We start from the raw sequence: 144179 nt of genomic DNA on the forward strand, positions 1-144179 counted from the left end.
GTCAATGCAAGTGCAAGGGGCAGCTAGAGCCTGTGAGAAGTGCTGCAAAAGCCAAATGGGCATCGTGGTATAGATAACGAAGGGGACCTACCTGGACATGGTGCCTGGAGCCCCTCCTCTGAGGAAAGGGTATTCAATCTGTGGCCTGTGGCCTCGTCTTCTCTGTATCCATATATTGTTGTACAACTTACACATTTGTCATACAACTTCCTATTTATTAACTTGGTAATTCCTTATTTTATGTGAATTGGCCAATTGTGTCTTTTTCCCAATTAAGGGATTATATCCTTTAATTCGGAGATAGGCGGTAAAGGAAGAGCGACAAGCAGAGATGAGAGTAGCATTTGTTAAGCTCATGTTAAGCCTGGCAACGCTCAGGCTCCTTGCACTCTAGAAGTATATTTTGAGGAAGACCACCCCTGCAACGTGCTTCATGAAGAAGTGTTCTGCGACCAAGTAAATTTGGGGAATGCTGAATTCTGTGTACATCTCCCCGTTGTCCTAGAGATTCATAATGCGCTTCATGCCATTAAGAGCTCTGAGAAGTCCTGCAAGTAAAAATAAACAATCTCTTTGACTTTAGCCTGTCAACTTTTTCTCTTTGATACAAGTTCTGAAGGATCTACATAATACTTTACAAGCTGTGTGGTCCAGTGCAGAGCCATGAGACCCTGTGGTTTTTGAGCACTTGATCTAGGGTTGGCCTGAACTGAGATGTGCTGTGAGGATGACATGCACACCGAGTTATGAAGAGTCTGTGCAAAAGAAGAATGTAAACTATCTCATTAACAATTTTTATACTGATTAACTGTTGAATTGATAATATCTTGGTGATAGTGGGTTAACTAAAATGTCAGGAAACGTACCATTACTCATTTCTTCTTTTTTATGTGGATACTAGAAAATTTAAAATTACATCATGGCATTAAAACAAACTCTGACTACATTAACAAGGATAAATTGCAAAACATAATTTTATATAGAAAACCAAGTTACAGAATGAAAAATAAAATACGAGAGTATATATCTAATGTTTAAAACCATGCAGAATGATAGTATCAATGAGCACATACCATGCATGGGATTAATACCAGAACTTCAGGTAACTCATCTTTCTTGTAGACTGACCACTGGGCCCTTTTTACTTCTTATCCCTTTAAACACATCACAGAGCTTGTATTCCTCAGAACACAGCTTGGGAAATCCACACTTAAAACTTTAATCTCTGTCAGTGGAATTTAAGAGCTGGCTCAATGGGTTGGAGAAGGAGATATTTTTTAAATAGATGATCTCTCTGGCTAAAAACTTCTGCTTTATGTGTAAAACCAGGAGGAGGCAACAGTAAGGAGAATTTTCCCGCATACGTGTGAGGAAAGACCCAATGAGCCTGGCTAGTCTCTCAGCCTCATCCTTCAGAGGGAGAACTGACGCCAAGGTAGAGTCGTGGCACTCTTCATGGTGGGGGCTGGGGGGTGCCTACCACAGGCACAGAGAGGTGGGCTATTCACCGAACTACTTGTGCGAAACACTGCTCAGCCACTGGGGCTCATTAACTTACCCATTTGGCCTTAATTTTCTCAACTGTAAAATGGGGATGATAGTGGTCACAGTTGACTAGATCATCGTGAGGATTAAGTGAAGTGCTATCAGTGCAGTGCTTAGACTAGTCCTTGGAATGTGTTTGTTCAAGAAAATAAACTAAAATAGAATCCTGCCCTATCAAAGCTGAAGCTTTGGTCTTAAAGAGCCGCCCAGACTAGCACCCCAGGCCTCCAATGCCAGGATCTGGTCCTGTCCTCAAATGCCCACAGAGTTCTCACAGGTATCGGTGGCCACTGCAGAGAACGTCCAGGACAGACTTGGCATCGTGCAGACAGAAACAGGGTTTCCAGTCCCTGACACAGGATTCTCTTACATTCTGCGTGAACTGGCCGCTGCAACTGGGTCAGTTCTATGAATGCCCTTCAGTCTCCGGCGCTGGATGTGTGAAAGTTCAGGCCCGGCTGATGGGAACGAGGCATCTTGCACTTTCCCTTTGCTCTTCCCAAGCACTCCAGACAGCTTTCTTTTATTTGCTTGGCTGGTTATCACCTAAATAAGGCGGCCCGCTTACGTATGTGGTCATCACACAAGTGAAACAGCCTGAGATAATTTGAGACTAGTTTCAGACCTTTGCTTTCTCTCTCAGGTTATCTAAAGTTACTGAACAAGGCACGTAACTCAGAGCAACTGAGACAATTTTAGCCTTTTTCTTCTTTTCCCTCCACAAAACAGGAGGACTGTGGGTGGGAGTCGCCGCTTGTTCTTATCAAGTGGGTTTGCCGTTTCGCTCATGAGTTAACTGTAGTCAGATCTCATTAATTTTTATTCAAATAATTTGAAACGTTGTAAATCATACAGGACTCAGATTGATGTTTCTGATCCTTGACAAACAGTATTTTGGTGAAAACCATGGGATGGTGAAGAGTCCCAAATTTAGATCCAAAATAGGTGGGTTCAACCCTTAGTTATATACCAAGAAGTTTTCCCATAAGGCCACTGGTTTCTTAACTTATATATTCTCATCCGTAAACTGGAAATCATAGTAGAAGTGCATACTTCGCAAAGGTGTAAGGATTCAGCAAGACAATGAAAGCGAACAACCTTTGTAAACTGCATATGCAAATAAAAATAGTATTGTTTATACGCAGTGTATCATAGGAGTACAAGCAGGAAAAGTAAATTATCCAACATAATAATGCAAAGCTCTACAAGCATTCTTGTTATTGCTAACCCTCCCTTTTTTTCAATTTTTTATTGTATTTAAATTCAATTAATTAACATATATTGTATTATTGGTTTCAGAGGTAGAATTTAGTGATTCATCAGTTGCATATAACACCAGGACTCATTCCACCATAATGCCCCACCCACCTCCTTTCCAGCAACCCTCAGTTTGTTTCCTATAGTTAAGAGTCTCTTATGGTTTATCTCTCTCTCTCTGATTTCTTTTGTTGTTGTTGTTTATTTATTCATGAGAGACAGAGAGCGAGAGAGACAGAGACACAGGCAGAGGGACAAGCAGGCTCCATGCAGGGACCCTGACGTGGGACTTGATCCCTGGTCTCCAAGATCACACCCCAGGCCGAAGGTGGCGCTAAACTGCTGGGCCTCTGGGGGTGCCCTCCTTTTTTTTTTGTATGTTTTTTTTATGGGAGTTCGATTTGCCAACATATAGTATAACACCCAATGCTCATCTTGTCAAGTGGCCTGCTCAGTGCCCGTCCCCCAGATACCCCATCCCCCCTCCCACCTCCCCTTCCACTACCCCTTGTTCATTTCCCAGAGTTAGGAGTCTCTCATCTCTGTCACCCTCACTGATATTTCCCACTCATTTTCTTTCCTTTCCCCTATAATCCCTTTCATTATTTTTTTATATTCTCCAAATGAATGAAACCATATAATGTTTGTCCTTCTGACTGACTTACTTCACTCACCATAATACCCTCCAGTTCTAACCATGTTGAAGCAAATGGTGGGTATTTGTCATTTCTAATGGCTGAGTAATATTCCATTGTATTCATAAACCACATCTTCTTTATCCATTCATCTTTCGATGGACACCGAGGCTCCTTCCACAGTTTGGCTATTGTGGACATTGCTGCTATAAACATTGGGGTGCAGGTGTCCTGCCATTTCACTGCATCTGTATCTTTGGGGTAAATCCCCAGCAGTGCAATTGCTGGGTCGTAGGGTAGCTCTATTTTTAACTCTTTTGAGGAACCTCCACACTGTTTTCCAGAGTGGCTGTACCAGTTCACATTCCCTCCAACAGTGCAAGAGGGTTCCCCCTTTCTCCACATCCTCTCCAACATTTGTTTCCTGTCTTGTTAATTTTCCCCATTCTCACTGGTGTGAGGTGGTATCTCATTGTGGTTTTGATTTGTATTTCCCTGATGGCCAGTGATGCGGAGCATTTTCTCATGTCCTAGTTGGCCATGTGTATGTCTTCTTTGGTAAAATTTCTGTTCATTCTTTTGCTCATTTCAGGATTGGATTGTTTGTTTCTTTGCTATTGAGTTTAATAAGTTCTTTATAGATCTTGGATACTAGGCCTTTATCTGATACGTCATTTGCAAATATCTTCTCTCATTCTGTAGGTTATCTTTTAGTTTTGTTGACTGTTTCTTTTATCTTAATTAAGTCTCAATAATTCATTTTTGCTTTTGTTTCCCTTGCCTTCATAGATGTATCTTGCAAGAAGTTCCTGTGGCCAAGTTCAAAAAGGGTGTTGCCTGTGTTCTCCTCTAGGATTTTGATGGAGTCTTGATTCACATTTAGATCTTTCATCCATTTTGAGTTTATCTTTGTGTATGGTGTAAGAGAGTGGTCTAGTTTCATTCTTCTGCATGTGGATGTCCAATTTTCCCAGCACCATTTATTGAAGAGACTGTCCTTTTTCCAGTGGATAGTCTTTCCTGCCTTGTCAAATATTAGTTGATCTCTCTCTGATTTCTTCTTATTTTTCCCTCCCTTCCTCTATGATCCTCTGTTTTGTTTCTTAAGTTCCACATATTAGTGGAATCATATGATAATTCTCTTTATCTGATTGAGTTATTTCACTCAGCATAAACCCTCTAGTTCTATCTGTGTCATTTCAATCTCCAACCCCTCTTTTTAATGGACTGTGATCAGCTTCCTAACAACCTCTTTGGAATCACTTCCTTAGTAGTACAAAATTGTCTTTTTAACACAGCCACATATTTTATAAAAAGTCTCCTATGTTGAAACGTGTTCTTTCCTACCGTTAGTACAATTAGGGAAGTCAGTACATGCTTCCATTTATAAATGGAGAGATCAGGACAGGCTACATAGTTTGTGGACAGAAATGCAAAATGAAGATGTGGGTCCCTTGTCCACAAAACATTAACAGTTTCAAGTGGTGACAGCAGAGCATCAAACCAAGACAGGGCCCTTCCTGGGTGACAGCAGTGATGCAGGAAGGTCAGAGGCTGATAGCAGGGAGGTAGGAGGGTCACCCTTGTGCCAAGTGTGTCTCAGTAGCTAGTAGGAATTTGCCCATTTCTGATGCCTGGTTCAGATTCCTATGATATTAAAGAAGTTAGAAATAGATATATTGACACAGCAAACATGTACTAGGTGTCTGCTCTGTACATAAGACTAAACTAGATCCTGAAGGAGTGGAGAAGAAAGGCAAGCAGTCAGAAAGAGGAAATAATAAAATAAAAAGATTAAAATAAAAAGATTAAAAATAGGTCTCTGGCCATCCTTCCAAGGGAGCAATGAATTCTAATGTGAAGAACAGGGAAAGAAGACTCTTGAAAAGAAGGGGACTTTGAGTTCACCCCAGAACCTGGGTAAGAATTGAATGACTTCCTATCCATCTCCACTCACGAGTCAAGCAGACCCTTGGGCACTACTGCTTATTTGAATTTTCTAATCCTGGGTAGGCTCCCAGAAACCCTGCTAGGAATCCCACATGATGGGGCCAGCCAGGATCAAGAGTGACAACTTTTGGAGAGAATAGTTTGTTTCCTATGGCTTATTAAGTGTTTATATGGAAAATAAGTTAGTTGGTGAAATCCCAATCAATCACTCATCATGACTTCAAAAAATTATTTTTAAAAACTACATATTCTTGGCAAAGTGTACGAAGATAAAAGATAGCAACCTGCTTCAAAGAGGGGTCCTGTAAAATGCAAAGGCTGAGGTCTCCCTCTTCAGATTTCTGTGAAAGGAAAGCTTGACTTGGCTGAATCTTTCAGAGATACACAGGAGCACCCTCCACCCTGGAAAGAGAGCTCTGTGGGCACAGGCACATCTTCACTTTCATGCTATTGGTGCTCTTCACCTCCAGTAGATTTGTCCCCTTACCTTCCTTGCTCCTTTCTCCTCCCCTCCCCCTTCCCTTCTCTTTGAGTACTTGGGTCTACTTAGCCACACATTATCTAAATCCTACTTAAGATAAGCAGGAAAAGGGATTTAGGAGTTCAAGTGCAAAAGTCCTTGAGACATTCAACTCCGTGTATGAAAACAAAAGGGAAGTGAATAGGAAACCAAAGTGGGGGAAGAGATGCAGAGAAATTTCTAAGAACTGACTGTGGAGTAATATTTGCAAACAAATCATATAAATATATTAATCACTGGTAGCACATCTGTGGGTAGCTAGGAAGATATTCCCCCCATAAGGCATAAAGGGGGACACTTCCAAAAGTCTTAAAATTGAACATTTTTTCGCATAAGATTAAATTTTGGGAAGGTAGATTTTGGAGGGTATAGGCAGTGAGGAGTAGAGATAGCAAATTGCAATAGAGAATTGGTTGCTAAAAAAAAAGAAAAAGAGAATTGGTTGCTCAACAGGAACCTCAAATGTGTTTACAAGTCCCTGATGCTCCCATAGGACTAGAGATCTGTGAGGTGCCGTTGCCAATAGTCTCAGCTAGCTGGGTGGGTCCCCTCCCACCCCTCTGAGCAAGCCCTGCAGACTCTGCTAAAACCTTTGCCTGCCCTGAGGTCTCTGGTCTGGGAGGGAAGAAACAGATGGCGAAGGAGAGGCCTTGCCTCTGGTGAAGGCAACAAAGATAATGAGAAGACACCTGAATTATTTTTTTTTATAAAACAGAAAGCCATGCAACAACATCACAAAGGTCATGAGGCAAGAAAGAAGTTGAGCCCAATTCTGTTGCCCCATTTTTCACCTGAAGGGCATTTGCTTAACTGGGGTCCCATAGACAATTCTTAACATGCCTGCGGTGTGCAAGGACAACAGAAGTTTCAAGGCGTGGCTGTCCAATTTTCCCAGCACAATTTGATCCTAACTGTTCTGACCCACCCCTGGGGCCTTTGTACCCCATCACTTCAGAGTGTGCAGGAAAAGGCCTACTTCTGAATGCCTCTGTAGAATTGGCATCATTTCTCCCATTAGCCTCTTATGCTATCTTAAGATCTAGCCTGGAAGCAAAAGACAGTCACCACTGACCCCCAACTGAACTGGCCCAGTTGCTGTTCCTTAAACATTCTTTCTAAGTTCCCCCTGATGCAAATGTCAAGGATCTCCTGGGCTGGAGGGAACCACAGGGGGCAGGTCCTCCAGATTCCACTGACATTGTCCAGATACTGCTGGAAGGAATCAGGCAGGAGTCAAATCCCTTCCAAGAACATTTGTGTGGAGGCTGTATGTTCTTGGTTCTGGGATCCTTACCTCTAAACTAAATGATATGGATACCCAGCACCTCTCTTGACCAGGGTACAACCCTAAAGAGGCAGAATGCATATGGCGAATATGCATGAGGCCAAGAAAAGCAAGGGAGGTACTTGTTTTCATCAGTGCTCTGACCTTTTGTCCTTAGCCACGAGCTCTGGCTGTCCATCAAAGGTGAGCACTAGTGGGGCCAGTGCTCCCTAAGGTGGGGGTTGGGGGAAGGCACAGACCGATGGAGAGGGCTGAGGAAACTGTGAGGGGCACAAACACTATGTCTCAGCTCACACCTACCTTTGGCCTGCCATTCTCCCCGGGGGTGGGGGATATGTTGGCTTTCATCAGAGTACATAAACCATAACTCACCACACTTACCATAATTATAGCCTCGGCCTGAGCCGGGACCTGGCTGGCATTCCCAGCTGTCTGACAGCCAGAGCTAATGCTGAGTCTCTGATTTGAGAATATGCTTGGTTACCGAGTCAGTTTGTCACTCTGTTGAATCAAGCTTGTGCCCAACCCAACTCCAAAATTGAATTTGCTCTTCAGAGGAGAAAGGGATGGTATGAAGGAATCTATCCCATAAAGTGTTGAGACCAAGAAGAGAAGCAATGTTTCTCTAATTATCTTGGAGTTTAAGTATTTATCTTCCATCCAGATTTATCTGCATCCTATCTATGTGAATTTGATCAGGCATATTGGCTTCTCTATACCTCAGTACAGTCATCTGTAAAATGGGGGCAGTGACTCTCCCCACAGGGTCATTGCCAGGATTAAATGAGTAATCATGGAAATGCTTTGTGCTTTTCAAATATTAGGTATTATAGTCTGAACAATCTAGAAAAGACCACTCCTAGCCTGGCATAAAAAGCTACTCTCTCCCTGACCCCCCCTCCCCACAAGGCACCCTGTTCCTACCCGCCCCCCCCACACCCCCGCCCAGTGCCTTGAGAATCATTTGGCCACATTCATTTTCATAACCCTGTTCTTGATAACTTATGTCCTCTTGGCATCCATGCATTCACCGCTGTGACACTGTCCCTCAAATGACAAGCTTCCTTGTTATATTTTCTAAGCACTTCACTGGCCTTATCACTGCCCTGCTGAGGCACTGCCCTTTGTTGGTTGGGTCCTGATGTCTTGCTTTCCTCCTGTCAGCCCACCCCCTCCCTGAGTACTGGCTCACACACATGCCTGGTGCTGAGTCAGGCTGGAAGTTGGTCCTCTGTTAGACAGTGCAGCAGGCCACCACCTCATCTTGTGCTCTGGAAGCTTCCAGCAAGCACTCCTCAGCATAGGCCTCTTATCATGAGCAGAGAAGAAACCAAGCTTGGCTGAGCTATTTTCAATGGTCAGGAACAAGGTAAGGGAAATCAGAGACCCTTGTCAGAACCTAAAGGAGCTCCCCCAAGATGGGACCAGCTGTGCTTACCTTTCTTGGTTTATTCACTGAGAATGTATGTAACAGGTGCTGGCCGGGAGGGAAGGAGGAAATGGGCAGCGGGCAGAGCCTTTCAGAAGATGGGGCCTGAGATTAAGAAGCTCACCAGGAAGTGACGTGGGGAGGTACCCAGGGAAAAGGGGCCTCCAGGCAGTCCAGTTTGTTTTTCCAGTCTGGATCTCTGGCTCCTGGGAAGGGTGACTTCATCTCTTGAAGAGTTTCAGAGGTCCTACAAACATTTGATTTGCATTTCTTTTCTTTTTTATAAAATATTTTTTAAATCTACTTCAACCAGACAGGAAAGTACAGCAGAGAGTACAAAGTATAATACAGCAAAATACAAAGAATAATACAGCAAGCAGATTTTATAAATGTTGATTTTAGAAAACTTTAGATATAAATGTATGGCTCCAGATAAATACACATACAGGTATACATGTATATATGCATCTATGTATTTAATATGTGGGTTTTTTTTTAAAGATTTTATTTATTTATTCATGAGAGACACACACAGAGGGGCAGAGACATAGGCAGAGGGAGAAGCAGTCTCCCTGCAGGAAGTGTGATTCAGGACTCGATCCCAGGACCCCGGGATCATGCCCTGAGCCAAAGGCAGATGCTCAACCACTGAGCCACCCAGGCACCCCTTAATATGCATTTTAATTATGAAAAGTAGCACGCACCCAGACAGACTATATACAAAATGTGTACATACTTATCAGACTAGCTCTGTGCCAACTTCAAAGTAAAGCTCCCTCCTCCTCTGCACCTTGTTTGAGGCTCACTGTACAGGAGCCGGTGGTGGGGCGGCCTGTAACTCTGTATGGGGGCATGAGTCAGTGTGCCTGCAGCACTAGACAAGACAGGCAGTGAGCAGCAGAAGCCCTGGGCTCCACTGTCACTGGATGGGTCCTTGTGCTTTCATCCCTTCCTGTGCAGCCTTGCTTCACCTCTCTTGTCTCCATGTCTCCACCTGTAAAATGGACAGGAATCATGCCGACCAGATAGCATAGTTGGGAGGGCTGAAAGAGCTATAGCTCATGCAAAGACTTAGAACCATGCTGGCCTGTGGTAGGGCCTCAGTAAGCATTGACTGTGATTGCTGTGAACTATTATTATTGTTGTAGTATGTGTCTGCTTGGCATATGGTCCTGTCAAGGCATGACTGTGGTTTTTGTGGTTATTGTGAATTTTGCATACTTTTTGTTTTACTTCTACATTTATAAATGCTTTTTTTTTTTTTTGGCATAGTGGAAAAACTAGAACTTGATTACTGATTAAAAGTGAAAAGTTAGGGGCGACTTGGTGGCTTGATCAGTTGAGTGTCTGACTCTTGGTTTCGGCTTGGGTCATGATCTCATGAGATTGAGCCCTCTGTTGGGTTCCACACCCAGTGGGAAGTCTGCTTGAAAGATTCTCTCTCTCTCTCTGCTACTTCCCCTGCTCACTCACACTCTCTCTTTCTCATTCTCAAATAGAAAAAAATAAAAGAAAAAATTTAAAAATAACTTTATGGTATAGGCAAAGAGACTGGCTAGGTAAGATGGCATCACAGTAATCTCCCAATCAATGTTTCACCCAGTGCCACCCACACTGACAACCCTGTAGGACAGGAAGGCAGAGGGGTGGAATCGGGGTCCAGAGGGCAATGTCCTAACGACCTGTTGTCAGGGCTCATTGCTTACTGTGACAAAGATCTTCTCATGCTCTTGGTATGCTTATGCTCTTCCTGCCAAATTAAGATATCTTTTGAAAATAAAAAAAAAAAAGGAGAAACATGAATATATGGCATTCATCTTATTTCAATGCAAATGGAATGTTACTGAAAAAAATATAAAAACAAATGAAATGAGAAGATAAAATACACGTATAGAGATGTGCAAGACAAGTTACTTCTATTACACATAAGAGATTGAGGCTATACAATGTGAGAGGAAACTTTCCTTATTTGGGGACACTTGGACATATATATAATGAGCAGGCTTTGGGAAATGTGACTCGTGCCACCATCTGGTAACAGATCCCACACATAGATCCAGGAAACCTTGCCCTGACCTGATGGCCTGGTACAAAGTGTGAGATCAGAGGCATTGTGCAGTCAACTGGGTAAGCCCATGTTCTGGGTTTCTTCATTTTACTTATTTTTGCAAAATATGTTGACACAGGTGAGCAAGGTTTGTCTTATGTAAAACCCAACACATTCACAACTGCCACAAAGAAAACATTCCATTCAGGTGGGTTTTTAATATACCATCAAGTGAATTAGAAAACATGCAGTGACATTTGTAGCCACGATTGGGCAGTCCCAGGAGGAGAAACCAAATGGCCACCTTGTGTTTTACTGGCTCTGCGTGTGTGTCGTTTCTACATTTGAAGATATGTAAAGCGGGCTTGCACTTCCCCATTTGCAGAGTCCAGGTTGCTGCTGGGTGGTGGTGGTCATTGCTCACCCGTGCACGACAAGGCTTAGTGTTGCTCAGTCTTGAGGACAAGAGGGGAGCATCCTTTTCAGACCTGAGTCATCCACATCCAGGCAGCTTGGAAGATGTACTGCAGGAAAACACAGGGATCAGTCTAACTTTGTGAAGTTTCATAAACATCTTCACCAGTTTTATCCCACTTATATTTTTTGTTTTATGAAAAAATGTGATTTTTAAAAAATATGAATAGGTTAAAAATAACACTTCTAACAATTATAAAATTAAATGATAAGAGATAAGAAATAAGATAAATGTCTTTGTCCAGTAATGTTTTTCCTTTCATAGTGGTGCTCAAGATAACAGTGTTAGCTTACATTTCATGCACCTTTGATTTGGGAAAATATGCTACATAGATAAATAAGTTGCATAGATAAACACTCTGCTAGGATCTTTCTTTCAAACTGGTATTGAAAGATGATACAGAAATGGTCAGTTTTACTAATAGTAATTTGTAACTTGTCTTTTCTTAATGAAGTCTAATGTCTGTACCTAGAGAAGATGTAATACTGAATATTTAAATGAGACACAAAATCACACATATATTATGTGTGTATATGTGTGTATGCATATACATATACACATAAAATATGTATTTTGTGTCTATATATATATACATAAATGTGTTAAATGTGCCTTTTTTTTTTTTTAACTGATGTAGAAACTCTACCCAACTAACTGCCAGATACAACATGGTTGTTCTAGTTTCCATGTTTTGCTGATATTTTTAATAAACGGAACAAATTCAATTCAGGCCATGAGAATCCCAACATTGTGATGATTGCAACTGCAAAGAAATTGTTGGCAACAAGAAAACAAAAGTCTGAACTCGATCTGCAAAATTAAATAAATTGGACTGTTTTAAAACTTTACTTAAATATTTTCCAGAGATGGAGTATTGGGGTATCTAAGATTTTGTTTTTTAAATGACATGGTTTAACACTCAAAATGTTTCAAGGATATATTAGAAAAATATTTTTGTAAAACATGGAAAAACATTCTTTGATTTTCTTTAAATTGCATATTTACTAATTAATGATTTGAAATAATCAGTTAGAACTTTTTTTGATTGGTGATTCAGCTTTGGAAAATGTTCTATTGTTCTCTTGAGTGTCTATATCAGAGGTCAGTAAATAGCAGGCCAAATCCAACTCACCACCTATTTTGTACAGCCCATCAGCTGAGAGGGGCTTTTCCTTTTTTAAATGATGGAAAAAAAGAAGAAGAAGAAGAAGAAGAAGAAGACAAGAAGAAGGAGAAAAGGCGAGTAACGAAGAAAGAGAAGAAGAAGAAGAGAGAAGAAGACGAAGAAGAAGAAGAAGAAGAAGAGAAGAAGAAGAAGAAGAAGAAGAAGAAGAAGAAGAAGAAGAGAAGAAGAGAAGAAGAAGAAGAAGAAGAAGAAGAAGAAGAAGAAGCAAGAAGAAGAGAAGAAGAAGAGAAGAAGAAGAAGAATATTTTGTGACATGTGAAAATTATGTGAAAAGAAAATTTCAATGTCTATAAATAAAGTTTTATTGGAATCCAGTGAGGCTTATTTATTTACACATGGCCTGCAGCTGCTTTTAAGATACAGAGCAGAATAAAGTAATTGTAACAGAGATCATATGGCCTACAAGTCCTAAAATGTTTTCTACTCAGCTTTTACAAAAAATTCTGTTAACCTCCAATCTAGATGAATTTGATGAAAGAACATCCTGAAGCCACAAAGTAAATTATTTAAAAATTATTAGCATGCTCAACTATTTATCTGAGCAAGCCAGACCTTTCTCAACATTCTGAAACTAAAAACGATAGAAATAAATCACTTGGTAGTGCTGTTATTAGTATTTCTGAACTTTTTCCTTTTTTTAGTATTTCTGAACTTTTTGTTAAAGTGTTTCTAATGATGCTTGTTGATTGAATCTGTAATTAATAAATGTTATAAATTTGAAGTAGCATAAATTTACGCCCATAAAACATCAGTTTGTGGCTTTCTATTTTGGGCTTTGGCATAAGATTTTATTTAAAAATGGAATCCATCCCTGTAAAAAAAAATGTGAGATTTATTGGAACATAAGAAGTAAGAGTTTAAAGAAGTAAAGACTTCTGGGTGTTGATGTGCCATCCTTCGAGGTCTCTATCAAACGCTGCCTCCTTCAGGTAGATGCTGACCACTTTGATTCTAAGTGTCCTCTTCTCAGGGTGTGTAGTAGCCCATTGTCTCCACCTAGGCAGTTCTCAGTCATTCTTAGAAATCTTTCCTCTGTTTGAATCTAATTTCCTTATTGAAGTTTTAAGTTCCTGAGGGCAAGTGAGATGTCTACCCCCTATTTCTTCACTGAGTGATCCCTTTGGGGAGATTTATAATTTATTTGAGTTTTTCCACTTTCTCCAACTTCTGAGTTGGGCCCGGGAGATAGCTTTAAGAGCTAATGATGGCCATATGACATTACACTTTTACAGTTAAGTATTTCTGCATATATGATCTCAGTTGAGTTAGGAAGAGCTGGTCATAATTCTGCAGGTGAGATCTGTGGCTTGGCCAAAACTCAGGAAACTAGGAAGGGCTCATTGGAATCAGTACCTGAATGTGTGGTTCCTAGTTTAAAGTTTACGACTGGACTTTGAGCTAAAGCAAGGCAGAATGGTAGGGCCCATGTAGGAAAACGGGTCATGAGAAGTGTCCCTGAGTGGCTGCCTTATATAATGGTTGAGGGACTGATGTGGTGGTCTATGTCATTTGGGACACACTGGACATCAAAGGGATGGAAACTTACTGAAGGTTTCACATGTATGTTCTCATTTAGTCCCAAGACAACTTTACAGAATAGATTCTAAATCCCCATCTTGTAGATGTGGACATGGAAACTTTATGAGTTCAGTAATCTGCCCAAGGTCATGCCACTGGGCCTCTGTGGAGTCGCACTTTAAGCCTAATTGTCCAGCATGGGGTCTGTGTCCCACCCACGAGTCTCCCTCTTATCCTACTACATATGCCTCCCATCTGGAGGGCTGACTCCTGCTCATTGGAAACCAGGGAGAAGAGCCAGTGTCCTCCCAGGGAAGCTAATCGTGGTGATGCGCCTCAGGACAAGGAAGTCCTGCAGAAAGAGAAGCCAAAGCCAGTCAACAGGGCAACACGAGTGAAGAGAGTAGCTGTGCTGCCCAGGAGCCGGGGCCTGGAGACTGCACCTTCCAGACGCCTAGGACCAAAGAAACCAGAGGCATCTCAACAGCACGGGAAGAGGCTGCTTCAAGGAAGCTCGGCTCCTGCGTCTCCTGCCTCTGGGCTACTGGGATGAGGGCTTGAAACCTGCCACGATTTTTCCATCCCTGGTTCCAAGCTCTTGGAAGGCAAAAGCTGTTCTTCTTTCTTTTCAAACTCATCTTCAAATCCACAAATCCAGCTGCTCACTGAGCAGCAACCTTCAAATCCAGCTGCTCACTGAGTCGGGGAAGAGGAGAATACTTTACTGCATAAATGGGAATGGGTGGGTTTCCAAGTGTACATGCTTGCTGTTGGCAGATTGCATCCGTCTACCTGCCACTCTGCTGTGTGATCTTGAGGAAGTTAGAAGTCTCTGTAATTCTTGGTTTCCTCATCACTAAAATGAGAATAATAATATATACCTGACAAGCTTGTGTGAGGATAAGATGAGGTAACGTGTGTGAAAGCACCAAGCCTGCGGTGGACACACAGGCAGCATGAAATGCTTGTGAGTCTGTCTATCTCTCTCTGTCACACACACACACACACACACACACACACACACACACACACAGAATTATTCAGTTTATGCCCTTGGCATATGCACATGCTTGGGAAAGTGAAAGATTCTGGCCAGTGGCCAGTGCCAAGGATGGGTGGCAAGGCTCTTAGGATTCCCGTCCTCAGGTCAAAAGGGACTATAGGAAGCTGAAACAGGAAGAGAACATGAAAACACCTGGCATCTGCCTTTGCGTTTTAAGAACCTGCTCACACGGTGTCTTGACTCACTGGACAAGAGGAGCTGAATCAAGCAGAAACGCATGTCTGCCAAAGAGCCTCCTGCACACTTCCCCTGCCTCATTCCCCTCCTGCACACCTCCTCCTGTACACCTCCCTCCTGCACACACCCCTCCCGCACACCTCCTGCCTAGTATCACAATCCTGCTATGACCCAGGCTGCGGGACAAGGACCACAAGCTTTCTGCGGGTGGCCAGGGGAGAACACAGAACAGCCAAGAATATCCGGCTATCTATTCACATAGTATTTTCTTTCGCCTTGAAAGTGCACCACTTACAGAACGAGAAGCCATTCTGCTGCCCAGCGGCGGAGGTGAAGGGGAGACTACTGCTCCCCACCAGGCCTGCCTTACTCTTTCAGCTACAGTGAGAGTGGCTGACGCACGCTCCTCTGCTCTCAGGGCTGACCGATCCTTTCTTCCCTCAATGCAGCACTGAAGTCCACAACTTAGGAAGAAAAGTGTATATAGAAGTGATGAGGAGAGTGCCCAGAGCTTTCTCTGAATGCCTATGTGATGTCGTTTGAGGGCCTGCAAAACGCTGACAGGGAAAAACATTCCCCTTGCTGATGCCTGAGATTTCATGAGAAACTGGCGGTGCTCTGAGGCCGCTCGTGGGCACCATGCCCGAGACAGGGAATATCATCTCAAATACCTGTTGGCTCAAAGGCTGGTTTGGAGGCAGAGAGCGTGTCCATCTTGTGTAGCTGTGGCAAAGCAGGGTCTGCGCCGGGCTCCGAGACGCATGTTCGAGACCCATCACTTCAGGCTTCCGGCCCAGCACAGCTGAAGCCCTACGGAGGCCCAAGAAAGGAGCGCGTCTGACGTGATGTGCTGTGCTGTTGCGGGGGGAGGAGGGGACTCGGAGGGCCTCCCCCATCTGAGTGTTTGTCAGGATTAACAATGGGTGCAGCCAGAGCGGCTCCTCGGAGTATGGCCCAGGGCCCTGTGGCCGCAGGAGGGCAATAAATATTTGTTGACTGACAGACTCCACTTCTTGTCTTATTTATTACATAAACCCTTGGAGGCCTGTGGCTGCTGGTGAGCCCCCAATATGGCCCCGGCAGAAAACAGGAGACAATAAATGGAGACGGATGGTCTGTCCGGGGAGTGACACGGCCTTCCATTTGGCTGGCCCCTTCCCAGCTGTGCCTTCATCGAAGGACAGAGTCAGTGGCCTCCAACTGGCTGCCCGGCAACAGGGCCAGGCTCTCTTCTTTCCCCACTCCCTCCCCTGACCCCAGGCAGGATGGACAAAGGGAACTACCACGTGGGGGTTGGATTATTGGCCTCCAGCAGTCACACGGCCTGGCAGGGGGCCCAGGCTGAAGTTTCACAGAGTCAACAGATGTGCTTCTAATTATTTATTAGAACTTCTCTCAGTGGGAATCAATTCTTCTGAGGAGACCCTAAGAGCATCCAAAGGTTGGCCTGGAGGCCAATGACACAAACAGGGTGAGGAAAAGCAGGAAGGGCAACTGGGACATACCCTTCTCCGTTTATGCTCAGTCTCTAGATTCAGGTATGTTTTTATGTAAAAAATATGGAAAGTTACAGATTTAGATTCAAAGCCAGGAGTGCACTGGCTGCTGAAATGACCCGAACGTTGACTGTTATGGGCTAAGCTGTGTCCCCTGCCCCTGAAATTCTTATGTCAAAGTTCTAACCCCCCATACTGCAGACTGTGGCAATATTTGGAGCTAGGGCCTTTAAAAAGGTGATTAAAATTAAACGGGATCATTAGGCTGGGCTCTGATCTGACTTGGTCCTTCTAAAAACAAAAAAACAAGGCAAAGACACCCATAGAGGGAAGACCATGTGATAACCCAGGGAGAAGGCATCATCTCCAAGGCAAAGAGGCCTAGGAACCGATCATCCTGCGGACACTGTGGTCTTGGACTTCCACAGCAGGGAAAGAAAATTCTGTTGTTTATTCCATCCAGTGTGTGGTACTTTGTGATGGCAGCCCCAGCAGACTGACACAGTGACCACGGTAGGCCTTGGGAAGGCTGCCCTTTGTACTGGTGATGTGTCACAGTTCACAAAACGCACTCCCGGCTAAAGGCTTATGTGATCCTCACAACAGGAGTAAAGGGCAGATCTGGAAGTGTCCAAGGCACCTGGTCCTTCATCCAAGCTGTTAGGGACAGATATGTTTGGACCTCAGAATTCCTCATTTTAGATAGAATATGCTGCATATGCCACACATCACTAACACACCTAGAGGTCTGAGATAGCACCCATAACCAAACACATTACCATCGCTGAAATGAAACAGAACAGCATATGTAGATAGATATCTCGATACAGATATATATTTGCATTAAGAGGATATATATATATATATATTTCACATCAAATTTTGCCACCAAATGAGTTTGTGCTAAATGGAAAAATATTTTCTTGGTTTTGGGGATTTCAGAACTGTGCATAGGGAATTACAGACTTATTTAGGGCCCTTGCCCCTGTCTCCTGACTTTAATGCTCACAGAGGGATAAATCAAGACTTAGGGAGTTATTGCTAACTGGGGATCATCTGGCTCATAGAAGACCAGCTGGGCTCTTCTAATTCCAGGTCTGTCTTTCCAAATGATCCCAGAGGGCCAGCCTGTATAGTTTGTTCTCCCTCGGCTCCTTGCAGGGCACTACCTCCTCATCCACAGATCACCCACAGCCTTCATCTGTAGCCTGTTACTTTCCCTGCTTACCTGGAGAACTTCACAGCTGTCAACCGGATCTCATCTTCTAGGGTGACTTCCCTGACCCATCCAACTCTTTTAAAGTCAGAATTGGAAATGATGTTAAAGATACAAGTCAGGCTGTTCCAGATGAAGCCTGAGCTCCTTTTCACCCCCAACTAACCAGAGGGAACCAAGGGACCTCCACCGAACTCTGGGGATCCTCAAATACAGCCCAACAACCCCCAGTGCAGTATGACTCCCCCTCAATACTGTAAAGGGAACGAGCTCCACCATATCACAAAAGCAGCTGATGTTTATGAGAGGCAGACCAGTTATTACTAATCTTATTGCACAGCGTGAGAAGCTGAGGCCCCAAAATGACAGGGCAAGAAACCCGAGAGCAAGTAGGCTGCTGTTTACATACTAACCCGTGGGCCGGTGGCAGCATTGCGCATGGTGTGTCATACAGATATATGTTCCATTTTGTTCCATCTCCCATATGTTAAATGAAAGAGCAAGACATACTGTTTGAAATGATGCCCAGTTGTTTCTTAGAATGATGAGGCTTTTGTTCAGGAATTCTTAGTAGGGATGGTTTGCATAACATGAGCCACAAACTCTCACGCCCATCCTTGTGCCCTTGTTCATAACAATGCAGCGACTCCTGAGTTAACCAAAGAAATCCCAAAATATGTTACATAAGAGAGATTTTTATTTCTCTGCTCTAGAAACTGCCAAATGGAACTTGTTCAAACTTTCCATCTTAAAAAAAAACAACAACAACAAAAACTGCCTAAAGACTAAAGTCCAAAGTACAAGAGTTCAATCCAAAAAGGATAAAATTTTAAAAGGTTGTGATCCTGTGGATGTCCTGGATTGCAGTGAGAAATAAAATTGTCATGGTAGGAAAAATATGTTTTTAATGTGTTATGTATTTTGGGGAAGTTTCACCAAAAAACCTTGACTATCCCTGAATTTTCAAAAAGCCGCACCCCCATCTTTGTCTTTGCTTTCTTGATTCCATTTTGAAAGTCTCTTCTATATATTTGGAAAGAGCTCCGGGGACTTCAGAGTTTGGGGGTGTAGCACTGGTCAGCGACTATCTGAAGAGTGGTAGGGACTGTAATTGACCTTCCATAGGCATGCCCTTCTTTTCTGGATAACCGAGTCCTCTGGGAGGCGGGGCTCCTATCTCTTTACATAAAGATGACATTTCTCAGCTTTCCTTACAATGACATACAGCCCTTTGATAAAGTTGGGGCAAAAGGGATGAGAGCAGAGTGATGTAGCACAACTTCTGAGTTATGTCCTTAAAAGGACATGCTTGCACTTTGCCTCCCCACTGCTCTGTGAGATCGAGGACAATTTCCTAGGGTTTTGTAAAAGAGAACCAGTTCCCTGGTTCGGTTGCATCCCCCATGCTTTGGGTCATGTGATTTGGGACCCTTCGTTATAGCAGCTGAGCTTTGTGGGCTGACGAGTATAAGAGGTTACATGTGGGTGTGAGGATCAAAGGCTCCTGCTCCCTCCACATGCATTTGCTTCACTTTGTGACCCATTTTCTGCTTGTCCTTGCAAAGTCCTATCTGAGCAGAATGGCTGTCCTAATTGTAAAAGTGCCATGGAAAAATCTATGGAGGTTTTTACTCTGAGGAGTGCACTGTGCTAGAACAAGGGCAAGAAGTTCTGGCCTTGAGCAGAAGCCAGAACATTAAGTCAGCTTCATGTTCACTCATGAGCTGTTGGAAAATTAGCCATTGCAACCGAGGACCCGGGAAGGCTCCGGTGTTACTGAAAACCGTCTGCTTGATGTTGTGCTTACTGATAAGGGTGATTTCGGCCAATGAGAGCAGTCCTGCCACAGAGCGTGGGGGTGGGTTTTAGGCCTGAAGCTCTCACATCTGGTTCAGATAATGCTATCTCATGCAATCATCACCACACTCCCTTCTCCCACAGGGCTTTTCTCCACGGAGCAACAAGCAGATGTGAACTTTCTATACTGTGGTGGGGGCGGGTAGAGCGGACTCCAAAATTTTGATCACTTACTCACTTGTTCACCAACAACTATTTATTGAGGGCCAACTGTGTCAGGTGCTATGCTTACCAAAACAGTCTAGGCCCCTGCTCTCATGGCACTTGCATTTTAGTGATGGAAGACAGAAAACAAGTAAGTAAACATTAAACAATATCATTTCAGAAAATAATCAGCAGTATCAATACATTAAAATTTAATAATGTGAATAATGAATTGAAGACTACTTTAGGAAGAGTGGTCAGAGAAGGCTTCTTCCAGGGGCTGGTATACAAACTGAGACCAGAAACATAAGTCATGTAAGGGAAGAGCAAGTGCAAATGTCCTGGGACTGTGAAGATCTTGGAGGAACCTAGAGAAGGCTATGTGACTAGAGTGCAGGGAGTTTGTGGTGGAAGGAGATGGGCCAAGGTCAGGGGAGTAGGCAGGGGTCAGATGGTGAAGGGCCTTGTTGACTCTGATACAGAGTTGAGAATTCATTTTAAGTGTAAAATAAAGCCATTGGAGGATTTGAAACAGGAGAGGCACATGGCCTAATTTGCATATTAAAAAGATTGCCCAGCTGCTGTGTGAAGAATGTCTTTTAAGAGTGCAAAAATAGAAATAGGAAGACCAGTTAGGAGGGTATTGCAGTAATCCTGGCAGGAGGTAATAACTATTATTATCCCCATTTCACAGAGTCCTAGAGAAGATGTAATTTATGCAAATGAATACCAAAGATAATAATAATGCTTTACTTTTATTTGCATAGTGATTTCATTTTGAAAAGCCTTTTTAGTTATATCACTTTATTTGAACTTCAGAACCACCCTGGCTTAAATTATTATCTGCATTCTTCAGACAAGGAAACAAGGCTCTGAAAAGTTGCTACCTGAGGAGATTAAGTGTTAAGTACAAGAAACTTGATTTAAGTCCAGATCTCCTGATTGCCAACCCTGTGCTTTTTCCACTCCCCTCTTCCTGTACCAACCATGCCACTCCCCCAAATTAAAAGCAGTGGGCATAGTTATACTGTGACATATGGGAGCTACACTTGTGGTGAGCACAGCATAGCATATAGAGTTGCTGAATCACTGTGCTGTACACCTGAAACTAATGTGACATTGTGTCAACTATACTCAAACAAAGGGAAAAAATTTTAAAATACTTGATTAATACTGTAACATCAGCAAAAAGTTAGTATTTATTCATGACCTTCTCCTGAAAATCTTTGTTCTTCTAAAACAATGTTCTTTGAGGAAACATTCTTGTTTATATTACACTGGAAAGATTTTAAAAATGAAGAAGAAGTAGTATAGTAGTAGGCATAGAAGCCCAATCTGGAAAGCAACCTCCCAAAGTCTGAAGACCAGTTGCTCCAGAAGGAGCCAAGTCATTCAGGTGATACTCACCTAGACCCCCTGGGATGCCATATTCTGCTTATTTGCTGCAAGAAGGTCAGAGAACAAAGGAAACAAAAGACATCCCTCAGCTTCCACTGGCTTGAAATCTAGTTGGAAAAATTGGACAGCCGTCATAAATAATCTAAGAATGCTCAGCAAATTACACATCCAATTATAAAAAAACTTTGGGAAGAACCCAAATTCTTTTCTTGTGGCACATGGACCTGGATTCCACTAACAAGCAGCTTCTTTAAACAGGCCTTAATGGTCATCAAAAATAGCCACCAACCCATCAGTTCTATTGGCATCATCTGGGTCATGCTCAACTGGAAGAGTCTGGCTCATGTGCCCCTCAGTGATTCACTGCCCCATAGCACAACACTTAGTGGCCTAATCCAATAACCACTTTGAGTGCTGTCGTACTGCAATTTGGACAGGCTGGAGCAGAACTAGCTTGTCTCTGCTCCATCTTGTCTGGGCCTCAGTTGAGAGAATTCAAATGGCCAAGGGCTGGAGTCCTCTGACAGCCTACAGGGCTGGTGGTTGGGCTCGGATGTCTCAAAGGCTGAGCTCAGCGAGGCTTCCTGATCAGAGTATTTCCATGTGGTCTCTTCATGAGGCTTTGGGTCTTCACAGCAGGGCAGCCTCAACGAAGTCATGTTTTTGTGTGCAGCTCAGAGCTCTATGAGCAGGGGTCCCAGAGGACAAGATAGAAGCCACTGGAAGTCCCACAGTGTCAGGTAGGCAAAACATCACAAGCCCATCCACGCTCAAAGAGGGGACCAGAGACCACTTACCTTTCAAGGAAGAACATCAACATTTTTACAGCCATAATCTAGAACCACTACAGTCTCTTTTTGTGCCTTAAGCAGTAAATTATCACGTATAAAGGATTGTGAAATAAGACTTGTGCCATTGTTTTGGATTTTTTCTTTACAGTAAAAAGCTATGGAAAACAAAGATATCTTCTTGTATCAAATGATTTGGAGCACAGAATTTTGCTGCATTATAATCAGTAAAATGCCACCATTACAGACAGATCCTTAGCTGGAACTCTAACAATATGTAATTATTGATTTGTGTGTGTATGTGTGTCTAGGATTTGAACCTTGTCACTAAATATAAATTAATACTGAGTAAGGTGTGCATGTGAACATTACTGGTATGAAGCATAAATAAATGACTACAATTAAGATCACCTACTTAGGAGGGTATTAATGTAGACTTTTTTTTTTTTTTTTTGGAAAGTTCATTTCAGTCAGGTTTTAAAGGATACAAGAAAATATTTATTTCAGGTGAATGCTGCTAATTGTAAATGAATCAACTCTTTTCATTACAGCAAGCCCAGCAGGACTTATACTTGGAAGCACTCAGTATGAATTAATAGAGTTATTATGTACTTGAGATAAAAAGAGAGAGAGCTCTGGATTGTGAGAGGAGAAAAAAGTAAAGTGCCAGTGAAAGAACCATGAGGGAAAAAATGAGATGTTTGTTGATTTTCCTGGTGGGCTCTAGGATCACTGTCTAATCAAGTTTCTGGTAATAAGAGCAGTATGATTTCAGAGTGTGGGACAAAAGAGAGAAGAGAGAAGAGGATATAACCATGTATGTATGGCAGATGTAAAATATCGGTTAGTTTGACCTCTTCCAATTGCTTTTTTAAAAAAGACTTATTGAAATATAACTCATGTACCATAAAATCTACCCATTTAAAATGTACATTCAATAGTTGTTGGTTCTTTCACTCAAATTGTGCAACCATCAGCACAATCTAACTTTAGAACATTTCCATCACCCTGAAAAGAACCCCATACCTGGGGCACCTGGTGGCTCAGTCAGTGAAGCCTCTGCCTTCAGCTCAGGTCATGATGGAAGGGTCCAGAGATTGAACCCTGTGTTGAGCTCCCTGCAAAAGATACCATACCTGTTAGTAGTCACTCCCTATCCCCAACCCAATCCCAATACAAAGTAACCAGTAATCTACTTCTGTCTCTCCAGATTTGCCTGTATTGGGCTTTTCACATAAATGGACCTAAAGTGATTCTTTGTGTTTGGCTTCTTTCACTTAGTATTGCTTTCAAAGTTCTTCCATATATCAGTTTTTCATTCTTCTTTATTCAAAAACAATATTCCATTATATAGATATACCACATTCTTTTTGTCTGTTTATCAGTTGATGGATATTTGAGGTTTCATTTTGGCTATTATGAATAATACTGTCACGTATTTATGTCCAAGTTTTGTGCGGACATACAGTTTCTTTTCTGTTGGATGTATAGCTAGGAGTAGAAGGCAAGGTCACATGCTGACTCTATGTAAAATTTTGAGGATCTGCCAAAGTGTTTTCCAAAGTGATTGCACCATATTACATCCCTACCAGCACTGTATGAGGTTTCCAATTTCTCCAGATCTGTTTTTTCTCCATGTCTGTTTTTTGACTATGGTCACCCTAGAGGTTGTGAGGTGCTATCTTACTGGGATTTTGATTTGCATTTCCCTGATAACTTCATTTCTTGTGCTTACTGCCTATTTGTATTTCTTCTTTGGAGAAACACCTACTCCCATCCTTTTGCCCACTTTTAATTGGGTTACTGGTCTTATTATTGAAGGTGTGTAGGTTCTTTATAAATTCTGGATACAGTTTCCTTATCAGACATACAATTTGCCAATATCCCTCCCCCGCCCTGCATTCTGTAGGTTATTTTCCCTTTCTTGATAGTACAATTTGTAGCATAAAATATATTAATTTTGATGAAGTTCAAGTTATCTAATTTTTCTCTTGTTACTTGTGCTTTTAGCATCATATCTAAGAAACCACTGCCTAACCTAGGTCATGAAGATTTACTCACAGGCTTTCTTCCAAAGGTTTTATGATTTTAGCTCTTTTCTTTATGTCCATGACCATTTTGAGTTAACTTTTGGGTATGATGTATGGTAGAGGGTCCAACTTTATATTTTTTATTTGTGGACATCCAGTTGCCTAGTACTATTTGTTGAAAAGTCTCTTGTTTCTCTCATTCAATTATTTTTTTTTTAATTTTTATTTATTTATGATAGTCACAGAGAGACAGAGAGAGAGGCAGAGACATAGGCAGAAGGAGAAGCAGGCTCCATGCACTGGGAGCCTGATGTGGGATTCGATCCCGGGTCTCCAGGATCACGCCCTGGGCCAAAGGCAGGCGCCAAACCGCTGCGCCACCCAGGGATCCCTCATTCAATTATTTTGGTAACCTTGTGGAAATTCAATTGACTGTAAATTTAAAAGTTTATTTCTGGACTCTCAGTTCTAGATCATTGATCTGTTTTCCTCATCCCAATACAATGCCATCTTGATTACTACAGCTTTATAGTAAGTTTTGAAGTCAGGAAATGAGAGACCCTCAACTTTGTTCTTTTTCAAAACTGTTTTGACTATTTGGAGTCCCTAGCATTTCCATATATACTTTAAGGAGCAGGTTGTCAATTTCTGCAAAATAGCTGGTGGAGATTTTGGCAAGGATTAAAATGAATCTAGAGGTTAATTTGGAGAGGATTGTCACCTTAACAATAGTAAGTTTTCTTACCCATGACCTTGGGGAGTCTTTCTATTTATTTATTTAATTTCAATGTTTTATAATTTTCAGTGTATGAGTCTATTTTGTTGTTGTCAAATATATTCCTAAGAATTTAATTTCTGTGATACTAATGTATATTTAGTTTAATTTTTCATTTTTAGAATTAATTTTCATTTTTGGATTGTTCATTGCTAGCATGTAGAGATATAATTGATATCTGTATACTGATTTTTGTATCCTGAAATATTGCTGATAATTAGCTTTAATAGTTTATTAATTGTAATAGTTTTTTAGTGGATTCTTTAGGATTTTTTATGTATAAGATCATGCAATCTGCAAATAAATAAAATCTTTTTAAAAAAATACACTAAGTCAACCTTAAAGGTAAATTATGGGCCTAGAGTTTGGAATTACTTTTTAAAAAATTTTTATTTATTTTTTCATGAGAGACAGAAAGAGAGAGAGGCAGAGACATAGGCAGAGGGAGAAGCCAGCTCCATACAAAAAGCGTGATGTGGGGCTTGAAGCCAGGACTCCAAGATCATGCCCTGAGCTGAAGGCAAGCGCTTAACCTCTGAGTCACCCAGCCATCCCTGGAATTACTTTTTAGGACTAATACCTCAGCAGGTGGGTCTGATGAGAATGATCAAGGTACCCATATAATACAATGGGAGTACTTTGGGCCTAATTTCTATTTTCCTTCTACTTTGTCTGATTTTTAATAGTGCTGGTTACCTTTTCTTCCGGGTTTGGGAGGTGAATCCAGCTCATCACAAACATCCTGAGTGACCCAAGAAAAGATTTGACCTGTTTATAGTTTTCTTTCCTTCCACGTAAGAAAAGCCATATGAACTAATCTCCTAGAATAAGAAAGTGTAAAGAGTTTTGTGGTGGGACACATGACCTTTGTCCTCTTCAGAGTCCTCAATCAATAGTGGATTCTTGGATGGCTAAAACTAACACACAAGAAACAATAAGTATCTGTGAGGATGTAGAGAAAGGGGAACCTTCTTGCACTGTTAGTGGGAATGCAAACTGGTGCTGCCATTCTGGAGAACAGTATGGAGTTTCCTCCAAAAGTTAAAAATAGAACTACCTTATGATCCAGCAATTGCACTCCTAGATATTTACCCAAAGGATACAAAAATACAGATTCAAAGGGACAAATGGACCCTGATGTTTATAGCAGCATTATCAACAATAGCCAAATATGGAGAGAGCCCAAATGTGCATCAAGTGATGAATGGATAAAGAAGTTGTGGTGTGTGTGTGTATATATATATATATATATATATTTATATTTATGTATTTATATTTATATATGTGTGTATATATATAATGGAATATTACTCAGCCATCAAAAAGAATGAAATCTTGACATTTGCAAGGATGTAGATGGAGCTAGAGTGTATTATGCTAAGTGAAATGAGTCAGAGAAAGACAAATATCATATGATTTCACTCATATGTGGAATTTAAGAAACAAAACACATGAACATATGGGAAAGAGGGGGGAAAAAAAGAGAGGGAAACAAATCATAAGAGACTCTTAACAATAGAGAACAAACTGAGGGTTGATGGAAGGAGGTATGCGGGGATGGACTAAATGAGTGATGGGTTTTAAAGAGGGCACTTGGTGTGATGAGCACTGGGTGCTGTATGTAAGTGATGAATCTCTGAATTCTACTCCAGAAACAAATATTGCATTGTATGTTAACTAAGTAAAATTTAAATTGAAAAAAATTTTTTTAATTTAAAAGTAGTGGATTCTTAGAAACCAATCAGAGACTAAGGCAGAAGAGCTGCAGAACCAACTCTCTGTAATCACATATGCACACTTGGTCATGTACCGCCACACATGCACACACACACGCACATACATGTACACATTCATACACACGCACACATGCACAGCACTCCTTGGAGGGTATGCTGAAGCCTGACAGAAGTCCCAAGAGTCCCCAGGCAGGTTGCCTGCTCCTGAGAGCAGTCTTATCCTTTTATCACAGGTAGTTATGCAAAGATATCCTTTATTCTGAGTGCCACAGCTTGAGGAGGTCTGGGAAGTCCTGCAGGAGGCTTGGGAATCTTCATAGGAGGGAAGAGAGGTCTCTGTGTCCTCTTCCTGGGGCAGAGGAATCAGGAAATTGGTTCTAGTCCTGCCTTTGTCACTATTCTGGGAAAGTTTCCTCACTTTCCTGGATCTTCTTCACAATAAAATGAAGACATTGAACATGATTTTTATAATTCTTTCCAGCTCTGGAGTTCTTTGAATTTATGATATATAACTTCACAGAGCAGGGAGTCCCAGTGTCTGCATGGCCATGGTCCCATAAAGGGCCCTTCCCCCCACCTCTTGTCAGGCTTGCTCAGGCCATGCCTCTGGAAAAACAGCCTCTTTTCTGGTTTCCGTCAGCACAGCAATTGTGAACTTCCTGCCATGTGGCCCATAAACCCAGAGTCTGAGCCAAATGTGGAGAAAGGGCAAGCCTGCCTGTAAGAAAGGAGCTGATGGACAGGCAGGCCGAACTCCAACTTCCTTCTCATGTGCAGGCCAAAATGCAGGAAGCCCCTGGGCCACCTCCCCTGCCAGTATTCAGTGTGCAGGGCACCTGACTAAGGAGGTGCCTGACATTACCAGTACCACAACCTTTGCCTCTACCGTGTCTGGGAAGCTCAGGCCCTCAGCGTTGGTGTATGGTGCAGAGGACATCAGCCAGCCCCTTTTTCAGCACCTCCACCCCACCCCCAGCCCAGCTCTTACATCAAAGCAGTGAGCTCAAGAGTGGCCCTCTGAGGATGTCCCAGGAGCAGACTCAGGTCACAGCTGAGGAGAACTGTTCATGCAGAGGCCATACCACATTTTACAACTCTAATTGGATGCTTTTGCAACTGCGGCAAGTTGATTAAAAACACACACAGGAGAGCTCTAGAAACTTTGCTTATTTTGCAAATGCACTGGAGTAAGACTGCAATGTCACTGCTAATGTCTGATCTACTGAGAGTGTCTGTGGCATCTTTCCAAAAAGACGGCTGGGCCTGTGAGGGCCATGTGGGAAACCAAAGGCTCAGTGGAGAGCCCCTAAATCTCCCCTTCTCTTGTTGATTCGTGGATGTGTCAGATCCTGCCTGGCACTGACTCAGCAGGGCTGGAGGTCATGAAGGCTGCATGTTTGATTCTCTTGGCCTGAGGATCTAGGGCCAGCAGGTGGCCTGGGGCAGGCAGTACGTAGGTGGGAGGAGTGGAAGGCAATCACTGCAGGCCAGGACTGCAAATGGGGCAGGCCTGGGACTACTGAGGGTGTCCAATCAAGACTGGTTAAAAAGTCCTCTTGCTGGGCACCGGAGTAAGCATCTGTCTTTGGCTCTTATCGTGATCCCAGGGTCCTGGGATTGGGCCCTGCATCAGGCTCCCTGCTCCTCGGGGAGCCTGCTTCTCCCTCTCCCTCTCCCTCTCCCTCTCCCTCTCCCTCTCCCTCTCCCCTCCACCCAGTCCATGCTCTCTCTCACTCACTCTCTCTGTCTCAAATAAATAAATAAAATCTTTAAAAGAAAAAAAAAAAAAAGGGATCCCTGGGTGGCGCAGCGGTTTGGCACCTGCCTTTGGCCCAGGGCGCGATCCTGGAGACCCGGGATCGAGTCCACGTCGGGCTCCCAGTGCATGGAGCCTGCTTCTCTCTCTGCCTGTGTCTTTGCCTCTCTCTCTCTCTCTCTGTGTGTGACTATCATAAAAAAAAAAAAAAAATCCTCTTGCCAGAGCTCCTGACTCCCCTGAGGCAGCGTGGTCTGCACCGCGGATGCTGAAGGCACCTCCGGCTTGTCCCTGCCAGAAGCCGTGCTTGCTTTCTGCCCCAGCTGTCCCCAGCTCTCCCTCATCTTTCTACCTCTCCTGAGAGAACATTTCCGAGGGACATCTTCTCTCACTGCTCCGGGGTCAGCCAGTCCCGTGGCACCCCCTCTCCGTGGGTATCAGGACCTGCGAATCCTCGCCCTCAGCACCTGCCTCCCGCAGCCACCCCTCCTGGTTTCCCCTCTCTCCCTTTACAGCCTGTTCTCCAAAAACGGCAGGAGCCAGCTCTCAAAAATGTAAGTCAGATTATGTAACGTTCCTGCCTGGAATCCCCCACTGGCTTCCCATTGCTCCTGATTGAAATCCTAAGGCCTTACCACAGTCTAAATGCCCCCTCCCTCCTTGACTCCTTCTGTTAGTACTTCTTTTTTTTTAATTTTGTTTATTTATTCATGAAAGACACACACACACAGAGAGAGAGAGAGAGAGAGAGAGAGAGAGAGAGGCAAAGACACAGGCAGAGGGAGAAGCCGGCTGCAAGCAGGGAGCCTGATGCGGGACTCGATCCTGGGTCTCCGGGATCACATCCTGGGCTGACTGGCAGGTACTAAACTGCTGAGCCACCCCGGCTGCCCCTGTTAGTATTCTTGTCAGTCTGTTTGCTCCAGCCCCGCCCGAGGGGCTTCTTCCTGTGAGCCCCCAAATCTGGCCTGTCACAGGACTTGCGCATTTGCCATTTGTTCTGCTTGGAAGACTCTGCTCCCATGTCCCTGGGGCCAGGGTGTTCTTACCACCTCCTCAGAGATGGCTTTCCTGGCCACCCAAGGGAGGAATATCCCCTCCTCACGCACGCTTCTGCCAAATACTTCACAGTTTGTTTGGGGCAGCCATTACTATCCAAAATTTAAATGACCATTTCTTATGGTGTTTATTAGCTTATGCATTAACCTCCCCTATAAGAATGAAAGCTCCCTAGGACTTTTTCGTTGACCATAGTGGCACATGCTTGATGACCAACAGTTATTTGTTGACTCAGCAAGGTGCGGTAAATGCAGGAGACTAGGTTGTACTTTCAGATGTCACCTTGCCTCAGTAGGCACTTCTCACCATTTAGAGAAGAACAGCTCACCCCACAGGAATCCCCAGGTCATCAGGGCGGCCTGAGGCATAAAGGTCCCTCCTCCTGGAGGTAAGAGACACTGATTTCGGCAGAGACCTGGGAGCTCTCCTGTGTAGAGGTGCACGTCAGCCCATGGGTGAAGCTCAGTCCACACTTCTGTATCACAGTTCATGAGTGACCGGCTGAGGTCGCCATGCTCTCCCTCCTTCTTTGCCTGGCTGAACAATCCTGCTTATGGGTGTCCATGGGAAGGTGAGGGATGTCTGTGAGTGAAGGAAGAGGCAAGGTGAAGAGGAACCCAGTAATTTCATCTTTTCCCTTTTGCTGGCCTCTCTTTTGTAATCATTTTATAATGACCATGTATTTCATAATTTTCTGAAAAAAGAAAAATGATTACTAATAATGATATTATTTTAAAAAGAGAGGGCAGCCTGGGTGGTGCAGCAGTTTAGCGCTGCCTTCAGCCCAGGGCCTGATCCTGGAGATCTGGGATCGAGTCCCATGTCGGGCTCCCTGAATGGAGCCTGCTTCTCCCTCTGCCTGTGTCTCTGCCTCTCTGTGTCTCTCATGAATAAATAAATAAAATCTATAAAATAAAAAGAGAGAAGGCTAGTAGTGTCAATTTACCTTTAAAATTTCCTGAAAATAGATGCAACCAAGTATAAATTTTTATGAATAAAGCAGAGTTGAGACAAAGGTGGCGTGGCCCCACAGCGGAAAACATTTACTATCTGCCCCTTTCCAGGAAGAGTTTGCTGACTCCAGCCCTGGATGGAAAGTTCTCTGCCTTCTGTGCTTCCTGGGGCTTCCTCCACAATGTTGGGCAGTCACCTGCAGCTACTTCTGAGAACTCCATCTCCATATAGTGTGTCTGTCACACTCATCATTATATTACCACAAGACCCGGCACATTTTGGGCCTTTGAGTTAGTTTATATTATATAACCGCAACTGACCCTTGTTCACACAGGGATTAGGGGCGCCAACCGCTGCCCAGTTGAAAATTGATGTATAACTCTTGACTCCTCAAAAACTTAATTACTAATAGTCCAATGTTGTTCAGAAGAATTGCCAATAACATAAACGATTAACACATATTTTGTATGCTATGTGTATTGTATGTTGTAGTCTTACAATACAGTCAGCTAGAGAAAGGATGTTATTAAGAAAATCACAAGGGAGAGAAAATACATTTACGGTACTGTACAGAATTTATTGGGAAAAATTCTACATATAAGTGGACCTGCGCAGCTCAAGCCTGTGCTGTCAACGGTCAACTTATTTCCATCTTGCCTACTTGAGGAAGACTCAGCTGATGTTCCACTCTTCAGTGAGGGCAGGTGTGGCTGCAGAGGTGAGGTCTGCCCTGGGTCCTGAGCCCTATGCAGGAAGCCACCTCCTTCTCAGCTGGGCAACAGGGGTGCCCTGCACCTGAAAGTGCTTCTTCACCCTTCTGGCCCGCTCAAGACTGTTTCTTCTGGCACCCACAGCTCTAGACTGCTGTGGAAAGTCCTCTTCAGAGCCAGCTGAGCAGACCCAGGAACAGTCAGGACAAGTTGGGGAGGAGGTGATGGTCTGCATTATTCAAGTCTGACATGCAATTGTGTTGTTTTTGTTTTTGTTTTTGTTTTTAGAAATGTCATTTTGTTCAGTTCAAATGAAAGCAACTGGGTTCATGCTTATAAAACATTGCTAAGCAGGCACAATGGGGAGCATGGATTGAAAAGTGTCTATTCACTTATAATTTGTAGCAAACAGCAATGGCATGAAACAGGCCATCTGATCTAAATTTAATCTGCCCCAATCTTGTGCAGACTATGAATTAGCTTTTTAACACTCTCTTCATAAGTAACATAAAGGCAAATAGCAGCCGAACATAGCTCTCAGCCAGACCAAATGATCACAAATCTAGGCCAGCAGAATTCAGTTAAGGAGACTGCCAATGTGGCAACAGGTCCCATAATTCATGTACAAGGAGAAGAGTGTCTATTGCATGGGCCTCCAGAAGTTCTGTGTGTGTGTGCACATGTGAGTGTATGTGCGAGCATAAATTAGTGTGTGTCTGGGGTGGTGGGTGTGAGTGCCCAGGGGTTTTTATTTATTTTTTTTTAGATTTTATTTATTTATTCATAGAGACAGAGAGAGAGAGAGGCAGAGACACAGGCAGAGGGAGAAGCAGGCTCCATGCAGGGAGCTCGACGTGGGACTCGATCCCGGGTCTCCAGGATCACACCTCAGGCTGCAGGCGGCGCTAAACCGCTGGGCCACATTGGCTGCCCTGCCCAGGGGTTTTTAAAGAGAGGAAGAACTGATTAGGTAGTATATGAGGTTCTCTTACTTTACCATCTTTCTGCTTATTCTAGAAAATGGCCATCTGGGGCTCCCCACAGGGAGCCTGCTTCTCCCTCTGCCTGTGTCTCTGCCTCCCTCTGTGTGTCTCTCATGAATGAATAAATAAAATCTTTAAAAAACAAAATGGCTATTGACTCAAGACCAGCCATCCTCCAACTCAGGAGGAGCTGAGAGTTGAGAGTCAAGGCACAGAGCCTTCTTTAAGCCAAGGATGGCAGATTCCCATTAGGGCCGTTTCCCAGAGAACTAATGTCCTCCTAGGTTAATGGCTTAGGGCAAATGAACTCATCTGCTGGCTGCTCTTTAGGAACACCTGGGGTGTCCCATTGCTACAGCTTAATTAAAGGACTGCAGGCAACCAGGTCGGCCAGGGGACATTGAGACCTTGACTAATTGTAATATCGTGCTCATTACATTTCTGGAAGGAACCATAAGCTGGGTCCCTCATGAACCCTCTATCCCCAAAGTAAGCAGGCCACTGTTTCGAATTTCCTCCAGAAATCTGATTCTCAGGGAGCTGCCAACACCGGGCAAAGACTCAATTTTGTTGCCACAGGGCACAGCTTGGCAACAGAGCATTGGGGGACATTTTGATTGTGTGCCAGGCAGGACTCATGGGTGCTCCACCTACCGCACTCCAAGTGTTGTAGGAGCAGGTGGGCACGATAAGACGGGACTTCCCACACCTGAAGGTCCATCTGCAGCGCTTGGGTAAGAAACACTCGTGACAGATCAACATTTTCTCCGTCTCCTTCATGGGTTCCTCCTCCTCCTTCCACTCCTCCTGTCTGCAGGTCTCCACGCTGACTAAAGCCAGGTAAAATGCAGATTCCAAGTCGGAGGCTGAGGTGGGGCCTGGGAGTCTGAAGCAGGTGAGCCACAGACCACACCGTAGCAGCACTGTCTCACCTGCCCGTGGTCCCCAGATCCTCCTCCTGGTGTCAACACACGTCCCAGTGCCATCTGTCCTGGACAGACACCCATGTCCACGTGTAAACTATGACTTCAGTGCTGGCCTTTGGTAACCTTTCTTGTGCACCCCATCACGCAGGGCCCCTGGTGACAGTGCAGACCACCCACCCTGCCTACTCATGTGTTTGTCTGGATTGCAAACTCGGAGGCTTCTAGCATCTGGTGTGGCCCCGGGAGATGCCAACACTGGTGCCCTCAGCCCGAGTGCTGAGTCCCCAGGAGGGGATACACTAGGACCTAAGTCCCCGCCGCCCCTTCTCTGCTTTTCCAGCCTGTTTAATAGAAGCTTCTCTCATCCCTAAGCAGGATCCATGGCAGCAACATTTCCTCTTTCTCTCCAGTCACTCAGGTCACACTACCCACCCAGAGCAGGAGAAGACTGTCCCCCAGCTCGGGGGAGCCGGGTTCACCCCTGACCTGTGGAGCCTGGCAGCCTCTCTTTGCCTTGAGCCCCACTGCCCTCAGCTCTTCTGCCCCTCCTTGGTGCTTCCGGATTCCGGATTCCGGATTCCGGAGGCCAGTGGGATATAAGAGAGGCCAGGCTCACCTGCCCTCAGGACCTTGAGTGGTCAGGAACAGCTCCCCCTTGCCTCCACCTGCTGCCGCTGCCTCCTGCCAGGCCCACCCTGCATTTGCTGCAGCTCTGTCCTCCCCACCCCCCACCCCCACCCCACCCCCTTCACGAGCAAAGCACATCCCTCCCTGTGGGGACCCTGGCTAAAGCACATAACGCAGAAGAGAAAAAAAGTGGCTTTTATTTGGATTGAAAAATGTATTACATTGTATGTATTATTTTTGTAGTGCCAATAGCATATTGCTGTTTTGGCAATTTTCTGCAAATGCTGACCTTAAAATGAATTCTGTCTGTAGAATATACACCAACTAGCATGTGATCGTAGGCAGACGGGGTGCGACTTGCCCTTGATGCAGGTGTGGACATGGAGCAGCCTGTGAGGGTAGCTTCCCTGGGCTGCCACTTCCTCACCTGTCACCTGGGGAGAGTGATGTCTCCACGCAGGGCTGTTTTGTTTTTTAAGATTTCATTTATTTATTCATGAGAGAAAGAGAGAGAGAGAGAGAGAGAGAGAGGCTGAGGGAGAACCAGGCTCCATGCAGGGAGACTGATGTGGGACTCGATCCCAGGACCGCGGGATCACAACCGGAGTCACAGGCAGATGCTCAACCGCTGAGCCACCCAGGTGTCTGTTTTGTTTTGTTTTGTTTTGTTTTGCTAAGACTTTATTGATTTACTTGGCAGAGAGAGACAGAGAGAGACAGAGCACAAGCAGGGGAAGCGGCAGGTAGAAGGAGAGAGAGAAGCAGGCTCCATGCTGAGCAGGGAGCCTGACTTGGGGCTCTACCCCAGGACCCCGGGATCATGAATGACCTGAGCCAGAGGCAGACACTGAACTGACTGAGCCACCCAGACGCCCCTGTTTTAAGGAGATTTTGTGGCAGCCATTTGAGCAACGGTCTCACTGCCAACTACTGGTCTGGCTTGCAGTACTCCTTCTTGTCAGCTTACTTTTTTTTTTTTTAGACCACAAGTGGAGGGGCAGTGGGGAGGCTGAGGGAAAGGGAGAAACAGATTCCCTGCTGAGCAGAGAGCATGACATGGGGCTCGATCCCAGGTCCCCGAGAGATCGTGGCCTGACCTGAAGGCAGATGCTTAACTTGTCAGCTTACTTTTAAAAGCTGGGGTCAAGCACCAACGTCTTTAGCATTCCCTTTACTATGTGTCACAGAACAGCTCATTATTTCTTTTTTAGTGAATTAAATGAGAAAGGAGAAAAGAGATGGCATGTGTGGGAAGGAAACAGAAATAGCCATAGGAGGTTGGAAAGGAAGCGGCCGCATGTGGCCTGTCCTAGGAGTGGCCCTCGCGGAGGGGAGAGGGCAGATGTCTCTGGGTGCCCGTGCCGGGGGCTTCCTGCAGCACCTTATCGTGCTGTGAGTCTTTTGTTGTGCCCTTGGTATTTTTTTCTTGTCTGGAACAGACATGTTTGTTTCTGTTGTTATTTGTTTGTTTTGCCTTGTGCCCACTGCCAGGAAACACCAGTGGGCTTCCAGCAAGGATACTGACTTAATTTACAAATTAAGAGCATTTAAGGAGCCACCTTTTGTGGAGGGCACATGTCTGAATCAAGAAAGATGTAAACAATCACTGCTTTGCCCTAAAGCAGCTCATGGCCAGTTGATATTAATAGGTCTTAAAAAAAAATTCTTTAAGAATATGCAGTATGAGCAGTGGGCGAGGGGTGGCGTGGAGATATTGAATGCTGGGGCGGTGGGCCCATAGGAGAGAGAGATGGCCAGGGGTGGATTGGGCAAGAAAAGCCACTCACAGCATGATATAAAACCCAAGGAGGAGAGCAGGCTGGACATCCAGGCCTGACAGTGGAGTCGTGCTGCCCTGTCCGGGGTGCCCATGCACCCTGCCTAGACTCCCCATGGTCCCCAGAAAAGGGAGGAGCTCAAACCAGCCCCAAAGATACATTCCTGGCCCTCTTCTGAGGGAGGCTGCTTTCTGCTGCACCCTCCCTCCACAGAGTGAGCAAAGCCCTCTTTCCCTGGGAGGGAAGGAGCAGCTCCAGGAAGGCTCAGATCTCCCTGATTCCAGGGAGACGGCCCATTAGAAACAGGATCTCTCACCCAGACCCTCTCCACCATTCCTGGAGTCATTGGGATCATTTGACAGGCAGGATGGTTTGGGCAGTGTTTCTTCCTCAGTTGCAATAACAAAATCAACATCACAAGATTATCATATCATGTTATTGCTTTGAGAAGATAAAGTCTCAATCTTTGATGTGCTTATCACACAGCATACAATATACCATATAACACACACTGCAATGTTCTGTATGGACCATCTATGCAATATAGTTCAGTATGTAGAATATCATACCATATATATAAAATGATACTTGTGAGGCTAGCTCACTCTATCTAAATGCAACCCAAGTAACAAACATTCTACGGGAGACCAAATGCTGAAGTTTTGGGGATCAGAGAAGCACTAGGCATTCCATAAATTCAGTAGTAAAGACACATAGGAACCTTTTTACTATATCTTCTCCCTTGGCATACAAACACGCTCCTGGTGTGGCATCTCGAACTTGCTTTCTGGACTCAGCCCCACCTCCTTTGCTGAGCAAAGGAGTCTTCAGCTCCCCTGGGTCACCCGCCTCCCTCCTCTGAGCCCTGTCCCAGCACCCAGCTCCAGACACCTCTGCTGTAGAATTGCAATTGTGAAGTTTGTTTTCTTGGTTCTCCAATGAAACTGCGGGCTGTAGCATTCTTCAGACTTCTCCTCCCGGACTTTTAGTCAATCATGAAATCCATGTAGTGAGTTGTGATCAGTATTAAAATAAAAGAACAGACAGAACATGGTAGGATGTATCACGCATAGTACGGATTAGCTCGTTTTGTAGAACTTTTATTTCTCGTGTCTAGGCGTGTGTGTACTAGATCACAATGTAAAACATTTTTTTACACTTTACTGTAGATTATGATTTTTTAAAATGTTTGAAAGCCCTGAGCTAGAGGGTGGTGTTCTCCTTCCCATTTTTGTTTGCTACAAAGTGTCTGACCCCAGTCAATGCTTATTGAATTAATACATGAGTTCGTTTACCAACAAAGAGTTAAACTGAGAGATAGGCCGAGTGGACTATTCTTCTCAACTTCCTCTGCTCTGACCACTTCTAATTTCTGTCCCTCCCTCCCCCAAGCAGCAGGAAAGGGCCTCCTCCTGTGACTGCATTCACACACTGCCACTGCATTTGTAAGGGATGGGGCCTGAAGCCTAAGCTTGCCACTTGGGCATTTACAAAACTGAAGTCAGCCTCCATTCCCCCCTGCAGTGTGTGGTGTGAGGGCTCTCAGTGTCTGGTACCTGGTACCTAGCTGAGCGCTGCCCAGTTCCCCAGCTGCACAGATAAGGGGAAAGACATTCCAGAATCCATGCAACCACAAGCAGACACACCTGCACCCCACTGTCCTTATTTTGCCAAGTGTCTGATCTTGCTGGGCTCTGCGAAGGCCAGTGCTTTGCTGGGAGGTAGGCCAGAGTCTGACAAACTGGCTTTTCAAGGCAGTGACTTTAGAAGGATACTATAGTTATCCAGCTAAAAAATGCTTCTCTGGGTGGAAACCCAGATGTCGTGTTGAATTGCACTGCTCCTGCCCCTTCCTGAAACTCTCCCTCGGGAGAAAACGCTCCCACTTTGATTGGTCCCATTCATCACATGATTTTTCACTCCAAGAGCCTTTGGGAACTGAACTGGTGCCAAACATTTGACCTGAGATTAGGCCCTGGGCCAGACTCACTCCTGATCTGCAGTGTCAGCATATCTGTGCAGAGTAAAGTGACCGCAGCCTGGAAGAAACTGGCCCCTGTCCGGTTGGTCTTCCCGGGGGTCCCTGTAAGAGCTTCCCTCACTCAGGGAAGGAGTGGAGGGGATAGCGACTTGACAGCTATTTAGCAAGAGGAAAGAAAGCTTTGGGAACACACATTGGTCACAGAGAGCAAAGAGGAGGGCTAGCCAATGGGCTCTCCTTGGGACTACTAAGATTTTTTGTAGTTTCTGGAAGGTATAGATGATTTCTCCGCTGTCTGCTACACTTAGCATACAGGCTGTAGACAATCTGGTGCACCTTGGGCATTCAGATGGCATGTAATAAATGATTATTGATTGAAAGAATGACCTTTTAAAATATCTTTAAGAAGCAGAACTTCTAAGTGGTCTGTTGATTCCAGAAAAGCAGAATGAATATGTCTCCTAAAGTAAAGCAATTAAGATATAAATTAAAAACAAACACATGAAAACCACAAATGTTCCAAGAAGCTACAGTGGTCCTAATTAATTGGGAGCAAAATGAGTCTAGGGATCCTGGCTTTCATTTCCAAATCCCCAGTGCTTACACAATGCTTGGCACGTAAGTGCACAATAAACGTTTAATGAATGAGGACATTTTTGTTTCCAGGGCTGAAGAAAGCTCCCTCCTTCCTTCCACCTCCTACCCCCAGCCTGTCCCATTGACACACGCACACCACACACACATACATATACCACACCCGTACATCCCACACCACACATACATCCCCACAGACACAAACACACACCATACTACACATACACCAGCTCTCCATACACCACATACACACACCAGAGCCCCACACGTGCACCACACACACATATACCACACAAATCATACACACATACCACACACACACCACATACACTATATACACACCCCATATCCTCCCACACCTATACTACAGATACCATATACATCCCCATACAACATACACACCACACATACTCATACACATACAACACACCTTATACACACATGCCACATCACCCTACACACATGCCACACACATACCACCATACTACATACCACTACACATACCCATCCACACACACAAACATACTCTCATTATGTTCCAAGGCCTGAAATTCCATAATCAGAGACACTTTCTTTTAAATGGAGGCCTTGACTCTTTTAAAAAAATGTTTGGGGAGTTGCACACCAAGTCTTATCTGTTATAACTGAAAATGAATGTTTACCAACCCCTCCCTGGGAGCTTGTTTATGGGAGAGCTAAGAAGAGAGCAGAAGCAAATGAGGGAACAGGCCAAGCAGGCCAAGTGCCCCAGGAGGGGGTGGCAGTTATGCTCCTCCCCCAGTCCTCTTCTTCTCTGTCCACCTGACCAGACCCCCTTTCCCCAGGGGATAGCCCTGCAGACCAGAAGCTTAGATAGTGATCCAGGCCTAGATCTCGAAAATCACATTTAAGGTACCTCAAATGGTAAGGAGCAGATCCTGTCATCACACCCTTAAAGAGAATCAAGTTTAAAAGAAAGAGGGCATAATTTTAAATAGAAAAGTTGCTGCCACCCTTCAGAAAGTGACAGAAATAAAGCACTAAATTTCAATTGCAAGTTTGTGGGTGGGTTTCCTGGTGGCGGCTGGATTCCAAGAGGACAAACAGGTGACCCAGCAGGCAGGTGGTAGCGTCCCTGGAGGGCCCACCTGCCAGAAGGAGAGGGAAGCAGCTATCACAGAGCCAGTAACACTGAGATTCAGAGGTGGGCACAGGTTCTTCCCCATGAAGCTCCCTTCACAGAGACGGGTTGGGGTCCCGAGGCCAAGGGAAGAGATGACTCCCCTAGGGCCATACATTTTCCAGAACTGAGCCTAAAACTCTCACCTTGCTCTCAGGCTCTGTGGAGGACTGCCATCTCGGCCCGTGTTAGCAGCCCTTGGGGGACGGCCAGAGCAGCATAGGCATGGCACTCAAAGGACCAGACTTTGTTTGGGAAGATGGCGCCAGCCACTGCATGTCAGCTTTAGAAAAACCAATTATTTATGGTCTTCACTGACAGAACAGCTAAGTAATGCTCTATTAATAGAGCTTAGGCCCTGGTGTGGCAATGTGGCATAAAGGCCTCCAGTCAGCGCAGTGCCTCTAGGAGGACACCTCCAGCGGCAGTCAGCTCCCAGAGACCCTGCCCAGCTGGGAGAGCACAGAGGACATGGGAGGGACGCACCGGAGCTGTCAGCAAGCCCAGCAGTGTCTTCCATGTGAAAAGAGCCAAACTGCTAGAGGAGCTCCTCTGGACCCCAGACACCCTGCCTGGCCTCCTGGCTGTCAATGGTGACAGGGAGCCTTAGTGCCTGCCGGAAGAATAGAAAGATCATCTCTCAGAAGTGTGGCATGTCACCCTGGGCAGCTGAAATACACTTCCCAGCATGGCATTTCCAAGCCTGAAAACTCACCTCCAAACTCTGCCCTTTAGACACCATATGCATCTTCCACAAGCTTCCTTACCTGTCCTGGGCAAGTCTCTGCCGTAGGACCCAGAGGAGGGCTTGGCACAGAGGGGGCACTTAGGGATGAATGAATGAACAGTGAATGAGGTAATTCCTTATTTTGTCTCATGAGAGAAATATTTATTCATTAACTTATGAAAACAATTACTGAGTGCCCCATACATAACCAAAATGGTAATACATTGCTCTTCTTCTTTCCTCACACAATTGATAGAGAACTAATGAAGCCCAGAAGCAGATTCCGTCTGTGAGCAATACAGATGGTATGGGAAATCTGCAGACACAAAAATTGTGTCTTGGGGTGCTGTGTGTGAGGCAGACCAAGGAGAATAAAGGTGAGGCAGAGGAGAAGGAAAAGGCGGGAGGCCAGATGGGAGGCAGGAAGAACAGGTACTCCCCACCAGGACCCACAATGCAGACTTTCCCCAACAGGGTAACCCTGTGCAGACAAGTGAGAGTGGGCAGCCCAAGCACAGTCTGTTTCTGGTCACTGGAATTGTTCTGGGCATCAGATAGGGAATCAGAATGGAAGTAAAGGCAGGAAACTAGGGCAGAGCAAAGATATGACCTGAGAAGTTGGACAAATCTTGGCTGCTGCAGAAATTGAGGACTGTTCTAGGAGTGGTGGTCCTCAGGAAAACAGAGGCTCAGATGATAGTGATTTAGCCCCTTGTTGGAGCTTCTGTCTCTCAGACATTACTGGAAGCTATAAGGAAAGGAAAGGAAGGAGAGACCTGGCCTGAGAGAGGACAGGAAATCTGGAGAACTTACCACTGGGGACACAGCAAGGTGCTCAGTTGTCTTTTGTTAAGTGGAAGACTCCTGATTTCAACTTTTGTTTTCTAAACTGTCTCCTCATTGACACCTTTCATCCTCCAACAGGTCCTTTCCCTACCTTCTCTTTCCTTCTTTGAGATTCTCTTTGTTCAGTGAGAGTCATATATTAGTTGGCCAGGACCATTAGTATACATATATGGTGTCCTTCTTCTTTCCAAGGGAAGAGGCTTATGCTTCTGGAGGGCTTTACATTATCCCATTTAATTAATTTTTTAAGACTTATTTATTTATTTATTTATTTATTTTTAATTTTTATTTATTTATGATAGTCACACACACACACACACACAGAGAAAGAGAGAGAGAGAGAGAGAGAGAGGCAGAGACACAGACAGAGGGAGAAGCAGGCTCCATGCACTGGGAGCCCGACGTGGGATTCGATCCCGGGTCTCCAGGATCGCACCCTGGGCCAAAGGCAGGCGCCAAACCACTGTGCCACCCAGGGATCCCAAGACTTATTTATTTATTGAGAGAGAGACAGAGAGAGGGACAGAGAGACAGAGAGAGTGGTGGGGAGGGGCAGAGGGAGATGGAGAGAGAGAGAATCTCAAGCAAACTCCCCACTGAGCACAGAGACTGATGCGGTGCTCAATCTCATCTCCCTGAGATCATGACCTGAGCCGAAATCAAGAGTCAGACACTGGGCAGTCCAGGTGGCTCAGCGGTTTAGCGCCGCCTTCAGCCCAAGGTGTGATCCCGGAGACCGGGGATGGAGTCCCACGTTGGGCTCCCTGCATGGAGCCTGCTTCTCCCTCTGCCTCTGCCTGTGTCTCTGCCTCTCTCTCTCTCTCTCTCTCTCTCTCTCATGAATAAATAAATAAAATCTTAAAAAAAAAGAAGACAATCAACTGAGCCACCTAGGTGCCGTGAAGTAGAGGAATTTCTAACGGGACAGTGAAGAATCCCAGGAAAGCTGACCATCAAGCACATGAGACACAGGTAGTGAGGACTCAGGTCATGTGTCATTGAGCATACATTTTACAGGCCAAACACACATGCATATCACAGGTCAAGAAGGTAGAGAACCATTCCCACCTACTGAATAAATCTTCATGTTTCCTCTCCTATCTTTACAACATCACTGATAGCATTTCATGGCCATTATTTATTAAGTTATATAAGATAAATACTGAAGCAAGGATGCTAGCAGGCTCCCTGAAGGTCTCAATGAAGTAGCATCAGGTTTCAGTTTTGAGGAATCCCTAACCCTGGATTTAATCTTTTTCTGTCATATTCTGCCAATGGGATTTAGTAAACTTTCTGTTGTTGCTCTTGACATGGTGGCCAGTTAGCAGCCCACATTTGAAGCCAAGATGACCTTGCCATTCTCACCTTACCCAGTGTTGGATCTGTGTCACACAGAAGAATCCCACTAATCTATGGCTCAACAGTATAGCCATGTAGGTATGTGGGCCATGTAGTGCCTGGCACGGGGTGGGTGCTCACTATGCATTTGTTGAATGAATGGATGAAGAAGCTTTTTTTTTTTTTTTTTTTTTTATGAAGAAGCTTTTTTTTTTTTTTTTTTTTTTTATGAAGAAGCTTTTAAATCAACCTTGTTACGTACACAGTTAGCACAGAGCAAGCATTTTAAACTTGTCACTCCACAGTTTCTGAGTCTATAGTATTAAAACTGCAGTTAACAGTCGTGGAGTATTTATTATGTAGCAGATATTATTTCATTCAATATTCAAAATAACCCAATGTGCTATTATCACCCATTTAAAACAAAAGATAAAGGAGGCTTTACCTGGCCCTGTAATTTGCCCAACAACAGAGCTGGAAAGAGGCAAGGCCAGAACGTGAATGCCTGCCTAAATTCAGAGCTTCCCCTCCATGAAACCTGGTAGGAAAACTGCCCCCCAAGACTGTAGCATAATGGATAGATGCCTAAAATAAGATTATTTGAAGAGCTAAGGGCAAGGCAGGAAGGAGGCCAGGATATCAGTTCCGTCCGTGGGTCAGAAGTTTAGAAATTCTCTGACCCTTACAGTATTTGTGAAATGAGGTAATGGCCCAAACCCAGTTAGAAGATTCCCAGGGTTTAACATCACAAAAAAAGGCTCAATTCAAGCTGCCCATCCATGTGGACATTCTCTAGGAAGCCAAGGGCTGACTCCCACCCACTGGCTGAATTACCTTCTCTTGGAGCTGGAGGGGAGGGAACAGGGTCAGACCAGGGGCAGAATAGCAGAGGCACCACCTAGTGCTTCTTAAATGGCACTCCCACAGCCCCTGGCCTCAACCCAGGCTTCCCTGGGCTGGAATGAAATGATACGGGGATTTCCCCCCCAACTAAACTAAAATTAAATTAACAGAGAGAACATTCTCTATTTCCAAATTCCTCCCATAAAGTTTTCTTGAAACCTTAATGCCTCCTACTACTTGTCTGCTAACAAAACAAATGGAAATAGGACAAAATTAATAATGGACAAAATCATAAATAGCTAATTAAAATGACTTTAATAGTTTTTTTTAATGTGTTCATTTGCTTATCATTTTAAAACAGATACTTAGAATATAGGGATGCATTCTGGATTTTATTCCTCCTTCATGTACTGAAGTTGAAAGTATCAGAATGGGGGAAGGCAGCACACCAAGGAGGAAGGAATGTGGGTTTCGGAGGTGATGGATCACCATCAGAGGCCCAGCCTCACCACAGACTACCAGCCGTGGAGCTCCATGAAAACCACTTTACCTCCTGGGGCTTCTGTCTGTGAACTGCAAAATGGGGCCTAATCGGGTCCACCTTGCCAGGTTGTTATGAAGGTCAAGACAATGAAGAAGGCACCCAGAACATGAGCAAGGGTTCAAAGGCAGCTTTCATTACCACTGTCTTATGGAGTTATTGAAGAATAAATTTTTCTGCAATTTTAAGTTGTTTGCTACTTGAACAATTTTGAAAAAATTGACTGCCTTAAGTTTTGTTGTCATCTTTATTCAGGCAGATTTTTATGCCACTTCAGGGGCAAGATCTTTTCTTCTGGCCTCCTGAAAAAGGGGTGCGTAAGTAACATGATAGAAAGGGAGATCCATATCTTCATTTACTTTGCTTCATCATCTCTATCATCATCAGTAAGTAGCAACCTCACTGTCACCATCCTGGCATCATGACCCCAGTCAGGAGATGAGGCCATGCATGGTTAGACAAGATCAAGCTGTCAGTGCTTATGAGAAGAAAAGTCTATCTTTCAATCATTTTACAAGACCAAGGTGGGTGGGCAGGGCTTCTGTTTTGCAAAAACAGGAGGCAATCTGTGCGCTGACTTTTAGACCTTTTCCTTTGAAGAGATACATATGTTTTGTACCCACATTTCATAGGCCAAAGCCAGTAACATGGCCCCCACTTCATTTAAGAAAGGATGGGGGTGCACCGCCCTGTGCTTGGCTAGCCAAGAGCCAGATGTGCTTGATGGACAGCTCTAATGCAAACCATGGTCATCATTACCCAAAGCATCTACATCTGCTGAGCATCTGTCTGTGCCAGCTATCAGGCCTACAAAAGGGTCGAAGGGCTGACTTCTCTAAGGATCATCCAATTGGTTGGGCTTGACACATAGATAAATCAATGAATGACACAGAGTTGCTGTTTTACCATTTGAAAGGCAAGAAAGCATTCCAGATATCCTTAGGAAGAGAGCATTCCAGGGTATGGAAGTCAGGACAACTTTTTAGGCAAGGGGACTTGAATCAGCCATACGGGAAAGGCAGAACCAGGGCAACCACAAGCAGGAGGAGGAGCGTTTTAGGCAGGAGAGCAGAGGGGAAAGGCTCAGAGACAGAAACACATCTAATGCATTCTGAGAACTGTGAGTAAACCCACGAGCTGGAATGGAGGGTGGCTTAGGGGAAATGTGGAGGGGGGAGGCGGGGGCGGGGGAGTGGCAGCACTGGGGAAATATCTACTTGAAGTTCTTGAGGCTTGGAAAAAAGCTTTATCCTGCAGGTTTCTGGAAATCACAGCAGGCTTGTAAGTAGGAAAATGGCATGTGCAAGGCCATGCTTTACACAGAGCAGTCCATCAGTGTTGTAGAGAATGGGGCAGGGACATGGCCTAGCAGCAGGCAGGCACCACCAGTCTGAGTGGGAGGGACTAAGATCTAGAGGAAGGAGGGGGTCTGGGATTAAAAAGAAATGAAGGCAATGACTGACCATTGTTTGGGCCAATTTTTCCATTGAATAAAATCAGAAGAGCAGGACAAAATAGAAAGACATAAAAACAAACTATGTTTGCAGGCAAAATACAGCCTCCAAGGCAAGTGAGAATGTGCAAGGCTCGAGAGAGGTGAGGCCAGTGTGTAGGCTCACATTCCCTGCCAGGCCACAGCCAATTCCAGAAGGAAACATAGACTAAGAAGCTCAGCAGAACTTGGGGCATTCTCACGAGACAGAGGGACAGACACTGATATAAAACATGCCAAGGAGGAAGGCGCCTGTGAGACATTCTTGGTGTAAGTGGAGTCCCAAGATGGCAGGGAAGGAGTAAAACTGAACTGGAAACTGATGACCATTGCCAGCACTGGCAGCCAGCTTTGAGCCAGCTTTGTCCCTAGATTGGCATGGTCTTCCCTGTTCCAGCTGCAAGAAGGAAAATCTATACATCATTCTCTCTCATGAACGAAGATTTAAAAACCCTACACAAAACTTGAGCAAGCTGAACCCAGCAATATATATAAAAGATAATCTATCAAGATCAAATTTCAAGGTTAGTTTGACATTTGAAAATCAATTAAGATAATTTATCACATTAACAAGTTTAACACATTTAACTAATGAAAAAATCACATAATCATTTCTATAGAATAAGAAAAAAAATTTTTAATAAAATTCAATACTTATTGATTTTTTTAAAGCTCTTAAACTGAGGCACCTGGGTGGCTCAGGAGTTGAGCATCTGCCTTTGGCTCAGGGCATGATCCTAGGGTCCTGGGATTGAGTCCTGCCTCAGGCTCCCCACAGGGAACCTGCGTCTCCCTCTGCCTATGTCTCTGCCTCTCTGTGTCTCCAATGAATAAATAAAATCTTAAAAAAAAAAAACAACTAACAATAGAATGAAAATTTCTTTATCTGATTAAAAATATAGCAAACATTATATTAAAATTAAGTTTTATCCTCTGAGGTTGAGAATGAGACACTTTTGCTTCCCACCTGAATTTCTGTTAAACATGATACTGGAGATCTCAGCCAGTGAGATTAAGTGTATAAAGAAGACACAGCAATAAAATGTATACGAGTCAGAATGGGAGAGACAAAACTGTCATTATTCCCAAATGGTATGGTATTATATGTAGAAAATCCAAAAGGCTCTATATATAAATTATTAGATTATCAAAAAAAAAAAGAATTATCAATAAATTTACCAAGGTTTCTGGATTCAAGGTTGATACACAAAAGTCAATTGTATTTCTTCATAATATCAGCAATTATTAAATGAAGTAAAAAATTTTTTCATTTGAATCAAATAGCTAGAAATAAATCTAACAAAAGATGCATAAACCTTCTCCTTGGAAAACTGTAAAACATTCCTGAGGGAAACTAAAAAATTAAACAAATAGAACCATATACCACACTCGTGGGTTCAAAGACTAAATATTTGGAGTTGATGATTCTTTCCAAAGTGGTCTATACAGATTTAGTGAAGTTCTAATCAGTGTTCTGACAGCATTTGTAGTAGAAACTTAGAAGCTGATTTTATTATTTATATCGAAATGTCAAGGACTAAGAACTGTTAAGACAAACTTAAAAAAGAAAAAAGTTGGAGAACAAACAGGACTAAATATTAATATTTATCATAATGTGCTGGTAAGACAGTGCAGGACTGCAACAGGAATATGCAGATAGAGTAGTGGAACAGATCAGAGAGTCTAGAAATAGAACCATATTACAGGGGCACGTGACTAGTAATAGAAGTGGCACATGAAACAATGGGGAAAAGATTTTTTTAAAAATATGTGATGCTGGGTCAATTGGATATCCATTTGAATATTCCCCAAATAATAATCTTGATCTTTATTCCATATAGAAAGCAGTATTGGGCTGACTATAGATCAGAAGGTAATAGGTATATAATACGGTTTATAGAGAGTATAACATTGGAGAATGTCTCTATGATTCTGAGGTAGAGAAGAACAAAAAAACACTAACCATAAAGGAAAAGATTTATGTATTGCACTATATTAACATGTATGACTTCTGTTCATCAAAACACATCATAAAAAGATATTTGAAACATGAAATAAAAAAGCTCGTAATAAGAATATACAAAGAACTATGGATCAATGTGAGAAGGACAGACAACCAAATAGAAAAATTGGCTAAACTCTGAATAAGTACTTCACAAAATGAAATTACCCAAATACCTAATAAGCAAATGAAACACTAGTAAACCTTATTAACCACCAGGGAAATTCAAATTGAATAGTGTGAGATGAGATACCCCCTCATGACCACCAGACAGTTATAATTTAAAAGACTGACAATATCCCAAATTGGTGAAGATGTGAAGCAGCAGGAACTCTCATGTGGTGCTGATGGGAGTAGCAGCTGGATCACCCATCCTGGATAATTGTCTGTCGGAAACTGAACACGTTTGCCCTATGACCCTGCAATTCTATTCCTAGGTATATCTATCTGCCTCTTCCCTGAAATGCATGTGACAAAATGTTTCTATTAGCATTGTTTATAATAGGTAAGCCCAGAAACAACCCAAATGTCCCTCAACAGAACAGACAAATAAATTGTGGTGTACCTGAACAATGGAATCATATACAGCAATGAAAATATGCTGTATGCAATAATATAGCTGAGTTATAGAAACATAATGTTGAGTAAAATAAGGCAGAAACACGTATTGTATGATGCATTTACATAAAAGTGAAAAACAGGCAAAAGCAAACTAACATGTTGGAAGTGAGGATAGTGGTTACTTTTGGAAAGAAGTGGTCCTGCGTGGGGTGGGGCATGAGGAAGCCTCTGGCATACTCTTTGCTTGCATCTGGGTGGGATGACATGGGTGGGCTCACTGTGTGGAAATGCACTGATTGTCACTTACAGTTTGTGCATTTTTTGGTGTGCCTGTCATATGTCAACAAAAGTTTATTTAAAAAAAGGGAAAGGGTGCCTGGGTGGCTCAGTCAGTTAAGCATCTGCCTTTTACTCAGTCATGATCCTGGGGTCTTTGGGGTTGAGCCCTGTGTGAGGGTCCCTGCTCGGTGGGGAGCCTGCTTCTCCCTCTCTCCCTGCTCATGCTCCCTCTCGCTATCTCTGCCTCTGTCTCTCAAATAAATAAATAAATACATAAAATCTTTGAAAAATAAAGATTAAATTTAAAAAGGGAAGAAGTGATCTTTAGGGTTCATTTGTGTGTGTGTGTATATATATATATATATCAAAATAAAATCCGTGGGGTAAAATAAAAATTCCACGGGGTACTCTAATGTTCACATTTAACAAATGCATACTTCTAATGTCTCTGTCTCCCATTGCCCCCGGCCCCACAGAAAGTACAGTGATTTTATGGATGATCTCATTTGGATATGCAATTAAATGCCCAAGCTTGATGGCCTTCCTCCTCTCAGCATGGCCACATCGCCAATGACAGCTCTGCAGAAACTATCTTATTTATTGCTTACAGAGACTACGTGAGCAGAGCACTTTTGTTACCATTTCAATGTTGAGTAAATGGGAGGTTCAGTGACCCTCCTGGTCCTGGCACCAACCCAAGCCAGGCTCTCTGCACCCCCCACTGCCTCTCACTGTGGCTCAAGAAGCTCTCCCAGGTGTGCCCTTCCTGGGAATGTAAGTATTTACTACACACAACAGCCAAGTTACAGATAGCAGGATGCAGCCTTTCAGCGCTGTCCCTCGGTGTATGACCTAAGGAGAGAAGGGGACACTCAGCCGCTCTGAACTGGAGAACACATCTTCTACCTCTCTCCAGCCTCTCCACCAGCCTCCTTTGGGCTTTCACTGTCATTTTTCTTTTTCTTTGGTTTTAAGCACTACATGGTGGAATCTGAAGGATCCCACCCACAATCACAAACTTGAGGATCTTTCCAAGGGCCCCTTGGGCAGATTTCTTCAGTTCATGCCTTCCTCCTATCACATTTGAAGCCTCTGAACTGAATAAACCCACATTCCTTTTAGGTGAGATAGCAAGTCCCAAATGATGAAAACAGTTTGCAAAAAATGTGCGAGAATATTTTGAAAATGGTTTGTGTTTGAAGGAACGCAGGGAGGGTGAAGTTTTCAAACTGATTTTTGCTTAGAGAGACTAGCTTTCAAGCTCTCGGACATTCCTCAGCTCAATCCTTGGCAGATGTGCTTCTTTTTTTCTTTCAAGAGGAAAAGTCACTAAGGGAGGACAGGAAAAAAGTCCTCCCCTTCCCTTGCCTTCCTCTTATTCCCATCCTGTGTGTCTCCAAGGTCTAACCCAGATGTGACCTCCACTTTGATCTGGGCCCCTGCTCTGTCAGAGGTTCAGGGTCAGAAGTGAGACACCTCTGTCTTACTGTCTGTGGCTTCCTTTGATACTTAATTATGTAAGGTTTATATCACTTCTGCCCATCTTCTACAGAAGATTGTGAGCTATCAGAGTCCTAACAAAGATTAAAAGATAAGCATAAGATTTATGCTTGGTGCATAAATATTTGGTGACTAAATTAATGTTTGTGTGTAGAATTACATGCATTTTAAAGAAGAAATATCAAAAATCATAAATAAGATGTTTTTAGCTGTAAGAAACAGAAAACTCTGACTCCAATGTCCTTGTCTTTTAGGGATGTATGATCTCATATGACAAGATGTCCCAAGGTGAGACAGCTCTAAATTTGGCTAATCTGGCAACTCAACATCTCTGGGAACCAGGAATCTTCCTCTCCTGCTCTGCCATCTTCTCCAGGACAACCACTCTTATGGCAGTTAAGATGCTTCCACAGTTCCAGACATCTCATCCCAGACAACAGCGTCCAGAAGAAAAAGGACTGCCTTTTCCTTGTGTACTTTTTAGTTGTTCAAAAATATTTCTCAAAAAAAAAATTCTCAGAAGCCACCCCCGTCACTCTCTACAACCCCATAAAACTTCCTCTCACATCTCCTTGGCCAGAACTTGCCCATCCTGAAACAATCAGCAAGGGGAATGGTTGGCTGTGACTGGTTTGTAGACTACAGTTTAGGATTCACGCTGAGCTAGGGGCAGGATCATCTTCCCAGAGGGGGAGACCCAAACAAAGCTGGGTTCTGTTACCAAAGAGGATGAAGGACCACTGGGAGAAAGCAAAACAATGTCTGGCACACAAAGGAATAGAAGAGAGATTTCTCCAAAAAAGACACACAAATGGGCAAGAAACACATGAAAAAATGCTCAACATGATTAGTCATTGAGAAAAGCAAATCAAAACCACTGTAAAATACCACTTTAAAGCTATAATTGAAAAAACAAAAACAAAAGGAAAATAACAAATGTTGGTAAAGAGATAGAAAAATCAGAACCTTCTTTTATCACTGCTAGAGATATAAAATGGCAAAAATGCTGTGGAAAACATTCTCAAAAGGTTAAGTATCGAATTACCATAAGACCTAGCAATTCCATTCCTATGTGTATATGCGAAAGACTGGCAACCAAGGACCCAAACAGACACTTGCACACCCATATTTGTAGTGCCATTATTTACAAGAGCCAAAAGGAGGAAACATCTGTTCATTGACAGATGAATGGATAAATAAAATGTGGGATTGTGAGATAATAGAAAATATATATGAGTCTCTGCCCCCCAGTTCCTAGCACAAAGCTTCTAAAAAACCTTTGTAATTTCTTAAGTGATAAGAACACTAAGAGCATTTCTTGTCCTAATGAGGTGACTCTGGGTGGGTTCCTGGATGGCTCCTGGAGGTGAGGTGGTCACCAGAAAGACCAACCCATAATTAGAAGCTTGAAAACTTTTAGCTCAACCTCCCATTGTCCAGAGTGGGGAGAGGGGCTGGAAATGGAGTTAATGATTGATCACACCTATGTGAGGAACTCTCCATAAAATCCTAAATAGTAGAAGATTTGAGGAGCTTCCAGGCTGGTGAACCCATCCACACTGGGAGGTGCCAAACCCCAACTCCACAGATACAGAACCTCCTGCTCCTGCATGGTGTGCCTCCCACTTTACCATGAGCATAAAAACTGCTTCCAGGAGTCATTTCCATGTCTGCATGTCTTACCATATCCGAGAAAAACAAATCCTGGGGACATTCTTAAAACAGACTCCCTGAAAATATGCCTATGACTTCCCAGGGGTTTGAAAAAATCCTGATGTTCCTGAAAGAACACGGACCTCAAAGCCAAGAGCAGAGCTGCTGTTTGACTCTGTCCTGTCCTAGCTCCACCCAGCCTAAGTGGCCTCCTGACGGGATTAAAAGAGATAAAAGCACATATGAAAATTCCTGATGAATTGCCTATGTTCCATAAACACTAATTTTGTTGCTGAGCTTGACCTTTACTTCTTGCTGTGAGGCCCATCTGGACATGATTTGGGGTTACCTCTCCATATCTTTGATCCCCCCATCAGGCTCAGGCCCTACTGGACCAGCCACATGAAATCCATAAGCAGAGGGGTAGAAACATCCCATGAAATTCAAGGGCATCCCCATCTAGAGAAAAGGCTCATACATCTTTCACGAGAGCTCCATATTTTCAGTGACACGACAAATCCTCTTCCACAAAACTCTTCACATCATCCACATGCACTGAGTTACTGGCTTGATCAGTTCTGCTTTTGGAGAGCCAAGGTCAGTTTACAGCAGTGAGACATGACGAGGCATCCTGAAAGTCCTCAAGAAGACAGCACCTCACATACTTGACAGGTGGAAAATTGAGGGAAAGCTCCATGGAAACACAGCAGCAGCTTAAGAGAAAGGTTTCTGGGTTCCCATATAACTTAAGCATCACTGTTGGTCCTTCACCACCACATCAGGCCCCTTCTCTTGTCTCACCAACCCATGGGCTCTGTGAGGACCAGGACCAGGCCCTTCTCAACTCACTGCTCTCAGTACCTGCCACCCAGGAGCTGCTGATGCAGGGGTGTGAACCTGAGGCAGAAAGTGAATGTGTTTTCTTTTTCGACATTTACTGAAATTAACACACACACACACACACACACACACAGGAAATAAAGAGGCTACCAAGAGTATTTAGATACTTTAAATTACTATAAGAAATACTTACTTTTTAAAAAGATTTTATTTAAAAAAAATTTTTTTAAAGATTTTATTTATTTATTCATGAGAGATGCAGGGACATAGGCAGAGGGAGAAGCAGGTTCCTTATGGGGAGACCGATGCGGGACTGGATCCCAGGACCCTGGGATCACCACCTGAGCCCAAGGCAGATGCTCAACCATGAGCCACCTAGGTGCCCTAAGAAATATTAACTTTATAGTTAATTTCCATTTATCTTTTTTCCATTTATCATGTTTTACTTACCAAAAATTTTCAGTCTTGGGGTATCTGAGTGGCTCAGTCAGTTGGGCAACAGTCTCTTGATTATCAGCTCAGGTCATGGTCTCAGGTGGTGGGATCCCGCCCATGTAGGGCTCTGTGCTTAGCACATAGTCCCCTTCAAATTCTCTCTCCCAAAAAATAAAAAATAAAAATAAATAAAAATAAACAAATTCTCTTTCCCTCTACCTACCCTTGCTCTTTCTCTCTCTCTTAAGACTGCACATGCCTTCTCTAAAATAAATAAATAAAATCTTTTAAAATTTTTCAGTGTCTTCCTTTTTTAAAATTTCAGCATGTTTACATATTGATTTTTTTTCTTGTTCAGACAATTTCACCTTAGAAGATTCCTTCCTTCCTCCCTCTCTCCCTCCCTGCCTGCCTCTCTGTCTCTCTCTCTTTTCTTCCTTTCTTGTTTTTAAATGTGTGTGTTCCCTATCCAAAGTGTCCTGCTCTGCTTCGGGGCTCAGTTGTTAATGCCTGACTCATGTAGCCCCGTGGTACTAGTGTCTGATGAGCTTGACCAACTGTGACCCAACCTGCTAAGCGGAGGTGAGGGTACTTCTCAGGGTCCCTCCCAATGCACAGGGGCAGGGGGCTATCCAGCTCAAGAGTTCCCTGTGATGTCTTCACTCCAGAGCCCGGCCAAGCCTGCTTGCTCTTGTCAGGCAGACCCTACTGGGCTGTTACCTATCTTCAACACTCAACTTCATTGTAGGAACTTTTTCTTTGACCCCCACCTTCTTCTGAATTTCTTTCCTATCTCCCAGCCCCTTCCCACCACCACAATGCCTTTAGTGATCCCCAGTAGGACCAGGTTGTAATTAGGGGATACTAAAACTAAAATTCTAAGAAGGAAAATAGAAGCAAATTCACATATACTAAAACATCAAATGTGGGAAGGGATTTCTGTCCTTTGTTTCTCTTGAGCTTAGGAAGCACGAGAATTCAAAGAGCTGGCATCCACCAGAGACTTCTTTCTGTAGATAGAATGAAACAGATTCTAGCTCAAAAGCAGAGAAGTAAGTCTATGTGGAAAGAGGGAGGAAGAAGCAAAGGGAGTCTTATTATAGTCAAAGGAGTTGTACTCCTCTCTCCGTGAGGGAGAATGAGGCAGCAGGAGCTGGGCCTTTTTCTTGCTGACTGCCAGTGGTATCGCTAGATGACTTCCAGTAAGCGCAGCTGTATGGAGCGTTCGTTATTGATGATTCGCAATAACACTTCGCTCTTCCCAGCACAGGGTCTGGCCTTGGTCCTTCCCCCAGTCTTGGTTACAGACTCCTTTTCGTAAGTGCAATAAGACATTCTGGGCAGTGCATTCCTTGGGGATTATTGTACGCTTGGGTCTTTGGCCTCATGTTTTAGAACATCCGCTGAAGTCATGGATAAAGGACCAGAAATTCACTCCCTGTTGGGTCCTATTTTTCACATGAAAGCAGTTTTCAGAACTTGCCTCAAGCCCAGAATGCAAAGATTTCTCAGTTGCCACTGCCCAGTGGGACCTAAATAGAGCCCTCCTCTCCACCTTGGTGGCAAAGGCCCATTTTTGCTTGATAGGTCACTGGGGAAGCTGAACTATGGGCAAGCTGTCAAGACAAGGAGCTAAGTAGGGATGCCTGGGTGGCTCAGGGATTGAGGGTCTGCCTTCAGCTCAGGGCATGATCCCAGAGTCCTGGGTTCAAGTTCCACATTGGGCTTCCTGCATGGAGCCTGCTTCTCCCTCTGCTTATGTCTCTGCCTCTCTCTGTGTACTTTCATAAATAAATAAATACTAAAAAAAAAAAAAAAAAAAGCTAAAGAAACAGAACTCCAGACTTAACTTGGCAATGCATTTGGGGTGAATCAGATAAAGGTCACCTGCACAACACATAAGCAGATCTCCAGCTTCTAGAAGAGATAAATTCCTGGGATCCTGAGACTGCTGAGACCACCATCCAAGAGTGGCCCTGCCTTGGGTTGAGAGAATCAAGTGGCCCTTTCTCCTACTTTCTGTTGAGATAAAGGGGAAATGTTAGAGATAGTCCCCCTAGTTATTTAGGAACCCAAGTTTTTGAGTGATTGGTGTCAATTCTTGATTTGCTACAGAGGAGGAGTTTAGGGTCACCCATTGACTTGGGCAAGGGCATTAAGGGATTTGTCTTGAAGGTGTGATTGCATAGCAAGTTCATTGCTTTTGGACTAGCTTTGGGATATATTGGAGATTACAGAGGAAAGTGGTCTGAAGACCTCCATAAGCAAGATAATATGTAGTATTAACACCACTAGAAGTAAATATTTTAATTCCTAAATTTTGGGGTCTATTTCTTTCCCTACGGTGTTATTTATTGCTGCATGACAAGTTACCCCAATACTTAGTAGCTTATATAGCAAACATTTATTATCTTACAGCATCTTTGGATCAAAAATTTGAGAAAGGCTTAGTTTATGGTCTCTCATCAGGTTGCAACCAAGTTGGTGAGGGCTGTATCATCTCAAGTTTGGACTAGAGCTGGAGGAGCCATTTCCAAGATGGCACACTCACATGGATGGCCTGAATGTTTTCATCATATGTCAGTGGCTTTCCCCAGAGGAAATGAACCAGGAGAGAGAATAAAGAGGAAGCCCAAAGCCTCGGTGATCTTACACTGTAGTATCACCCTTGTTCTCATTAGTTAGAAGCAAGTCACTGAGTCCAGTACATACTCAGAGCAGGAAAATTGAGCTCTACCTTTTAAAGGATGACTATAAAGGAATGCAGGAGCGTATTTTAAAATCACCATCCCATTATCAGCAAGGATAGAGGCAGGCCCCATGTCTCGGATTTCCCAGAGCCACTGTTTCTGAAGTTGTTTTAGTCAAGATGGGCTGTTGAAACAAATCACCCTCAAATCTGAGTGGCTTATTGCTCTAAAGTTTTCCCACTCTTCCTGTAACAGTCTAGGAGAAGGCCCTAGTCATTGTCACAAAGACTGAAGACGTCAGAGGCTCCGTCTTGACATATCCTCTCATGAGTACCAAACCAGAAGTGTATAGTGAGTCTCACTCTGTTCATAAAGCTTCAGACTAGAAGTGACACACATCACACAAAATACTGGCCAAAGCAAATCACACGGCCTAACTTCAAAGGAAGAATAGGGTGTGCCATCCAAACTGTCTAGAGAAAGGCAAACCAGAACACTTGCTCACATACGGTGCTGACTATTGATTTCCTCTATCTGACCCTCTCTAGTAGTATTACACTTAAAAAAAAATCAAAATGCAAGAACAAGTTTAAAACATTCTCTGGGTGCCTTCATTGAGTTCCCAGAGGGAATGCTTGTTCTTAGAGACACTTTAAATCTCTTTTACATTGAGATTGACCTGTGTGCAGGGACTAAACCTGACAATACAAGAGAACGAGGTTTTTCTCCAAATACATGTCTGAATCATCTCTGCTTCAACCCTCAAGATCCCTCTCACACAAGGCACCAAAGGCAGAAGAACAAGAGCGTTATAAATGCACTAGGCAACAAGTAATCTCAAACATCGCATTATTACCTACTCGTGTCATCTTCATTCTGATCGTGGTGATTTTGAAGGTCTTCACTCTATATCTGTGTGCCTTGCTGTTTGTTTCCCCCAGAATCCCTCAGACTTTCAGCAATAATTAATGACCCATTTACATGTTAAGTACCCCTTATAATTATTTATTAATCTAGCATTAAAAATGATGAGTCCATCCTGGGAGAAACGGCAGCAAGGTCTCTCTTGGGGGCAAACTCTGAGCTCCAGGAAGTGAAAGGCTGCACATGCCTGCCTTCCCAGTGCCCTGGTGTTCTTCTCACAAAGCACCAAGTCGAGCTCTGACAACTGCAGCTGGGAAATCATAGAAGCCTTGTTTTAATTCAGTTTGGCCTGTCATCCAGAAAGACACTGTAGATTTAGGTGACAGCCTGAAATTTTCAAATGATAAATTTTTACCATATTCCAAAATATGAATTGCTAAAGCAGAAGAGCTCCTGCTCTAAAATCCCCATGAGAGCAGCTGTGCATGTGTACTTAGGAAAAGAACAAGCATCCACGAGCCCGGGACTTCGAATCAATTAACATAAACAATTGCTTTTTAAGAAAATCATTCCAGACTGAAGAGGTCTAATCCTGCTTCCCAAGCTCTGTCTGTGTGTTGAACACCATCAGCTACTGAACTAGAATGTTCCCTCAGGATTCCTTCCCAGTTGCCTAGCTGGGATATCACAGGGTCTCACTGACTGTCTGAACCTCCAGCTTCTCTTCTGCTATGTGCTCAAGGCTTCAGGATGCCCTTCCTTCTTTCCCTAGCGCCCTATATTTCTTGCCCGATTGGTGGTGTTCCACACAGCATTTTTTTATTCCCTGAGCAGCTTGGTCACAATCACTGGATATGACAGTCCCCTATGTTTACCCTGACTCTCCTATCTGGAGTGTCCTTAGGTCTTGTGGGCCATGTTTCAGGATCTCACCAGCGCCCTCAGGTAGAGGCAAGTGCTTTGCACAGAAGAGGGACTGTGGAAGGAAGGTGGATGGCAGGCATTCTCACCCAGAGCCGCAGACCAACATCAAGTGCCCACAGAGCTGGCTACCCACTTGCTGTCTCTGCTCCATCCACAGAGACAAATCTCTGATTCTCTGACCAAAAACAATAACAAAATGGGATTTCCTGGATGAAACTTGTCCTTCAATAAAAGAACCCAGTTATGTGTATGAGGCTCTGGAGTCTGTCTGCTCTGGACTGGCCACTGATAAGCCAATGACCTGACATCCCCAAGTTGCCTTTTACTCTCACAGAGTGAGGGTAATGGCAGTTCTTACTCACAAACGTTACTGGGAGAAGGGATGAAATAATGCATGAGAAACAGCACCAAACATAAAGTGTTCACTAATTAATATCCAAGAATTTTAAGCCGCTGGGGGCTGAATCTAAGTCGCTACCTCCCCCAGGCTCCGTAGTGAAGCTGCCCTTGGTGTTCCCCTGCACAGCCATCTTCTCCAGAAATCATAAAACCTGGCTTCCCAACCTTCTTTTCCTCTTTAAACCATCACATGACCGTGACAAGCTGAACACCAGCTGAGCAACAGCCATGAGAAACAGCAGCTTTGATGCATGGATCCGTCCACAAGACAAGCAGAGGCAACCCACCAGGGACCACCTCCCATGTGAGCTGTTACCTGCCCTGCATCTTGTCTGCCACCTTTGCCCCCTGTCCATCCATGGCCTTTGTGATGCTGCACTCTGACTCTGTGACCTCACTCACATAACACCGTAGGGGTGAGCTGGGTGTGATCCTTCTACAGTGGTAGCCACCTGTGAGGGGGGCTGCTCCGTGAAGCATCAGCATGTGGCACACCCTCAGACATCAGAGCCATTCACCTTCCTTTTCCTCTGTCCTAAAACCATTCATGTAATGAGAACCCACAATTGTGCACATCACAAAAGGAGACACAGAAATTAACAAAAAATTGGCCCAGCTGGTTTGTTTTGGAGACTTGGGTTTGGAATAGACCTCTACATGGGGTTTTACTGCATCTTAGGAAGCCAAAGATGTATTCAAGGGGTGTGATTGGTTCTGTGTGTCTGCTTGGCCTGTTATTTAATTAAGCACTAATCTAGGCATTTCTGTGAACATATTTAGTGGATGTGGTTAGTGTCTACAATCACTTGACTTTAGAATCAACCTCAGTAATGTGGGTGGGCCTTATCTAATCAGCTGAAGACCTTAAGGTCTTCTGCCCCAAGACGGCAAAATTGACTCCTGCCTGTTTCCAGCCTGCCAGGTTGCTTTACAGACTTCAGAGCTACCATCCCATGCATCAAGGGTAGTGGCCCTGCTGGGCACCACTTCCTGTGGTAAGTGAGGTTTATTGTTTTATGCTCAGAAAGGGCCCCAGTCCCATCCAGAAACCAGACAGACCATATAGCCAGTCTCATCTCAACCTACTAGAGTCCCTCACAATGCCACCCTTTTCACTGTGGTTTTCATCAACAAACAGGTGAACCAGATTTTACCTCAGTAGACAGCACGATCTGCTGATGGCTTACTCTTGACTCAACCCGGTAGGGGGTGCAGAGTCTTAAAGTGTTCCTTTTTTTTTTTTTTAAAACACATCATGGCCACTGGTGTGAGATGAGGAGCAAACCAGGGGCCAAAGATCAGCAGATCTAGGTGTGAGGCCCAGCTGTAATGTTTACTACCTGTGCAAACTCAGACCTCAGTCTTAGCATCTATAAAATGGGAAGATTACCTAACTCACAGAGATGCCGTGAGGCTTAAGAAAGTAAAGGTACATAAAGCATTTTGAGAACTTTTATAAAGAATATAGAAGCTAATTATGAATTAAATGAATTATTTTCTTTTTTTTTAATATTTTTATTTATGATAGTCACACACACAGAGAGAGAGGCAGAGACACAGGCAGAGGGAGAAGCAGGCTCCATGCACCGGGAGCCTGACGTGGGACTCGATCCCGGGTCTCCAGGATCGCGCCCTGGGCCAAAGGCAGGCGCTAAACCGCTGCGCCACCCAGGGATCCCTAAATGAACTATTTTCATGACTTTACATCTGTCTAGGAATAAACCCCACATAGCAAACCATTTAGGAAAAAAACAAACAAACGTTTCTAAGCTGTGCTGCTTGCAAGGAGCTGTTTCTTAGCACATGTACATAGAACTGTGAGTCTTAATGTATTACTGCCCTTTCCAGATGCCCAAGTCCCTGAAGGTTGAGGGAGTCAGCTGGGCTCTATGACCTCATGGTCCCCACTTTTTACCTATGGCTGGTGGGAAGGATCAAATGGCATCAGTCCATTTGCATGGCTGAGCCCTCCTTCAAAGTTTCTTCTTTGTCTCCTAACACTTTGTACTTAGTCCAACGCAGACTCTGTGCACTGAATTTTGGATAGGAAACAACCAAGTCACAGACTTATAGGAACCTGTGTCTGGAGCCCTGTAATAATCTGCCCACGGACAGTTATTCATAGTGTGAACCTGGCGTTGACCTCACTTTTTAGGGCAGCAGGGAGATGAAAACATCAGCTTAGGGGTATTTCCAGATTATTTGCTTTTGCCCTATTCTGTGCGCTTCACAGAAGTCTGTTCTGTTTGCTGCCCTGCCCCTCTGCTCAGAACAGGTCACTATGGCTCTACTTTAGGTATTCCCCAACCTCACACCTCTACACAGCCAGAAGAACAGTGAGAACTCAGGCCTCCAAATTCTGCTCTCAGAGCCCTAGGAGTTGGGGGACTCGAGGGGGGTGCAAGCCCTGCATCTGTGGAGTTCAAGGAAGCTTCAGGTATGAGATGTGAAAAGAAGCAAGCAAGCTGGCAGGGTCAAAGCTAGGTCTCTCCCCTGTCAGTGTGCAACTCAACCTTCCGGAACCTCTAATTCCCCCTTACCCTAGATGAGGGTGACATGATCTACCTGTATATGTGTCATAAAGATCTTAAAAGCTCCAATGAACAATGCCTGATACACAGGAGATGCTTAGTAACATTGTTATTATTCTTTTTCCAGTACTGTGATCCAACTTAAGCAAAGAAAGAAGGAAATAGATAGATTTGCTGTCCAGACAACCAAGGCAGGAGGCAGAGGGATCACACACCACACATGGTTCTTTGTAATCTGTCCAGGATTCCCTCCCAGTTTTTTGGACAGAAAGGAAGGGACCCTGCAGTTTAGAAGCAAAGGGAAGGTGGGAATCTTTGGGTTTATTTAGTTAGATACAAAATACCTGGGATGTGGCTTCTTCTGCCAGTGGCTGTACACAGTCATTTGTGATTTTGAGGCCAGGTAACTGGCATGTCCTGAACTTGGGGCCCCAGTCTCTGGCATTTAACTACAAATCACATGGAGAAAGGCCAGGCTGCAGGTAAGTCTTCTCTGCCTTGAAAGCCAAAATGGGCCTTCTAACGTAGGGTGCTCTGTTAGAGCCCTCATTGCTCTAGAGAGCACCAGCTGCCTCAGGGTTATTGGGAGGATCAAGAGCAAATAAACCCAGAGGAAGGGCTGGTGCAGAGAATGTGTCAGGTGAGTACGCACCACAGCATCCTTGCTCCCCCTCCCACCACTGCGTACAGGTGAGCATGCTGGGCCATTGGAGACTTTCCTAAGATAGCACTCCTAGCGAATGGTGTCTTCCTTACAAATGACAGCTTACCAAGTGCCTCCCTTCCCCAAGACTCCACGTCCTGAGGTCACAAAGGCATGCAGGCTTGTTGCCCTCCTTCCCTCACCAAGCCCCCATATACCCCCTCCACACCCCACATCTCTGCACCATGTTGGATGACCTTCCCAGTGCAAGGTGTATCGCCAAATGGAGCAGGTTGCCATGGCTTCTTCCTCATCCCCAAGGGTACAACAAGTCCTAAATATCTAGCAGGCAAAGATTTGATGCCATCTCTGAGCAGAGTATGTTTCTCAGAAGGAAAACAAGAGTTGCTATTTGCTGAATGGGCTAAATGAAAGAGGTGGCCTGTGACGTGCAGGACCAAGTGATTCAAAGAACGAGAGAAAAGAGTGTGGCCATAAAGCTATAGAGGAGCCAGGTCTGTGACAGGAACCAAGAGTTAAAGTCATATCTGTGGTTTAAAAACTACCTTGAAGGGCTTTCCGGTCAGTAGATCTCAGGAAAGGTGAGAGGAGGGACGGGTCTCACAGGTGTCATTCACTCATTCCACAGATATTCACTGAGTCCTTGGTGCCTAGGAGCTCAGAATAATATCAAGGTGAATGAGATTGTAGGGCTTCTGGCCTCATGAGGTTTACATTCTGGCTTGGGGTAGGCAGCATACATCAAACAAGGAAATTAAATTAAACAAATAAATTACATAAAAGAAGGTTTCATGCTGTGGAAATTGCTGCAAGCACTATGCTTGAGGGTGGGCCATATAGGGTGCTTAGAATTAAGCTGATTTCTGAGAAAGCTTGAAATAAAATGAATTACTATACACAACTGGTTAAAACACACACACACACACACACACACACACACACACAGTCCACATACATAAATCCAGATTTCAGTACTCTAAGAGGTTTATGGCTCTAGAATAAATTATACTGTATAATTTAAAGTTAATCTGTAAAGTTAATTGGTTTTAAAAAGCTTTTTAACAACTTCCAAGTGAGAGATCAATTCTACATTCTACAACACTCTGATGAGAAGCTATATCTTGAAACATTATACACAACCAGACAGCACCCCTTTAGAGATGTTTCTGAGGAGCCAGCGAGTGTTAGCAGGTGTCAGGCGCCTGTGGACAAATGCATATAGAGAGAGCCAGGTTAAAGGAAGTCACTCCAAATCAGTGGAGTTACAAAACCAGGTTACAAAACCAGGAACTCGCTGGAGGAAGCCCAAATAAAGACTAACATTATTTGAGCAATGGGTGTGCCCTATAGACCCCAAGGGCCAGAAGTAGTGACAAGCCCATGAGGGACTAGAACTAGGAATTGGAGGTTTTCCAGAATTGAGAACTCATCTTCTCAGAGGCCATGTGATTATTGCTTAAATGTAATTATTGCTTAAATGTAATGTGTTTACAATACTAGTCGTCTGTAGGATTGCTTTTTCATAATGTTTTATTGTGCTAAAATATACATAACACAAAATTAGTCCAAGTGACCTCAACTATTTTTAATTCCAACATCCCTGCCATGTTTGGTTCTGATGCTTGCTCTGTCTCTTCTGATCGCATTTTTCCCTTTTGAAATGGCTTGTCATCTTTCTCAATAGCCAGAGGTGCTGGACCATGCTGCAGACAGGCTCCTAGCATGGTCTCGATGCAGTATCAGGAGGGAGGTGCTCAGTAGTCCTGTGACTAGGTCTCGGCCCCTTAGTGAGCCTGTCTTTGGGCGGTGAGCCTCAGGCGTGCATCTCAGTGTTCTTCTTGCCCTTAGGTGGACGGGATGGCTAGCATGGGCTGGAGTAGGCAATTTCGCTTCTCCCATGGGCAAAGCTAGAGCTGGCTGCAGCTGGCTGCTGGATGCTTCCCTTACCCAGGTCAGTTACCCTAGCAGGTAGTGCCCCAGCAGGTTAGCCTCTGATTAACTAGTTTCTCCCGAGGGTAAGCCTTGTTAAAAGAAGAATAGAATGTTCTGGCATATTTTAGGTTGCTTCCCTGCCTCTACCCCCAAAGCCCAAGGGATTCTCCTCCAGGATTTACTGCCAGAACCTGGTGAGACCCTGCAGGTAAACTTCAAGATATGGTGGAGGTCCTCCAAGGACTGCATCCCCTGGAGGTTTCACTCTCAGAGTTGTGAGCACTGAGTCTCCAGCAATTCATCAACTGCCCTTCGGGTTTCCCCACCCAGGCACTTGTTCCCACTGTGGTGGTTTCTACTTTCAGTCTCTACTCCAGGAAGCGAGTACTCCTTCTATTGGCCTGATGGTCTCTCCAAGCTTGAACAAAATGGCTTGCCCTGTGTCCTCCCTACGTGGATCCAAGAATAGCTGTCGATTTTTCAGTCCCTTCAGCTTTTAACTTGTTCTTGGGTGGAGAGGTGACTTCCAAGCTCCTTCTGTGTGGAACCAGGAACGATTTTAATCATTTTTAAGTCACAATCCAGGTGCATCAAGTACATTCACAGTGCTGTGCAACCATTACCACTATCTATTCCCAAAACTTCATTATCTTAAGCAGAAACTCTACTGCTCTGCAGTAATAGTGCTGCTATGATCATTGACATACTACAAGTACGTCTGAGCCCCTGATTTCAGTTCTTTGAGGCATATGCTTAGAAGTGGAATTCTACATTTAGCTTTTTGAGGAACTGTCATACTATTTTCCACATGGAGTATACTACCATTTTGTATTCATCTCAGTAATGTACAGGGGTCCCAATTTCTCCACATCCTTGTCAACATTTGTTTTCCATTTTTGTTTGTTTGTTTTTTAATTATAGCCATCCTAGTAGGTATGAAGTGGCATTTTGTTGTGGTTTTAATTTGCATTTTCCTAATGGCTAATAACATTGAGTACCTTTTCATTTGCTTTTTGGCCTTTTATATATATTCGCTGGAAAAAAATATCTATTCAGTCCTTTGTCCATTTTTTTTAACATGAGTTGTTTGTATTTGCTGCTGTTGTTGTTGAGTTGTGGGATATTCTGAATATCGAACCTTTATCAGATATACATTTTACAAATATTTTTTCCCATTCTGTATGTTGTCTTTCCACTTTCTTGATAATGGCTTTTGATGCAAAAAAAGTTTTAATTTTGATGAAACTCAATTTATCTTTTTTCTCTTGTGCTTTTGGTGTCATATCTAAGAATCCATTGCCAAATCCAAAGTCATGAAGGTTTATCCCTGTTTTCTTCTAAGAGTGTTGCCATTTTAGTTCATATATTTAGATATATTAACCATTTTGAGTTAATTTTTGTAAAAGTGTGAGGTCAGTGTCCAAATTCGTTCTTTCGCATGTGAATATCCATTTTTCCAATACCATTTATTGAGAAAACTTCCCTCTCCCCATTGAATGGCTTTGGCACACTTGCCAAAAATCACCGGAGCTTAAGGTTTATTTGTGAGGGTTTATTTCTGGGCTCTTGATTCTTTTCCTTGCACTCAATGTCTATTTTGTGTCGGTACCACACTGTTTTGATTACTATAGCTTTGTAATCTTCTTTGAAATCAGATAGTATGAGGCTTTATTCATCTGTTCCAAGACTGTTTTGACTATTTGGGGTTTCTGTCAATTCATTTTGTTCCTTTGCATGTACCATGTGTTCCTGTTTCTTCATATGCCTCATAATTTTTTGCTGAAATCTAAACACTTGAATCATATAAAGTAGTAAATATGGAAATCAGATTCTCTCAGTTCCCTAAGGTTTTCTGGTTTGGGTTTGTTTGTTTGTTTGTTTTTTATTTTAAAGTCTATAGTAGTCCATTTGTTTAGAAACTTTCCCTAACTAGTTTTGCAGACAGATTCTGTATTCCCTGCCATGTGTGGCCACTGGAGTCTCTCTGTTCCTTAGTTTCAAATGACTAGTATTTTCAGAGATTTCCTTAAATGTTAGGAGCTAACAAACCAAACTCAAACCAAACTAAACGCAAAAATCCCCTCTCCTAGTCTTTGCAGTTTGGCTCTGTGTCACATCACTCCTTCAATACTTAACCAGACTTGCACTGAGCCTAGAGATCACTCCCGGATGAAGGCTGAGCATCTTCTCAGGGCTTTTCTCTCTTTCTCTGGGTATGTGCAGTGGCTACAAGGTGCTTTCCAATGTCCTGATTTCCTAAAGAAAGTCAGGGTTTTGCTCCCAGTCTGAGACAGTCTGTGGTATGTATTAAGCAGTCTATTGTATGTTTCCACTGTAATCTTTTACCCGAGCATCTGTGGGTTCAGTTCATCTCTCAATGTTTTCAAGCAATGCCTGCTGCTTTTCTGGCCTGACTTCTGATTTAGGCGAAACAGAGATTATTTCTCTTGTGTCTATTCTTTGGGTGTCCCTCAGACAGGCTAGAACAGACATCCACAATAATTTGCAAATAAAGTCTGCTCTGTTCCCCTCAGAGTCAGGAACCAGGATCCCACACTGCAAAAGTGGCCGACATCTTCAAGGCCCCTGCCAGGCAGGAGAAGTCAGGTAAGGCCTAGTAAGATGTCATAACCTCTCCTACCATTTTTGAACTTACCTTTTTCTTGATTCAGCAAGTACTTGGCTGCTGTAGACCTTTGACTGTTTTCCGGAGTTTTGACAAAGTTGGTTCTAGCAGCTTCTGCCTGTTTCTGGATATTTCTAATGAGAGCTTAGAGTTGCCTCCTCCCTCATTGTGTGATGTCTCAGTCCTCATGTGGTTTCTTGCCTCAAATTTTCTCTGCAAATCTACTCCAACCTCTTCCTCTCCCTAGAGACCAATTCTCTCTGCTTGCTCATTACTGCCAATAGCTCCAAAATGGCTCCTCAGCATGGAAGCCTCAACACCCCCCCACCCCCACCCCAGGGCTGTGTTACTTCATAGCTCCAGGACCCAAAGCAGTGTCTAAATCTAAAATGCAATGTCAGGATGTTGAAAGGGATTGGCTCAGCTTGAGTGCCTGGGACTAATCAGCTGTGGGGGTAGGCAACCGTGTGACTTACTTCCTATCCAGCAGGGCTAGCGGGCAGGATCTGCTCAGAGGAGGGCTAGGCCGGCTCCCCAAAAAATAAGAGTAGAAGCAGAAGTACAACAATAAAACATGATCCTTTACGGCAGGACTTCCAAGAGGGGGAACACAGTGAGAAGTATTTCCCAACCAAATTAGCTGGCTTTAGTGTTTACTGGAGTACAAATTATACAAACAGGGCTGTACCAGTCCAATAAAAATACTGAATTGGGAAGGTGAAGATTCAGATGGTATCTCTGCCCTTTTCTACTTGTACCAGAGACTTTTGCCACTTGGGGCACCAGGCTGGGGGGGCTGCAGATGTTCATTTGATGGGTACAGATGAGGTTCCTGAAAGCTTGTGACAGACACCATGCTGTCTGTCCACTGTGCAAAGGAGTATGAACATTTCTCTCTCCAGGTATTTAAAACAAGTGAAAAGGCAGTGTAAGTCCCTGACCAAAAAGGAAAGGACACATATGACACAAATGGAGAGAGATAAATAAACTGTGAAGAGACCTTGTCTGGCCTGGGTTTGCCCCCTTCCAGCTAAGCAGCTATGTGATATCAGACAGCCCAGCAGACCTCTCCAGATTTATGTTTCTTCACTTGGAAAACAAGGAGCTCAGACCCAATCGATTCTAGGATTTTTATTTATTTGTATGTTTGTTTCAGTTTTTGTTTTAAAAGCAGAACCTCTTCTTTAAATAATGTGCAGAGCCCCAGTATATAAGAACAACAGAAGCAGAACCAACCAGTACAATGGGAGTCAGGACCCCAGCGCTGGTCACCAGAGGTTCCCATAGACTTAGTGTTCTCTGATCTTCATAGGATGCCTATTGTGACTGTCCTTTGACACAAGCAAATCACACTCTGTATGGTGAGCTCCTCCGGGCCTCCTCCAGGCTCATGTCCCCATTAAATTGTAAATCCTTGCAGGCAGGGGATATCTTAGAGTTTGTGAATGCCGAGAGCCCAGCCTGACTCCCTGCTTGTGGGTTCTGGTTATGCCTGATAGTGGGAGATGATAATGTAGTAGTAGTAGTAGCAGTAGTAGTAGTAGTAGTAATACTGGGACTACCAAATGACAAGTATGTGACTAGTATGTATGTGACAAGGTGTATCTGCCACAGGCCTTCCCAGATTTCTGGATTTCTTGGGTAGTCAATGTTCTGTTTTGCCAAAGACAGATGTTAAGGAAGATAATTTTCACTACTATAGTAACCTCCAGTTCATCAGAGAAATGGCATTTTAGCAATAATAAAATGACCCAATACTGGGAAACCACCAATCTGGAGCCATTTCATGTCCTTTGTATCATTTTGCCATCTGCCTGTCCTCTCCAGTCAACACGATGTCAGGCTGATCTTATATCTTAAATCTTCAGGACCATCCAGGTCTGGCCTCTAGAGAATCCTCAGGTTTCCCGGTTGTGATGTGCCTGACCTGGGCCACTGGCCACGAGTGTTGTCCCCTTCTCTGGCACTGATCACTGTGACATCTTTGCATTTGGTCCAAAGTTCTGCCTATACTTCAATAAAACATGATAGTTTTGTCATGACTTCATGAACAAAGGAAAGCTAGGATTACTTAAAGTAATCAGAACAGCCCTGAGCACCAGAATCTGCCCATGGAGGTGGAGACAGAAATGAGTCAGTGTGATCCCTGTGCTCAAGTTGGGGACAGACACACAGACAAGCAGCACAGGTGTATTAACAGAGGTTCTCACAAAACAGTGTGGGAGCCCACTGGTGGAAAGAATTCCTCTGACTGAAGTTGTAGGAGATGGTATGTGCATGTGTGAGAGGCAGTCAGTAAAAACTGCTTGTAGAAGAAATGATGAGATGGTCCTTGGATAAGGAGTCTGCCAGGGTAAGTGGAGGGGACACTTCATGCAAAGAGAGAGCAAGGCGTGGCACAAAAACTTGAAAATTCCAGTAACTTTGGGAGAATACTTCTGTATCATCCTTTCAACAAGACCATTCTCTGAAAAGCAAAGTATGGTGAAGATGCTGCCCGCAAAGTTTTAACCCTAACCATGCACGTACCTATTCCCTGCCAGAAACCAGTCTGGAGCACCATCCACCATCAAATGACCAGGCAACAGGTACAATTTGGCAGCAGAGGTTTGAGGTGCAATCAGGCAACTCATCTATGTTGAAAAAAGCCTTTCACCTCCCAGAAGATTTACCTTGGGGTGATCTGGAAGGTAAGAACTCTTGGTCAAGGTGTCCATGTGATCCCCCATAGAGAGTTAAGATTGTGCAAAGTCTACTGGGGTGCCAGAATCAATTTCAAGCCACTATCTGAAGCTTTAGGCCCACTTACTAGGATGTGTAGTCGTTCTGCTTCAGAGCACTCCACCAGAAAATGAGGGGGGGAGGTCCCAGAGGCACCAATCTTATCCTCTGCTGGATTGGGATTTAGGACAAGCTGTAAGACATGACCTCAAGTTCAAATATGTATTCCAAGCAAGAGGTCCAAAGTCCAATGAAGACTCAGAGTCACATCCAGTTTGTGGACTCAAAAGGCTTGACAGAGAGGGATAGGCTGGGTGAGTTCTGAGAGGTTTTTTTTTTAAGAATTTATTTATTTATTTATTTATTCATTAATTCATTCATGAGAGACACAGAGAGAAAGCAGAGACATAGGGAGAGGGAGAAGCAGGGACCCCGATGTGGGACATGATCCCAGAATTCCAGGATCATGCCCTGAACCGAAGGCAGATGCTCAACCGCTAAGCCACCCAGGCTTCCCAAGTTCTGAGTGTTGAGAGAGATTGGGATGGTGTGGGATAGAGACAGAAAGGGAGCAGAGTTGTGTTCTAGGTAGAGAGAGGGAAGAGTATTCCTAAAAGCACATGAACAAGAAAAGAGAGGTGAATTTTCAGCCTTCTGCAATAGCCAGATATTTTTCTCATAAAGGCTGGTAACATCTGTTGGCAGCTTGTGAAGAGCCTGACTTCCTCAGCAGATCTTCCCAGGAATCTTTAAGATCAGGTCAGTCTAGGGTCCCAAATGATAGATCATGTGATTGGGTCAGCACCAATGGGCCAGACAGGAACACCTTCAGAATCCACAGGAGAGGCCACACAACACCAGACAGCTCCGGCCATCTGCATTCAATATCCTGGTTCATGGGATCCCTGGGTGGCGCAGCGGTTTAGCACCTGCCTTTGGCCCAGGGCGCGATCCTGGAGACCCGGAATCGAATCCCACATCAGGCTCCCGGGGCATGGAGCCTGCTTCTCCCTCTGCCTGTGTCTCTGCCTCTCTCTCTCTCTGTGTGTGACTATCATAAATAAATAAAAATTAAAAAAAAATATCCTGGTTCATGAATAAACAAGCACTGTGATGATGGTAGTGATACACAGAGGGGTTGTCATGGGTTGAATCACATCCCCCCAAAAGATGTTGAACTCTAATGCTCAGTGCCTGTCAATATGACCTTATTTGGAGGTAGGGTCTTTACTGATGATCAGTTCAAGATGAGATCAGTCATGAGGGTCCTACTCTAGCATGACTGGTTTCCTTATAAGAAAGGGAAAGTCAGACGCAGACAGACACACACAAGAAAGCACTATGAAGAAACAGGAAGAAGGCCATCTAGAAGCCAAGGAATGCCTGAGACTAAGAGAAGCTAAGAGAGGGGCTTGGAACAAATCCTCCTTCTCAGCCTACAGAAGAAACCAACCCTACTGACAGCTTGGTCCCAGCCTTCCAGGCTCTAGAATGAGGTAGGAGACAATACATTTCTGTTGTTTCAACCACTCTGTTTGTGGTACTCTGCTATAGCAGCCCCAGGAAACTAAACTTGCGGGGTTGACTTATTATTTGAAAAGGTCTCTAGGCTAGTGAGAAATATAAATTATGAAGGTTTGGAAACAGATGCTATTGTTGATTCTTTTTTTTTTTTTTTAAGATTCATTCTCTCTTTTTTTTTTTTTTTAATTTTTATTTATTTATGATAGTCACACAGAGAGAGAGAGAGAGGCAAAGACAGAAGCAGGCTCCATGCACCAGGAGCCCGACGCGGGATTTGATCCCAGGTCTCCAGGATCGCGTCCTAGGTCAAAGGCAGGAGCCAAACCGCTGCGCCACCCAGGGATCCCGCTATTGTTGATTCTTGAGAGGACTACCAGACTTTCTTTCCCCCCATCAATTTATGTTGATTCGGGTCTGCGTAGGACACGGTAGTGAGTCATTGGTGCCTTGGCATGTGCTGGCTCTCCTGGTTGAGCAGAACCTGATGAATCCCCTCTCCAGAGAAAATGCCCCCCAAAACAGGCACAGACCTCTGCATGAATTTCACGGACTCGTGTACTTGGACCCTAATAATGTTAAGATTTAGGGAAAACAGAGCAACAGCTCATATGTGTGTTTTTTAGCAAAAACTTGAAAGTGAAAGCCAGGAGGGGTCCACTGTAATCTGGAAGACCTCAGACCAGTGGTGGGCACTCTGACAACAGGCCTTTGTGATGAGCGATGCAGGAAGTTATCGCTGGCATTTAAGGATGTGCCCAGAGGAAATTGGTGCTCATTTTGACTCAGGTTACTCCTGCATGTGCCTGCAAACCTATGTATCCTGTGCCCCTAGCCTTGCCTTTGCTGCCGTACAAAGCCTGTGTCCCTGCCAGGTGAGCAGGAGGCCGGTGTCTGAGCTGACCTCACCCCCCAGCCCCACCCCCACCTTTGTCTCCTTCCCCAGTGGCCTGAGCTCTCACCGAGGTGAAGCTGCCTTGTGTGCTCCTACAGCTCACAGCACTGCCACTTCTTCCTTCAGGGGCCTTGATTTCATTGGCTCCAAGAGCAAATAAAAAGCAGGTCCCAGGAAAGGCTGAGACCCAACTTCCTGGTCAGTCTCAAACAGTCATTTTACACTTGAGATCAGATCAGGAGGGGTCACTTCCCTGGCCCTGGTCCAGCTTGCTCCCATCCCCATCTCATTCGGAGATGCTATGCCAGGTTGCAGCACAGGCAACAATATTCAACAGCATTCTTTTTATTTTATTTTATTTTATTTTATTTTATTTTATTTTATTTTATTTATTTTTATTTTTTAACAGCATTCTTTTTATTGAAATAAAGACCTCACTGGAACAAGCCCATCCTAAATCACTCATTGCCCCTCCTAACTAAAACCAAAGAATGAGGGGCAGCCCCGGTGGCCCGGTGGTTTAGTGCTGCCTTCCGCCCGAGCCTGATCCTGGAGACCCAGGATCAAGTCCCGCATCGGGCTCCCTGCATGGAGCCTGCTTTGCCCTCTGCTTGTCTCTCTCTCTCTGTGCCTCTCATGAATAAATAAAATAAAATCTTAAAAAAAAATAAAATAAAATAAAACCAAAGAATGAAGTCACTCCCTGGCTTGCATGGCACAGATTTCCACAAGACAGTGTTCACAACCTGCTCCTGGGTTTCCACTCTGCCCACCTGTCTCAATGTCCCCCTGGCCTGCAACCTGCTCTGGCCACCTCAGGGAAGGGGAGAGTGCCAGGAAGAGAAAAGCCTCCACGGACAAGGTGCCCGTTGGTTAATAAGTGTCTTTATAGATGGTGTCCCAGACTTACTTCTGCCCTCTGCCATTGATTTGGTGGTTCTCCAATAAAAAGAGAAAAAGGAGCAAAAGAGAAATTGAAATCAGTGAGATGTACACGGTGACGGCTGGCCTCATCCATGGACACTAATGACCTTTGGCCCATTGTACTCGCTCTGCTGTCCTTGATATTGTCCACTTCCCAATATAGTAGGTGAGTTGAAAAAATACTGTCATCAGATTCTCATCACTTCTGCCTGTCTGTCTGTTATAGGCTCAGTTATGTCCTCCCAAATTCGTATGGTGAAGCTCTGACTCCCATTACCTCCAAATGTGACTATATTTGGAGACAGGACGTTTAAAGAAACAATTAACATGAGGTCATTGGGGTGGGCCCTAATCCAAAATGACTGCTGTCCTTATAAGAAGAGGAGATTAAGACATAGATGCTCACAGAGGGAAGACCATGTGAGGATACAAGGAGAAGATGGCCATCTGCAAGCCAGTGAGAAAGGCCCTAGAAGGAAACCAATCCTGATGACACCTTAACATTGGACTTCCAGCCTCCAGAACTGAGACGGTAAATTTCTGTTGTTTTAGCCTCCAGTTGATGGCACTTCGCTGTGGCAGCCCTAGAAGACTAATACACTCCCTGTAAGTACTTGGAAATACCTAACATTTGTGAACAACAGTTAAAATATTTAAAAAGAAGCATGTTTGTAGCTATTTTCTTTTGGATTCCCTACAATAACTCTGTAAGGATTTTATAGATAGGAGAACTGAGGTTTAAGAGAGAATTTCCTTCATCTTGTGCAGCACAAAAACAAACAAACAAAAAACAGCCCAGCTGACCCAGGGAACCGAGCTGGCTGTTGCTCCTCCAGCTAGGACTAGCCTAGCAATTCCCTTTTATGAAAAACACCTACTTCAATGTAAAAATCCTGGGCATCTCTTCCCTCCACATGTCACTATTGTACATGGAACATTTATAGAAATAACCTGCAAGAGTTGGATTCCTACTGCTTCTTATTCTATACACTGTTGCCTGAATTCATACTTCTCACTGCTTATAAACCTGAATCTCAGCTATAAATCTCCTCAGTGACAGACCTGAACATGCAGAACACACATTCATAAAGACAAGATGTCAAAGTCTCCAGCCATGCTCACTCAGCGGACTGAAGGGAAAATTAAAGCTGGACTGTATGTGGAAATCCAAGTGTGGGATGATTAATGGGAGTGTTCATGTGCCTGAGCATTCCAGGTTACCAGAGGAGTGTGCTATACGCACCCCCAGAAGAAACAGGGCTGCCCAGACGCACCCTGCAGGGGACCACTTAAAAGGGCTGCCCACTCATTCTAGAATGTCAGAACCTTAAAGACAAATACTGCCTGCTTCCCTCCATTCAAATACTATTTTTCCCTACTTCACTCCTATGATTTTGTGTGTGTTTTTTGTTTGGTTAGGTTTTTTTTAGATTTTATTTATTTGTTTGGGAGTGAGAAAAAGAGAGAAAAAGCACAAGCCAGGGGGAGAGGCAGAGGGAGAGGGAGAAGCAGACTCTCTGCTGAGCAGGGAGCCCGATGATGTGATGATGCTGGGCTCCATCCCAAGACCCTGGGATCATGACCTCAACCAAAGGCAGACATTTTACCCACTGAGCCACCCAGGCGCCCCAACCCCCATGTTTTATACATGATTAAAAAAAAAAAAGAAAACAAAACAGGGCAGCCTGGGTGGCTCAGCGGTTTAGTGCTGCCTTCGGCCCAGAGTATGATCCTGGAGTCCTGGAATCGAGTCCCACATCGGGCTCCTTGCATGGAGCCTGTTTCTCCCTCTGCCTGTGTCTCTGCCTCTCTCTCTCTCTCGGTGTGTATCTCATGAATAAATAAACAAAAATCTTTTTAAAAAAACAGTTTTATTGATAGTATAAAATAACCTGCACATATTTGAAGTGTATGACTTGATGAACTTTGATCTTTGTGAACATTTCTGAAACTCTCACTATGATCAAGGTAATAAACATGATCATCACTTCCAAGCATCCTAGTCTCCTTAGTAATCCTTCCTTCCTGCCCTCCTCCCACCCCTTCCTAGGTAATCACTGATCTGTTTTTGTCACTATACATTAGTTTGCATTTTACAGTAGTGGAAACATAGTGAGTACTCCTTTTGTCTGGCTGCTTTCATTCAGCATAATTACTTTGAAATCCATCCATAGTGTTGCATATACCAACAGATCATTCCTTTGATTTGTGAGCAGTATTTCATTGTGTGGATATGCCATAATTTATTTAATCGTTCATCTGCTACAGGACATTTGGGTTATTTCCAGTTTGGGACTAATACAATAAAGCTGCTGTGAATATTCATGTTCAAGTCTTAGAGTGGACTATGCTTTTACTTCTCTTGAATATGTAAATACCTAGAAGTGAAATGGCTAGATCATATAGTGGGTGTATTGTTAACTTTTAAGAAACTGTCAGACTATTTTCCAAAGTTACTGTACCTTTTTACATTCCCACCAGCAGTGTGGGAGAGTTTTAGTTTCCCCACATCCTTGCCAGCACTTGGTATGGTTCATTTTTGAAATGCTAGCTCCTCTCATATGTGTGTAGTAATTTCTCCTTGTGATTTTAGTTTGCATTTTCTAAATGACTAGTTATGTTGAGCATCTTTTCATGTCCTTCTTTTGCCAACTGTGTATCCTCTTTGGTAAAGTGTGCTCAAATCTCTGCCCATTTAAAAAAAATTGGATCATTTGCTTTCTTGTAATTGAGTTTTAAATGTTCTCAATACATCCCAGATCCACGTCCTTTGTTACATCTGTTTTGCATTTAATTCAGTATAATATATAAACAAGAAAAGCTCATTAGGAATAGCGAAACCACACTAGAAAATGAAATATACACCATTTATTCAAATATTATCATAATTATAAATCATACAAGCAAAAGCTGCATGTGCACATATTACTTTTAATCTCTCCCTAATGGCATTGATGGGACTCTTCAGCCACGTGGGCTGAAGGAAATCTCACCTTCCATGCATGTCCAGGTCTTCTTTATTTCTTGCTTCTTGTCGTTGGCTACTTTTCTGTTTCCACTCCTCTCTGACCCACTCCAACACATCAGGCAAATCTTGTGCAGGATCAGAAAGGACACCATAATTATCAGTCTTAAAGGCAAAGTCTTCATTAGTTGCTCCGGCTACCTTGGTTCTTCCTTTCAACTAATGTCAAGGAGGGGCAGATGCTTTGTGATGCTTGTTCTCTACCCACTACTAGAGGGTTCTTGTAGCTTTTTGCAGGAAAAGACCGATGTCTTGGTTTTGCGTTGCTGTAGAGAGTTTTCCCCTTGATTAAAAAATAACCCTCCGTTTGCTATCAAATACCCCTTCATGGAGGTACCAGCAAGGAGGTTTCTGCTTAACCCTCACTTCTGAGGGGGGCAACATCAGCCCCTTCTTTCCTCCTCCCCTTGGAGCCTGATAGACTATATGTCAAAAACATGTTCAGTGTCTGTCTCTCCCTAGTAAAACCCCATGAAGGCAGGCCTTCTGCTTATTTTCTTTATAGTTATGTTCTCAGCCCTTAGAACAGGACCTGCACATAGTAGGAGCTCACTATATATTTGTTGAATGAATGAATAAATGCATATAGCACAGTGACCAGCCTGAGCAGGTGGATGCAGGGCTGGGACCCAGAAGAATTCCCACTAAGACCACCTCGCTAATAAATATAGACAATACATGTAGGCCCCAGGTATCCCTGTGAACAAGGGGACGTTATAATGGAATAAGGTCACTGCTTCCCTGGAGACAGTTCTGCTGGGCCCTCACACAGAGGAGGGGATTATCTGTGTGCCCAATGAGGGTGGAGAGACTTCTGAGAGAAGGGGAGACTCTGAGAAGGAGGAATTTGTGAGATACACAAACTAGATAGAAGAAGAGTCTCTGAGTTGCTGCCAAGGGCCCAATCTGTCTAAGATCCTGGGAAATTGCAGTGTGTGCCTGTTGAGTCCACCATGTTCTTTCTCCTAGCCACACATTTTTTACCGGTGTACCACCATTTGATGAGTTACAAAGTGAACTTTTTTTTAAAGCCCAAAGTAATGAAAAAATTACAAATGATGTTGAGAAAGTCTCTAAACTCATGAACAAATTTAACCTTAGAGTGATTTTTTTAAAATATTTTATTTATTTATATATTTATTTATTTCAGAGAGAGAGAACATGGCAGCAGGAGGGAAAGGAAGAAAGTATCTGAAGCAGACTCTGTGCTGAGCACAGAGCCTGATGCAGGGATCCATCCCCCAACTGTGAGACCATAACCTGAGCCAAAAGCAAAAGTCAGATGCTGAACCAACTGAACCACCCAGGCACCCCCTTAGCATGATTTTTAAAAATCCTTTAAATCCTATGGTTTCATTCTGTCCTCTTTTCCATGCCTAACTTCTCATTTCTCTTGTATCCTGGGCCATTCTGCCTTAAATCTCTCACTATTGTTTCACTCAACACACAGGAAATATGTCCTTTCTTGGTCCTCCACCCAGGTCTTCTTCACCACCTGTCCAAACCATAACAGGTTCCTAACTGGCCTACATCTCCCTCCAATTACATCCTCAGAGCTCACCTACATTATCACTGTATGCTGCCCTTTTGCCAGCTCCCCACTCATAGCCATTACCTAAAGGATGAAGCATCCTGATTACTATCCCACCTCAGTCTCCTCTCATAGGCACTGCTCTTCACAAACATCCTTTCACTATGAAAAGTCATGCACAACAAGCCACGGCTTCAGTGACAGGACTCTAATAAACAAAGGGTCATCAAATAAAGAAAGACATACACGTTGTGTCTTCATGGAAGCTAACAAAGGGTGCAGTGAAACAGTGGACAGGAGAAACTGGTTTTGATGGGGGTGGGGTTAGAGAAGATGTTTTTGAGGAAGGGACATTTGAGATGACACTTGGAGGATGATTAAGGAAGGACTAAAGGAAGAGATGTGCAAATCCCCAAGGTGAGGACACCTTGGCTTTGGGGGGGAATTATGGAAATCTGGGTGGTTGGAGTGTTGTCACTCAGGGGACAAAGACACAAGGTAGACTGTTGTGAGAAGCAGGGGTTAGGTCACACTGAGCCTTCTAGACTGTGATAAAGCTTATGAATCATTCTTGCAGCTGGCAAGAGGATACCTGAAAGCCAGGAGAACTTAGAAGGATTGTAGAAAGTGTGGCAAGAGCAGAGAAACAGAGGAAAGTGTGACAGTGAGACAGAAGAACAAAATGCCCCTGAGGTAGAATGAATAGGACAAAAAGGATGTGGTACTGGATTGCGTGTAGAGGGAGCAGAAAATGTTGGCAAGAAAAATGATGGCTCCCAGGTTTCAGACTGGTGAAAGGTGTCATTTTCTAGCACATGGATGAGACGCAAGAAGCACATTTGTGGAAGATGAGCCCAGCTCAGCTTCAAGCAGGACCCTGAAGGCCCCTTCCCGCTTGCCTCTTGTGATTTATTATAATCAGATTCACAGTTTCTACAACTCATATGGCAGTGAAATCACCTTCCAGAATGCATATGTGCTTTCTTTCAAATAAGATAAAATGCATCAGGGAGCAGAGAATATATCATATGGTCTTTTGAACAGCTCACACTGCCCGGGCCACAGGAGTTCCCACTCTGCTGTGCTAAGCCCTGCACATCACTATGCGACCTAGGAACTAATGACTGCACAATATTGGGATATATGAATTTTTAGCCTTCAAAACATTGTGAAGTGACAGTTAATTATCATTATTATTTTTTCAGAGAAAGGAAAAGCAACTTCAGAGCCCACTGTGTTTGAAATTATTGCCTTTTAATTTACCCTGACAAAACTCCCTGGGCTTTGGCAATAGTTACATGAAGCAGCTGTTCTGTGTAAAGATGCTTGTGCTAACCTCCTGCCCCAGGATTTCACAAAGGAAAAGGCATGACAATCCCATCCCTAACCCAAATCTCATTCAAAATTCTCAAGCTATGTCTTTTGCAAATGGTCTGAATTTGCCATTAACGTAAGTAAATTTCATTCAATTAAAACAAACTAGAGGAGCAACCAGGCCACATAGGAAGTGGTGGGAACAGTGGTAATTGAAGCTAATCATGAGATCATGTATTATAACTCCTCACTCTGCAGAACTTGATCCTGTGATAGGAGACACAACACTTGGCCACAGCCAAACAGCCCCAGGCAAGGTCCATGAGGCCTGGGGCTGGATGGAAAGACCCACAGAATGTGACATCTGTCCATGTCCCACCGCTGATGGACCTTCAGAGGAAGTATATCATTTAGCAATTTCATGGGTCACTCTAATGCCTCTGATAATTTCTCTTGAGCAGGAAGTCAGGGAGTAGGGGATGAAGGTGGTGGGAAAAGGCATCAAAACTACCATTACCATCAATGCAAGGAGAGGAAAGGTAACACTTATTAATTTCTTGCCACAATCCAGCCTCCTTCACATACATAAGCCTCTCTGTACCTGTTTCTTCCTCTGCAAAATGTGGACAATAGTATTCCTCTAATGATGGTTTGTTTGTTTGTGGAACAAATGAGCTACTACATATAGAACACTTAGAACCAAGCACAGCAGAAGTGCTCACTACATGTTAGCTTTTTTTTTTTTTTGACTTATTTATTCATGAGAGACACAGAGAAGCAGAGACACAGGCAGAGGGAGAAGAAGGCTTCCCATGGGGAGCCCAATGTGAGACTCGATCCCAGGACCCCAAGATCTCTACCCAAGCCAAAGGCAGAGCTCAACCACTGAGCCACCCAGGTGCCCCATGTTAGTTTTTATTATGAGGACTATCAGCATTGTCATCATCGTTATCATTACTATTTCTTGCCCCAAATAGATTCATTTATACCCATGTTTGCAGATGAGGAAACTGAGTTTGGGAGCACACCAGTCAACTGTGGTTCTGTTATGCTGCAGTAACAAACAACTCTCAAGTTCAAGTGGCTGACAACCACACAAGTTTATTTCTTACTCACATTACATATGGCTATGGTGGATTCCATCCAAAACCCAGGCTTAAGGAGCCACCCTTCTCTGAGATGTCACCATTCCCAAGGTAAAGGATAAACAAGGATGAGGGGGACCAAGCTTCTACTCAGAAGGGGCTCAGGTCACTTCCACTTATATCTTATTGGCCTCACTCAGTCACCCAACAAACCTAATGTTGACCGGACAAGGAGGATATCGTTTCCCCAGGCATGACGCTATAGAAAAGTGCAGCAATCACACAGCCTATAAGAGATTTTCAGTACCTCACCCAGGGTGGCACAGATTTCAAAAAGCTAGGATTTGAACCCGTGCCTGACTACGGCAAAAGTGTTTCTATGGTGCTGCCCGGCTCTACTTCCCTTTTCCCTTTTCCTCCTGCTCCACCATTTATCAGAATTATGTCTGTATATGGGTCGTCTAGCTTGTTCAGCCAGTTCAATCTCAGGATGGTGAGTTTGCCCAGGGTCACGAACCAGGAGAGCCAGGTCCAGGATAGAGTCCATTCTCTTCCAACTGTAGGGGCCTCATTTTCTGTGTCTTGCCCTGTAAGATGGGATAAGCCAATGCATTTCACTTCAAGCATTTACTACATGCCAAGACTTAGAATTTTGATTATCTTGATTCACTTCCCATGATTACGTCAAGGGATAAAATCACACAGACCATCACTATAACCCAGCCCATTAGTATATGGGTTTATAGCTATCTCAAGCTAACCCCAGAACTCATCTAACAAGTTGAACAATCACACACACAAGCTAGTTTTCTAAGATATGGAAATATATTTTGAAGTTCCCTTTCAGTATTGGATTCACAAACCAGAAGCCATATCGTCCACTGATGAATTATTTTTACCTCTGAGTTTTCATCAGTAAAGCATAATCCATCAGTCTGAATAGTCAGTGTTGGAACAAATTCTATTCCAGACATCTCTAGGGCCAGGGAACTTACACCAACCAGGAAAGCCTACTTCGGCCCCAACATTGCCTTCCTTGCTTGGTCTTCAACCTTGGGAATACAAAGGGCAAATCAAGTCCTTCTTATCCTGTCTTTGGTGCCAAGTGGCAGCAGCATCTCAACTGTCCCCACATTTCTGGCATTGAGCACAGGTACAACATGTGGCAGGCTCTCAGAAATGCTTGCTGTTGATTTGTGTTGGGGCTGAGTGGCAGTGGGGCTGTCATTTGGACTGTCTCTATAGCTGAGGTAAGGGCTGTGGCTTTTTCAAACTGGCTTTCCAGAGTTCAACAGCATCCTTACCTAAAAGGAAAAATATGAAAAAGATCAAGACAGTAAAGGGACACAAAGAGGATGGTAGGGAGGAGGGGAAGCGCCACAGACATAGAACAATGAGGGTAGAAAGAGACACTGTAAATGACAATTGCCGTCTGCTTCTGTGCTGCTTCTTACTAAAACCCCCTTCACTCTGCCTGAGAAATGAGCATTGAGAAGTTTCAATTTCACTCCCCACTCAGCACCTGAGGGAAGGCCCTATCCACCTGCCAGGGCCAAACAATCCCATGACGTCAGTAGTCCCTCCAACTCCCTCCCTCCTAAGGGAGAACCTGAGGCTAGTTAGCGAGGTGCCATCCTTGAGTGGCAGGTCAGATGGTTCACATCCCATCACTGGCCTCACAGGAATGTGACCAACTCACCCATAGCATCTTTGGTGTTCTTTTTTTTAATTTCTTAACCCATTAAGTCATGCCCTCCGGCCTCCCTTGCCTCGGCGGGTTGGAGAGGAGGCCTACCTCACCTGCAAAAGGGGATGGTTCTGATCTGACGAGAGTATTTCAAGATGAATGGGAGAAAACAGGGAATTAACAGAGAGGTTAAAAAAAAAAAGTGGAGATTTTTAAATGCAATCACATCCTTCATTTTAACTTATGATTTGCTGAAGGAATAGCCACAGTCAGCCATGTAAACATTAACCGGGTCACCAGGAGAGAGAGGCTCCGCAGGCGGCGCAGCACAGTTTCATCTCCACCCATCCTCTCCATCCCACCCTGTTCCAAGCTCTCTGAAGCTAGGCTGACGGGTCAGGCTCCTCCAGGTGTACAAAGTGACCCCAATGAAAGCCATCCCTCTCATAGCAGGGAAGCAGAGAAAAGAAGTGTTTCTCTTAGTTTTTCATCTGGGTTTCTTAACAGAGGGGAAAGAACTGCTTGTTATCATTTTCAAGTGGCTGATGGAGGATTTTTGGCTGAAGGGACTAGGCAAGGTGTAGGGAGCAGGGGGCAGGGAAGGGGGAAAACCTCACATGGAAGGGGCGCTAGGTCTCATCACCACACCCCCTGGCTGGCTCAACATACTGGGGGAGAGTGTTAAGTGTAGGTTTTATTATTATTTAGGTGTGGCAAAGCCAACAGATTAGGAGATGATTGCCTTTGAAAGACAGTTTGTGACAGTTCCCCATGGGACTCTCATGGAGAGGCACTAGGGGCAGGTGGGAGGCAGAAGGAGTAAGGCAGAAACTGGGCAAGAGTCTTTGTTGCCATTTCTGTGGGAAGGAAAGAATGAAGCAGGGCAGGCACGTTTAGGATTGGCTAATCTGAACAATTTCAGGGCTTGGAGCCATAGGGGCTGTCCCTTGCTGTCTGTACCTGGCCCTTTGGTGATCAAGACAAGAGGATAGTGGCCCAGAGTGTGAAAGCCCTGTAAGGTAGGTGGTAAGGGGACCTGGGCTTGGCTCATTTGCATGTGAAAGATGGACTCTCAGGTGAGTTGTTTACTCACTAGGTGTGGGCTAAACCTGGGAGGGGCAGTCTCTCCAGGATCACCACGTCCCCCTAGAAGTCAAAGCATCAAAATATAGAACATAGAAGATGTGGTTACTACAGAGAGGGAGGTATCTGATGAAGCCTACAAGATAATAAAATATGAACTGACCAAAACTTTACTGAAAATCCTAAATCAGTCTGCTTTTTCATGTAAAAATTTGCATTATCTTATTTGTCCTTCCCTTTCATGTCTCCTTAGCATGCAGAAATCCTGTGGTGGGAAGTCTAGGAAAACCACCGAGTTGTTTTTGTTGACATCGTGGAGAATGTGGAAAAGAGAAATCACCTCTGTGTGGGTACCAGTGCATCCATCCAGACTGAAATCCGTCTTGGTGCTAAATTGGCCTGCAGACAGGAGATATCTCCACTCTCCATAGAAGTATGGCCCCATCTGGGCTTCTCCTAAGGTTTGCTGGGATTCTGGAGTGACCGGTTTATCAGGTCAATGTGACAGCCTTCATCAGCTACACCACTTAACCCCTTTCTGAAAGAACGAGTCAGCAGAGTCCAGCAGACATCACGGCTGGAGGTGGAATGGCGCTGATGGCTTGTGCAGTGCCGCTTAAATGTGACAACCCCATGTGGAGAGCCCCAGATCGCTGCCTGGTGACTTCTCCACAGCCCCATCCTGTGCTTTTCTCCCCGCACGAAGAGCTCAGCTAATCCCAGGATGCCTTAGCCTGGCTTATTTGCCAAGTAAATACTAGAATCGAATGGCAGAGCTGTTCCTTGCTTTGCAGACAGAGGTGACCTGCAGTGGGGACCGAGTGTGCCAGCTGCCCTGCACCCTCCCACCTGCACTGGGTGGACTGTGAGGAGAGCTGCGTGCTGCCCCAGGGGGGCTCACTGAAGGCCTGGGTGGTGGCTCCTGAAAGTGTGGCCTTCCCACCCAGTTGCTGGAAGTAGACAGAGGCCCTTGTCTGCTCCAGAAAAAACAAGCCTTCATGTCACCTTTCCACACCCTCCCCAGCACCAGTAACCTCCCCTCCCCCCCACGGGCTGCCAGAAGAGCCCTGACCAATGCCATCCCGTTAGCAACTCCCGCTGTGAGCAAACCTCCACCCACTCTGGTCTTGGGGAAGCCTGTTTCAATGAGCATCATGCCGGAGCCGCCTCCCCTAACCACGTTCCCAGAGTGTAGGGGTTTCAGTGACGGCATTGGGTGGACATGGACTCAGGGGTCCATCCTGAGGAAGCGGAGCCCAGAGGAGCTGCAGATGAAGAGAAGGATGTCCCACGGGGCCAGGCCCGGCCTTCCCGGCCAGGAGCAGGGCTGTCTCAGGCAGCCAACACCCGCGTCCGCCCGCGGCCTTCCGGGCGCCCCGGCCCACTCCCATGTCGCCTGCACGGGGGTCGCCTGGAGTCGCTGTCAGAACAGCCCCTCATTTGCTGGTGGCCCTGTCAGTGTAGAGGCCCAGTGGCCCCTCCTGTCAGTCACCTTTGCCACATCACCCGAATTCTGCCGCAATGCTCCGTCACACAGTCACGTTTCTTCTCTCCCACTGCCGCTGTACTGGAAGGCCCTTTCTGCTATTGCTCTCCGTCTTTTCTTTTTCTTTCTTTTTTAAGATCTTATCGAGGGCGGCCCGGGTGGCTCGGCGGTTTAGCGCCACCTGCAGCCCAGGGCGTGATCCTGGAGACCCGGGATCGAGTCCCACGTCGGGCTCCCTGAACGGAGCCTGCTTCTCTCTGCCTTTTTCTCTCTCTCTCTCTGTCTGTCATGAATAAATAAATTTTTAAAATCTTTTTTTTTTAAGATTTTATTTATTTAAGAGGGAGCGAGAGCGAGCGAGCTGCGTGTGCGCACAAGGTGGGGGACGGACAGAGGAAAGGGAGAAGCAGACCCCCCCGAGCTCCATCCCAGGACCCGGAGATGAGGACCTGGGCCCCGGGCACCCTCCGTATTTTCTGTGTCTTCCCCAACAGAGCCGGTCCTTCCAATCCTAAATTCTAACTTGGCCCATTCCTCCTACTTAGAAGGAGCATTAACATAACCCGGTTTTGATTGCTCAGCCCAGCATGGAACTACTCTCTGCCATTGTATGCTTTCTCCGGAGGCATTTGGCTATCAAATCATTCATTTGTCGTCCTTTGATCGGTAATCCCCATCCCACCCCCTGTAGCTTCCTCATCCAAAGGAGGCCCAGGGTGGCTGGGGGACATTGCATTTAGAGAAAAGGACTCACTTCCTCCTCCTTCTTCTCTGCAGTGTCCCCGTTGACACAACAATCACTATTATATGAATAAGTGTATCAGGGGACCTGGGTGAAAAGTATGTCTTCTCAGACTTCCAAACTTCTGCCTCCGCTGTGTTCTGTGCCAGACTTGCCCTATTCCCCGTCTTCACTGGCCTGGCCCCTCTTGACTATATAAGTCCTATTTCATTTTAATACCCTGCATGGAAAGCCACCCCCCACCTGCTCCCAGCCAGTCACTGGGGCCCCATAAGAATTTGTCCAGGCCCTTAGGCCTTTTCAATCCACCTCTCATGGCTGTACCTGTGGCCTCACCTCTTCTGCTGGGCTGGGGGAGCTTTGAGGCCCGTGCTGTCTCAGCTGCCCTGAATCTCTAGAGCCTTCCCAGTACACTGAATACCTTTCCTCCGTTGCTGTGTATTGGGCCCATGGGTGGAGACAGAACAAGTGGTAACTATCAGTGTTATATGTGTGTGTGAGGGGATGTGGGGCAGTAAAGAGAGGGTAACTTAACAACTCTGTGCCTCAGTTTCTTCATCTGTAAAATAGGTATTAGGATGACAATATCTATGTCTATGTCAGAGAGGAGGTACTAGAATTAAAAGAGCTAATACAAGCATATCTCACTCAATTTCCTACTCTTTGCAGATATTACATTTTTTACAAGTTGAAGGTTTGTGGCAACCCTGCATTGAGCAAGGCTCAGTGCCATTTTTCTAACAGCATTTGCTTACTTCATGTCTTTGTGTCATATATTGGTAGTTCTCACATTATTTCAAACTTTTTCATTATTATTATGTTTGGTTTGGTGATCTGTGTCAGATGATGGTTTAGCATTTTTTAGCAATGAAGTATTTTTTAATTAAGGTATATACATTACTTTTAAGAGATTTTATTTTTAAGTAATCTCTATGCCAAAGGTGGAGCTTGAACTTAAAATCACGACATCAAGAGTCACATGTCCCACCGCCTGAGCCAGCCAGGCATCCCAAGGTATACACAGTATTTTTTTAGATATAATACCACTGCACACTTAACAGACCACGGTACAGTCTATACATAACTTATATATGCACTGAGAAACCAAAAAATTCATTGGACTCACTTTACTGCAATGTTCTCCTTATTGCAGTGGTCTGGAACCGAATCTGCAGATCTCCAGGGTACGCCTGTATGCATAAAGCACTTAAACCAATACCTGGAACTGACACCTAGTAAATGTTTAGTGAATGTTAACTGCCTTAGAAGGACAGATGAGACTTACATGAGCCAACTTTGACTCCTTAACATAATAAGGAGGGGTACGATATGTTATCCTAAAAATTTAAGACTCACTGATCATTTCAGTATTTGTTTTCTCAAACTTTAGAGTGCCCTCACCTCCCACTTCCCTTTTCTCCAATGGCCAAATGATCAAAAGTGGAATAGGGTGGACTAGGAGTGAGGGTAAAAGTAAAAACGGATTCAAAATAATGGAAAAGCTGGTTTGATCAGCCCCTGGGCTGTAGAGAATGTATAGAACAGAGTGGAGAATAGGATAAGCAAGACTCAGGCTGGAGTTCTCTTTTAATTCCAGCTCATAACCCAATATGTGTGTGTGTCTTCATAAGTTTCTTTATTCTTTTTAACCTCAGTGAACTCATATGTGAAATGGGGATAAGGAAGCTAGAATAACCTGTAAGGTATCTTTAATTCTACAAGAAATCCTATCATTCTAATTCCAAATGTAATGTCTGTATATGGTCATTATATGCTGGAAAAATAACTAAGGTTTTATTTCTTTTACTGGTAGTCTTGGAAGTTAGCAAGCTAGGAAAACAAAAGCAAAATAATAATAATAAATTTTTAAAGAAAGAAGAAAACACCAAAGACAAACCAAAATCAACCTTCACCAGAACTAGGAAGTATTTTCACATTATTTACAAAGCTGTTCTTATTTTTAAAATAAAAATACATATACTATTTTTATCATATCATATTTATATTATATTTAAAGTTCTATGTATCATAAATATGTATATATGATGGTTTTCATAATGGCTTCTCACCAGTACCTCATTTTAAATAGAAATCCTAACTCTGAGCATTATAAAAACCCCAGGCCCATTTTCCAGGAGGTAAGCCACTTAGAAGAGCCAGAGGTCTGAGAACAGTCTTCCCCTGGACGGTTCGCCCTGGGAGAAGCAATAGCAAATGGCAGTCAGTTCCTTAATGACTCAAGTTTTGAATTCTCACTCTTTTGGATCTAGTGCTGCTCAGTCTTTCTGTGGTTCTTTTTTACTGGGCAGATTCAGAGATGTGGGGATGTGCCTATGACAGACCAGGTTGGTGGGTCCTACAAAGTGCCTCTTATTGTATTATGCCTGCTGCCAAGAGCTCCCTGGGTTTCTCACTTCATTTCTCATTAATCCTCTCCAATCCCCCTGAGGTAGCTGGAGGGGCACAGTGCAATTAGCCTGGGCCTGGATTTATAGCTGGGGTTGGGGAGAAGGAAGTGACCATCACTCTGCCACCATTAGCAGCAAAGAAAGGACTATCTAGTCGGCCTTTTAAATCTCAGAGCACACAGCTGCGTCCTGGGAGCCACCAGGCTTCCCCTGCTGCCTGCCTGCTTGGATTATTCATGCAGAAATGGAGCTCCTGACTCAGGATCATGTGTGTGCCTCTGAGGCTAAATCAGATTCTGGTGTTGTATTACTTCCTAATCATTTAAAACAAAAAGTCTTTTGATTTTTTTAGCATTTAAACAAGGTCAACCACATTTTGATGTCCCCAGATGAGACAGAAGTGCATGTCTCTGAAATTTACCATGTTTAAGGATGTTTTATTTGGAAAGTTCTGAGCCTGCAAGGAATTCTTTTGGGAAAGTCTCTCCCAGCTAGTAAGCTGTAGGAATTGTAGCTACAAATCTTGACCGCAATTTTTTAAAATTGCAGTAAAATATATTTAACATAAAATTTACCATTTTAACCATTTCAAATGTTCAGTGGCATTCACATTCTTGTGCAACTGTTACCACCATCTATCTCCAGAACTCTTTCATCTTGCAAAACTAAAACTTGGTCCCCATTAAGCCCCAACTCGCCATTCCTCCCTGACCCTAACAACCACCATTGTATTTTCTGTCTCTATGAACTGGACTCCTCTAGGTACCCCATGTGAGTCGAATCATACAGAATTTGTTGTTTTGCAACTGACTTACTTCACTTAACATAATGCTCTTCAGGTTCATCCATATTGTATCCTATGTCAGAATTTCTTTCCTTTTAATCCAAATAATATTCCATTGTATGGATAGACCACATTTGTTCATCTACTTATCTATTAATGGACATTTTCATTGCTTCTTTTGCAGATTTATTTATTTACATTTTAGCAAGTATCCATTACCCTTAGAAATGAGGGTTCTTTTTTTCTCTTGCAAATTTATTTTTTTTTAAATATTTATTTATTTATTTTTTATGATAGTCACAGAGAGAGAGAGAGAGGCAGAGACACGGGCAGAGGGAGAAGCAGGCTCCATGCACTGGGAGCCTGATGTGGGATTCGATCCCGGGTCTCCAGGATCACGCCCTGGGCCAAAGGCAGGCGCCAAACCGCTGCGCCACCCAGGGATCCCTCTCTTGCAAATTTAAATTAGATATTTCCCAATTAGTCTTATTTCCTTTCAAATGAAAATTTTGTTCCAGTTTTGTTTTTCCTTCACTTTGATTAAAAAAAAAGATTGAATTCAAACTGCATTAGTAAGTTGGATTAATACTTTAAAATGACTTACAAAAGTCTTTGGATTTTTCATCTAACCAACCCATGAAACCCTCTCCTTATTTCTACCACCAGCAGCTATGTAGAAGCTGGGTCAAGATTAAAATCTACAGGCCCATTGGGGAAGTTCTTTAAATAATTGAGATAAAATGTGAGAAAAGTCTGACCAAGGATGTATATGATGGAGACAGGAGGGGTGGGGCTGATGTGAGAGGAGTTTGAAGATTAGGGAGTTAGCTGACAGTGGAAATGAGAAAAAGACTGAATCCAAGACAGCTCATCTGTGGGCACAAGGAACCAGACATTCTAGTTGATTAGAAGTTTATAAAAGAGGATTAAGCAGAGTCCTAATAAGCCTCTAAACTAAGTATATGCTTCATAGAGCATATTGATCCTAGGGCTTTCTGGATAAAATCAAATAGCTGGATTTTGTGGCTTTCATTTTGGCTGCTAAGAGTCTTCTTTTTCTCCTTGATATTTCCACTTGATATTGCTACTGTTCTCAAAATGGGTAGAATTGCCAAATAACTGAAAGTCAGGTGGTTATGGTACTTACTCTCTGTTCTGTTCTGTATATTACATGTTGTTTTCTGTCTTCAAATTCGTCCTAGATTCTCCACTTATTTTATACACAATTATTCATAGCACAATATATAGCATACAATTTTCTGCCTTTATAAAGAAAGTGTTCTGTGAATGGAGGCTTTACTACAAAGCTAATGAAGCTAAATCTTCAGGCTTCCTCACTTACTTGAACCTTTCCAAAGCACTGAAAGAAGCCCTAGCAGTTTTGAAATTGTAGTTTTGTATTATTTTTTTAATGAGAGTCTGCAGGTTTTATAAATTCTAAGCCCTTCAAAATCTGGACCTGTCCTGTCTATGAGTAAGAGTTGAGCTGGAAAGCCAGGTGCTTAAAACAGCTTTCTCAAGTATTTCTAAGGGTTTTTCCCATCTGACAAATGGGGGAAACCTTTACCTTGGAGTCAATGCTTCCATCTCCTACCACTCCCCCCACACACACACTACACCCCCATTTCCCTTTCTAAATCTTTTCTACTGTGTATAGAGCATTTTCAGAAACAGATTTCCTCAGCAAAAGTGAAACAACAAAATGAGACAATTGCTTCTGTTGAGATGAGAACCTGATGTTGGATTGTTAAGTTTTGCTCAATTTTTCCTAACATCACCTCAATTCCAGTTGTCCTTTTAAGTTGGCCTGGCAAACTGGGTAGGGAGTCAGCCCTGGCACCCCACTCATCCTTGTCCTTTGCACACATGCATGCATCACCCTGACAGAGCCACACGTGTGCTGCTCTCAATCCATAAGGATAAATCAAATCACTCTATGCAGAGAGAAATTGGGTCCTGAGCAGCAAGCCTATGGATAATCCATGTGCATTTTTAATGTCCTTTTCTCCCTTTTAACATCATCCTTCTATCCAGACACCCTCCCATCCTTGGAACAATGGGAAACAAAGGCCCCTTCCCCTTGGCCCTGTTAGCTGCCTCCCAGCAGTTGGGCTCTAAAAGAGACAGTGGAGAGAGCAGCTGGCAGGGGGATCAAGTGCTGGGGTGGGCGGGGGAGGCAGAGAAATACCCCTTCCCACCACCCCATGAGACAAAGGCTGGATTTTGGTAACAGATCACCATAATCACTGCCTTCAGAAAGAAAGAAGGGCAAACAATAAAAATCTATATTTTCAATAAATAAAACACGACCAGATTCACTTGGGGAAGGTGAAATAATGAGTGGGTTTGTAAAGTGATGTGCTTCTCTTGTACAGCTCTCTGAAATTGCTCTGAGTTGCCCCAGTGAAATGAGGCCCTGGTGTTGATTTTCAGAGTTAGCGTTGTGTTACTTACCCCAGTGTTAACTCCTGGAGACTCCAAACTTTTCTATATCCAAAAACTGAACAGATGTGAGGAGGAAGAGAGAGGCCCCCACATCAGGGAAGTCTTTGCCCCAACTCATCCCTAACACATGAGAATCTCCTGACCTCTATACACTTTCTATCGAAGACTCTCTGAGCAAGGGGAGGAGCATAGAGAGTCCTACTTTGTCATGTGCCATTAATAAAGTACACTGTACCCAGCCAAAAAATAATTGAACAGATATGGTTTTTCTTAGGAAAAAAGCAGCAACATTCAACTGTTTTATAACTTTGAAAATTTTAATTAAAATATGATACATAGAATGCACAAGTTGAAAATATACAGTTTAATAGATATTTACAAAATTAATACACTAAAGAAACCAGAATAGTATACAGAAATGTGACCAAGAAAGAGAACCCAGAGCCCTTCCCTGTCCCTTTCCTACTCACTTCCTCCCTCCCTACCACCCAAGCTAACCCTAATCCTAACACCTAATAAAATTTGCCTCTTTTTAAATTTTATCTAGGTGGAGCCATACATTGTGAATTCTTTTATTTCTGATGTATTTTGCTCACATTGCATTTGTGAGATTTTTGCATGATTTGCACGTAGCAGTAGTTTGTTCACTTTTGTGAATATATAGTATTCCATTTACTTTTCGTTCTACCATTGATGGAAATCTGAATCATTTCAAGTCCTTTCAAAGCATTCTTAGCCACATCTTTGGGAACATAAATAAGCATTTTGGAGGAATATTTCTAGAAATGAGATTACCAGATCATAGATTATCTTTATTTTATTTTAAGATTTTATTCATTTATTCGTGAGAGACAGAGAGAGAGAGGAAGAGGGAGAAGCAGGCTCCTCGCAGGGAGTCCCATCAGGACTTGAACCCGGGACTCCGGGATCATGCCCCAAGCAGAAGACAGATGCTCAACCACTGAGCCACCCAGGAGTCCCTAGATTATCTTTAAATTCAGCTTTAGTTGAAACTGAAAATCAACCAAACCAACTCATTATTCAGTGAGTTTTTGTGAAACAGTATCAAAAGCATAGCACTCTTTTTGACTTTGAAGGAAATATAAAAAGAAAGAGGCCCTACCCTCGAAGAGTAACAATATTGTCAAGGATCACTTTTGAGAGAATAAGGAGATACTACAATTTACTTGACTGAGCATCAAATTGACATTATTGTTACCAATTGACATCATAGAACCAAAATCATAGGTACAAACACTTAGGTCTCTTTCCTCCTTACAATAGTGAGGAAATGGTCTCTGCAGGAAAGTACAGGCATGGGTTCATTGAGTTAATCCCTTTTCTGATATTAACACTGGTAAGCCCCAAAGGCATTTATTCTTTCACTCTGCTCTTTTTCTGATTTTGATTCTCACCCCACATGTAGAAGGCCAAAATACCAATAGACTAGGAAAACTGAAAAAAAAACAAAAAACAAAAAACAAAAAACCAGAGATTTCTTCTATGGAAATTTCAGTCAAGTTATCTGAATCAACTCTCCTTGTGAAAATAACTAACATTATAGATTAAATACTAAAAGCACCTCTTTAACAACATGAAATAACTAACAAAATAGTAAGGAATTACCAGGCCAAAGCCTATGACAAAAGGGAAACTCAGAAACAAACAAGAGAGCCGAAGCTAAATAAAATAAAATAAAATAAATAAAATAAAATAAAATAATAAAATAAAATAAAATAAAATAAAATAAAATAAAATAAAATAAAATAAAGAGAGCCGAAGCTGCTTCTGCCCTAGGTCCTTTACCAAGCTGGGCACACCTGGGCTTCAGTTTTGGCAGCTTTGAAGGAAAAGGACCCAGAAGTCAAGGCCCAGGGCTGACTCAAAGTGGGAAGTCTAATGCCTTCTGGTATTAGAATTACCCAAATCTTACCAGAATCTAAGGATACTTCCTCCACAGAAGTTGGGACTTCAGATGTCTATGGCCTCAGGGTAAATATAAAACAGAAATAAGGGCAGCGACAGTAGCTCAGCGGTTTAGCTCCGCCTTCAGCCCAGAGCCGGATCCTGGAGACCCAGGATCCAGTCCCACGTCGGGCTCCCTGCATGGAGTCTGCTTCTCCCTCTGACTGTGTCTCTGCCTCTTTCTCTGGGTGTGTCTCTCATGAATAAATAAATAAAATCTTTAAAAAAAAAAAAAACAGAAATAAAACCTCTTCTACTTTCTGCCTCTCAGAAACCACAGGTAAGAGTGCCTCAGTACTAAGCAAAGCAAAAGAAAAAAGAGAAGAAAAACAGTAAGCGCTTTAAGAATTTGTGATTGCAAGCTGACTCTCATAAGGATGTGCATCATGGCCTCATGTTACCTACATGGTACAGAAAACCTTATACCATGAATTTATTTTAATATGGGCCCAAACTGGTAGTGCCTGGGATGCCTGCCTGGGAGAATCAATCACAAATTCTTTTATGGGTAAATGTTTCTTCAGCATAGGTCCATAAACACTTTTATAGGGACAATGAGCAGTACACAGTCAAAAATAGCCAAGCACACAAGGAAACAAAACATCATAAACAAAAAACAACTAAAACAATAAAGAGAGCAAATATGCCTTTAATATTTAGATATTGGAATTATCAAACAACTATATTTCCTGTGTTTAAAGAAATAAAACAGGCTTGAAAATATCTGCAAGCATCAAGAATCTATAAAAATTACTCAGTATATCTGAAAAAGAACCAAATAGAACTTCTAGCAATACAAAACACGGTCCAAAATTTTAAATCCCTTTGGTAGGTTTAACAGCAGATTGACACAACTAAAGAGAGAATGGTTAGATTTCATAAAATCCAAGACACCATAAGGTGCATCATTATCTCATGAACATTAAGAAATAAAAAGAAATGTCTCCAATTAAACTATAGCATAATCTTTTCTTCTCTCAGAATTTTTAATTTACACTTCTTGGAAGAGCTTAGACATTCTTTAAAAACCTATATTGAAATATCACATTTGTGCAAGCATAAAAAGGAAAATGTGATCGAAATAAACTAGTTAAAAATGGTCCTAGAAATTTTTTGCAGCCAGACTCTGATTCTTCTGGGTCATTTTAACTCAATTTTTGACTGTTGTTTTTCTCAAACTTGTGATGCAGCATATCTTAGAAAGTGCCCCATGATTCTTTATAGGGTCTTCTCCCAAGTCCTCAAGACCTATTCTGCAAGTTTTGATTCATGATTACCAGAAATGATCAATTTATAAAATGTTTTCCACTGAAATTCAATTCCATGGAAAGGCTTTAGACAATGCCTGGGACTCATATTTCTTTCTTTCTCAGATTGTTCTTTTTTGTTCATTGAAACATTAATATCCTGCAATGGTCCAGTTAATGCCACTAAGAATAACAACCATGTTCACACCTAGACAGTGGCAGTGATTACAAACCATCAACGGTAACATGCAGTCCTGTTTCGGGATGTAAAAATGTGAAGAAGAAAAAAAAGTGTGGATCTTAAAATGAATAAAATATGGTAGATGAGGTCTTGCTCACAAATTTTTGGCATCTCCTTACAGCCAGTCCTGTGGGGCTTTGAGACCCTTGTGTCTTATAACCCCTCCTCCCCCTTCTTACCTCCTTGGCTCCACCTTGATAAGGGGAAGCTGTGTCCGGCTGTGCAGTAGAAACACAGCCCTCCTGCTCCCTCCTTGCTTTCCCCCACCTCCCCTCCTGCTCCCCCTGTCATGGCTTCCAGCCATCTGGTCTCCCTGCTGTTGCCACTGTCTGAGCTTTATTCTCTTAGACCCTGTAGCCAATGTTCACTTTCTACTTCCTCTGTTAACAACAATAATGCCTCCTAACCCAAGCTAGTACCTTCCCCTGGTCCCCAATATGCCTGCCAGTGTTGGAACACATCTCAGTGTCAGGAGACACCATGTAGCACTGCTCAGACTCTCCTAGGAGCCAGGCCTCCTTTAGGTACTTACTTTGTGAAGCTTCACTAGCTCCTTAGTACTAAAGGCAAGAGTTAATGCAAGACAAACATTTTATCAAGTGGTAGTCATGACCTGAATGTCTTTTGGCCAACAAACATTTCTTAAATTTCTGTTTTCAGGCCTTGTGAGTAGAGCTCCTAAATGGACCCTTCAGAGTTGAGTCGCCTTGTCCTGGTCCTCCAGGAATGTTCATTAGAGTGTACCCCCAACTGTGAGAACAGTGCATAATGGTACTAAGGGGTTTTTAAAGTCCTTGGACAGTGTTTAAAACAGCACATTGAAATTTTAATAATGTATTTGGTAGATCTGATAGAAATAATTCCAAATGGCGTTTCAGTTGTCATTTTTCCCCTCTTACAACTGATTCAGGCTTCAGTTGTCAACATGGGACAGTTATCGTCTCACCTTATTACAGATCCTGTGGAAATAGGATGCCAAATGAGCCTCCTTTGTATAGAATTATGTAAAACATTTATCATAAATGTGCAGAAATTTGCTTTTACATATCATTTACATATTATTTCTTCTATTCTTAATTGAGTCAAGGGAAGCATGGTTTTCCTATTGGCCAGTCTTTTCAGAAATAAAACATTGGCTTGCAAACTTTCCCTCTCCAACCCCCATGAGCCTATGAGAGCTTTCTTGGCCATGAACTCATGAAGTTTGATGGGGTCACATGAAAGAATAATTTAAGGTCTACGTATTAGTTTTTTACTCTCACTGTAACAAATTACCTCAAACCTGGTGGCTTAAGAACACAAATGTATTCTTTTACATTTCTGATGGTCAGAAGTCTGACACAGTTCTCACTGGGCTAAAATCAAGGTGACAACAGGGCTGCATCCATTCTGGAGGCTCAAAGGGAAATCCACTTCCCTGACTTTTCTGGCTTCTACAGCTCTCTGACTTTCCTCTTGCTTCAGAGCCAGCAATGTTGCATCTTTGATGGTTCTTCCACAGCTACGTCGCCCTCTGACTCTCCCCTCCACTTTTAAGGGTCCTCATGATTATGTTGGGCCCACGTAGATATTCCAAGATAATCTCCCTATCTCCAGGTCAGTTTTTGGCAACCCTAATTCCATCTGCAAACTTAATTCACCTTTGCCACGAAATAGAATGCATTCATAGGTTCTAGGGATTAGGACATGGGTCTCTCTGGGAGGCCATTATTCTGCTTCCCTCCATATGGATAAAATGGGAACTGGCAGACATGAAGAAAAGCAAGAGCATCCACCTGAGAATTGCTTCCCGGCCCAGGTGCACACATAGGAAAGAGCTAGAGAAGAATTCTTCTTGTGTGTATTTGCTGACCATCAAGAACCTATTCGTGACAGGAGTTGGCTTGTCACTGTCCGTGACCTGAGTTTGTGACAAGAGCCTCCAGGCCCTCTTGCCTCCGGAGGGAGGGAGAACATAGCTCTCACAGCAGCTGAGCCAGCTCCAGTGGGCCGCAAGCGTCCAGCATGGTTTAAATGCAGAGAATTTCCCCTGGAGCTCAAAGGGACTAGCTAGCTATCAGGGTTGGGGAGAATTTTTGAAACTGGAAAGGTGAAAATTTGACAAGTTCTCCTTTATCATTCAAATTCTGCTCCAATTGAGTGACTTACCATGTTGCCTCCATGCCACCCTGCTCGCTGTTGAGAGGATGTGGCAACTCTGTTTTGCAGTCTGCATAAAGTGAGGTAGAGTCACAGAGAAGACACCTTGCACCTTGCTAGCTTAAGCAAAGAAGGATTTATTTAGGGTTTTTCATGGTTTACAGGATTGGTGGGAAAGCAGAGGAAACAGACCAGAGGCCCAGCTTCTAGGAACGACACCCAAAACCACACTATAGAACTGGCCACCAGAGTTGCTGCAGCTGCTGCTGCTCTTGGGGGGCTGCTCACTGATCCAGGAGTCCAACCCCAGAGTCATAGTCCCCGGGGCTACTCACCGCTGCCTCACTAGGAAGCTGCCTTCAGGGAATCAGAAAGCCGCACCACAGCTGCTGAAAGTGGAACTGTGACCTTGACCACTCTAAATTCACACCCCAAACTGCATGCCTCGTGTCCAGCCCCCTGTTGCACTTAGCTCAGCTCTGAAGTCAGATGTTCCAGGAGGGAAGCTGTTTGGCAGAAGCCAACCACATCTGGACTCAGGCCAGAAGAAGGTGGGGGGTGGGGAAGGAGAGCTCTCAGGAGAGCGCTGGGGGAGATGGTAATCAGCCCATGATGCCCAACGTCATCCGCAGTGAGTCAGCGAGAGGGCGGACGAGGTTTAGCTCCAGAAGCCCCGATAGGTCCACTACAGAAGGCGATGCCCCTGCAGGACGACCATCAGAATGGAATCTGAACCAAGACTGCAAAGTGCATGCCGCCTCATCCTCTTTTTCTGCTTTACGTCCTTTCTTTTTTAATAGCACTTCCTAAGCTTGTGTTGGCTTAATGTTTGAGTTGGCTCCTGTTTTAGCTGAACTAGTTCGCTCATTCCGGCTTTGCGGCCGCCCCAACGATACATGTACATATTTTGCCTGCGTATGGCTATCTTTTCCTTTTTTCCTTGAGGGAAAATATATCAGCATAGAGTCCATGGCATCAATCCAGATAAAACAGCACAGCAGAATGGCCACCACCGGCGGAGCTCTCTGGGTGACTCATGGGAATTGGGAATTAATGACCAAATGTAAACAGTGGAGGGGTGCCAACTGAGGCCCTCTTCTAGCAAACAGTCTCCTGTGGCATGTGAGAAAAAAAAGGCTGGGAAAAGCCCAGCTGTGGGCGCCTTGCCATCCCTTGCTGCTAGCTTACTGCCAGTGTTACTCGGGGTGCAGTGATGTCTGCTTTTTAGAAACAGCCTTTTCTTGCTTGTTTTTTCTACTGACCTCCTCTGATTGGGAGTCACCTATGAGATACAGGCGTCCTCCATCAGTCAGGGCTCAGGCCTATTTGCCATGTTGCAGAAGTGTTCCCAAACTCACCACCAGGGGCTCAGTGCCAGTGAGAGAGGAACTCAGGGGCGTTCCTAAAGCTTGCTGCCTTTTGCTTCCACATACATAACAGCGAGTCCTTTGCTGACCTCACCTGACCAAGATCAAAGGTGGATGATACATACGGATGGATAATAGAGGAGAGGTGTAGCTAGAGATGATAGAGATGATGATGATGATGATGATGATGTGAAGATGTCACCACATCAGCTCTTTGGGGAGCCTGAACAATCACACAGTGTGGGCCACCAGGCCTCTCCTTTTCAGCTCTGGCTTCTGTAGAAGCTGCTGCTCAGAAGCTGCTGGAGGCATCAGCGACCTCGCAGGGTTGCTGCGGCTATTTCCCTCCCCGCCAGGGCCCCGTGTCTGAGCGTTCCCACAACCGAGCACCCCCAGTACACCTGCACACACAATATTCCCTTTAAGTCTCAGAGCCCAAAGCAGCCCTGTGTCCTGGGCAAAAGCAGAGTGCTACTTTTCCCAAGTCTGTCACCCTTTTTCAACTGAGCCCTGAAGCAAGGTGGCATATGCCCAGAGTCTTGCAAAGAGCTTTCTGAAAGTTCCCTTGCAGCCTCTCTTTGCTGGGCCTGTGTGAGCTCTCAGCCAGGGTGGTTCCTCGAGTCCTTCTCAACAGAGTTCCTCCCCACCAACTCCCACCTACTATACCTACAGGTCTGTGTACATGGGTCCTCCAGCTATTGAGCATGCTCATGTGTGCTAGCATGTCAGAAAGCATAGTCCGGGCTAAACCAGAAGCCCCCACATTTGCCTGGATGGAAGAGACTAAAAGGTCAGAGACTCTGGGCAGGCTGGGGGAGCAGGGGAGGAGCTGGTGTGGAGAGGCTGGGAGAAGAGCTTGCCTTAGGCTGCCATATTCAGTTTGCAACTCTGCTAGACTCCAATGCCATGCTCCTCCATTCCCTCCACTGCCCAATAGCTTTTCTAAATCCCAATAAGACCCGTGTCTGGGTCTGGGACCGTGATACCTGGTGGCTGAGGTGGAGGCTCTGAGTTCAGCTACAGACTCAAGCGGGTCAGGAGTGTTTACAGGACCCATTTACCCTGCTCCAATGGGGGTGATGAAGGAATACACACACCTCTGCAGGTCCCAATATGCCAGAGGACAATCACTGGACCCAAATTGAAGACCGGAGCCAGCCCAGGAGACACTGACGCTGAATAGGGCTTAAACACCATTGAGGGCATTCTCTTTCATGGGTATTGCTGAGACGACAGATCAGAAAAGGCAAGATGCAGATGGAAACCTTTGCTTTGGCAAGTGGGGATTTTGTATTTTTCTGGAAGGTTGCATTGAATATAAGCCCATTGTAAGTCTCAAGTGTGGTACGAGTACACGAACCCAGAAAAAGTTCTAGACTTGACAGAGTTGCCATAATATGTCCTGCTCTTGCCACTTATGGGGCCTGGGGACAGACCAAATCCTCTAGTGCACGGCTCTCCAGACCTAACCTGTGGATCTGGTTCAGGCCACCCTCCATCCACACGCCTCTGGCCACAGCAGGGGACAGGGCTAGAGCTGCCCAGTAGCAGTCAAACCCCACAACAGACCTGTTAGGAATCTAAGATGTTTTCTAAATGTTGCAAACTGTCAGCCCACTAGTAAATTCTTAGTGCCAATGGTCAGGAAAAACACACAGATTGGTTAAGCAAACATCTCTCCACTTCTTTTGATTGGCTTTTGCGTTTGTTCTGTGTGGCCGCTTTGGAGACTGGGCCTGAAGTCAAGAAGAGCTAGTCACCTATGCTTTGGTTAAAGCCCCATGGTTCTTCTTCCAAATCCAAGTCTAGAACTAGCAAAAGACCCAACTCTATGTGGCACTGGGCCTCCCAGGTGTCCTTCAAGGAGTAACTCCTAACACGAACTGCTTTGGGTTTTCAGAGTTTTTTCTGGAGGGAAAGTATGGGGAGGACTGCCTTATGCATGAAGTTTTTGTATCCACTCGCAGGAGCCTGTTGTTGCATTTCAATAAATGCCATCTGCTGCCTTGGTGCTTGGGCCTCTTTAAAGTTGTACACATTTATGTTAGTGAGGGGGGAAAAATTATTATTTCAACCACAAATTTATCTTTAAAGCCCAAACACCACACATTCTCAATGACCAGAACGTTTTCCTTCTCCGCATGCTTCCAGCTCCATATCCAGTCTTGTAGCAGGGTGCTCTGCTGCCTGGGATTGCAGCTCTCAGTAACAGCCACGCAGCCCCTTGATTCTAACTTGTTACTCATCAAGAAAGAGGTCTTTTATCACATCAGGAACCTGGAAAAAGCTCTCTCCCCTGTGGCCATGCTGTTAAATAATGATCTCGTGTAACCTAAGTAAAAACAGACCGGCTGCTAGAATGAGGCAAGTCCCCCCTTTCCCTCCCCGCCCCCACGCAGCCTGCAGCCTGAGCCCCCATCAGATGCAGGAGGGCTGTGAGCGGAGGGCCCCGCAGGGTCCTCGGTCTTTGTGAGAATGAGCCTGCCACACCCACCAGAGCCACCCTGGCGTAGTTTTGATGACACCACAGAATAACGACTGCAGAGCCTCTTTTAAATCACGTGTCTGGTTGCATTTAACAACAGCTCAGGAGGTCAAGGAGAGCCATGAGATGCAGCTGTTTTGAAAGCAGAAAGAAGACGGGCTCATAGTCAGGGCTCACTGCCAGCAGCCCCAGATAATGATTCTTCCACCTGCCCCTGTGGCCAAACAGGAGAGTGAGCCTGTGCATCCAAGCTCCCCGTTCTTTGTTTTCACTCATGTGTTTTCTAAATCTTCCATAACAAACACGCCTTTCTTTTCCTTTCACCCCTGACTCTGCTCATGTTCTGGGTCGTGTGTAGGTCAGACTCTGGAGGATCCTAGAGCGGGTCACCCCATGGGGACAGATGGCACATACCGACCGGCCCACTGAGCCAGAGAGCCCGTGGGAGTTGTGCCTTCTCTTGACCCTCCATCAGGCTCCACAGGGGGAACATCTGGAACCCGTGGCATTACCTCTGCAAGCCAGCTCGCTCGGGCGCGGTCACCCATGGGGAACGCATCCACAGGCCCCTGCCTCAGAGCCTTGCCCCCAGCCTCCTTCCTCCGCCTGGACAGCCCTGCCCACATAGCCACGGCGCTGGTGCCGCCTCAGCAGCGAGGCCTCCCGCCTGTCCCGCTGCATCTGTCACGCCCACCGCCACCTAACACCCTCTCCGTTCGCTTGCTTGCGTTGCTGTGGTCCATTTCCATCTTACCCACCGGACAGCAATCTCCGTGAGGGAAGAGACCAGGGTCTGCTTTCTTACCATTGCGGTAGCCTCAGCAACTAGGACATATGGTCTATGCTCAATGAAAGTCAGATTCTGCAGAGTGAAGATGCAATTGTTTTCTGCTTTTCTATCTAGCCTTCTATTCCACTCTGTTCTCACAGAAGCATTGACTGCTTTACAAATCAGAAACAAATCAATTTAACATGTATTTAACAATCTCATAGGGAGCACCCTTGTGCCTGGCGGTTGGGGTCCCTAATCATGTTTAGGTGTAAAGCCCTCTGAGGGGGTAATGAAAACACTGTGGATATCTTCCCTTGGGGGGACAAAACATACTTGTTCCTGTACACATATTTCTTCCACAGCTTCAGGAAGGTTCCCAGGCCCTCCTGCTCCTCAAACTAAGACTTAGCTTTAGATCAGTGACCCATTTTCTCCTTATGTCACCCTCCTCCCCCAAAGATGCCTCAGGATTGTTAAAGATGTCACTAAAATAACGTTTCTGTCTTTATGTGGACGCATCAGACACAGTGCTTACCACAACCTGGGTTTCTCACAGAGGGAATTTGCCACCTGCTTCTGCTGAATGAGGGGGCGACGGGCCACCCTGTGTGCACACCAGACCCGGTGCAGGCAATGGGCAGGAGGAGGAAGGTGGAGCATCACAGAGAGCAGGGCCTACAGGAGCAGGAGAAGCCTCCAGGCCCACCGGTGGGGCCTGCCTGTTACCATGGCCTGGGTGCTCATGACTGGACTGCTTGTTTGTCTCTTTTGCAATCCCATGAGGTCATATATGTTCTTAAAGTAACATTTTCCATCTCCTGAGTTGAGATGCCCTGAATGAGACTCAGTTCATCTCAACAAGCAGCCTGAAGAGCACAGTGCTGAGTCTGTCTCTACCAAAATCCTACAAATTAGTGTTTACATTTTGACTGCACTTCTCATTCTATACCCCCTAAATCCGCTAGCAACTCTCTTCACCTCTCCTTAGCTGTCCTGGTGTGGATCCCACATCCTGCTTTATAAACCTGAACCTCAGGCAGCCCGGGTGGTTCAGCAGTTTAGTGTGGCCTTCAGCCCAAGGCGTGATCCTGGAGTCCCGGGATCAAGTCCCACATCGGGCTCCTTGCAAGAGGCCTGCTTCTCCCTCTGCCTGTGTCTCAGTGTGTCTCTCATAAATAAATAAAATCTTAAAAATAAACCTGAACCTCTGTCCCTGGAACCAAGGGACACCAGGCAGCACATGGGTAGACACTAAGTTAATCCTTCTTAACTATTGGGGGTGCCTGCATGGCCCCCAATGGCATTCAAAGACTTTCCAGCCCTCAGCTCTGACTCCCAGCATCCTCCCCCCACATCTAGCCACCCTCAGCTCACAAAGAAGCAGCCATGACATCTCTGATGGCTTTTGGACCTTTTGGCTAGGAAAAGCGCTTTGCACTTGCTGCTAGAGGGATGGTATTACCACTATATAACCCCCCTTTTCAGTGGACTAGCCAGGAGCTAGACATCTGCCGGTTCAGTGGCTCTGGGAAGTGCACTAAAGAACAGCAGGTTGGAGGGGCTGGAGAGCAGGAGTTCTGTCCTTCCTTTAGTGGCTGTGTGATTGGGAGAGGTAGATTGACTTCTCTGGTCCTCAGTTCTGTCATCAGTAAAGTGAGGTCACCATCCTGCCTCCGGGGTGGTTGATAGACTCACATGTGATGAAGTGTGGCATCGCATCTGTGAGCAGCTAAAGCAGAAACAGAGCTATGTGCTCACAAACCACTTCACGTTTGCCCTTGCCTCAAAAGGTTATGCATCCAGCTCCCCTACTCCTAGGAGGAGCCATGGGACTGGCTCTCACAGGCTTCTCCCATGTGAAGGCTGAAATGAGGGACACCACATCTAAGCCTGGCCCTTGAACCAGCTTCCTCCACACTCTCCCTCATCCTCTTCTGCTAAAATCTGGAAGGCCATGTATTGGAATGATGGTTCCCCAAGGTGGAAGGAGCCAGATCTGTGTAGCAGGGCCCCTCCCAACCCCCAACCACATCAGGATGTGACATGAATGAGCAATAGACTTTTATTGTAACAAGCCACTGAGATTTCAGAATTTCTTTATTTTGGTGGCCTTGCTTGGCCTACCCTGATAGAGATGGCAAAAGGGAAGCCTGTATGCCAGATGTGTTTTGTTAGGGACAAAGCAAAAATTTTTTAGATTGGAATTTAAATGCTCTACAGTATATGCTTGCCCATTTGCCACAATCCCCACTACTCCCTATTGCTTTCTACCCAGCCACTTGGCACATTTACCTGCCTGTCTCCATTAAACATTTGAGTTTTCAGGCCTAAAAAGCTTTGGATTGGAATCATGTTTTGATGAATGCTTCAGATCTGTATTATCTTGTCCTGTAACATGTTTAGGAGGATAACAGAGGCTCATCGAAATAAAAGGAGTAGCACAGCCTGTCACGGAAGGGTGTGGGTACAGATAGCTGGGGTTATAAGATGTAGTATGGCATGGTAAGAAATCCGATGCTTTGGTTCTCTATCACTTAAAGGCAGCACGACATCCACCAAATTCCATCTCACCTCAATTTCCTCATTTTCAAAATAGAGATTTTATTTTTTTAAAGATTTTATTTGTCTGTCTTAGAGAGAGCAGAGCAGGGGCAGAGAGAAAGAGAGAAAATCTGAAGCAGACTCTGTACTGAGTGCAGAGCACAGCTTGGGGCTTGAACCCACAACCATGAGATCATGACCTGAGCAGAAACCAAGGGTTGGTTGTTCAACCAACTGAGCCACCCAGGTGCCCCCAAAATAGAGATTTTAAACGAACCCTCTCTGAGGTCTCCTTCAACTCTAGGATGCTGTATTCATCAGCTTGGGCCACCATAACAAAGCACTACAGAATGGCTTAAATGACAAACATTTATTTTCTTACATTCCAGAGGCTGGAAGTCTGAATCAACTGACCCAAGCCTGGGTCAGTTCCTGGTCAGAGCCCTCTTCCTGGCTTGTAGATGGCTGCCTTCTCCCTGTGTTCTCATGGGGCAGAGAGCTATTGTGTCAATGCCTCCTCATATCTGGGCACCTGACCCAGCATATGAGGCCCTGCCCTATGACCTCACTTAACCTTTATCACCTCCTCCTCATTTCTAAGTACACACATTGGGTGTTAGGGTTTTAACATATGAATGGGGAGGGAGTGGAGGGGAGGGGACTCAGGCATTCTGTCTGTAATAGAATCTGGTTTTTTCAGGATGTTCAGAGGAGGGAATGGATAAGTAGTATTTTTATGTGTCCAATGGGGTGGAGCAGGCAGGGAGGGTGATTGACCAGACTTGCTGAGTGAAGGGAATACTTGAGAGCTGAAGGTCTTCACTTTTATTAAAAATTGTTATCCTCCGGGCGCTGGGATGGTTTGTCGGCTAAGCATCCAACTCTTGGTTTCTGCTCAGGTTGTGATCAGGTTCTGCTTCTGAGATCCAGCCCTGAGTCCAGCTCCATGCTCAGCGGGGAGTCTGCTTACCCTCTCCCTCTCCCTCTGCTCCTTCCCGGCTCTCACATTCCTTTTATTTCAGTGAGCCACTGTTTTCTTCCTGAACATGTCATAGGGCAAGATAACACAGATCTGAAATAAATAAATAAGTCTTAAAAAAAAAGTTATCCTCATTCTAGACAGCTTTGGGCACAACATGTCATTCTGAGGTTGGCCTTGAAAGACCTCCCTGAGCTGGAGGAAAGTCAGCACTGCCCATGTGCGTCCCTGGCCTAGAGTCAGTGGGCGTGAGCCCTTTACTGGTTGTACTTCTGATTTTCTCTTCAATCCAGGATACAAACACTCCCTTGGTACAGACGGTTGGCTTTTTCCATTTCTCAGATAAGGGGCAATAATCCTAACCCACTATCAAAAAACTCAAAGAAATAATTAGCTGATCCTGACCAAGAACTCTGAAATATACAAAGTATAAACCATGAAAGATTCTGAAATATGAAAGTATCTGTTTTGCAACACTTGGGTACGGCACTGGACACACTGTCCCTTTGTATGGTCTCTGCAAATTAAAAAGTCCAGCAACACCATAGGTAAGCTCAGAGTTCCCAGCCCAGTGCTATCTGTGGACTTGACGAATTAACCATTTGGTCTCCAACTGTACAGAATTCCCTGAAGCACCTCTGAGGCTGCAGAGAGAAATTTGGCTTATACCGGGTGTTATTTATAGTACTTTGATGACTTAGAAGAACATGCAATTTCACAGCAAGATACAGATCCTTGGTAAGACCATAGAGTTCAGTGAGAAGCCAGGCCTTCCTCCATCACATGTGCCTGTGTGACTCTGGACATGACATCTGACCTCTCAAGGCTCACACTCAGACTTTTGACAGTGGGAATGGGCAGGGAGGGAAATTTGACTAGATGAAAGCAAAGGAGCTCTTAGCAACTGCCTGCATTTTTAAGAGAAGGTGTATCAAAAGCTGAGCTAAAGCTATCTCAGCATGTCCAGGAAGGATGGCGGCCTTGTGTGGGGACCTGGAAGTCTCCCGGGTAAAAAAAGCACTAAAGGGTAGAGTTTGTTCAAGAGACCTGGGGTCTACTGAGGTAACAGTGTCTTCTTCAAACAGCCCTGTGCCTGGCCCATGGACACTGTGCAGATATCACAGCTAACATAAAATAGGAGCCCACAGGACGGCCACAAAACTCTGAGGCCAGAAACAGAGTGAGGCACATTTGAGAGAGAAGGGGTCTCTCATCATGGCAGGGACCCTGGCCCAGGGCCATGCAGCAGAAGGGGAGATACCACGTGGGGCAGGACATGGGCTGACCAGTCCTTCTGAGGCTCCTTAGAGACCAAAGGGAAGAACCTGGTGTTGATCTGGCTGGCCAGCAATCTGTAGGAGCAGCTGAGCCAAAAAGGATTCCTTCTGTCTACTAAGATTAGGCTCCCCAAGGAGAGAAAGATGGTGTCTATGTGTTCCTGTTACAATTCCCTTTTCTTCTGTGCTCTGATAGCCTACATCAACCTTGGAAACTGGCTATTTATGCACAGACCTGTGTCATCCTTTGTAGCACAATGAAATGTGGGCACATAAGAGAGGCTGGGTCTAGGGGATCCAAGACACACTGGAAGCCAAGTCAGTGAGGATTCCTTGGAATAAGGCGGGCAGTAAACAGATATACACACGAATAAATGGAAATGGAATTTCTATTATCCAAACACCCACAACACCAGCAAGTTAGATTTATAGCAGGACTTGGGAAAGATGACTCCCTTGGTGAAAAAGCTTGCTTAGGTCTCCCTTAAGTGCAGGACACCTACTCACCACTCTCCAGCTGCCCCGAGCTCTCTTTTCTTCCTTTCACCTGCTCTTTCCCGCCTCCACTTCCTCAACACTCACTACCCATTAACCCATTGCAGTCAAGGTCACACCCCCACCTTGACTGGAAGGCTTTCCACAGCCACCGATGACCTTTTCATTGCCAGATGCAATTTTTAACACACACTCCTTGACTCCTTAACTTCCCCATGAAATTCTATCCTCTGTGTCTTTGCTGGCTCTTCCCCTTTCAACACAGCCTAAGTTCTTCACAAGATCCTGGCCCTGGCCCTCTTTTCCTTTCACCCTCTCTCTCCTGTCTCCTCAGCGATTCCATGCACACCAACTGCTTCTCATCTCACAGCCCTGTGCCCATCCCAAGCAGAGCTCCCTGTGCTGGTTACCCTCGCCAAGCTGCATTTTTGAACATTCGAACATTTCTTATACACCCTCAGTCACTCTCCAGCATTTCTCTTTCAAGCATCCAACTCAAATACTTGCTGCTTTAAAAAATACTTCTTGGGACACCTGGGTGACTCAGTGGTTGAGTGTCTGCCTTAGGCTCAGGGCGTTATCTTGGGGTCCTGGGATTGAGTCCCACATCAGGCTCCCCACAGGGAGCCTGCTTCTCCCTCTGCCTATGTTTCTGCCTCTATGTCTCTCATGAGTAAATAAATAAAATCTTTAAAAAATAATAATTAAAAAATAAATAAATAAGAATACTTCTTTTTTCTTTATTCCTAAGAGATATTTTATTCCTTCTGCGTTCTGAAGGCACCTGAATAACTGAATTCTCCTTGATCCCTTACTCGATTTTTACTGTGATTCTACCTGCAAAACCCCTTGCCAAGAGTATACAAATGGGGATCTGAGCAAAATATACGGAATGGCTATTTGCAGACATGGACAGCAGGCAGGAGGATGGTGGATCCCTGAGAGAGATGAGGTCTACAGGCTCTTCAGCTTTCTGCAGACAGCTGATGAAAGGGATCTTAGCAAAGATGGGGTCTGAGGAGATGGGAATAGGAGGAGTTGGGGTCAGTTGTAAGTTGTGGAGCTAGGGAAAAGGACAGGAAGGGACCAGGAAGAGAAAGAGTCCACCAGTTGGCATAAGGAGGCTCCTTAAGTTTGGTACTGAATATTAACCCTAGCAAATACAAAAAGAATGCCACAAGCAGGACAGGAACTGTAAGGGTGCCATAAACAGAATGCATACAGGGCCAGGACAGATTCAAGCTTCAACCAGAAAAAGTGGAGAGACCTGGTAAACACTGTTAAACTCCAAAAGGCTGAGTCTTTTCACACGCTGTTTCTGCATCTATTGAGATAATTATACGGTCTTCCACATAATGTGGTGCTAATACAGTGGTAAGGATTTTTACATCTATATTCATGAGAAAAAATGGTTAACAGTTTTTTATTCTCCTAATGTCTTTGTCAGATTTTGGAATTGGGTGATGCTAGCTTGGCAATGTTCTCTCTTCCTTTGTTTTTAGAAAGAATTTGTGTAGGCTTGGTATTACTTCTTCCTTGAATGCTTAATGAAATTCAATGTGGAAGCCTTCTGGGCCTGGAGTTTTCTTTATGGGGAAGGTTTTTCACTCTAAATTCAATTTCTTTAATAGATACAGGTGTGTTAAGAATTTCTAGTTTTTACAGTTTTGGTAATATATCTTTCAAGGAATTTATCTCACCTAAGTGGTTGAATTAATTGGCATAAAGTTGTTTATATTATTATTTTAGTATCCTTTCAATGTCTGTAGCATCAGTTGTGATACTTATTTACTTTGAGTATAATTTATCACTTTTTTGAGCTTCTTTAGCTCAGTGATTTAGAGCTTTTTATTTTTCAAATATAAGCACTTAAAGCTATAAACTTCCTGATAAACTTTAGCTACTTGCCACACATTTTTAAATGCTGTGCTTTTATTATTATTCTGTTAAATATAATTTTACAGTGGAGAAACTTAGGAGAGCCCACATTAATCCAATGAGCAACATGAACTTCATCAGTAATGGGATAAATGGAAATCCTGTGCTATCTGATACTATGTAATGAGAAGAACACAGCATTACTTGTGATATTCTTCCCAGAGTTGGCACAATCTGAATCGAAATATGGATCAGACAAATACACCTTGAAGGTTATTGTATAAAATAAATAGCTTCGGGGTGCCTGGGTGGCTCAGTTATTTGAGTGTCGAACTCTTGATTTCAGCTCAGGTCATGAGCTCAGGATGGTGAGATGGACCCCCACGTCAGGCTCAGTGAAGAGTCTGCTTGGGATTCTCTCTCTCCTTCTGCCCTTCCCACCACCCTTCACTGCTTAAGCACTCATGTGAGCACTCTTTCTCTAAAAAATAAGAAAAAAAAAAAAGAAGAAGGAAAGAAATAGCCTGTAACCTTAAAATATTATAGTCAAAGACTGAGAAACTCTTCCAAAATGGAGATTAAAAAGATATGCCAACTAAAAGGAACATGTAATTCTGATTTGTATTCTTTTGGCATTGAGACATTGCTGGAATTTGGGATCTGAGGATTAGATGGTAGAAATGTATCAATATTAGTATCCTGATTTGATGGTGTAATATAGGAAATACTAAATGTATTTGGAGTAATGGGCATTTCGGCAACTCAATCAGAAATGGTTTTAAAATGTTCTTTGGATTATACTTAAAATTTTTCTGTGAATTTTTTTTCTGAGTTTTTAAAAAATTATCTCCACTCCAAAGGGAAAAGTTTTACTGAGAGAGAAAAAGCTATATACAAAAGAGTAGCTACTTTATGATTCTGTTTACATTATATTATAGAACATACTCAAAGTTAATCAGTCTATGGTGACAGAAACAGTTCAGTGGTTACTGAGGGGTAGGGATGGGAGACTGCAAAGTGGCAGAAGGAAACTTTTGGGGCTGATGAAAATGTTCTGTTTCTTGATTGTGATGATGTATACATGTATACACATTTGTTAAAAATGGATGCATTTTATCGAATATAAATTATATAATAAATAAAGGTGATTTTTAAAAATCAGAATATGGTCTCTGTCACCATTTCCCCTGAAAGAATCAGAAGTCTTTGGGGAAATGGCTAATTTTTGTCTGAATCAGGTCCAAGATGAGCCTGGGACACCTTGTGTTACTAGAAAGTAAGGAAACTTTCAAATATTAATGGGGTCATATCAAAGGGACATAAGAGACCTCTTGAAAAGGGCCCACTTGCCAAAGTCACAACAGTTTAATCATCAAAAAATATAGTAATTATGATGGTTGAAATATATTGAATCAGTGAAAATCTGCTAATTCACAACAAAATTTTTGAAAAAAAAAGTAAAGAAAACCCATTTATCACCCCATTTGAGTACATATTAAAACAATGCCTCACTTTGAAAATGGACAATTAAAGAGAAAGAGGTAAGCATTTTCCTGCCTTTAGTAGTCCATGGATTTTGAGATATTCGAGCAGTCTCAGTGGATGAGAAAAAAAAAATGATACTTTAAGAATGCCAACTTATATAGGATGAATTATAGAATTATTTAAAAAATCATTTCAGGGGCACTTGCGTGGCTCAGTCAGTTAAGTGTCTGCCTTGGGGTCAGGTCATGATCCCAGGGTCCTGGGTTTGAGCCCCATGATGGGTTCCCTGCTCAGTGGGTAGTCTGCTTCTCTGCCTCTTCCCTGGATTGTTCTCTCTCTCTCTCTCTTTCTCTGTCACTCACTCTCTCCCTCTCTCGAATAAATAAATAAAATATTTCAAAAATCATTTCATATGTTTTAATTTATCAGTTGATGTTAAAGCCATTATGAGAAGAGTTGGTGGAGAACTAACTATACATTCAGGAATACCTCAGGGAATGTAGTCATAATGGGAAAATACATCTATAAAATAGAGAGATTAGACTTTGATAACTCTAATCCAGTCATGGGTCAAGCAGGTATGATTGGGTTTTGTGACCAGCTGCGACCTATTCTAGCTAGCAGTGTTCAGATATAAGCTTCATGAAGCACACAAAATAGTCTTCCAGAAAATAGGATGTCTTACAGGCTTAAGTCCCTTTGACAAATCGGTATAATCTTAAAAGGGACTCTTCTAGAATAAAGGCGTCTTAAGGGACATAAAAACAAGTTACCATCCTGGATTTAATGCTGTTTAGACAAAGCAGCAGTAAATGTAATGTTTTGGCTAATTGGAAGAATCTGAATATGACCTGATCATTCTTTATGAATTAGAAATTTATTGAAATGGAAAAGTGAAGATCATTGACTGAAAAAAATTACAGTACAATATATACAATTAGATCTGATTTTCATTAAAGACACATCTATACACATGTGTTATGTGTGGGTGAGTGAAGATAGATAATAGACTTACAGTAAAATCTCATTTTGGCTAAAAAAAATTAGGCACTGTGTATGTATGGATGTATCTTTACCTACCTAATATATACAAACGTATTTGTTGTATATACAGTATTATCCTATTTTGGTTAAAAAATTGTATATATGTGCACACACATACATATATAGAAAAAAAAGCCAGGAGTATATGCCTAATCTATTAGGCATAAACCTAGTCTATATCTCAGTGGTGGGAATATATCATTTTTATCATATTTTTATTTTTTAACTTTAAAAAACTTAGTCCTTACAAAGTACACATGCAGCAACTTACATAAAAAATAATGTAGCTGGGTGTTGGGAAGGACTCTGCTATACCAATTGCTCAAAGATCTGGCTCCTTCCATCCTAGGAGCCACCATCCCCAACACATAGCCTTCCAGGTTGTGACAGAAGGGGATGAGAGTGAAAGAGTGTGCAAGACAGCTGGTTTACAAGACAGGCTTTTATCACAACCAAAAGTTATTGTCTCAAAAAAGTTTTTATTCTGACCATGCTTCTGCATTATGTTAGTGCAAAGTGCAGGCTCTCACTCATTCTTGCCTAAAATATTGCAGTAGATCCCATCCTTAATCTTAAACCACCACAATCCATCCTATGGCTGGCTACCAGGTTAATCCCCCTAGGAGGGAAATATCAATGGGGGGACTCCACTGATGCATGTACCTCTGCAGTTCCTACCTACACTGTGGGAGGTCTGATATTCCATTCCTCCAGGACGGGGTCCTGACCGGCATCTCTGAGCACCTCCCGAGTGCCCCTGCAGCCCGCAGCCTGCTGAGCCTGCCCACCACCCCTTACCCTGCTTCGCCCTGGCTCCTGGGCCCACAGTCCTGCTTCAGGCACCCGGATGCCCCTGCGGGAATCCTGCCCCTGCCCCGGAGCTTGCATGCCCACCACCCTATAAGCACCTTCCCTCTGAGACTTTGCATTTTATTTATAGGGTGTTTGTTTGTTTGTAAGAGAGAGAGCATGCAAGAGTGAGCAGGGGGCAGGGGCAGAGGGAGAGGGAGTGGGACAAGCAGACTCTGTGCTGTACAGGAAGCAGGCCCACAGGCTGGACCCCAGGACCCTGAGAACATGACTTGAGCTAGAATCAAGAGCTGGATGCTTAACGGACTGAGCCACCCAGATGCCCCTTTTTTATAGTTTCTAATGTCAACATGGATGTGTGCTGTCTCCCTGAATCAGATATCACCTTTTTGAATGCAGATATTCTTATTCAGTTGCGCATCATTCGTGGAGCTGGTTCTATTTTTTGCAAAGTAGTTCCAACAAATAGTAAATAGATGAACAAATAATGTTCTCTAATTAAGAGAATATCCTCATTTGAATATTTTACCTAAGCTCTAAAATAACTATTTAAGGACAAAATATTATACTTTTTCCCCCCTAAAAGGGATAGAATGTACCCCTCCACACTCATATTTCTTAGGGAACCAAGATCAATAAGTGGGCGTGAATGAGGGACCTTCTCTGATTGGTGGGGAAGAGCGGATGTCAAAATTGGTTCAGAGGACTCATTTGTGTTTCCTCTTTTGAAATTACACTCTTAATGCTTGCTAGATAAGGTAGGATTATCCTGTTTCTCAGTCACTTTGTCTACCCCTTGTAACTACCAGACTGCCCACTGCTCTCCTCCAACTTTGCAAATCCCTTCAGGCTTAGAGATAAGGGCTTGTGGAGGAGAGGAAAGAGCCAGAAGTCTCAGTCACCAACAGGAAAAGGGTTCTTTTCTGTGGAGCAGATGGAGGCAGTGGTCCTGCAGGGAGGCAATGACAACAGGAAGGGGAACCATTAAAACAACCTTTAACCTTAGGAAGCCAAATGCAATCGCACTGAGTTTCCCTTAGTGCCAAAGAAAGAGTGAAAAAATAGTACAGACCTCCCTCCCAGAGTTGTGGCTGCGCTCAACGTGAAGAACCCCAGAGAATTCTCCAGAGCATCCTGCCCACAGGCCAGAGCTTTGGAGAGAAAGAGGGTGGCTGTCTCCACCATCAGCCCAACAGGCATTCCAGGGCAGGGCCAGGTGTCACAATAGACGACATTCTATCAGGAAGTAGGGCAGCCTCTTGAGGTAGGCATTGTGTGCTCTCTGTGTTACAGATGAGAACACAGGTCTAGAGAAGGTCCTCATTGTGGGCTGAATTGTATCCCCTGCCTTCAAGATTCATACTTTGAAACCCTAACCTCAGGACCTCAGAATGTGACCGTTTGAAGGTAGGATCTTTAAAGAGGTAACTAAGGTAACATGAGGCCTTCAAGGTACCAATCTGACTGGTCTCCTTATAAAAAGAGATTAGGACACAAACACACACAGAGAAGACCCAGTGAGGATGGCCATCTACAAGCCCAGAAGAGGCTCAGAGGAAACCAACCTTGCTGACACCTTGATCTCTGACTTCTGGCTTCCAGAATGTGAAGAAATAAATCTCTGTTTTTAAGCCACCCAGTGTGTGGTATTTTGTTATAGCAGCCAGGACTAGAAATGAGTAGAGCTAAGATTTGAACCCAAAAAATCTGACTTCAGAGACTGCCCTCTGAACCATACCATACCTTCTTCCTGCCCCAAATCTACCAGATCATAACTTATAAAGTGTGGCCTGACTTCTGTGGCTTTCAGGAAAACTCCCAAAAGAGACTTCCTAAAGCTGGGTGTAGGATTATCTCCATAGCCTCCTATCTTCTGAGAATAAGCTTGGTAGGTTAAGAGACCAAGACAAAATCCAGGGAATATTAGAAAGGGGACACTTCCGTTACCCTCTTGTGTATCCGTGGAGCTCCAACGCTCTAACACTCCTGGCCTCTCTTGGCCCGTGTACATTCTCATTCTTCCCTAAGGGAGAAGCAGTTTAATTTAATCAGTAAATATGGGAGGAGTAACTACATTTCTTCCCAGCCTCATGAGTTCTTCCTCATGGGGCAAGCTGACTGGCAGAGAGCATGCATTCTCTGATCTTCTGTGCCTGAGTCTTGCTGGGGCAGCCCCCTCAAAATGGGGAAATCTGGTCTCCTCATGATGTCTGTGCCTGGCTAAGAATGACGCCTCATTCTGACTTGTGGTTAGCAGGCACATTTTACTCTTGACTTAACTATGTCCCAAAATTAAACCCATGAAAAAACCCAACACATACAACAAGCCCCCATGATGAAGCACAGTAAAGTTTGAGAAGCTCTGACCTAGAAAATATGCTTTTTTAAAAATTACCCCTGAGTCCCAACCACTGAGAAAGGGGCTAAGCAACAAGATCCAATAATTAAAGTCTTCTGGCCCTAAGAAGCAGCTTAACAATGCCATCATATACCATGAACGCTCAGCTTTTCTTCAGTGAATTTTCTTCCACTGTAAAATGAACATGCTAGACTTTGCTTGAGGCTTCCAAGGACCCTTCTGCCAGACATTCAGAGCCTGGTCTTTAACAACAGCAGAATTTCCTGAGAGGCAAAGTTTGTAGGCACTAAGACAAACACTATCCTTTGTATGGTTTATGATTTAATTAGAAAGAAAAGAGAACACATCTGTGAAACAGTGGGACAGGGCAGTTGGCCCAAATCAGAGGCAGTTATAGACTATAAGAGGACTACAAGGAGACACAGAAGTTCAAGGAATCAGTAGTTAGGGCAAACTCAGGGAAAAGGACGCTTAGCCATCAGGGTCGATGTCATGGCACTAGGAATGCTTTCTAACAGAGACCTGGGAAGAGGTCTGGCCAGCGCCAACAATTTGAGCCATCCAAGGACTTAGTTTCAGTTGTTGATGAGAAAATACTGAACCATATTTCTAGAAAAAGCTTTAAATTCTTAACATTCTCATCATCACCTGGTATTTCCAGAGCATGTTTTCCTTTGATTTTTGCAAGCATCCTGAGCAGGCAGAAATACCTCACAAGGAAAGAAGGCTGAGGTATGGGGTGATATGCAGCTCTGGACTCCTGGTGAGGCCATCACACCCACGTCACAACATGGTTGTTTGTCTAACCAGCCCTGGTTCATCCTCCTCAGCAGCCCAATGCCAAATGGCAGGAACTCACCATGGTATCCCCAAGAATGTGGATGGGGTGGAGATTTCTGTGCCAGCATCACCAATTCTAGTTTTTCCTAGGTGGCTTTCTGAGAGATCAAGCAGATAGACCTAAAGAACTCATAATTTGTCTCCTTCATACCTGCCACACCCAGCTCCTCCCTCACTAAGGAGAAGGAATGTTCCTCTGCAAAACCCCTAGCAACTCTTGGCAGGAGCAGCCCAGATGAGGCAGCTCCATGGCCATCAATCATCATTATCATTCTTACAATCTTTATCATCATCTAGAGGAAAAGGGGCTGTGTGTTTTGTTACATCTGACTGACAGATCCATTTATACAACTGTCTAAAGACTAAAAGGAAAATGCTCATTTGCTCTGAACAGAACCAAAAAACCCCACAGACTATCAAATTCAAAATAAACTGAGCTACTGATTTTAATATTAAAATTAAAATGTGAAGTTAAGACTGCAAAAACTGGGAAGGGCTGGCATGTAGCAAGATACTGAGGGGTCCCCAGCAGGATTGCCCTGGGGTTGCAGTGATGAGAGAACATTTCTTTCTCCATTGTCATCTAACTTTATTCTTAAAGACCCAAATGTCTCTGACTTCCCAAACCAATCATTTGCACATGAATGGAGGATCTGGGCAGCAGAGTGGCCTAAATTAGACACACCCAGGTTTAGCACCACAAAGAACAGGAATTCAAAACAATTAGGAAGAGTCGGGGAGATTGCCAGTGATACAGTGATTAGTCCCATTGTCTTTGCTACCCATCATTAAACTTTCTCAGCAACTTCCATTCCAACACCTGGTCTAGGACTCCACAGAGATAATGTAGGATCCTTCTTCAGGGGAGTGGAGGGGGAAAAATCAAGGCATGGAGAGAACAGGGGCTGTGTGCAAAGTCACAACAAAAGACACATTTGGGTGGGCCTCATGTAATTGAAAATCTACTCAGTAATCTCAGTGGTCACCTCACTGGATGAGTATCAGACTGGGTGCATTGTGGCAGAGATGTATCCAAGTTTCAGAAGTAGCTCACAGAAGCCCTAGGAGGGTCATGCCAAGAGGGTGTTTATCTAGAAACAGTGGCCCCAACACAGCACAAAATCCCTCTTGTGAAGTCCCTTCTGAGCCTTTAAAGGGGATTAAGATAGGTTGAATCTTGGAGGTAAACAATTCAACCTTCGTAAAGATTGCCAATATAAACAGAACAAACTCTTCCAGGGGCCCCATTCCTTACTCCAGTGCTCCTATCTGGACTGCTGATTGGCCCCATACATTTGGGACCCAGACTGCCCCTATAAATCGGACCTTTCTCCTTTGTCCTTCTTGGACTTGATCTTTTCTGAATGGTTACCCCTGGCCATGTCCCTCAACCTCGCCCTAGCCACAGACCCATACCATAGCACTTTGTGTGTGCTCTTCTGACATCCCATGACCTCCACTGTCCTCAAGACCAAATTTTCCTGGCCATATGGCTGCTCACATTGTCCCTTCCTCTCGGCAAAGCCCAGGTGGGTCACCAGAGTCCTGTGCTTCGGATTATAGGTTCTTATTGATATTTCTCTCAAATATAATCTGACAAAAAAAAAAAGTTCCATTGGCCTTCTTGAGCTCCGAACTACTTGGCTGCAATAGTTTGGGATCAAACCAGAGGTAAGTGGGTGGGTTTTAGGCACGCGGCTACGTTCCCAGCTGCACAGTGCGGCTACATGGCCCAATGCTGAAAACAACTTGACAGGACATAACTCATCAAGTTGCTTTCATTTCTTGGTTTCCTGCAGCTCCAACCACAATCCAGACTAGAGCTCTCTTTTTTCCATTAGTCCACTCTCCTCCATAAATGAGATAGGAAACCCTTTCTGTCTGTTTCCCAGGAAGCTCTCGACAGTTCCAGAAGTAATTCTCTCTGGCTGAGCCAGGGAGGTGACAATGAGAGACTGGTGCACTTGCCTTTTAGGAACACTGCTCACGTCCCTAAGAATTTAAACCAAATTCTTTCTTTCAATTTAGAGTTCATTTTGATAGCCAAGACAGAGAGGCAACAGTTCTCAAACCATGGTAAGTTTGGGAATCACCTGAAGAGCATGTTAAACAGATAACTAGGCCCTAGCTCCAGAGATGTTGATGTGTTGCCTGTAGGGCAGGGCCCGGGACTGGCATCGTTAACAAGCTTCTCTAGTGAGTCTGATACAAATGTTCTGTAGGCCCCATTTTGAGAAATACTGAGTTAGGATTAGAGATAAATAGCAGTAAATGTATTTCCAGGTCTTTAATTTTCTGTATTTCTGATGCTTTCACATCTGGGACCTCATTGATCCTGGAGGAACTGACCTCCTAGCATTAGTCAATTCCCAGAGATAGTAAGCTATCCACAGGCCTGCTTTTCAAATGCAAACCAACAAATTCAGAGCGCACACCCAATTGCACTCAGAGCCACTCTCCCTCTGCCCTAATCAGCCAGAGTCAGGTGCCAGACTAGGGACAAGTGCTATCTATGCCCTAGAGCCCACTGAAATTGTTCAAACTGGTTAATCCTGAGCCTGCTAATGCGGCTTCATGTGTTCCTTCCTGCAGAAATCACAACAAAGGCTCTTGCCCACATTCCCCTCTTGCCTGCCTCCTGACCAGCCAGGCTACTTTCTCATGTATCCCTCTCCCATCCCACACTCCTGTGCCATGATGTGCCCCCTCCTTTTGGGAACTGTGAGTAACAAGCTCTCTTTTCGATATCGATCATCTCTTGTCGGCCTTATTATTCCTCAATTTCTCTATTAATACCTGTATTTTTAAATACCTGCAGCCTGAATTATGGATGGCAAGATCAGTCTGAGAATAAGAAGATAACTAAAATTTAAAAAAAAAATAGCCTAAGATACAAATAGATAGTTCAGAAAAATCTACATTTGGAAGATGTGATGTCACCATGTCTGGGGATGAGGGACAGTGTCAGTCAGGCAAACCTGAACAGGGCCTTGAGAGAAGCATGAGACCAACCAAAATGGCTCATGATTCCTGACACATATTATGTGCTGAGCTCTGTGCTCTGGTCTTCATGTGCAGTAGCTATCATGAACCCCCAATGACCATGTGTTTCCTCTTCCTCAGGAGGCAGCACCTTATGGAGATGAGCCACCAGAGTCACAGGCCTGGCTCCATCCCTTACTGGTCATGTAATCTTCAGCAAGTAGCATGGTAGCTCACTTCCCATCCTTCAGTGTTTGCATCCATGAAATGGGAATAACATTAGTAACTTTCTCATTAAATGCATGGCCTTTAAATGTAAGGATTTAGTGAGTTAATGTCCATAAGCATTTGGAATGGTGTCTAGTTCTTATCAAGAATTTGATAAGGGGAATAAGGAGAAACTGAGGCAAAAATAAGTTTAAATCACTTGCCCAAAATCACTCAGCTGGTGTTAGAACTAGATGGGAAGCAGCATTCTAACTATGGAGCTGATATTTTAAGCCAATAGAGGAAGATACAGTAATTTGTGTTTAATTACACGTGACTTTATAATGATAAATATTTGTTGAATAAATGAAGGACGGCTTTCATCACAAAAGAAATGATGTGGCTCAGGACTGAGGAATAGGAATGTTCATGGAGGATTTAAGGATAAGAGAATGAAATGGTGTGCCTGGATGAGAAGTAGTGGGAAATGTAAGTAGTAAGAAATGCAGTTGGTGCCATATTGAGCCACAAAGTCTCAAAAAAGAGAATGAACCATAGCCTGTGAGGTGGGCACACCATGGAGACTTTTCAGTCGTCTACCAACATTGGCAAGGCATCTTCTAACTAGGTAAGTGAGCAAAGGATGGGTTGAATGGGACAGAGACTAGAGACTGTGTGACCTTTCAGAGATGGAGCTATGTGGTTATCACTGAGAACAGACAAGGCAGGAAGAGGCTCTGTGAAGAGAATTGACAATATATGGCGAGTGATGAAAACCTGGAAAAGCCAGAGGGAAGAGTCCCAGGCATGATCCCTGTCTTTCCTAAGTGTTAAGTTCATAAGAAATGTAATTTCTGCTTCCTTTCATTTTCCTTCATAATTTAAGCTTACTAATAGCTTCATTTCAAGATGAAGCCCATGCTAGCATATTGGTTTTAAGAAATCACATCCTTAGTATGCTGTGATTCTAAACTAAAGCTCATAAATCATGCAGTTTTCTCTTTCTTAAACCTGTTATCACTAACATGAACTCATTAAGACATCAGAATTTGCAAGGAAATTTTGGGTATAGTCAAAGTTGCAATCATCTAGAATTTATATGTTAATATTTTGGAACTATAAGTAAATTTAGAGAGAACAGCTAATCTAACACTTCCTCCTATCAAAGCCAAAACCAGAGAAGAAGGGTCTTGTCATTTGTTTGCCTGGCAAAGAAAAAGGGAAGCAGACACCCAACTGCTAATCAAACATTTTAGTGACTTCTATCTTTTTAGCAGAAAACAAAAAAAGATTAAAAGAAAGTATAAAATTCAAGAACCACTGATTGTTGATGACTAACAAAAACTGATGAAGAAATGATAGTGAGGATGGTTGTGATTCATTTATTCCCTGAAAACAATTTATCAGATGCCTTGGGAGGCCAGATGGTTCCAGGCACAAGTACCAGAAATGAACTAAGCATACAAAGACTGGTTCTCATGAAGCTGGCCAGTGGGGGAGACAGATTTCATATTCACACACATGCATATGTGCATACACACAAAACTAAAATGTCAAGCAGTGAGTGCTAAGTACAGCCATGCTGTGACACACAGTATAGTTGAAGAAGAGGATGATGACAGAGACAAGTTGTAAAGGTTGAGAGGACACTGGTAAGGCAGTACAACATTGAGAAACGGGCTTTTCCAGCTCCCATGGCCTCTGGGCACCAGAGCTTCTAAGAGCTCTTCTCTCTGTACCTGGGTCATCCGAAGGGCGTGAATAGGTGGAGGTTGCTCCATGTGGGTCTGCCAAGGACCTGGTCCGGGGACCAAGGGTCTCTCATGGAAGGGCCATCTTCATATTTTTGCTTATATTCTGATGCATCCTGGTCCTCAACACTCAGAACTCAGAATTCAGCAAGGAGGCAATTGCACAATTATATGGATTTTATCGAATGTGGACAGGGTTCTAAAACCACAGAGAAAGACCCTGTTTCCTGCATAGTGGGGCTCCATGGCAAAGATAAAGACATACCCCTGCAAGGGGTCAGGTCCCTGCAAGACAGCAGTAGGGAGCTTATGACTGAAGGTTTGGGGGCCTTTCAGGGTGTTAGATAAGCTAGCCAGTTGTTAAACATCCTCTGAGCAGTCATTGTACACCAGGCTAAGAGGAGGAGGATTAAGGTACCACCAGGGCAGCAGCACGTACATATAAAGGCTGCTTCTCCCCACCCCATCCACCTTGAGGGCTTAAGCAGCCAGTGAACAGGCTCCCTAGAAGTGCTCAGGGAACCTCAGATCCCAAGGAAGTTGGCTGAGTACCTCACTGTGCCCACTGCCTGCCTGTCTCTGTCTGGCCTCAGGTAGAGGTCCCTGAAGTGAGGTCAGAGGCAGAAGTAGCCCCAGCAGTAGCACCCGGACACATGTTGGAAATGTGAATGCTCAGGCCCTTTGTAGACCCATTGAGTCAGAAACTCTCTGATAGGGCCTGGCACCTGCAGTTTTGCAAGCTCTCCAGGGCATGCCAGTGAACTCTGGCTTGGTGTGCCCTCACCTTGGCAGATGCTCCCACGTAGGTACGTGGGCTGGGCTGGGCTGGGTCCTGGCTAGCACCACACCACAGCCCAAGCTGGCAGAGCTGGGTTACGGAGGCCACCCTCCCCAAAAAGTTTTGGAAGAAAAATGTCCGGCCTTGCCAGCTTCCAGCAGCCTGGCTCCCTGGAATGGTTAATGACAGTGCAGCCTTCTTTCCCAGCTAGTGATAAAGACTAGAAAGGAGGTAAGAAGGAAGCTGGAGCAAAGGGCAGAGCAGGCTCCTGGAGGCTGAGGGGGTGGGAAGCGTGTGTCAGGCCTGTCACTGCATCATCCCAGCCTGCAGGGAAGAGTGAGGCAGCTTCTCCCTCTCACGCAGGGAAGGGGACCATTGTCTGAGGCAGTAACAGCAGTGATGAGAGTCGAGTCCTGCGAATGAAGATAAGACTTCTAAAGATGTCAAAGCCAGTTCTGTACAGAAGTCACTAGGTGTGAACTCTGGAAGGGCCAAAATTATATTAAGAAATGGTCTCTGTTGTCAGGCTTCTTACAAATTGCTTGGGGGAGAAAAACACTTCTTTATTTTAATAAGATTTTATGTAAAATGCACTATTTAATACCAATACACTCCAACAGTGTAACTTGAGGGGAGGGGGGAGTCAGAGCCACCCCTCGGCCCAGCAGGGCCTCTGTACTCCTGTGGGCCCCAAAACACCTCTACTGAGCCCCAAAGCATGGTTTGGAAATAAGTGGTGTTCAGACAGGGATGGCAACTTTATGGAACGCTCCATGGCTGCAGAGAGACAGGACCCAGCCTGGAGTCCAGGCTGGGCCGTCGTCACCAGCCCATGCCAGCTGACACACCAGAGCTCAGATGGGACACGGTGCTTTCCCAGTGAAAGCTTCCTGTGTTATCTGCTCGGGCTGCCATAACGAACCTGGTGGCTTCAAACCAGAAATGTATTTTCTCAAGTTCTGGAGGCTGAAAGTCCACAATCACGGTGTTGGAGGGGTTGGCTCCTTCTGAGGCCTCTCCCCTTGGCTTGTGGAGGGCTGTCGGCTCCCTGCATCCCGACATGCTCTTCTTCTGTGTATCTGTGTCCTAATCTCTTCTTAGAAGGACACAACTTGTAAAGGTTGAGAGGACACTCTCAAGGCAGTACCACCTCGAGAAATGGGCTTTTCTAGCTCCCATGGGCCTCTGGGCACCAGAATCACATTGAAGTAGAGCCCATCTCAACGACCTCTTTTTTACTTCAATTACTTCTTTAAAGATCTTTTATCCAAATACAATCACATTCTGAGGTATGAGGGTTGGGACTTAAACATACGAATTTTGGGTGGGGGACACAATTCAGCCCATAACCCTGCTCAGAAGTGTGTATCCACACCACGTGGAACAACAGGAGAACACTGCAGAGACCTAGGGAGGCCCCAGGCAGGGCCTCCACACCCCCAGGCCGCTTCTCCTTTGGCCCTGACTGCCACACATGGTCTGATCCTCTGCCTCTCTGGGCCTCTCGGAGTTCTGAGGGACACTGCCTGCCTCCCACGGGCCTCAGAACTTCCTGGGGCCCTGCAGCGGGCTGCCTGGGGCCGCAGACTCTTTCCTTCTGCACTTTTTTCATTTCTGAAGAAATTCAATGGTCTCTGAACCGCTGTACTTTTGTAAAAGGACACAACATAGTGAGCCACATGTGAACCAAGTAGGAGCTGGAGCAGTCGCCGGCCCCTCCTGACCCGCCTGGGATGGCATAGCATGTGTGTGCCCATCTGCAGGCTACAGGGCAGGGACCTGGGGCCCTTAGGGCGGCAGAGCCGGTCTTACCCTCACCAGGCATGGCCGGGCAAAGCGGATCGACAGTGTGAACTCAGTTCTACCATGGAAAGTGGGACGGCCAAAGCCCACACCACATCTGAGGCTTTGTGCCAGCAGCCCCAGGTCTGGACATAGACAGGGAGAAACATGGCAGCCCACCTGCCTGGACACCACAAAGAGGAAAAGCTGCATTCAGGGGCTCCCTGCCCCCCTCCCCAGTCCCAACGCAGCCAAGGTCCCACTCCTCCTGAGGCACTCTGGCTCTTCCTTGACCTGGTCTGCCTGTGGCAACCTCACACATGGTTTTGGAGCTACCCTTGTCTCAGGCCCATGTCTGCATAAATCAGCAGGTAAGCATGGAAAGTGGAAGTTAGAGACGGAGTCCCCAGAACAGTTGGGGGCCTGAGGGGTACTGCTCCGTGTAAAACAGTGTTATTTGACTCTCTTTCTTTAGATTCTTACAACCAGAAAACGAACAAACAGAAACAGAGACCCCCCGAGCCCCCAGGATTGCCGAGCCTACACACCAGTTGCCCTGTGACCCAGGCAGCGAGAGACCCTTGGCCCAGACCCTCTTCCTTCTCACCTCGAAAGGCCTCTCCTGAGGCCCGTATCAGTTGTGGCTGCTTGGATTCTGGAGCCCCTGTTCATAGCCCCCACCTGCCACGGGGTCTGGATTTACAAGGTGAGACCTTGGTCCCCGTCAGTTTCCAAAGCTGTGAACTCGAGCCTCACTATTCTGTGTGTAAGGGCATCTCAAAGGGGCTCCTCAAAAGGCTGAGGAGTGAAATCAGTCCGGCATCTGAACATGTCTCGAAGCCCTTTATGAATATTGGGTCTTCTATGGTAAAAAAGAAGCCCTTTACATATTCATTTATTCTTTCCCTTATTTTGTTCACATCATTTCTGCCTTCCTGGGTGAATTTCCTTGTGAGCAAGTGTGTTGTCTTATGCTCCTGTCACCCTCAGATCTCCCGTGCCCCTGGACCCCCGGGCAGTCTAGCATCCCTCAGGACACTCCCTGATCTCAGCTTGTGCAATAAACTTGACAGCTCTGCAGACGGATTCCAAAGACAACAGTCCATCTTCACTCATCCAGCCTCCTCTCTGGACTTGGGTGCCCTTACTCCCACACTGCCCACCCCAGTCCATGCTCTCTTGTCCTTCCAGGGCTCCCAGCTCTGCTCCTCGTCGAAGGCGACGAACCAGTGTGCCCTTCCAGAAAGTGCATGGTCAAATGCCAAAGTCAATTGCAATGCAAATAGCCAGAGAAATGTACTTGATTTACAGCCTGTGGTTTAACTGCTTTCATGAGCCATCAGGAAACCAGCCTTGAAATAATTCCTGGAGAAAGCACAGGTCAGCTGGAGACCACCAGGGCTGATGTTGTAAGGAAGAGGAGTTTGAACTTCCAGAAGAGAAAATAAAGCCTGATGTGGAACAAGTTGCTCAAAGAGCCCATGTTAGAGGACACTAGACACTTCACTGGAGGAGTGTCTCCCTGGAAGGGCCATGTCAGTTGTGTGAGCAGATGGCATTTCTTTACCACCTGATGGGCCAGAGCCATCAGGCAGGTCTGCCTACCCTCTGTCCCCATATTAGGGCCATCCCAGTGCTGCAGGGTCTCCTCAGCAAATTGTCACGTTACTCAGAATGACGTTGATATGTCTGCCTATGATATGGCACCTGGTGGGTACTTTCCCTTGTAAAGGTCTTTCTTAATGGCTGTCTAGGTTGGCCCTGTAATCTTGTCAGGCAGAGGCAGGGGCAGCACTCCCACTTTCCTCTGACAGAGGCTGGGGAGGCTGAGGAGTTGGCCTAGGTGTGTACAAGTGAGCAGCAGGGGGTGGGGTTGGCCTCCTGTACTCTGCTTTCCGCCAGCTCTGGCCTCCCTGGGGGGCCTGATGCCCAAGGCCCTATGAGTCACCTGAACTTGCCTGCTGGAGCCATGCATTCATAATCTGCTTCTGAGCACCTCCAGGTGAGCCTTCCAAGCTGGCCTTTCAAAAAGCAATCTCCACCTGTCCCCGGGGGAAAGTTCAGGAAGCCTCTCCATTAAGACCCTGCAGTCCTGCTCCCGGTCTCCACCACATGGAGGGTGAGGGGCTTTGATGACTGGCTGCAGGAGTGCTGGCTTGGTTTCCCAAGACTTTCTCTGGTGGAAAGACTTCCAGGGGCTCCCTACACAGCCTCCCATCCTCTGAAATCCTGCAGAGGGTCCTGATTTGAACCTATTTCAGAGGCTTATAAAGACTTCTTCCCCAAAGCCAGAGTTGTCACTTACTACACACAAAGTATTCTTTTAGAAAACACAGAATATTTCTGAAAAGTTTCAGTATATCCTTGAATGCCTCACACCATGGTCATTCCCAGAATAAAAGGAAAGCAGTAAAGTCCTAACAGTTTGATTTCAAAAACTGCACAAAACAGGCATAGGACTCAAACTGACGCTCTGCCAAATGTGAGGCGTACCTCACTGAGGGATCGAGTCTCAGGGCCAGCGCTGGCCCAGGGACAGCAGAGCCCAGGATTAGCGAATCCATCACAGGAAATGACTTGGACTCTGCAGAGAATCATCAAGGTCCCTGGGTAGCCTGGCCACTCGCCGGTTGGGAGGATCTCACCATGCCCAGGAGCCCCAGGCAGAGAGGGCAGTCTTTTCTGTCTGCTCTGGGAGCCTCCACTGTGGCTCCCATCAGTCTCTCTCTCTCTCTCTCTCTCTCTCTCGTTTTTTCCAATCTTGGCAAATAAAATTTACCATCTTAACCATTTTTAAGTGTACAGTGAGTGGTATGAAATACTTTCATAACATTGTGCAACCATCACCACCATCCATGTCCAGAACCATTTTCATCTTGCAAAACTGAATCCCTAACCCCATTCACTCCACCCTTCTACCCCCTGTCTTCCCAGCCCCGGGCAACCAGCCTTCTCCTTTCTGTCTCTGTGAATTCAGACTACTGCAGTGCCTCCTCCTGTGAGTGGAATCATAGAGTATTTGTCTTTTTGCGACTGGCTTATTTCACTTTATGTAATGTCCTCAAGGTCCATCCATATTGCAGCCTGGGTCAGGATTTCCTTTCTTTTTAATGCTGAGTGACCTTCTATGATGTGTGCATACCGCACTCTGCTTGTCCATTAATCTACCGATGGACACTTGAGTTCTTCAGTCCTTTGGCTATTGTGAATAGTGCTGCTGCGGACGTGGGGGTGCAAATGCCTCCAGACCCTGCTTTCAACTCTTCTGGGTGGATACCCAGAAATGGAATCACGGGATCACATGGTCATCTCTGTTTCGTTTTTTCTTTTTTTTTTTTTTTAAAGATTTTATTTATTTATGCGTGAGAGACAGAGAGAGAGGGAGGGAGGCAGACACACAGGCAGAGGGAGAAGCAGGCTCCATGCAGGGAGCCCGATGCGGGACTCTATCCTGGGACTCCAGGATCACTCCCTGGGCTGGAGGCAGACCAAACCGCAGAGCCACAGAGGCTGCCCCCTCTGTTTCATTTTCTGAGAATGGCCACACTAGTTGCCACAGGCGCTGCACAGGCGTCAGGCCTGCCGGTAGAGCAGCGGTGCTCCCACTCCTCTATTGCTCCCACTCCTCCACGTCCTGCCCACGATTCCCACTGCCTGCTTCTCTGTTGCTTTTGTTGATGGTAGTTGTCCTAGTGTGTATGACCTGGTCCCACGAGCCTCCTTCTCATCATGAAACATTTGCAATTATATTGATACTAAAATTAAATTCTCAGGGTTAAAAGAAGAAAACTACATCTGCCTTATGGTTTGCAGTCCACAGAGTACTTTAATAAGACACATTACTTGATTTTCTTTATAACACCATAAAACACCTGTGAGCCCCTTTTCTAGATGAGGAACCTAAGGATCACTGACAGAAACTAAGGTAGAGCACACTCCTTTTTCCTCCAGGCTTCAGACAAGAGAGCATCATTGTCATTTTGACGGGCTTTAAAATCACTTCCCTGGGATCCCTGGGTGGCGCAGCGGTTTGGCGCCTGCCTTTGGCCCAGGGCGCGATCCTGGAGACCCGGGATAGAATCGCACGTCGGGCTCCCGGTGCATGGAGCCTGCTTCTCCCTCTGCCTGTCTCTGCGCCTCTCTCTCTCTCTGTGACTATCATAAATAAATAAAATTAAAAAATAAAAAATAAATAAAATAAAATAAAGTAAAATCACTTCCCTGTATTAGGATCTCATTAAGCCTGACCTTCTGCCTCAGAGACCATCAGGCTTCAGATCTTCTTCTGTCCCCCGCCTATGAGCTCCCCACTGTCTTCACATCTCAGTGCTCAGGCTGTGGGACACAGCCTGTGAAATGGGTAGGAACTCAGGCTGCAGGAGACACTGAGGGGGCTGGAGTCTGGCCCTGACTTCCCACCTAGGGGACCTCAAGCATGGTGTCAACCTCTCTGACTCCATCCCCTCAGTGCTGGAGCTGGGCTGATGAGAGCTCCTAGGAAGCACAGGTGAGGTGGGGTGCTTCCTGGTGTGGGCCTGGCACACCATAGAGCACGAGGCCCCAGATGGTGCCTTTGGTGTCACTGCTGCCCTGTTCACCCACCCCTCTGGGTGGTCTCCTCTCCTACCACCTCTAACACAACCCTAACAGGGAACCACTCAGCCTGGGCTCTCCCCAGAAACACATACTGAGGTGGACCTCAGCACCTGTTCTGCTGGGCCATGGCCTGGTGGCAAGCCCCTCTCTGCTACAGCACAGCCCTCACCCAGCTCTCAATCCTGGGGCCCGCTGACATCCCTCCACTCCATCCCATGCTCACCGTCCTTCACACCACAACAATGATGATGAGCCCCTTGTATGACTCAAGGCGTGGTCTCTGCTGCTGTGCTCCCCACCCACCCTCCGGATCCTTGTCCTGTGCCTGGAGACATCAGTGCCTGGAACCCCTGGGTTCATGAACCTGGTGAGCCACTCACCTCCACTCTTAAAGCTGTGTGACCTTGAGCCAGATGCTTAACCTTCATAGGATTTGGTGAAGTCCATATGATAGAATGTTGTTAGAGCACCAAGTACCTTCTAAACACCATAGACAAATCTCAGTTGTTATACAGATGATACGGTCTCTAATCCCCTCTCATGTAATACTGTTTTCCCCAGATCACAAATCCCTAACGAGGACCATGTAAATGTATGGTAATTAATTGAACTCCCCATAAGTGCTCACTAGATATTTTTTTTATGAAGACAGCCACATCCTAAACTTGTAACATGAACCATATAATTAATTACCTTTTTTTTTCAAGCCTCATGGAATCGAATATGGTATCAGCATTCTTCGATATGCAGAAGAAATGCCGTCTTAAATGCTGATTTGCTAGGCAGTGCGTATGAGGACATCTGGGCCATACTTGATTTTATAGGTATTTCTCCCAAATGCTGTGGTCTAGAGGCAATCTACTTCAACTGCCCTGGTAGGTTTTTGCTGCTGGCTGGGGCACACCTGTGGCCTACTCTGGCACACTCAGAGCTGTGCACACCGAGGCCATGCTCCCGCGTGCCAGACCGCTGCCTGCTGCCCTAGCCAGCTCCCATCAGGAACAACTGGTACCTCTCTCCCCAAGTAAACAGTCAAGGAGAGGAAAGGAGAAAAGCCTTAAATATTTGCTTTCCTTTACAAGACCACCTACAAAATGTTGTTGAGACCCTGCAGGCAAAATAATCTGTCCTGATTCCGGCTCTGGCTGAATGTAAACACCTCGCACGCTCTGTGAGGAGAAGCTGGAGGCTCCCAGATGTTTTCACAAGTTTTCCTCTGGGGAGGGAGGAGGGCAAGACCTCCTCTAGTTTTTATCGTCTCCTGTTCTTTTGTTCTTCCTCCTCCGTGAAGTACTTAATCAAAACAGTTTGGGATAGAGATTGTACGCGTGAAAGAAGTGGCTTTTGTTACAAAACTAGGGTTCCCTTTCATTTTCTTTGAAGGACCCCAGTCCTGAAGTGATGGCCCACATGGGGTGCAACAGGCTGTCAGCAGTGAGAAGACAGGGTCTCAGCTGCCACAACTGCCCTGAAGCCAGGGTGGACGATGAGTAGATGCAGGAGAAAGCTCTAGAGCTGTACATACCAACTCTCACCTCTGCCCCTGCCTAGTGTTCAGTTCACATGGGAGATTCCAAGGATAAAGAGAACCCATTGGAATCTTCTGAAAGTGAATTTGTTCTAACCATCGTCCACAGCATTCCCTCTTGCTCCCTGGTGTGGCCCCGAAGAGCAGGAGAGCTGGGAGCTGGGTGGCCAGAGCTGCTGGGAGCATCACGGCCTCCCACTGGCAGGTGATCTCTAGGCACAGAACCCAAGAGGGCTGGTGGGTAGAGGGCAGCATTAAGCAAGGTCCTCTCTGGCCATTTTCTACCACTCCACACCCACCTCCTTCCTCAGATCCAGAGCCCAGAGCAACCTCATCCTCTAGGGGCTTCCCAAGTTCTGCCCGAAAAGTGGCCTTTGAATGGGGGCATAGCCACATCAGTCTGCTCTGCTCAGGGCCGTCACCTCAGTGCACCACCTTGGGACCTACTAGCTGTGCGTGAGGAGGCTTTGGCACTGTGGTCATTATCATCTTCACCTCCCCGACACCCCTGCGAGATAGGCAGGGTATCAATAAGTGTTTTTATTCTCTGAGCCTCCATTTCTCAATATGTTAAAAATAAAGTGAAAGCATTATGGTAACACTGACCTTTTAAGAATAAATTATGAGAATTAATGGCAATGCAGGGAAAGCTCTTAGCACAGTGCATGGCACATACCAAGTACTCGGTGACTCTTATCAAGAAAAGCCAATCAGGTAATGAACAAATAAACAAAAGTTTTTAAGTGACTTTCGTCTGAATTCATCAGCTTAGCAGCTATTTCCATGGAGGATTTAGGGGTTTGTTCAGTATTATCCCCAAATTTAAACCCCTGGCTTGTTTTAAGATGTCAATAAGAACTTAAACATCTGAAATGTGGTTGGATTTTATGCCCACAGGTGAGTCCCATGTAATTCAGCCCCTGTCCCCCACCTTGTACCAATGCCCAGCTGTTACCAATGGGAGGCTGAGACTCTGGAGCATCCTGCTGGGCCAGCCATTCGCACATGGCAGGACTGGAATGCAGCCTAAATGCTGTTTCTAAGGGACAGAGTCCCATAGCCAGGCTGACCTGAGTGTGCATGTCTGAGCTCAGACTAGGGAGCATGGTGCCATCTCTTTTGGCAAGGAGGATGCCCCTACCAGCAATGCAGGTATTGCATGGACACACACACACTCACACACACTCTCCCACAGTGGATCAGCTGTGCCACATACTAGAAAAGCAACTCCAGAGGAACTCATCTTGAGCCCAAGCTACCATTTTCCCTCACTTGAACTTCTGAACTGCCCTTTCAGCTCACCCCAGCTGCTTTGCATCCATGGTCTTTTTTTTTTTTTTTTTTTTTTTAAGATTTTTTATTTATTTATTCATGAGAGACAGAGAGAGAGAGGCAGAGACATAGGCAGAGGGAGAAGCAGACTCCCTACCCAGAGCCTGATGTGGAACTCAATCCTGGAACCCTGGGATCAGGCCCTGAGCCAAAGGCAGACTCTTGACCACTGAGCCACCCAGGCACCCCTGCATCTATGCTCTTCACTGTAGCCAGGGACCTCCACTACTTCTGGAATAAAGTCCAGACTCCTTATCAAGCCTGTGAGGCCCCACAGCCCTCACGGAATTTGCTCCACAACAATGCTGTCTTTCAGGGCTCACATTGTTCCCACCCCCAGGACTTTTGTATATATGGTTCCTTTCTTCTACAAGTTCCTTTGTCCCCCCCCTACTCCCTACTTTGTTCCCTGACACAGTTAACTTCTCTTAACCTTCCAGATTTCAATTCAGCTTCATTTGAGGTCAGACTTTGACATATGCCTATAGTTCTCCTCACACACTATGTTATAATTCATGAATCTATATTTGACCACATGCTTGATTGTTTGGAATTTGCTCCAACCCCCAACACTCTGCAAGGGGCACAGAGGCACAAGTCATGTGTCACCACCCAGGACCAAGCACAGCATGTAATAGGCTCTCCCTCTGAGGGGTGCTGAGCCCTTTGGGGAAGGCAGTACCATTTACAGAGCATGTTCCTAGCCATGGATCCTCAGCTGAGGACACTCAACATCGCTAGATCTCATCTCCTCATCTGCAATGGGGTGATAACGACAAAGATCATCTCTCCTTCATGGTGGTTGTGAAATAGATGAAAGTTAATAGTTAAAAGTATATAAAACAATGCCTGAAACATAGTAAACTCTTTATAATGGCTGATGTCTGATGATGATGTCTGGATTCCAAATGAGTTAAAGTAAATAGTAAATGTAAATAGGAAAACTATAAGGCTAATAAAAAAACTATACAGTTATATATATTCGTGTCTTTGTTGTCTACTAATGAGGAAAGACTTCAGAAAGAGAACTTTAAAATTATAAATCACAGGGCACCTGTGGGTGGCTCAATTGGTTAAGAGTCTGTCTTGGACTTGGGTCATGATCCCAGAGTCCTGGGATCGAGCCCTAAGTTGGGCTCCCTGCTCAGGGAGTTGAATTTGTGAGGACACAAGTATTCAGCCAACAACAGCACATCAGGCCCTCCACAACTGGATACCATCCTATCCCTCCAAATGCATCCTGTACTGCACCACCCAACACCCTTCATAATGCTTCTCCCTTCCTCGCCTTTGTGTGTGTTGTTCCTTCCAAATCTATCTGCTGGGAGAACCTGTCTTCATGCTTCAGGATTGGGTTCCAGTCCCCTGCCCTCTAGGAAGCTTTCCTGGTGCCCTTCCCAGGCAATATTGATCACCCTTCAAAACACCATTTTGTCTTGTGCACATGTGAGGCTCCAGGCAGGGTAGATGCCTCCCCCGTGGTTCCCACAGCTCCTGTGCTTGGATGCTGTCTGGTTCTCTCTTAGCATGAGCTCTTTAAAGAAGGAAGCTGATCTTACTAAAAATTAAGTGTCAGGCCCTAGCACAGTGTTGGGCACATAGCAGGAGCTCCAAAGATAGCTGCTGGATGGTGGAATGAATGGGCAGTTAATAAATGTAGCCCTAGCACAGTGAGCTGTAACCATCTGGCCATGCTTCTTCTCTCTCCTTCATGAGGAGATGAAGTCCTTAAGAACAGGGAGACTCTTATTCATCTTCACATCTCTGGGACAAGAGTTGGCCCATAGCAAAAGGGAAAGGTGTGCTTCACTCACTCGTTCTGGCTATTCCAGAATCTGGACAACTTATAGCTACTGTTTCTCTGAAATCCTGACAGCCAGGGGCAACTTTGGGGAAGGCTGGGGCAGGGACAGTTGGGGAGCCCAGATTCATTCCTCTGACAGCTAAGTCTCCCAACTTTGGAGGTTCAGACACAGGGAGCAGCCGGTAAAGCCAGTGTTCAGCAGGACTGAGGGGAGCCACAGGAAAGGTGTGTGCATGCCAGGGAGGGGCAGAGGGTATTTGGGTGATAGGGAGAATTAAAGGTTAGTGCAGTGTAGACACAACAAAGAGAGCAGCAGGACCTGTCAGAGAGCATACTTGCTGCCAGGTGAGAATCAGAGCAGATCAAAGCTCTGTCCTCTGACTCAGACCCTCTGACCAGCCCCTCTTGCAGACCCAGCCACGGAGCCCTCTGATTTTGTTTTATGGCCTCAGACATTGACTCTCCTCCTAAAAACAAACAAACAAACAAACAAAAAGAAACTAATTAAAAACAAACAGCTTCCCCCCTCTCCATCAGCTTTCAGGAAAACCACACAATCATCTCAAGGATTTAGAGACTTTTTTCCTCCAAAACCATAGGGAAGTTGTTATTCACTACAGCCATCTTCTTGCAACTGAAATGTGTGGCCTGAATTCTTGTCTGCTGGAGGCTTCAAATGACGAACTGATCGGAGGACTTAACCTGGAGTCCAAGTCCCAATTTCCCCACCCAGAAAGCAGCTGAGCCTTTGGTCTTTGAGGCAGCGCCATCCAACAGAACTTACTGCAGTGAGGAAAATGCCCTACATCTGCACGGTCCAGCCCAGTAACCTAATGTCATATGTGACTTCTGGGGCTAGTGCAATGGAGGACGTAATTTTTAATTAAGTTGATGAATTAATATTAAATTAATATTTATTAATTAACTAGACAGCACAGCTCTTAGATATGACCTAGAGCTGACATTCTGCTTATGTTTGCAAGTCAGCTTTCCCCTGTTTCTCATGGCCATTTCCTTTTCATAGGAGAAACAGATTAGTCACTACAGGGGACCTATGGATGTAGGACCTAGATCAGAAAGGGCAGAGTTGAGTGTCAGAGAGACAGGTCTTCTCTTCAAAAGTAAAAAAACAACCCTGGAAACAATGCAGTGGAGACTAATGTCATGAGCCAGCCCTCTCCCCCTTTCCGTAATCCTGCTGAGACAACACCAGGTTGTAAATCAAAGTTGGCTCTCAGGCAGATCCAGGCAAGAGCAACATTCATTTATTTTCTTCCTGCATAGTCCTTTCTCCTCTCAAACACCCTCCCCCACTGCCCCTTGGGATCTGTTCTGACTCTAGAGACTGTACACAGTATGCTGGGACAGTTGGCCTCACAGGATGAGGAGCTTCAGGATAGCAGTGGCACCGTGAGGGGGTGAGGACACCTGGGAGGCACCCAGAGCTCCAGCAGGCATAGGCCAAGAGCAAGAGAGCAGGGCTATATCCAAGTACACTGGTGCCTGGGGTTCTGTGGCCCCCAGCTCAGACTCCACTGATTTAGTCAGTACCTAATGATTTATTTATTGATTCAGAACCATGGCAAGCAGGAGGTCACACTACCCTGCCTTATTAATCCAGACAGACAACCAAGGTAATATGGGAAAATCCAAATTGCTTGATCGGGCTTTTGTTGTTGCCTTTCCTACTTACTACTGACCATGTATCAGAAAGTCCCGTGGAGAGAGTCCCATTGCTGGGCATTGCATAACCCTTGCTCTCTGGCGCTTCAGCGATCACACGGAGGGACATTTCTGTGAGCATCATAAATGAGGGTTCATTGGGGCCAGCAGCCAGAACACTCCTATTCTTCTCTAGGTCAAAAATTCCTCTGTGTGCACATGTCTTTTCTTTCAGGTTCTTTTAAAGGAGGAAAAGTTCAGCCATAGCATCCATGTATCTTGGGCCAAAGGAGACACGACATGCGAAAGAACTTTGGAAGCCCTTCATGTGCACAGGCTGGAGGGGTTCTGACAGCTGGAGTCTGCTTATCTGGCAGCCCCTCCGGAAGCCTGGTCTCACCCACACAGTACATGGTGGGTCCAACTCATCATATCCCCTCCACTCCCTTACCCTTGGTGTGACACAGGTGCCCTCTGGCCCAGGGGTCACTGAGCTCTTGATATGACTCCTCATGTCACTCACTGCTGACCTAACAAGGGGACCGAGGACGGATTTGGAGGACCTTGTCTAGGGATCTAGCCAGCAGCAATTTACAACTTTGTTACTCCAGGGACGCTGCTCATACATTGATTAGATTAAAAACAATATATAATGCTTCACTTCAAATTAAAGATTCCAATTGGATTCAGCAATTTTCAAAAACAATAATAAAAATTGATAAGCTATCTGACCCTGTCTCAAATGTGTCTGTTTTTCTATAGGAGACACAAGTATAACCCATGCTGATACCTGGCTTCCATTATTCCCTGACTGTTTTTTCCTTATGTCAATCTTTTCTACCCAATCAGGCCTTCTGCTCTGGGACACCAGTACTGTTTCTGGAACGTGAAGCTTTCTTCCCTCATAGATGTGCAATAACAGCAGTGGCATCGCTGTCTGATGAATGCATTATGAAGGAGAAGCTGAGGAACGGGGCTGGCCAAACCAACTGAGAACCAGCCACTGCTCCTTGGGCACAGGGATGATCTGTCAAATGTGCCAGATCATAAAGATCAGCTTCCTAAATTGCCCCTGAGCAAAAAGAAACTGCAGGTCCTCTTGCTTAAAAAGCAGCATAAAAATGCCATTAAGTGCATGAACATGCAAGGCCTTTTTTTTTTTTTTTTTTTTTTTTTTTTTGAGACATGGAGTGAGTGGAACAAAAAGCACAGGTATTGGGGCAGAGGCAGAGGGAGAAGCAGACCCCGCCCTGCTGAACAGGGAGCCCAATACGGGGCTCTATCCCAGGAACCTGAAAGCACGCCCTGTGCTGAAGGGAGACGCTTAACCCACTGAGCCTCCCAGGTGCCCCATACAAAGCCTTTTTTTTTTTTCTTTCATGCTCACTCTGTCAATCTGTCATGGTAGATTTATTTGCCATTTCATGTGTTGCATCTTCAGGCCGGGGCACTCACAGAGTGAGTGTAGACCTTCACAGAGGCAGGGCCATCCTGCAACTCTGAATGCCAGCTTTCCTCTCCACCAACCATTGGGTGGAGGCACCCGGCCCTGGCTGGGAGCAAGAAAGGAGGGCAGACATCTTCACTTCCCACAGGCCTGATACCCCAATCCCCAGCAGATAAGTGACCCCAAGGGCACTTCTATACTCTGACAAGAGCAGGAAAGGCCAGGCATCTGGATAAGGGATACGTGAGCCACTCACCCTATACCTCCCAGCTGCCACCAGTGTAGCCATAGTGCTGCCAGGCTGGGGTGAAGACAAACTGTGCCCACCTCAAGATATAGGGGCTCCACTCCTCCTGGAACCTGCACCCAGGTCCCTGCTCTGGGCCACCCAGGGGGCACTCGGGGTGGATGAGCCAGTGACCGAGGACCCATTCCAAGGAGGCAAGAGATGGCAGAGTCAGAATCCTGTAGAAGCCAAGGCTTTAAGGGCTGGCACGTACTCCATTGTCCCATTGAACTTAGCTTGCAAAGCACAGATTCAAAGATAAAACTATTAAGAATTTCAAGACTGCCACTACAGAGTACAAGACTCCAAGCCTGGGGCTCTTCTGAGCACAGGGCTCCGTTGTCCATCCATGAGGCTGGCCCTCCTGACCACTGAGCTCAGAAATAGAAATCCCCCTCAGGCAAGAGGACAGAAGATCAACAGGCCATCCAGTGGGTAAAGAAGACTCCCAACAGTAACCAAATGCAGCCTGCAGCTGGAATAAGTTGGAATAAGTCACGATCAAAGATTTGTCCTTGGCCACTGGGATCCGGCAGCTTCTAGGAAGATCCATTTCAGAAAGGAGTCTGCGTAGTACTTTCCTATCACTACTGTAGCAAAATACCATAAATTTAGTGGCTTAGAATGACTCTAAAGTATTATCTTACTGTTCTCAAGATTAGAAGTCAAAAAAGGGGTCTCCTTGGACTAAAACCAAGGTGTTCCCTCTGGAGGCTCCTTTTCCAGCTTCTATCAGCTGTTCACATTCCTTGCTTGTGGCCCCTTCCTTCATGCTCAAAGCCAGCAACTGGAGGCCTCATCCTTCCCAATAATATCACTCAGATAACCTTAACATCTCCTTCTCTAACTCTCTCCTCTGTCTCCAGTTACCACATTTAAGGACCTTGTGATTATACTGGGCCTACCAGAATAATCTCCCTATCTGAAGATCAGCTGATTAACAGCCTTAATGCCATCTGCAACCTTAAATCTCCTTTGTGAGGTAACCTACACAGTCATAGGTTCTAAGGACTAGGATGTGGACATCTTTGGGGGACCATTCTTTTGAAATGAAGGCAAAGAAAAAGAAGGCAAAATTGCCCAAAGCAAGGAGCCATGGTTAATGGCATACTGGGCAGAAGCAGGACTCCAGAGGAGCCTGGCATAGAGAGGGAGCCTAGATCACACTCAGACATCCATAGACAAGTCCTGAGAGGTGCTAAAGTCATCCTTGGCCTAGTAGGAGGGACACTGAAAATCTAGCAGGGCTGGTGTTAGGCAGGCCTTCCTAGAGAGAACCTAGAGTGGCAAAAGAGTGAATGAGCAAGCTAAAACACGTCAGCTGAGACACAAAGTACATCCAAAGGAAGTCCAGGAGCTGCTTACTTTAAGGTGGATTGTAGTTTTGTCCCATCTTCACTGCAATGTTTTTATATTGTAAAAATTACACATAAAAACTGGGATTAAGAGTGGTCTAGCGACAGAACTTCAGTCTGTGGTTTATCCTGTGGCATATCAAGAAAAAACTAGTATCAAATGGAAGAGCAGTAGGGGGTTTTTGTTGTTGTTGTTGTTGTTTTTTCTGGGGCTAGAGGGAGAGGAGAGAGAGAGCCAGTCTGGACCAAGGCAGCTATATTAATCAGAGTTCTCCAGAGAAACAGTCCCCTTAGAATATATATACAGAAGGAAATTTATTATAAGGACTTGGCTCACACAGTTATAGAAACTGACAAGTCCCAAGATCTCCAGTTGGCAAGTTAGAGATTCAGAAGAGCCGATGTTTCAGTATGAGCCCAAAGGCAGGAAAAAAAAAACCTCATGTCTCAGCTCAAAGCAGTCAGACTGGAGGAGTTCCCTCTTATTTGCAGAAGAGTCAGCCTTTTTTTTCTATTCAGGCCTGAGAAGGATTGGAGGAGACCCACCCACATTGGGAAGAGCCATCTGTTTTACTCAGTCCACTGATTCAAATTTTAATCTTATCCACAAACACCCTCACAGACACACCCAGAATAATGTTTGACCACATGTTTGGGCACCCTGCAGTCCAGTCAAGCTGGCACATAAAATTAACCATCACAGCAGCCAATGTCTCTGGGCTTCAGTCAATGAGGAACCACAAAGGCATTGTCCTTGCAAATTCCAATAGCAGCCAAATCTCTCAGGAGAAAGGGTATGAACTTAGAGTTAAGTTGCTACCATCGATATGCCACACTCCAAGTGGCTATGTCCCAACAACACATTCTTATTCGCTCTTCCCCAGACACACAAACCTCATACTCTGACAAGAGCATGGAACTCAGCCCTCTTCGGTGCTCCTAGACCTTTGCGCAGCCTCTTCTAACACAGACCTTAAACACTACACAGTAATTGTTGGTTTACTTTTCTCTCTCTTCCTAAATTGTGGGTTCCTTGGGAAGAAGACAGTAGTCTAGCATATAGCAAAATGCTTATAGAATGTTGACTAAATAAATGGAATAGGAGAAGTAGTAAGGTTATATTTTTTTTAAGGTACAAGCATTACTTTCACTCAAATATAAAAATAAGCACAGGTCAAAGATTTTATTTAACTCATTTAGGAGTAAGTAAGATGTTACACTAGTTCTAAGAACAGAAATACAGGCTGTGAAATAAATTTCCAAGTCAAATAGATACAAAAACTGCTTTTTTCCATGACAGTGGAACTAAATTGTCTTCTACCACACAGAATTTATGTCTACAGGCAAGCATTTTTTGCTTTGCTATCATTTACCTACGACTTTCAGAGTTGTAAAATAGCTCAAAGAGCATGAAAGTTGTCAACCCCACAGAATCAGATAACTCAGAAGGTTATACATGAAACACTAGTTTTCCACTGAGGACAAGAGAATATTCTTGGTCACTTCAAATTCTATTACATTTTTTTTTTTCTGACAGTGTCCGTCCTTCACAATCATATTAGTCTCAAAGAAAGATGATTCTTGACTACAAAATGAGGCTTTCATCGGCTTTGGCTTGGTTATTTCCACAGATGCAGCAAGAGTGCTAACTACCCCACAGGCCTCCTTGAGAGTGCTGTGAAGCATCTAGAACTAGCTTTTTACTGGAGTTTTTTGTATAAAGGATCAGCTTGGATATTAAGAACTTCTATTATCTGCTCTTCTAGAGCTAGAAAAACCACACCCAAGAAACTCTCTCTACCAGATTTCTCCTGCAGTCCTATAAATTTAAATTCTTTTCTGGACGTGTCCCAACTATCCTAAACCACCAGGAAGTAACCTAGAACACTAACAAGTCTGGCCTCTGTGAGCCAGCTTGCACGATTATGCAGACATTGTATAAACCTTAGTCCTTAAAAGCGGTTTGTCATACCTGATTTAGTGAGCATTGTTCTCAAACAAGACACTCCAGAAAAACCCTGGTTGTACCATCAATTTGTTTAATTATATCCTGGTAGAAATTAAGACAGTTTCTTACTGAAACTATGCAAATAACTAAAGTAGTAAGGAGACTTAGTAAGTCTGAATTCTGTGAGAACAGTGAAAATCTAATATAATTTTACATGTTATATTTCACTTTACCAAAGTGAAATTTACTAAATTGTTGTATATTACAGAGAACTTTATTTTTTTAGAAGATTTTATTTATTTATTCATGAGAATACACAGAGAGGAGAGAAAGAGGCAGAGACACAGGCAGAGGGAGAAGCAGGCTTCATGCAGGGAGCCGGACATGGGATCCGATCCTGGGTCTCCAGGATCAGGCCCTGGGCTGTAGGCGGCGCTAAACCGCTGAGCCACGAGGGCTGGCTACAGAGAACTTTAGAAGAAAAAAAGCATCCTTTTATATCCAGAAAATAGAACATTGAAACAAATGCACAGTATACCAAATAGTTACAATAAAATTTCTCTCATTAATTCATTCAGTTCTATGAAATTATTGCTGTTCTGCTGGTTCTTGGTTTATTATTTCATGAAGCCATATGTGTCTCAACTAAAATATTCTGGAAATCCTGACTCAGCCTACAGGCATAGCCTAAACATCGTCAAAAGCCTGTACCCAAGAGTCTATTCTTTGAAGTATCAGTAGTTTGAACTACCTGGTACACCTCTTCCATGAGTCACTGAGATGGTCTTTGTTGAAGACATAATCTCTGGTCTGTACTTTTATCACAGAGCCTCAGGCAAGCCTTAAGATACAACAAAAACTATCTGTACATGACAAAGACTTAATGATTCTTGTTAACTTGTTACTTGTAATTTTTAAATATAGAGGGTCTGATGAGAGTTCATAATAATAAGAATCTGACACAAAAATGTGATTGTTTCTCTGCATACAAAATAAAGAAAATAAAGCCATTTCAAAACAAATGTTTGACAAAATGTTTTTAAGAAAAATGATTAAACTTTTTTTCTAAAATTTCAGTGAAGTCTGATTTACAACGAATGAATATAATTTTTATAGAGGAAAAAAATTGAAATATAACATACAATAATCCTGAAACATATGGAGTGTGGTAGAGGTGATAAGGGAAGTCAGATTGTCTTTTCACAAAACAGAAATAACTTCCATGTCAAGCTACAAGAATCGTTTACTTTGCTACAGTTATCTGCAATTAAAAGTACAAACTATATAAAATCAGAAAACTCACAAAGCTGTGCCCCACATAACATTTGGTTTCTCACTGAAGATAAACAGCAATTTTTCTATTCCTCTGGAAAGTCTTTAAGATAGGGAACTAGAGAAGGAAGTACCAGGAATCCTTCTCCCCACCTACACAAAAATTACACTCACAAAATCTGACATAACTCTTTTAGAACTCTGGAAATGTATTAGTCAGTTTGGGTTGCCATAACAGAATACCACAGATTTGGCAGCTTAAATAACAGAACAGTATTTTCTCACAGTTATAGAGACTAGGAGTCCAAGATCCAGGTGCCAAACCATCATGTTTGATTTCTGTTAAGACTTCTCTTCTCAGTAGGTAACTGTCTTCTTAATGTGTTATCACATGGCCTTCCCTGTGCATGCAGAGAGGGGTGGTGGGAAAAGAGGGAGAGAGAAAAAGAGAGAGAATGCTCTGTTATCTCTTTCTCTTCCTAGAAAGACACCAGTCCCTCTGGATTAGAACCACACCCTTTTGACCTCATTTAACTTTAATTACTTCTCTAAAGATCCTATCTCCAAAGACAATCACAGAGAGTGTTAGGACTTCAATATATGAATTTTGGGAGAACCTAATTCAGTCCATATCAAAAGACTACTGAAGGTTTGCAACTGCCAGGGGAAGGCTTGGATAGTAAATTGTAAATTAATTTCAGTCAATTTCAGCTCTTGGGCCAGTAGCAGCTACTCATCCCTCAACCTCCAGCCTCATGGCAAGTATCTCTCTCCACATTCCAGGAGCAGCTTACACACAACTTATGAGAGCCATATTGGACACCAAGGACCTTGTTCTCCAAGTAACAGGAATCTGTGGTCTGATCACTGATTGCTACTTCTGACTGTGGAGGTTCACACATACAGGTGGGCAGCCATTGTTGGAAGCCACTCCCTCTCCTGCTGAAATGACTTCATAAAGATTTAAAATGTTAGAATCCCTTTTCCCTTCATTTTTCACTTTTTACCCCTTTAGAGAACCAGACATTTAAGGACCAGGATATTCAAACAACAGCATATAACAAGGAAAAATATAAACTCAGTAAAGACCTGAGAAGACCTTAAGTTTACACCTAAAGCTTACATCCCTGGCAGAGAGACACCTGTCAACAACAACAAGCAAACCCTGGGAAAGCGGGAAAATTGAATCTCCAGAATTACCACGTTATAAGATGCAAGTGTCCAGTTTTCAACAACAAGAACAACAAAATCACAAGGCACACCATAAAAAGAGCAGTATAATCCATTCAAGGGGAAAAAATAAATGAACAGAAACTATCCCTGAGAAATATCAAATGGTGGATTTACTAGACAAACTAAAACGATCTTCAAAATACTTGAAGAGTTAATAAAAGACATGGACAAAGTCAAGAAAACAACATGTGAAGAAAATGAAATATCAATAGATAGAAAACATAAAAAAGAAACCAAAAAGAAATCCTGGAACTAATATTACAATAGCTGAAATTAAAAATTTACTAGAGTGATTCAGAGCAGATTTGACAGAAGAAAACCAATGAACTTGAAGATAGGACAATTGAAGTTATTGAATCTGAGGAAGAAAAAAAAATGAAGAAAGTGAACACAGCCAAGGGACCTATGCAACACCATCAAGCTCATGAACATATGCACTGTGGTAGTCCCAGAAAGCAAAGAGAGGAAAGAGGGACAGAGGGTTTATCTGAACAATAAACAACAACAACAAAAAATTATGAAAAACGTGAATACAAACATCCAAGAAGCAGAATGAACTCCAAGTAAAATAAACTCAAAGAGACCCACAGGAAGGTGCATTATGATCAGACTTTCAAGAGCAAAAGACAAAGAGAGGATCTTGAAAGCAGCAATAAAGAAGTGACTCATCACATACAAAGGATCCCTAGTAATATTATCAGCAGATTTCTCATCAGAAATCTTGGAGGCCAGGAGACAGTGAGTTGATAAATTCAAAGTGTTGAAGTAAATAAAAGCTGTCAACCAAAAATTCTGTTTCCAGCAAAACTGCCCTCCAAAAAACTAAGAGGAGTTAAGATATTCCCAAAATAAATTAAAGCTGAGAGAATTCATGACCCCTAGATCTGTCCTTAAAAAAAAAAAAAAAAGGATAAAAGGAGTTCTTCAAGCTGAAGGGCACTAGATATATTCAAAGCTATATAAAGAAATGAACATCTCTGGTAAAAGTAGATACACATTTTATAATTATGAAAGCTACTATTACTCTAACTTTGGTCTGTAACTCTACTTTTTGCTTTCTACAGACTTAAGAGACTAGTCATACAAAAACAACAGTCTGTGGACAAAAATGCATATAGAGGCAATTTTGTGACATCAACTGAAATAGACAGGATCAAAAGGAGCAGAGGTTTTTTTGTGTGTTATTGAGTTAAGCTGGTTTAAATCCAAATTAGAGTCTTATAACTTTAAGATGCTAAATGCAATCACCAAGGTAATCACACACACACACACACACACACACACACACACACACAGCTATAGATATACACAAAAGAAAATGAGAAGGGAACTAAAAAATGCTTTACTACAAAAAAAGTTAATAAACACAAAAAAAGATAGTAATGCAAGAAATGAGGGACAAACAAGTTATGAGGCATATAGAAAATAAATAGCAGGGCAACTGGGTTGTTCAGTGGTTGAGCATCTGCCTTTGGCTCAGGACATGATCTCAGGGTCCTGGGATGGAGTCCCGTATCCAGCTCCCCACAGGGAGTCTGCTTCTCCCTCTGCTTATGTATCTGCCTCTCTCTGTGTGCATCTATCATGAATAAATAAAATCTTTTTTAAAAAAAGAAAACAAATAGCAAAATGACAGAAGTAAGTTTCTCCTTGTCAGTAATTACTTTAAATATAAGTGGATTAAACTCTCCAATCAAAAGATGAGATTGGTTGGGTTTTTAGAAAGGATTTAAAAAACATGATCCCACTATATGTTGTCTACAAGAGACTCGCTAGATTCAAATATGCAAATAGATTGAAAGTGAAAGCATGGAAAAAGATATTCCATGCAAATAGAAAATAAAAGAGATCAGAGGTGGGCTATACTAACATCAGATAAAATAAACTATAGGTCAAATAAGTTTATGAGAGACAAAGAAAGATATTATATATATATATATAAAATTTTATTTATTTATTCATAAGAGACTCACACAGAGAGAGGCAGAGACAGAGGCAGAGGGAGAAGCAGGCTCCATGCAGGGAGCTGGATGTGGGACTCAATCCCAGGCCATGGGATCATGCCCTGAGCCAAAGGCAGATGCTCAACCACTGAGCCACCCAGGCATCTCAAGGACTTTATATATTAAGAAGAGATTCAACACAGCAAGAAGATATAACAATTATAAACATTCATGTATTTAATAATAGACCATCAAAATATATGAAGCAAAAGCAAAAATTGATAGAACTGAAAGGAGAAATAGATAGCTCTAGAATAATATCCTACTCTCAATACTAGTTGGAACAACCAAGACAGAAGATAAGTAAAGAAATGGAATAAAAGGGAGGGCTTATACAACACAATAAGCCAACTAGATCTAATAGATGTGTACAGAACACTCTACCCACCAACAGAATACACATTCTTCTCAAGTCCACATGGGACATTCTGTAGGATTTACCATATGTTAGGCTACAAATTAATTCCCAATAGATTTTAAAATATAAATATCATGCAAAGAATATTCTAGACCACAGTGGGATGAAGTTAGAAATTAATAACAGAGAGAAAACTGGAAAATTACCAAATGTATATAAATATTAAACAACATACTCTTAAACAATGGGTCAAAGAAGAAATATAAATGGCTAATAAGCACATGAAAAGATGCTCAACATCACTAATCATTAGGGAGATACAAATCAAAACCACTGTAGTGATTGATCTATAAAAATTCAGCTTTAAAAAGAGAGGAGAGGGGATTCCCTGGGTGGCTCAGTGGTTTAGTGCCTGCCTTTGGCCCAGGGTGTGATCCTGGAGTCCCGGGATCAAGTCCCGTGTTGGGCTCCCTGCATGGAGCCTGCTTCTGTCTCTGCCTCTCTCTCTCTCTCTCTCATGAATAAATAAATAAAATCTTTAAAAAAAAAAAGAGAGAGAGAGAGGAGATTTGGGGCACCTGGGTGGCCCAGTGGGTTAAGTGACAGACTCTTGATTTCGGCTCAGGTCATGAACTCAGGGTCATGTGAAATCTAGCCCTGCATCCAGCTCCATGCTTAATGGGGAGTCTGCTTGAGATTCTTTCCCTCTGCCTCTGTTCCTCACCTCCAAGCTCTCTCTCTACTTCTTTTTCTCTCTCAAATAAATAAATATCTTTTTTTTAAAAAGGAAATTCTGACACATGTTATAACAGGGATATTAAAGACATTATGCTAAGGGAAATAAGCCAGCCACAAAAGAACAAATACTGTATGATTCCACTTACATTAGGTACCTAGCATAGGCAAATCTAAAGATACAGAAAGTAGAATGGAGGTTGCCAGAATCTCAGGGCAGGGGGAATGGGAAATTCTTGTTTAATGAGTATAGAGTTTCAGTTTGGGAAGATCAAAAAGTTCTAGAGATAGATGGCAGTGAGGGATGCACAAACAATGTGAATGTCCTTTTTTTTTTTTTTTTTTTTTAAGATTATTTCTTGGGCAGCCCAGGTGGCTCAGTGGTTTAGCGCTGCCTTCAGCCCAGGGCCTGATCCTGGAGACCCCGGATCGAGTCCCACATTGGGCTCCCTGCATGGAGCCTGCTTCTCCCTTTGCCTGTCTCTGCCTCTCTCTTTCTGTGTCTCAAAAAAAAAAAAAAAAAAAAAAAGATGATTCCCTTATTCATGAGAGACACAGAGAGAGAGGCAGAGACATAGGCAGAGGGAGAAGAAGGCTCCCTGTGGGGACCCCAATGCGGAACTCAATCCCAGGACCCCAGGATCACTATCCAAGTCGAAGGCAGCCGCTCAACCACTGAGCCACTCAGGTGTCCCGATGTGAACATACTTAATGCCATTGAACTGTACACTTAAAAATGCTGAAAGTGGTAAATTTTATATATATTTTACCACAATATTTTACCACAATATATTTATATATATTTTATCACAATCATTTTTTAAGGTCTTCCAATATTTTTCCTGACACTTGCTTGTACTTATTGAGTGCTTTCTATGTGTCATCCTGAAACTCTTCCAAACATTTTACTTGTCCTACTTTAATTTCCATAATAATCTCATGAAGCTAGTACTATCATTATGTCTATGTTTCGAAATAAGAAAATCAAGACACAGAAAAGTTAAGTACTTTATCCAAGCCCACAGAGTTTGTGAGTGGTGGATCTGACGTTTGAATCTTAGCTGTATGTCCAGATTCATCATCCTTAGCAACTGAGCTATATTATTTCCAAAATGAGTAAGCAATTAGTATTTTATAAGCTGTTGTTGATTTGATTGTCACCATGTGAACTTAGATCAGTTGTTTTGCAGCTCTATCTTTCCTGGGTTATAAAACTGAAATTCAGAAATTGCTCACATGGTTGTGACCTTTCTTTGCATAGCTACAGTAGAAGGTAGTGCAACGAAATAATCTCCCAAATTAATCCCAGACTCACCCACTCAGAAGGTCTTCTGACATTGTCTCATATGACATTAAAAGTCCAAATGCCAAATATAGTACTTACTTGCTGTGTGCTCTTGGGCAAGTAACATGACTTCTCTGAGCTTCTGCTTTCTTATCTAAAAAAAAGGAAGTCACAACATCTTCTTGCAGGACTGTTGTGAGGATGATTCAAATATCCTCAGGCCTCACTGGCCTGTGGAGATAAACAATGTCACATCAATGTTAATATGCAGATTTTACTGGCTCAAGGCCCCCACCAGTTCATCAGGCAACTCAGGCTCTGAATCCACTTCACACTCAGCGGAAGACTAAATATCTCAATATGAGATACATTCATACAAAGAGAATCTGCAAAACTATATATATGCTAAATAGATTACAGCTATTATTTTTATTGCTTTAAATAGCATATCAGGCCAAGGTGCAATCATGTCTATATTAACAATTTTAGAGATTTAGGTCTTATTTTCTGACTATCCCCACCCACTTCAATGAGAAAACCTATGGGAGCAATCTTTGTATGGCAGTATGCGTATTTCTAGAGGAAATGGAAGGCTTTCCAGGAACTGCATGGATGTGTAATCATCTTAAGATAATCTATTTTCAGATCCTCAATTTCCATAACTACTCTTCCCTAAAATTGATCTGCCTGAGAATGTGCCTGTAGAGGATATGGGGTTCTCCTTTCTCACCACCCCACACAAGGCTGACTTTCTAGCATCTTGTGGTGCATTGTTTCTAAGGGACACAAACTTCCCAGTGATCTTGAGACCATTTAAGGGAATGTCTGTAACAGTTGAGTGGCTAACACTTTTGCGAGGGTTGGGGGAGGGTTGTAGTATGTGATTCTTTTTTTCTCTATGCAACTGAAGAAAGGATCTTATCCTATATGCCCATAGATCATTAAAAACTATTTTCATTGTGTTAAATTGCTATTTAATCATTGGCATGTAACTCAGAAGGAATTCAAAGAATTGAGGAAAATTTGCAACTTACTTCATTCCCATCCATTCATTTGACCAATGTTTTTTATTCTTTACCTATATAAAGAGGAAAAATAAGAGAGAATGTATGCTGAACTAACATAGGGATCATCCATCTGTACTGATAATTTTTTAAAAGATCTAGTCTTTCATTAAGAAAAATATTTTAATGTTAAGTGAAATAAATTCATTAGAGAAAGATAAATACCATATGATCTCACCCATATGTGGAATTTAAGAAACAAATGAATAAAGAAAAGAAGAAACAAATTTAAAAAAAAAAAAAAAATATTTTAAATCAAATTTTAGTTTCATCTTTTATTTAAATGTGTGCTATATTAAATGTCAAAATGTATGCTATATTATTATTTTGATCAATTATCATGAGAATGCAATCCAGAAAAGAAAAAAACTTTAAATAAATAGTGATTTATGGTCACTAGGATGTTAAAATTTTTAGATTTCAAATTACATCTATTTGGAGAGACCTAAAATGGG

General features: G+C 44.1%; 1 protein-coding gene and 4 long non-coding RNA genes across 6 annotated transcripts; 3 read left to right on the top strand and 2 right to left on the bottom strand.

Moving 5' to 3' along the window:
- Positions 1-71165: 71165 nt before the first annotated feature.
- LOC112660869 (uncharacterized) lies at positions 71166-82327 on the top strand. Of its 2 annotated transcripts, none has more exons than XM_025448580.3 (2): positions 71166-71334; positions 80781-82327. In XM_025448580.3, exon 2 carries the CDS (start codon positions 81526-81528, stop codon positions 82147-82149), a length of 624 nt encoding a protein of 207 aa, XP_025304365.1. In that variant the 5' UTR covers positions 71166-71334; positions 80781-81525; the 3' UTR covers positions 82150-82327. The 2 variants fall into 2 exon arrangements, with proteins under 2 accessions (XP_025304365.1, XP_025304364.1); XM_025448579.3 differs by having other exon boundaries at positions 71174-71408.
- On the bottom strand, positions 77762-90994 carry LOC118354590 (uncharacterized). The gene is made up of 3 exons (XR_004815401.2): positions 90326-90994; positions 78753-79061; positions 77762-78344 (listed from the first exon to the last, which is right to left on the bottom strand). It is a non-coding gene; the product is annotated as an uncharacterized LOC118354590 (long non-coding RNA).
- Positions 90995-101867: 10873 nt separating this feature from the next.
- LOC125754909 (uncharacterized) lies at positions 101868-110325 on the bottom strand. Its single transcript, XR_007410021.1, has 2 exons — positions 110190-110325; positions 101868-102221 (listed from the first exon to the last, which is right to left on the bottom strand). It is a non-coding gene; the product is annotated as an uncharacterized LOC125754909 (long non-coding RNA).
- A 31-nt stretch (positions 110326-110356) lies between these two features.
- On the top strand, positions 110357-110752 carry LOC112660863 (uncharacterized). Its single transcript, XR_003137271.3, has 2 exons — positions 110357-110524; positions 110601-110752. It is a non-coding gene; the product is annotated as an uncharacterized LOC112660863 (long non-coding RNA).
- A 26529-nt stretch (positions 110753-137281) lies between these two features.
- Positions 137282-139135, top strand: LOC118354591 (uncharacterized). Its single transcript, XR_004815402.2, has 3 exons — positions 137282-137410; positions 137830-137952; positions 138062-139135. It is a non-coding gene; the product is annotated as an uncharacterized LOC118354591 (long non-coding RNA).
- The last annotated feature ends 5044 nt before the right edge of the window (positions 139136-144179 follow it).

This window comes from Canis lupus, chromosome 4, assembly GCF_003254725.2.
Source record: "Canis lupus dingo isolate Sandy chromosome 4, ASM325472v2, whole genome shotgun sequence".
NCBI lineage: Eukaryota > Metazoa > Chordata > Mammalia > Carnivora > Canidae > Canis > Canis lupus.

Bases quoted from the DNA above. Each gene is read 5' to 3' on its own strand.
- LOC112660869 (XM_025448580.3), top strand. From the start codon at position 81,526: ATGTCACCTTTCCACACCCTCCCCAGCACCAGTAACCTCCCCTCCCCC.